The sequence below is a fragment of the Bubalus kerabau genome, chromosome 17, assembly GCF_029407905.1.
Source record: "Bubalus kerabau isolate K-KA32 ecotype Philippines breed swamp buffalo chromosome 17, PCC_UOA_SB_1v2, whole genome shotgun sequence".
NCBI classification, from domain to species: Eukaryota; Metazoa; Chordata; class Mammalia; order Artiodactyla; family Bovidae; genus Bubalus; species Bubalus kerabau.
In genome coordinates this window covers 34,122,093-34,266,271 of record NC_073640.1, presented here as the reverse complement: position 1 = coordinate 34,266,271, position 144,179 = coordinate 34,122,093, and the positions used below count along the sequence as shown (strand labels likewise).

The window sequence follows — 144,179 nt, the reverse complement described above, 5'->3', positions numbered from 1 at the left end:
CTACTCATGTAAATTTTATTCTTTAACTTCTCACATGTATGCTCTCTGCTCCAAAAGGTCCAGGTCAGAAATATGAAAAGGTGAGGGTGGAACAAGGGGAAGGAGAGAGAGAGAAAGAATATATTAGAGAACAGAATCTCCTGGACATCAATAGTCAATGACATCAAAGATCAGGATATTTCCAAGAAAATGGCTGAATCTATGAGACTGAAGTGTGACAGCATGGATCACTTAGCCCTCGATGCTTTCCACATCTAACTTTGAAGATCTGGCATTATTATTTATTAAGGATGCAGAGACGTCCTACCTCTCTGGCACTAATATAAAGACAGATACAAATCTGTGCCCATCCCCTTCTCCCAGCATCAGGAAGGTACCATGTGGTAGTGGAAGAGGAATAGCCCTTGGAGTGAGATAGCCTTGGGTTGGCCTCTGCACTTCATCGTTTGCTAGTTCTCTGTCCCTGTACAAGTTACATGTACAGCATCTTCATCTATAAAATAGGTATCGTAATGTTTGGTCGATGTGATTGTGGTAAGTATTAAGTGAGATAATATATACTAATTATTCAATAAGAAGTAGCTATCATTCCTACCATCATGACTGTGATTATTTTCTCTGAGTCTGCTTCCTCATTAGTTAAATTTGAATAATGATATGTAAGCTTGGAGTAAACAAAAAATGATGTGCATTTTATGCATTCTAGATGATAATAGTATTCAATCTAGCTTCAAAGAGAGAGACATGGAGGCACACTGCTTTCCTAGATACATACTTTATAAAATAGTATATATTCAAAGAGCAATGGGCATTTAATTAAGTTCTTACAGCAGGAAAAATTCCCACGTGAAGCTCCTGAGCTCAATTCCATGTTCAAAATAAAAGAGGATCAATATCCTTCAGGGTGAAGTGAAGCTTCATACATAGGAAAACAAATAGCAATTCAAATTTTCAAACACAAGATTAGATGTTCAATAACTTAATGCTCATCTTAGGGCTGGTTACAAAAAAAAAAAAAAAAAAAAACATGAAAATTAAGCCATGCCCTGCCACAAAATGCTTACATTATAGATCTGAAAAGATGCTATACTTCTCACAAATAATGTTCTTTTAATATGACTGTGTTTAGAGTTCCTCATTCTACACTGGGAGAGAATCTATGCCCCCTTCAATGCCTGCCAGTCCCACATCCTGGAGTGTCTTACTCTCTCATTTCCATCTACTCAACTTTTTCACATTCTTCACAATTCAACTTCTTCCAGAAACTTCCCCATACCCCTGTTATCCAACAATTAGTCTATGTTATTCTAATTTGCTTTTCATAGCATTCTATACTTTCAAGTAACACTGTATTTTATTTAGTTAGGTTTTACTAATAAATCTACTTCCCTCATCACACTGTGAGATCCTTGACAGAGAAAAACTCATTTTACTGAGATTTTATTTCTTCTTTGTATGTATTACTATCTATATATTTTTATTTGCTTCTAATCTTAAGAAAAGGGTGTTTATATGATGGAAGGGTGTTTGTGATCTATACCATAACCTCAGAATCTAGAATTTTTTGTCACAGAGTAGGCACTCAGTACATATTTGTGGAATAAATGAAAGAATGAGGGGATCATATTTACAGAAATTAGCATAGTACCTGGGCTTCCCTGGTGGCTCAGAGGTTAAAGCATATGCCTGCAATGCAGGAGACCCGGGTTCGATCCCTGGATCAGGAAGATCCCCTGGAGAAGGAAATGGCAACCCGCTCCAGTATTCTTGCGAGCCTGGTAGGCTACAGTCCACGGGGTCGTAAAGAGCTGGACACGACTGAGCAACTTCATTTCATTTATTTCTGGTTATGCTATTCATAAAATTGTGCTGAATTTAACTGTGATCCAATAATATTAGTTATTGCTTAAAACTATACAGTTTGCAATGATACTCAATATTACTTATTCAGAAGTATTGGGCAAAGCTTAGAAATAATGAACATGGTAAAGGAAGTTCACAAGAAAGAATGATCTCTCCTAAAGGCACAATGGCATGGAAGAGCCTGGCATGGGTAGGAACCTACAGCAAACGATGTAAGATGAAGATAGACTTACTAGGAAACCCTGGAGAATTGAGAGGCGGTGAGAAAGGGCTTCTGTGCCATGTTAACAAGTCTGCATTTAGGACTACAGAACACTATGGAGCCACAGACAATTTTAATCTGTCAATTAAGGGGATTATTTATGCTCTGAGCAGGGAGCTAGCTATCTGTGATCTGGGCTCCCTCTCTCTGATAAGAAAAGCCAGCCTCTCTGAACTCTGTGCCTGGAACATAGCCCAATATGTCTAGGGCAGAGCTGCAAGGGCACCTAGAGCATCGTGTGCACATATGTGTGTGTGTGTGTGTGTGCACACACACACGCATGTGTGCAGTAGTGTCCAGCTCTTTGCGGCCCCATGGACTGTAGGCCACCGGGCTCCTCTGTCTATGGGATTTCTCCATGGGATTTCTCAGGCAATAAAACTGGAGTGGGTTGCCATTTCCTATTCCCAGGGATCTTCCCAAACCAGGGATCAAACCCATGTCTCTTGGGTCTCCTGCAGTGGCAGGCGGATTCCTTACCACTGCGCAACCTGGGAAGCCCGCACTTAGGGGATACTGGATGGAGAATTAAAGGAAGCAGGTCTTCAAGTGACCTTGAGAGGAGTCACATGTGTTGCTAATTTCTGGGTACTTGGGACCACCTAAATGCCATCTGATGGTGCTCTTTATTTCAGCAAGAAGAACTTTTTTATATATTCATGCAGGTCCTGTGCCTCAGAAACAAAAAGCAACAGAGTTCCCCTCAGCAACTCTAATAAAGACAGATGAAAGATCTTTAAAACTTTTAGTCGCATGAAGGTCTTAACAAGTAGGGTAGAATGAATATGATTTTCTAGGCAAATGAGTCTGAAATACTTTGCTATCACTCAGCCATAACTGACTAAAAGAGATTACTAGAAGAGTTCCCAATTCATTTCCAGGAACTTATCGGACAAGCTCTAATTTGTGCATTATTGTGAAGGTGCAGGAAGAGGAGTGAGGGATTAGTTATCTAATGATGTACATAGCTAAATATATATGTGAGTATGTGTATTTACATAAGTGCATTTATATTATACAGTGATATAGCTATGTCAATACATATGTATTTATGTTGACATATTAAACAACATATACACTTCATTATATAAACTATAGATTAGAATATTCTGGTGACATGACTAAGGGTATAAATATATTAAAATAGCAATATTCAAAATTTATAGTTCTGTCGGAACAGCATTCAGCTCCCCATCAAAACAATTCTGATTCCCATGACAAATACTATATAAAGTATACAAATAATATACCTAAGGATTATGAGGAAAACACAAAAGCAGGCTGTGTGCTGTGAGGGGAGGGAAGCTGAAATAGTGACTGGCATGAGTTCAACCACCCTTGGACACACTGCAACAAAATAGTTGAAAATCAAAAGTGAAAAAATCTTGGAAAGCATCCACATAAAAATAACATGTTATATATAAGGGAACCATTATTTGAATGTGGTAGATTTCTCATCAAAAACCATGAAGGCCAAAAGAGCAAAAAACAGCAGAACTATATTTTTCTATTAAACTTTTTTCAAATTTCGATTTTATTTTTCATTTTAGAGCTGCAGACTTATAAGATCATGCCTTTTACATGAGTTTTATTTTTTTAAGTGTTGATTTCATTTTGAGATAATTTCATCACCTGTAGTTGCAAAATAGAATGCTCAGGATCCCCTGAATGCTTCTCTCAGCATTCCCTCATGGTAACATTGCAAAGGGATAGCAGCATATCATCTCTAGCATATTAACTTTGATGTAGTCTGGAGGCAGAATGTTTTCATCTCCGTAAGAATTCTTCATGTCCTTTTTCAGCCACACCCACTTCCCTCCCTGCCTCACATCCTGATTTAACGCTGACAACCATTAATTGTTCATAGTTCCGTCATTTCAAGAATGCTTACAAATGGAATCAGAGAGGTGGCCTTTGACATTGGCTTTTTTTACTCTGTATAATTCTGAGATCATCCGGACTGTTTCATATATCAGCAGTATACTCCTTTTTATTGCTGACTGGTAGTGTATGGTAGGAGAAGGCAATGGCACCCCACTCCGGTGCTCTTGCCTGGAAAATCCCATGGACGGAGGAGCCTGGTAGGCTGCAGTCCATGGGGTCGCTAAGAGTCAGACAGACTGAGCGACTTCACTTTCACTTTTCACTTTCATGCATTGGAGAAGGCAAAGGCAAACCACTCCAGTGTTCTTGCCTGGAGAATCCCAGGGACGGGGGAGCCTGGTGGGCTGCCGTCTATGGGGTTGCACAGAGTTGGACACGACTGAAGGGACTTAGCAGCAGCAGCAGCAGTGTATGGTATAGATGTACCAGGTTTTATATAATCATTCACACAGTGAAGAACATAAAATTATTTCCAGTTTAGGGTGGTTACAAATAAAGCTGCTATAAAGATTCATATATAGGCTTTCTTGTGACCGTTAAGTTTTCATTTCTCTGGGATAAATGCCTACTAGTACAGTTGCTAGATCATATGGTATTTGCATGTTTTCTTTTCAAAAGAAACTGGCAAACAAGTGTCCAGAGTTGCTATGCCATTTTACATCCCCACTAGCAAGACATGTGGGATCCAATTTCTCTGTCCCTTCACCAGTATTCATTGTGGGTTGTCTTTTTCTTTTTTGCTGTTCTGATGAGGATAGAGTAATGACTAATTGTGATTTTGATTTGTATGTTCCTAATGGATGATCCTGCTGAATATCTTTTGATTATTCACTATTTGTTTATCTTCTTCAGTGAAATGTATTTTCATATTTTTTGCCTATTTTCTAATTGGACTATTTTGCTATTAAGTTTGGATGTTTCTTTACGTAGTCTACATATTAGTTTTGGCTATGTGATTTGTGGGCTACCCGTGTGGCTCAGCTGGTAAACAATCTGCCTGCAATGTGGGAGACATGGGTTAGGAAGATCCCCTGGAGAAGGCAATAGCTACCCACTCCAGTATTCTGGACTGGAGAATTGCATGGACTGTATAGTCCATGGGGTCGCAGAGAGTCAGACATGACTGAGCGACTTTCACTTCATTTCACTTCACTTCATGTGATTTCTAAATACATTTTCCAACCCTGTAGCTTGTTTTGAAAAGAAAAATGAATAGGTTTCTCCTGCTCCCTTTTTTTAATATTAAAAAAAGCCCTGAGACTTAGGGAAGTGAGATATCTTTTCAGTGATGTCCTCTTGTACAAAAAAAACAAGTGGCTGAGATGTGATTTTAATTTCATTCATTGTTTATTGCACCTCACAGCCTTTTCTTACACAGAAGTCTTTTGTCAAGTGATAGATGGGGAAAGTCTACTTTCCATCACAATTCTAACAACACCTATAAAAATCACGCCCCACTCACAATCTGAGTAAAGTCATACCAAGAATACTGGAAGCCCAAACCTGTGTACTTGGTTGAAGTATGTTCTTCATTTCCATTGGTTTTTGAATATCTAAATTGAGATATGATAAATACATCCTACAAACCATTAATTGTTAATAAGATATAAATTGTTCTGACAGAAAAAGCTGTTTTCCTAAATATTTTATATCAAAATCAAGATGCAGAATAGTGTACACTATATGACTAATATAAGTAAATACATGTGTACATACTGTGCCATGACTCACTTTTTTGCAAAAGAAATTTTCAGGAAACTTTTAAAAATGTTTGCTTTGGGTGAAAGGGAGAATTTCATTTCTGTTCCTTTCTATGGTTTTTTTTTTTTCAAACTTCATTCATGAATGAAAATTATTTTTAAAATATTAAGAACATAAATTAAGATAAAATATTGCATATGTAATGAGCAATAAAGAGAATTTTCATTTCTTAGCTTCAGAATTTTTTAGTATAATTTTCCATAAAATATGTGTTTCTGTTGGTGAACTTTTCCATGACTGTTCGGACAGAGGGTAGTGATGAGATCCATAGGAACTGGTATGTGTGAGGAAAACTAAACATTCAATTTATAAATGAAGAAACAGATTCTGAGTCATCAGTAAATTGTCCTAATTCATACATCTATTAATTTCAGAGCTAGAAACTGTACCTTGATCTGAATGATTCCGAAGCCCCAGGTCTTTCATATGCACCCACTTTCCATGAACCTTTAACCTGATGAGGTGATCTGGTTCTCTTCAGGTAACTTCACCAGTGGCTCAATTCCCCAGGTGTCTACAACTATCCAGCTGATATAATGTACAAAATTCTTACCAGTTCTTTTAAAAATGTGCCCAGATTCAGTCTTTCATTTTAGCACCTCCCTTTTCTTAACTAAAATTGTTATCTTGTAAATGTATAATTTCACAAATTTATTCCTCTCCAAAGTTATCTTGTTCTGATGTAGTTTCAATGTATTTCTTCTTTCTGGAGTAATGAGACAGGAGATCAGTATATTCTCTGGACATTAGATGGAAAATGCAAACTTCTGCATTGAGTTTTACCTGCAAGAGCTACCCTATTGCTAATAGGCAATGGCTCTAACCTCTCTTCATTTTCAAACATTTCTAGTAGAGGATAAAACCCCGATCCTCTCTGCCTCACTGTGGTTTCCATACTTATCAGTTTTATCTTAGATTATGTGGGAGAGCCTTTAACACTGCTTTTGTTCAAAATTTATAATTGTGAAATTGATATCTATCATTTTTTTCATTATATAAAAGAGTCAGTTCAGAAGGATTCTGTGGCTTTTCTGAAACAGGTAGTAGGACTTGAAATCTCTCTCAATTCTAATGATTGCACATTGAATTTCTCTCCAAATATATCATTCAAACTTAATTAATTTAAAATTAAAAGTTGAAAACAAAGTAATGCAATTGCTGGACTACATATAACATATGTGGAATTATTTCTGTAGACTTCATGGTATGTAATTTATCTTTGCTTCAACTAGCAGATTGTTTTATCATAAAACTTTTTTTATGTAGGAAGTCAGAGGTTCAGATTCAGCAGAACTCTGCAACCTACCTCTGTTTATAAGTTTAACCTATAATAACCTTTGAAGCTAAATTCATTCTTTAAAGCAAAGTAAATCTTAAATTATATAGCTTTTCCTTTACATTCAAGTTCTTTGATGTATCTGCATCCCAAGTAATCAGAAATAGATTCAGTTTATTATCTTCAGCTTCAGTTTATTTTCTCTCTACCTTTACCAGATGGAAATGTCACCAGATAAAGATGTTAATCACATGTGATGCTAGTGTGAGAATGACAGGTAATTACTGCTTTAACTCAAGTGCTCACACACTAATGGATTATTGAAAATCACTGATATCATTATCATAGACCACCAGGGGAAAAAAATGATTCAGAAATCCTGTATTAGACTGGCTGGGATGAGATACGCAATTATCTCCAAGGATGAAATATATATCATTGTCACTCCAGCCCCTTAGAGTGTGAACACTAAGGGAACAACACAAACCAAGGGAAAGTAAGAAATAACACTGGCATTTGAAATGTACGTACAGTTTCTATGTGCTAAGGGAACTGAACTGGAAGATTTCCTGATAAAATATTATCACCTGTGCTTTCATTTATATGTGAAACATGGCCCTCCATATGCTTGTTGAAACAATTATTTTGTATACAGCTCACCCTGTGAACTTTAGTTCACAAAACTGAATTCACAGATACCTGGAATTAGAAGGAAACTTTAAAATATGTTCTTTCAATTATGTCATATGATGAATGACCCTACTCTGTAGCCCTATCCTTAAAGCAATCTGAATGTAGAGAAGTGTGTGGCAGTTTCAAGAACTCAATCCTAAATTCATTGTTTTTTACATGTTTGGCAGAGGTCCTTCATCAACACCCCCGTTTCTATTTAGCATTGCTGTAGACTTTTCAGTGTTAGATTTCCTTAAGATCTCCCTTCCCTTATTAGCTCTTCCTTAAGGAATGGGATTACAAATGGGAAAGCATCTAATTAGATTGTACAGTACTTGTTAGGACACACTGGCTAATGGGTCAGTATACAATGCTGTTTCCTTACATCTGCCTCTTCTGGCAATGAACTATTCTACGATCCACTTATTTAGATATTGTCCTGGTCTGTGCTTAGCCACTCAATCATGTCCGACTCTTTGCCACCCTACGGACTGGAGCTGGCCTGGCTCCTCTTTCCATGGGGACTCTCCAGACAAGAATACTAGAATGGGTTGCCATGCCCTCCTCCAGGGCATCTTCCCAACCTAGGGATCAAACCCAGTTCTCCCTCATTGCTGGCATTTTCTTTACCATCTGAACTACTGGGGCAGCCCATTTAGATATTATCAGAGGAAATTTGGTACCTGTTTTATTTTCTAGGCTTTGTGTTAAAGATTTGTTAATTATGTTAACTTAATGACACGTTTAGTCTAAGAGAAATTACCTAAAATGATACTGAATTGGAATTTGTTTTAAACTCCCAGTATAAAAATGAAGGGCTTCCCTGGTGACTCAGATGGTAAAGAATCCGCTTGGAATGCAGGAGACCAAGGTTAAATTCCTGGGTCAGAGGATCACCTCGAGAAGGGAATGGCTAAATAAAAATGAAAACAGGATGATGTTTCACAAATAAATGACCCCCCAGACTTAGACCCCTAAACTTAGCAGTATTAAACAACAATTTATTTATGCTCACAAATTCTGTGAGTCAGGAATTTGGCAAGAGCACAATGAAGGTCAACTTTTCTCTGCTTCCAATTGTCCACCAATGACTAGGAGTGACTCAACTGCTAGAGGGCTGGAACAATGGGGATGTTCTGTCCATTTCTGTGTAGCTTCTTTACTCATATGTCTGGTGCCTGAACTGTGAAGGCTGGATAATGGACTCAGGAGGCTTAGCACCTATCTGTTGCTCCTGGCAGGGTGGACTCAAAGTAGTTGTCTACTTTGTCTACAAGCTGCCTACTTGGCAGCTTGTCGCATTTCAAAGAGCAAATGTCATAGTAGACAACATGAAAACTGTATGACTTCTTTATGGTCTAGGTTTGGAATTCATATAGCTATATGTTATGAGCTGAGGCAGTGATCAGTTCAGTTCAGTCGCTCAGTTGTGTCCGACTCATTGCGACCCCATGATCCGCAGCATGCCAGGCCTCCCTGTCCATCACCAACTGCCGGAGTACACCCAAACCCATGTCCATTGAGTCAGTGATGCCATCCAACCATCTCATCCTCTGTCGTCCCCTTCTCCTGCCCTCAATCCCTCCAAGCATCAGGGTTTTGTTTTTTTTTTAATTTTATTTTATTTTTAAACTTTACATAATTGTATTAGTTTTGCCAAATATCAAAATGAATCCACCGCAGGTATACATGTGTTCCCCATCCTGAACCCTCCTCCCTCCCCATACCATCCCTCTGGGTAGTCCCAGTGCACTAGCCCCAAGCATCCAGTATCGTGCATCGAACCTGGACTGGCAACTCGTTTCATACATGATATTTTACATGTTTCAATGCCATTCTCCCAAATCTTCCCACCCTCTCCCTCTCCCACAGAGTCCATAAGACTGTTCTATACATCAATGTCTCTTTTGCTGTCTCGAACACAGGGTTATTGTTACCATCTTTCTAAATTCCATATATATGCGTTAGTATACTGTATTGGTGCTTTTCTTTCTGGCTTACTTCACTCTGTATAATAGGCTCCAGTTTCATCCACCTCATTAGAACTGATTCAAATGTATTCTTTTTAATGGCTGAGTAATACTCCATTGTGTATATGTACCACTGCTTTCTTATCCATTCATCTGCTGATGGACATCTAGGTTGCTTCCATGTCCTGGCTATTATAAACAGTGCTGCGATGAACATTGGGGTACATGTGTCTCTTTCCCTTCTGGTTTCCTCAGTGTGTATGCCCAGCAGTGGGATTGCTGGATCATAAGGCAGTTCTATTTCCAGTTTTTTTAAGGCATCTCCACACTGTTCTCCATAGTGGCTGCACTAGTTTGCATTCCCACCAACAGTGTAAGAGGGTTCCCTTTTCTCCACACCCTCTCCAGCATTTATTATTTGTAGACTTTTGGATCACAGCCATTCTGACTGGTGTGAAATGGTACCTCATAGTGGTTTTGATTTGCATTTCTCTGATAATGAGTGATGTTGAGCATCTTTTCATGTGTTTGTTAGCCATCTGTATGTCTTCTTTAGAGAAATGTCTATTTAGTTCTTTGGCCCATTTTTTGATTGGGTCATTTATTTTTCTGGAGTTGAGCTGTAGGAGTTGCTTGTATATTCTCGAGATTAGTTGTTTGTCAGTTGCTTCATTTGCTATTATCTTCTCCCATTCTGAAGGCTGTCTTTTCACCTTGCTAATAGTTTCCTTTGATGTGCAGAAGCTTTTAAGGTTAATTAGGTCCCATTTGTTTATTTTTGCTTTTATTTCCAATATTCTGGGAGGTGGGTCATAGAGGATCCTGCTGTGATGTATGTCAGAGAGTGCTTTGCCTATGTTCTCCTCTAGGAGTTTTATAGTTTCTGGTCTTATGTTTAGATCTTTAATCCATTTTGAGTTTATTTTTGTGTATGGTGTTAGAAAGTGTTCTAGTTTCATTCTTTTACAAGTGGTTGACCAGATTTCCCAGCACCACTCGTTAAAGAGATTGTCTTTAATCCATTGTATATTCTTGCCTCCTTTGTCAAAGATAAGGTGTCCATATGTGCGTGGATTTATCTCTGGGCTTTCTATTTTGTTCCATTGATCTATATTTCTGTCTTTGTGCCAGTACCATACTGTCTTGATAACTGTGTCTTTGTAGTAGAGCCTGAAGTCAGATAGGTTGATTCCTCCAGTTCCATTCTTCTTTCTCAAGATCGCTTTGGCTATTCGAGGTTTTTTGTATTTCCATACAAATTGTGAAATTATTTGTTCTAGCTCTGTGAAGAATATCGTTGGTAGCTTGATAGGGATTGCATTGAATCTATAAATTGCTTTGGGTAGTATACTCATTTTCACTATATTGATTCTTCCAATCCATGAACACGGTATATTTCTCCATCTGTTAGTGTCCTCTTTGATTTCTTTCACCAGTGTTTTATAGTTTTCTATATATAGGTCTTTAGTTTCTTTAGGTAGATATATTCCTAAGTATTTTATTCTTTCCGTTGCAATGGTGAATGGAATTGTTTCCTTAATTTCTCTTTCTGTTTTCTCATTATTAGTGTATAGGAATGCAAGGGATTTCTGTGTGTTGATTTTATATCCTGCAACTTTACTATAGTCATTGATTAGTTCTAGTAATTTTCTGGTGGAGTCTTTAGGGTTTTCTATGTAGAGGATCATGTCATCTGCAAACAGTGAGAGCTTTACTTCTTCTTTTCCAATTTGGATTCCTTTTATTTCTTTTTCTGCTCTGATTGCTGTGGCCAAAACTTCCAAAACTATGTTGAATAGTAATGGTGAAAGTGGGCACCCTTGTCTTGTTAAATGAGTCAGCTCTTTGCATCAGGTGGCCAAAGTTTTGGAGTTTCAGCTTCAACATCAATCCTTCCAATGAACACCCAGGACCAATCTCCTTTAGGATGACTGGTTGGATCTCCTTGCAGCCCAAGGGACTCTCAAGAGTCTTCTCCAACACCACAGTTCAAAAGCATCAATTCTTCTGTGCTCAGCTTTCTTTATAGTCCAACTCTCACATCCATACATGACCACTGGAAAAACCATAACCTTGACTAGACAGACCTTTGTTGGCAAAGTAATGTCTCTGCTTTCTAATATGCTGTCTAGGTTGGTCATAACTTTCCTTCCAAGGAGTAAGCATCTTTTAATTTCATGGCTACAGTCACCATCTGCAGTGATTTGGAGCCCAGAAAAATAAAGTCAGCCACTGTTTCCGCTGTTCCCCCAGGCTCTCCCAGATTCAAGGGAATGGGGCACACACTCCACCCTTCCATTGAAGAATGTCTTAAGAATTTGTTTAGGTGTTTTGAAAACAGATGTATAGATCTTATTCACAAAAGAAAAAATTCTAAAGGGAGTATGCATATGTATCTGTGCATGTGTGCGTATATATACCCATCTATTTAGACATTCAAATACTAGCAACACAAAAAAGTGACAAATTATACTTGTTGCTGTATGATTATATTGTCAACTATAGGAGGATAAATATCAGACAGTTAAAATATGGTTACTTAACTGGTATCAGGGATGGAAAAAACTAAAATCACTATAATCAAAAATGAATAGTATATCTTATTTATTAGTTGTTTCAAAGTGGGATAATGAATGTTTAAATATGGCCATTCACATGAACTGAGCGCTTGTGAAAGTGCTCATTAGTGAGACTTGTCTATAAAGCAAGTTTTCCAGATAACAAGCATCGTGAAACAGTTCTACATTTTATCTTGATAATTCCATTCTAATGTTTAAAATACAGAAATTATTTTCAGTACATAAAATACATTCTTAGTACATTATTTCTATTTTTTAAAAAGAGTAACATTTCAGATTCCGAAGAATGTTTAATAATACCGGTTATTAGTAGATAACATGTCATTAAACCTGATAATTAAGATTTTTTAATTTGAGCAAATTTCCATGCTAAATGTTAATTAGATAAGATATAAATGCTTGTGTGTATATCACACACACATTACCATATGCATATGTGGATCCTGAAAAGATATGTAAAAATAGATAGATGTATCTCTCTGTGTGTGCTCTGTCATGTCCGATTCTTTGAGGCCTTGTGGACTGTAGCTCACCAGGTTCCTCTGTCCGTAGAATTTTCTTGGCAAGAATACTGGAGTGGATTGCCATTTTCTACTCCAGGGGATTCGATCCCTATCCTGACCCAGGGACTGAACCCGCACCTGAGTCTCCTGCATTGGCAGGCAGATTCTTTAAAACTGCGCCACCTGGGAAGCCCCAGATAGACAGCTTTAGTTATATATGTTTACGGAGGATGCTGCTGATGGCTACTATTGATAAGAATAATTATATATCACCTTCAGAGTGGCAGTGCCAAAACACACCATGTTCCTGATCAAATCAGATCAGATCAGTCGCTCAGTTGTGTCCGACTTTTTGTGACCCCATGAATCGCAGCACGCCAGGCCTCCCTGTTCATCACCAATTCCCGGAGTTCACTGAGACTCACGCCCATCGAGTCAGTGATGCCATCCAGCCATCTCATCCTCTGTCGTCCCCTTCTCCTCCTGCCCACAATCTCTCCCAGCATCAGAGTCTTTTCCAATGAGTTAACTCTTCGCATGAGGTGGCCAAAGTACTGGAGTTTCAGCTTTAGCATCATTCCCTCCAAAGAAATCCTAGGGTTGATCTCCTTCAGAATGGACTGGTTGGATCTCCTTGCAGTCCAAGGGACTCTAAAGAGTCTTCTCCAACACCACAGTTCAAAAGCATCAATTCTTTGGCGCTATAGTAAGGTTGAAATAAGATTTACCTAAGAGGATTTTTTTAATCAAAAATTCCATGAATTCTAGTTTGTGTGGTGAGGCCAGTAGGATATTATATCCATGATAATAATTCTGGTTGTAATATGGGGTGGTATATTCCAAAGATGACCTAACTATTTTAACAACAACAAATCTTTAAGTTCATTAAATTTCAGAAGAGCATCTCATGAGTATATGTCTTCTACATTCAGCAGATTTTGTGGAGAGTTATTATTATTAGACTATGAGTTACTGGAGCAAAAAAAAAAACCCTATATTGATAAACAATCAATTTTTGCACCAATGGGCAATCTATAGGCCATTATGGATCTTTCCTTGGAGTGCCCACCATCACACACTAATCTGGTGTGCCATCTAATCATGAAGACAAATATACTGTAAAACTTTCCTTAAATCCAGAGCAGGCTTTAAGCTTCTATCAATACTAGAATGCTGTTTCCACTACAATATTTGTCTTTTTCAATATCACTCAATGATTGGTTTATTTACTTTTCTTTTTATAGGTCTCTATTTATAAATATGTGATTAGTAAGAAAATAATGGGAAAAAAAGATGACAGTGTCCTCTTGGTAACGATTGAGATAATATAAGAAAATTGTCAGAATCCATTTATATCTCAAGAATCTCCTATATCTCAATCTATTATCCATGGGGTTTCCCCCAGTCATTTAAATTGTTATTTGCCTCCTGGAAACAAGAATATTTTAAAACACTGGTGGAACAGACACACGTTTTGAAAAATCCTTAATATTTGTCCTGGAAAATAAAAATAGAAAGGAGATACTTGGCAAAATGTATGGGTTTGCAAACAGTAAGGAAGTAGTCACCACTTGGTATCCATGGTAACTTGGATCCAGGACCCCCAAATACCAAATGGATGCTCAACTCTGCTATATAAAATGGCATGGTATTTTAATGTAACCTATGCACATTTTCATCTATACTTTAAGACATCTCTTAAATCTGTCCATGGGATTTTCCAGGCAAGAGTACTGGAGTGGGTTGCCATTTCCTTCTCCAGGGGATCATCTCAACCCAGGGATTGAACCTGGGTCTCCATGTAGGCAGCTACTTTTACAGTCTGAGCTGCCAGGGAAGTCAAGTCATCTCTAGTTTACTTGTAATACCCAATATAATGTAAAGTTGTACATACAGTCTAAATGCTATATAAATAACTGCTGGTGCAAGCAAACTTTAGTATTTAGAACTCTCTGAATGTCCCCCTAACCACCAAAATGATTTTCATTCCCCAACTGGTTATCTATGAATGAGGAACCTGTGGATTCAGAGGGATGACTGTATAGTATAGCTCCAATCGCGAAGAGTCGGACACAACTGAGTGACTTCCCTTTCACTTTTCACTTTCATGCATTGGAGAAGGAAATGGCAACCCACTCCAGTGTTCTTGCCTGGAGAATCCCAGGGACAGGGGAGCCTGGTGGGCTGCTGTCTATGGGGTCATACAGAGTCAAACATGACTGAAGTGACTTAGCAGCAGCAAGACAGAATAAACAGAGAAAAGACTCTAAGTCCTGAAATCTAGGTGGTTAAGTAAGCCTAATAAGCAGATACTTCAGGTCAGTTCAGTTCAGTTGCTCAGTCCAATGCTTTGCAACTCCATGGACTGTAGCACACCAGGCCTCCCTCTCCATCACCAGCTCCTGGGGTTTATTCAAACTCATGTCCATCAAGTTGGTGATGCCATCCAACCATCTCAGCTTCTGTTGTCCCCTCTCCACCTGCCTTCAATATTTCCCAACATTAAGGTCTTTTCCAATGAGTCAGTTCTTCACATCAGGTGGTCAAATTGTTGGAGTTTCAGCTTCAGCATCAGTCCTACCAATCAATATTCAGGACTGATTTCCTTTAGGATGGACTGGTTGGATCTCCTTGCAGTCCAAGGGACTCTCAAGAGTCTTCTCCAACAGCACAGTTCAAAAGCATCAATTATTCAGTGCTCAGCTTTCTTTATAGTCCAATTCTTGTATCCTATACATGACCACTGGAAAAAACATAGCCTTGACTAGATGGACCGTTGTTGGCAAAGTAATGCCTCTGCTTTTTAATATGCTGTCTAGGTTGGTCATAACTTTTCTTCCAAGGAGTGTCTTTTAATTTCATGGCTGCAGTCACCATCTGCAGTGATTCTGGAGCCCCCCAAAATAAAGTCTGACACTGTTTTCACTGTTTCCTCATCTATTTGCCATGAAGTGATGGGAAAGCATGCCATGATCTTAGTTTTCTGAATGTTGAGCTTTATGCCAACTTTTTCACTCTCCTCTTTCACTTTCATCAATAGACTTTTTAGTTCTTCTTTACTTTCTGCCATAAGGGTGGTGTCATCTACATATCTGAGGTTATTGATATTTCTCCTGGCAATCTTGATTCCAGCTTGTACTTCATCCAGCCTAACGTTTCTCATGATGTACTCTGCATATAAGTTAAATAAGCAGGGTGACAATATACAGCCTTGACGTACTCCTTTCCCAATTTGGAACCAGTTCATTGTTCCAAGTATGGTTCTAACTATTGCTTCCTGACCTGCATACAGATTTCTCAAGAGGCAGGTCAGATGGTTTGGTATTCCCAGCTCTTGAAGAATTTTTCAGAGTTTGTTGTGGTCCACACAGTCAAAGGCTTTGGCATAGTCAATAAAGCAGAAATAGATGTTTTTCTGGAACTCTCTTGCTTTTTTGATGATCCAATGAATGTCGGCAATTTGATCTCTGGTTCCTCTGCCTTTTCTAAATCCAGTTTGAACATCTGGAAGTTTACGGCTCATGTACTGTTGAAGCCTGGCTTGGAGAATTTTAAGCACTACTTTACTAGTGTGTGAGATGAGTGCAATTGTGCGGTACTTTGAGCATTCTTTGGCATTGCCTTTCTTTGGGATTGGAATGAAAACTGACCTTTTCCAGTCCTGTGGACACTGCTGAGTTTTCCAAATTTGCTGGCATATTGCATGCAGCACTTTCACAGCATCATCTTCCAGTATTTGAAATAGCTCAACTAGAATTCCATCACCTCCACTAGCTTTGTTCGTAGTGGTGCTTCCTAAGGCTCACTTGACTTCACATTCCAGGATGTCTGGCTCTAGGCTGGTGATCACACCATCATTATTATCTGGGTCATGAAGATGCTTACAGCCAGCTGAATGCTACGTCTGTTGAATATCTGATGGAAAAGGTGACTATGGATAAAGCAAAGAGTAACCAGGGAGGAATATATGTGTTGGTACATCTCAGCCTATCTTGCTAATTTTTTCTTTTTTTTTAGGAGCAGCGCAGAGCCAGTCAGACATTTTATTGAGATATTTTAACATAATTTGCCTGTGTTATTCTCACATCTGAGCAATGTTTTATCTGGTTTGCAGATCACCATGGGAGAGCAAGCCCAAGGGTTCGACAGGAGCTAAATGTACTTTTAATTCCATCAGTTCATGTTATCCTACTTTAGAATCTCAATGCCTTCTCAACACTTAAATTAAAAAACCAAACTCTATGACCAGGCTCAAGAGTCTAGCCCTCCCTTGCTCTTCAATCTGGCCTTTCAGCACATATTTCATCACCTCATCACCCCAATCTTTCTTCCTCAAATGTACCATGACACTTTCCAATCATTCTATGACATAGGTTTTTCTCTGTTTGGGAAACTTATCTGCATATTTCCTAAGCATTCTTTACATTTCAGTTACACTTTCCATTCCTGGAGAAAGCCTTTCTTGTACATTACAGGTCAAACTCCTCCTCTGATATGTTCTGAAAGGAACACCCACACATACTTTATGAGTTATCACAATTGCAATTATATTTTGTCATACGTACGGTCTGAGGCAGGTATGAATTTTTGCTTACATAGTTTTTTGGGGACAATGGAAGTGAGGCAGGCAAGACATAAAAGGCAGAAAATAAAAAGCAAAAATGTAGACTCAGCTAGAGACAAGCTTTAATTTCTTCTGAAGGTTCTGAGTACAAAGTTCACCACAGAGTTAGTCCTACTTTGTACTAAGGAAGCAGCTTTTTGCAACATTCTTTATTATTGGTGGTTGACCAGTCATGCCTGAGAGAGGCTGTACTAGACTCTGGAGCTAACTGGCTCCAGTATGGCCACAATCAATTCTGAGAGGAGGGCACCTTGTTCTGAAAAGCCTCAGGAGAGAGGATGGATGATTGCACCAGCTGGTAAAGGTGAGCACCAACATTACACACCATATTTGCATCCAGCTATTCCTTTTGGTCATGAATACCTTTCTAAATCTAAAGTTATGACCAACCTAGACAGCAAATTGAAAAGCAGAGTTATTACTTTGTCAACAAAGGTCCATCTAGTCAAGGCTATGGTTTTTCCAGTGGTCATATATGGATGTGAGAGTTAGACTATAAAGAAAGCTGAGCACCGAAGAACTGATGCTCTTGAACTGTGGTGCTGGAGAAGACTCTTGAGAGTCCCTTGGACTGCAAGGAGATTGAACCAGTCCATCCTAAAGGAAATCAGTCCTGAATATTCATTGGAAGGACTGATGTTGAAGCTGAAACTCCAATACTTTGGCCACCTGATGCAAAGAGCTGACTCATTTGAAAAGACCCTGATGCTGGGAAAGATTGAAGGCAGGTGGATAAGGGGACAACAGAAGATGAGATGGTTGGATGGCATCACCAGCTCAATGGACATGGGTTTGGGTAAACTCTGGGAGTTGGTGATGGACAGGGAGGCCTGGTGTGCTATGGTTCATGGGGTCACAAAGAGTCAGACACAACTGAGCGACTGAACTGAATTGAACTGATGCCTTTTGGTCATGAATACCTTTCTAAATCTAGAGTATACAAACTCCATGAAAGTCAAGATGGTATCTGTTTTATCTGCCACTGTACTCTGGGCATATAAAAATATAATAGGTACTCAAGAATAAGGTATTTAAAGAAGGGGTATATCAGTTTTTCCCTTGATGTGGGAAGCCTACAAAACTATGAAATTGTAGGAAATAAAGTATGAAATTGTATAAAACCCTTAGCATATTGAAAATGGCTGCTCCAGAGAAAATCATTTCCTAGAAACCCAGCAACACATAAATAGTGACCTCCTCACCTGGATAAGTATGTTTAACCATAGAACTTCATAGTTGAAAGGTACATTTGCAGTATTGAGTCCAGTTCCTATTGGAACTTTTATATTTTTCTACTATGTCTGTTGTAAACAAAAATGTTCCTGTCTTAACCCATGTGGATGAAGTAGTCATTGGAAGTAATGGGATAGCCATTACTTTACTGAGGTCTGTTGAACAAATACAATATTTAGTTCTAAGTCCAAAAACAAGTAAAATCCAAGCTCTAAAAATTTTGAAACTTTTTATTATAGCACATTTGTAATTCAGATAGCAAATATTGAATTTATCTTGAATTTTTAGCTTAGGGCAAAATTCTATGAATTTTATCTAATATAATTAACTTATTTAAGCAGTGCCATATCACCCTGTACATATCAGAAATAGAAAATGGAAAACTTTAAGACAATTTAGCCCAACAGTTAGAAATATTTGGGTAAATGTATTTGTTCCCAGAAAGAGATGTAGAATCATGTCATTTGGGATGGACATATAGAGCATATGTCCGACTCTTCTCCTGCACAGTGGGAGACATTACTTACTAACATTTCATGGCATTTCCTGATCTGCTCGCATGTAACAGGATCTCCCTTGGAAAAGCATGCCACTCAACTACTACCACTGGACCCACGTACTGACTGTCTTTGCTGAAGGGGAAAGGCATTGAAGTTGACCTTGCCCTGTTGGTACCTGAGAGGAATGTTACCCTTTCTTCCTGGGCTGCAGGTTCTTCAAAACCAGGTGACAAAGCTAGTTTTCTCAGGCACTTTTTAGAAAAGCAAAAGAAAGCATCACTACCAGCACCACTATCACCAATATAATAATAGAATAATACAAATGAAATAGATTTTTAAAAGAAGCAAACAAAACCAAGAACATCAAAGTTCCACATTCTACTAATTCTTGTCAAGTAATTCAGAAAAAGGTCACAGGTACTTCACTGCTGTGGTCTACGCAGGCTCATTTATTTGTTTCTTTCAAAAAGTCTGTTCTGAAGTTTTTTTTTTTTTTTTTTTCTCTCTCACTGACAACCTTTGATTTTCAATTCATTAAATGAGTGCTTATCTGTAAATCACAAAATAAAGTAATTCCTTGCAGGCTGTGAAGAAACAAACACACTGAAGACAAATAAACATAATGATTGGATGCCCAAGGCCAGACTTTTTATTGGGAATACTGCCCAGAAAATAAAACTACATAAGTTGATAATGGTTCATCTTCTTCCTGTATTTCTAAATCAATAAGTAAATTATATGAAATTATTTAGAGCAACAAAGGCCAAATTAATGTTCACTCATAGTTTTCAATGTGATAGAAGAGAATCCCCATAATGTTTTATTGGACTGCCTCAAGGCATCTCCATAACTTTATTCAAGTGGAATCTGTGTCCAGTTTGAATCCTTAGGAATGTGGTCCCCCATCATACTAAAAGTTTTCAAATTTTCAGACCTGAGCCCTACAGTGTGTTTCAGTTTTGTCAGTATTATCAAAATGTTTCCCTAATCACATAGCAGAATAGCTAAGTTTTCAAGGGATCTTTGGTAAAATAACTGGGGAGTGAACAGTATTATCTTTATATGTTATGAACATCTGGAGTGTCTCAGTAGCCACTGCCTCCAACAAGCTTCAGTTCAGTTCAGTGGCTCAGTCATGTCCGACTTTTTGTGACCCCATGGACTGCAGCACACCAGGACACGCTGTCCTTCACCAGCTCACAGAACTTGCTCAAACTTATGTCCATTGAGTCTGTGATGACATCCAAACATCCCATCCTCTGTCATCTCCTTCTCCTCCTGCCTTCAATCTTTCCCAGCATCAGGGTCTTTTCTAATGAGTCAGTTCTTTGCATCAGGTGGCCAAAGTATTGGAGTTTCAGCTTCAGCATCAGTCCTTCCAATGAATATTCAGAACTAATTTCCTTTAAAATTGACTGGTTTGAAAAAAATAAAAAAATAAAAAATAAATAAATAAATAAAATTGACTGGTTTGATCTCCTGCAGCCCAAAGAACTCTCAAGAGTCTTCTCCAACACCACAGTTCAAAAACATCAGTTCTTCGGTGCCCAGCTTTCTTTATAGTCCAACTCTCACATCCATACATGACTACTGGAAAAACCACAGCTTTGACTAGATAGACCATTGTCGGTAAAGTAATCTCTGCTTAATATGCTGCCTAGGTTGGTCATAGCTTTTATTCCAAGGAGCAAGCGTCTTTTAATTTCATGGCTGCAGTCACCATGTGCAGTGATTTTGGAGCCCAAGAAAATAAAGTCTCTCACTCTTTCCATTGTTTTCCCATCTGTTTGCCATGAAGTGATGGGACAGCATGCCATGATCTTCATTTTTGTAATGCTGAGTTTTAAGCTGGCTTTTTCTCTCTCCTCTTTTACTTTTATCAAGAGGCTCTTTAGTTCTTCCTCACTTCCTGCCATAGGGTGGTGTCATCTGTGTATCTGAGGTTATTGATATGTCTCCCATCAACCTTGATTCCAGCTTGTGCTTCATCCAGCCCGGCATTTCACATGATGTACTCTGCATATAAGTTAAATAAGCAGGGTGACAATATACAGACTTGAAGTACTCCTTTCCCAATTTGGAACCAGTCCATTGTTCCATGTCCAGTTCTAACTGTTGCTTCTTAACTTGCATATAGACTTCTGAAGGAAGCAGGTCAAGTGGTCTGGTATTCCCATCTCTTTCAGAATTTTCCACAGTTTGTTGTGATCCACACAGTCAGAGCATTTGGTGTAGTCAATAAAGCAGAAATATATGTCTTTCTGGAACTCTCTTGCTTTTCCTATCCAACAGATGTTGGAAATTTGATCTGTGGTTCCTCTGCCTTTTCAGAATCCATCTTGAACATCTGGAAGTTCTCAATTCACATACTGTTGAAGCCTGGCTTGGAGAATTTTGAGCATTACTTTGCTAGTGTGTGAGATGAGTGCAATTGTACAGCAGTTTGAATATTCTTTGGCATTGCCTTTCTTTGGGATTGGAATGAAAACTGACCAAAAAAACTTAAACTCTCGTTTCTAGTGGGTATTTTAAAAGTTGACTGTCTTTTCCATTATTTAGATACAAAATTTTCCATTTATCTTTAGGCAGGGAATATTCTTCCCTCTACCTTTTATCAATGAAGAAAACAGTGAAGAAAGTTCTGAGAGTCCTGATGCTATTAAACATTAGCACTAGAATATAAAATCTCGTCCTCCAAAACAAGCACGATGAAGTTCTTCTGCCTAAGATATAAGCATTTTCTTGAAAACATTTTAAAATATGAATAATTACTGTAGGGTTCTTGAATAAATGAAAATGGCATTTGTGTGTGCTGCTGAACCTTCAATAAAAAGTAGAATTGATTCTTGTTAACAAAATGGCTAAAAGAGGTCAACAGAATGTGGCAAGGTCATCATCCACTACTGTGTTCTCTCCCCTTTTATTTACATTTTAAATGGTGAAAGGGAACTATTATTTTTTATTAGAAGGCGTCTGTGAGATTTCTACTACCACTGCCATTTAAAATTCCAATTGTCTCTTTACTGATCATAAGGTTAACTATCTTGTCTTATACTCCAAGTGAGTTGGAAAGATAGAAAAATAGATTTGAGGATAGACAAGACCCCTTGTTTCCCTCTTTGCTTTTCATTCAGATGCAGACATTTCAATTTATTTCATTCTGGTGACTCGTTTTACCTACAACTCTTATTATATCCTCTGTAAAAGGGAAATGATAATACCTTCTGTGAAAATTTGGCATTCAAATTAATTGAAAAGTACACATAGAGAGCCTAGAATGTTACATGAAACATAGTTTAAATCCAACAAATGTCATCTCCCATCTCTCCCTTAGAAAATATATTAATCTCAGAAGAACACCAAATGCTAGTTGATTTTTTAAAATTTTTAATTAGTTAATTAATTTTTGGCTGTGCTGGGTTTTCGTTGCTGCACAGGCTTCTCTCTGGTTGTGGCAAGTGGGGGATACTCTAGTTGTGCACGGGCTGCTCGTAGTGGTGGCCTCTCTTGTTGTAGAACACAGGCTCCAGGGTGCTCAGGCTTCAGTAGTTACAGCTCCTGGACTCTAGAGCGCAGGCTCAACAGTTGTGGTACATGGGCTTAGTTACTCTGTGGCATGTGGGCTCCTCCCAGATCAGTGATCAGACCTGTGTCTCCTGCATTGGTAGGCAGATTCTTTACCACTGAGCCACCAGGGAAGCCCCTGCTAATTGATTTTTTAAAATGATTTCTAAAAAAATATGAAATTCCCTATATTTCAAGTCTCACCATGTATCAACTTCATGATACTTTTAAAAATTATCAATCCATTCATTCATTTCTTTGCATACATTCACTTATTTGCTTAATAAAATCTTATAAAGTACTGCTTACTATTTGTGACCCAGGGATAAAATTGAGTTAGTTAGCGTATTAATTTTCTAGAGTTAGAACCACAAACTAAGTGTCTAAAACAACAGAAATTTGTTGTCTTACAGTTCTGGTGGTGAGAAATGTGAAATCAAATTGTTGGCAGAGTTAGTTTCTTTTGAAAGCTGTGAGGAAAGATTCTGTTCCAGACATCTCTCTTTGGCTTGCAGATCTCTGTCTTTATGTTCATATGACATTCTCCTTGTCTATAAGTCTCCCTCCTGTTTTTCCCCCATCACGAAGGGAAACCAGTCATATTGGATTAAGGCTCACCCTAATGATCTTATTTTAACTTAATTGCCTCCGTAAAGACTGTGTCTGTAAGGAAGGTCATATTACGAGTTACTGGGCATTAGGATGTCAATAAAAGTTTCTTGGAGGGCAGAATTCACCCATAACAGAATTAAGAACTTATACTCTATTGAGAGATCCAAAAATATAGGTTAATAAACACTTGAACATTATCCAGCATGGACTCTGTTCAAAGGAGTTACATATGGGCAGAAAGAAGAGGTTGGATATATAACAATTTATTTTCTATCATTAAAAAAAAAAGACTGGATTTATTTTTACAAGATAGATAAAGTAAAATTTGCTCTATTCTGCTCAAATCCTCCAGGCACTGGCTGGCTGATCACACTCATGGGTCCTGAGCTGTTTATTCCTGTTATTTTGTAATGAAAGAACAAAACCAACTCTGGAAACTTTTTACCTCAAAAATGCATGTGGCATTTTATTTAAAGCGCCAGAATTGCCAGTATTTTATAAGAATTATTTGTCCATTTGGACTAACCTTATTTTAAAAGGATAAAATGCCTATTTTTATAAGCACTAAAATCAAGCAAAATGAACAGCAATCTGCAGGAGACTGTAAATCATATATTTGGTTGAACATATCAATCTGTATGATAATTTAATAAAACCAATTATGTAGACTAGTGTTTATTAACTTTTAGAGAAATACACTGCTGCTAAGTCACTTCAGTTGTGTCCAACTCTGTGTGACCCTATAGATGGCAGCCCACCAGGCTCCGCTGTCCCTGGGATTCTCCAGGCAAGAGCACTGGAGTGGGTTGCCATTTCCTTCTCCAAGGCATGAAAGTGAAAAGTGAAAGTGAAGTCACTCAGTCCTGTCCGACTCTTCGCGATCGCATGGACTGCAGCCTACCAGGCTCCTACATCCATGGGATTTTCCAGGCAAGAGTACTGGAGTGGGGTGCCATTGCCTTCTCCAAGAGAAATACACTAGATACTTGATATTTTAATCACATGAACAATGTTCATTATTTCCTCTATTCTGATGGAGGTTCACAGTAATGCAAATGTATAATAATGCCGTTTAACTTACAATACAAATTTGAACTTTTCAACTCTAGAAATATATTTTTAAAACTCAGCAACATAAGCCAGAACATGACCCTGCAGAATTTGGAAGGAATTTTGTTTTTTGTTTCCTTTGTTTGTTAGTTTAATCACACTCGTAAATATGTGGTGCTCCTTTCATGAGGCATAAAACAGGGTTTTACTCCCACCACTCTTCTATTTCAAGATGTTCATCATGAATTAAGTATAATTGAAAGATGTTCTTCTCATCACTCCACCAATGTCACAATGCCTGAAGGTATGCTGAAATCCTAAAAGTCACTATGCATTCAATATCCTCTTTTGTAGATTCCTTCCTTCGGTTTCTTTTCCTGACATTTTTCAAGAAATAGATCATATTTTGGACACACACTAAAATTTAGCTCCAGGCATATAAGTGCCTCTTCCTAACCTCCTTTTCCCCTAGCTGGTATTCATTTTTATCTCTAAAGTAAAGGACATTTCTTCATTCCCACCAACATCCTGAATAAATAGTCTTTGAGATCTGTTATAAAAGTCTTAAAAAGAAAAAGCGCATATATAATTGATTTCAACCAGTCACATTCATACCCAATTTATAAGTTTTATTACTGTTTCCTTGAATTAGGGGAACGCTGTCATTTAAAAGCATGCTATCAGTACTTAACATAGAAATAGCCAAGAGCTGAAAATATACAACCTCAAAAGCCTAGCAATTCCACTAATAATCACTCAATGAAAATTCATGAACATGATTACCAAAACACATATACCAGGTACATGGATATATTCAGTTAGTAAGCAAGCACATTTAAGCTGCATATTTAGGGTTATTGAATCTTTCCATGTGTAACTATTAAGGTGAGGTTGAGAAAACTTTATAGGGAAACAGGAAAGTCTACCTTTTAATGAGCATCTATGTATTTAATCTGTTGATTCATCATCTATCCATAAGACTAATGTTTGCAAGGGATTCTGCACTTTCTGCATCTTCCATTCTTAGTAGCAGCCAAACCAGGATTTTCTGCCCTGCAGAGTGTTTTAGCCTAAAGTAGGTCAATATCACCACTGAGAAAAACTAGGTAGGATTAGAAGTTCTGGTTCAAATTGAAAAGATGATCTCCAAAACTCTGAAACACTTTTATCACTAAAGCCCGCATAGGAATACATAGTGTTTGTAGAAGAGAGACTTTGGGATGTTAGAGGGATGTAAATAATATTTTATATTCATTTTCATGGATTCAGGAAATAATATGAATGCCTAATTTTACACACACACTGTATAGTCTATAAATTCGGTGGAGAAACAAAGATGCGTATGGTTTGTAGTTTCTGCTCTTGCACAGCTCTTTCTCTTAACAGGAGAGACAGATAGGTAAAGAGATAATTACCATATCACAGAGAATCTTAATCTGAAGTTCTCTGACCCTTAAGTGGTAAAGGAGACTGTAGCTGACATCTGTGTTTCTATCAAAATAGCGTATTAGCTTTCTAAGGGGTCATGCTATACTGCAAGTACATCATCTATTTAGGGAATAAATACTTTGCCTTCTCTTCTTACCCTCTTAGCTGTCACACACACACACACACACACACACACACACACACACACACACACACACTGTATACACACAACAGTGAAATGGATTTGGAAAAAAGTTGGTTCAAATAGGAAAGCATTGCTGTATATAAATCACAGTAGTCCCAAAGAGTAACTCAGATAATTAGAATGTTTTATCTGTAACTGCCCTACTTCTAAAATGCTTGTCCAGGCTACTACAATTCAAACATCTCAGCTATCTAAATACTGATGATATTTCATTAATTTGGTGAACTTAAAGTCTATTTATTGGCAATCTTCTTATCAGTGCCCTCGGTAAATATTGCTAATGATCAAGAAACTGTTAGTCTGCCTTAATATATGTATGAAATCTTTAACTCCATACTGTAGCCAGACTCAACCAATTGATCTGTGTTGGTTCATAATATGCTACCTATTGGTCACTGCTTTTCAATTCTAAGTTTAGAAAAAGAAAATCACACATTTAGGAATTGAGTATGGACTTCAGAATAAATGATAAATGGATTGTCATGTAAGCATATTCTTTCAATAGTAAACATAAAAATAAAAGAGAGTCCATGAATGTGGGGACATTTTTATCTTAGAGGAATGCATTCTGTGAGCACTACCTGTTCTTTATCATTTCCCAAACCTCCACTATGTGTCAGGCACTGTGTCACTTCCTGGAGAAATAAGGATGAATACGGTTATGCCCATGGCCTTGAAGACCTTGCAATCTCATAACTGAGACAAACAAAGCCATTAGTTGCGAGACAGTGATAATGGGTACTTGGGTGTTTGTAGGTACAAGGCACTATGGGGTCCTTACCTCTGTCAACAGGTGAAGATTTTATTGGAATCATTAAGGGATACTTTATAGAAGTGACCTTAAACTCTCTTGAAAGACATTTCAGAGTTAGATAAGAGCCAAAAAAAAAAAAAAAAAAAAAAAGGAAAGGAGTCCAGGTTAGCCCTGGAGGCAAAAGGGGAATAAGGCCAGTCATACATTCAGGTCTTTCTGAATGCAGAATACTTGTTTGAGCCCACAGATTTATATTCAGCAAAAAACTTGAGATAAGTCACTTAAAGCTCTGAGTCCATGTCAAAAATCGTATTCCAACTTCCTTCTCCTGGACAAGTTGTCTTGTCTCCAGTTGCTGAAAAATTACATTCTGCAGCTTTCTTTCTCCTGTATTGACAAATGGTTAAATGGAAAGGGAGGTCAAAAAAGGAAATCAATGTGATTTTACACAGTCCTCATTACTAGGTCAACCATGTCTTCTGTGTGCATACTCAAGCTGGTTTCCTTGCTCTCAGTCAGGCTTTTAAAAGGTTGCTTGCTGGCTGAACTGTCAGCTCAGGGAGAGAAAAAAATTAGTTTCCAAAATCTGTCTCCAATAAAGAAAAGTAACGGAAAACCTCACACACTGCATCTATGATTCTATTTTTAATTATCATCATTAAAGCAAAACCAAGGAGGAACCACTAATTGTCTGGTCCTTTCCATTTAAAATAAGGAACCATGAAGAGTTGCAGCTGGAAGGGTCTTTAGGGATCATTCATGTCAAATATCCTTTCCCCCTTTATTTTATAAAAATGGAAATTGGTGCACAGAAAAGTCAAGTGGCTTGCCCAAGGTGACAAATTAAGCTAATGGCTGAACCTGAGCTGGGTCCCAGTAGAATGTGTTCAGCAGCCTAGGAATTCGAATCTGCAGAGCCAGGGAGAACAGTTATTTTGAGTTACAATTTATTTCTTTAAAAACAAATCTTAATATTTAACATAAAAATCTTATGTGATATCACCTTGTAGCTATTTATCTGTGGCTTTCTCTGAGTCTGTGTGTGTTGGGTAAGGAGGACATTATTCTTTATTCTTTAGCATCTCCAACCCAGTGGTTCTCAAAACTGGCTGCACATTAAGATTACTTAAAAATAAATCAGTATCCAGTCTCCCCTCCATAGCAATTCTAATTTAATTGGCCTGGGATGGTATCCTAACATCTGTATAGTTAAAGTTCCCTACATGACTCTAATGCAAAGTCAGTATAGAAAACAATTGCCTGGACCCAGCATCATAATAAGGATTCAGTTGTTCACAAACCTGCCCATATTCACATACCACGTTACTGCTAATTATTTACTATTTTCTTCTTATTGACTAATATTTAACTTATGTACATTTATTTTAATTTTATGTCACTCTGACAAAAGATAAATACCTACTTTAAAATAAAATAAACATGATATAACCAAATTATGAATATTAAATTTAGATAGATAACATTGCTTATCTGAAACTTGGAGCCTAAAACCTTTCTTTGCTGAACATAGACATGCCATATATAAGGAAAATGGTTAAGATGGTCACATGACACCAAGACATTCTTCCTGATATGAGTGGGTAGATTGACATAAAAGTGTAAAGGGCATATTTTTCAAAACATGTCTCTTCTCTTACAGTGTCATCTCACAATACGAGTGGTAAATGTCCCGTACTTTGATAATCTGTGATTTAACATACAGGAGGATGCATGGAATTTTGTCTTTATTTCACGTACCTGCAAACATATCAAGGCACTCACCTTTTGTCTCGGTTTTTCCTGTTTCTCTTAGTGAGCTATGAACCACACTGCACTGCCTAAAGTTGATGATTCTAACTACATTTAACTCCCTGGGTATCTTGATGCTTCTTTCATGAGGAACCTAGAACAAAATGGGGTATGGCAGGTCCACCCCTCTTATTTCCCTCTTCCTTCCAAAATTGCAGAGACAGCCCACTAGATTAGTCAGGTACAGGCAAACTGTTTATCACTGGGTTTGAGAAATTTCAGGGAATAATCAGACACAGGAAATGAGAAGTCAAGTGTAAGTCGACTATATTCTGCTGTCTCAGATGAAGACATCTGAATAAATAGGCCCCCCAGGAAGGAAGAGACCTAGAGATATGTCCCTACCAGAAAAGGGACACCGATGAATCGGCCGTCACAGCCTGAAGAGGACAGTAGAGGAGGTAGAGGTGATAAGGGAAGGGCAGTGGCAGACACCACACAGAGCGTGGGTCACATACATACTCATCACAGTTATATTCCCCAGTTTTTTTTTTTTTAGAAATTTTTATACTTGGAGACCCCTAGCCAGCCTTCTAACCCACTCCAGTGTTATTGCCTGGAGAATCCCAGGGATGGGGGAGCCTGGTGGGCTGCCGTCTATGGAGTCGCACAGTCAGACACGACTGCAGTCTTAGCAGCAGCTGCAGCAGCCAGCCTTCTCAAGGCAAATGATCAGACTCGCCTCCTTGTGTCTGCAGTCAGTTTACAAGGTTAACCATTTCCATACTGTCTCTGGGTTGTTCTTTACTTTTTTGTCTGTTTATCTTTATTTTTCCCCTCTCTCACCTTCCCTTTCTCTGGTTTTGCTTTTTGTTACTTGTCCAGACTCCAAGACCATCTCCCTCATATACAAATAATTAACATTTGAAGTAATCCTTTGAAAAGATATATGTATACCCTTATCCCCAAAGCCCCCACTTTCCCCACACCCACCCTCCACGAAGTGATCAGTCTCCCTGAATCCTTCCCCCTTTACTCCCTTAGGAGCTGATCTGCATTATGAGCGGTGCTCAGATTGCTGCAGGATGGATGTGCAGGTCTGAGGTCTCAGATCCCGGGAAGTGAGGTGGACAAGTCAGGGCTGCCTTTCACTCACAACGGCAGGTGTGCCACCCCACGGCTGTATCTCCCTTACAACCTCACCACCAGGCTGAACTGCAGGCGTGCCAGTTCCTCTCACTATTCGGTTTAAGTACATGCCTCACTAGGATACACACTGAACTCATCTCAAGGAAGGAGTCATTCTTAGAGTTAGCAAAGTGCTTGCATCTTCCTTGGATCAGTGGTTCTCAACCTTAGTTACAAGTTCTAATCATCTTAGAACAACAGTACTAATAACTTAGCCCTACTAGAGATATATGTGCATACTCATGATAGAGATTAGCTTAATATTTTTAAGCCATGTGATTTAAATGCCTAACAAGTTTTATCCCATTATGCTTTGGAATTAGGTGCCTCTATTATTACTTATTAAGAATCATTTAATATACGGTATTTATTCGGTTTCCTTAATTTTTTATTTTGGTTGTGGGCAATGCATGGAGCTATATTGGCTTTTAATGTTCTTCAATACTTTGGCACCTGATACGAAGGGCCAACTCATTGGAAAAGACCATGATGCCAGGAAAGATTGAAGGCAAAAGGAGAAGTGGTGGCAAAGGAGGAGATGGTTAGATGGCATCACTGACTCAATGGACATGAATCTACGCAAACTCTGGGAGACAGTGAAGGGTAAGGGAAGCCTGGTGTTTTGTAGTCCATGGGGTCACAGAGTCAGAGATGACTTAGCAACTGAATGACAGCAACAATGTTCTCCAGGTTCTCAAGGAAGAGCTCAAGGAATTATATAACATGCATGTATACATACATATAGACATAAACACGCATACACTTACATTCTAAAATCCAACAGGGTCCCCTGTTGCTTTTAAAGGCCAGTGATCTTATGTGATCTGCTTCTTCAAACTCAACTTACAATCTTTCTTCCTTCCTTCTTAGGCTCCAGACACCCCTAATACCATTTCATTTTGTGGAAAAAGAAAAGCTCCAAAGAGTTTTAAAGACTTTGCTCATGTTGCCCCAAAGGCCTGAACAGTCACACCATTTTAGCCTCCTCAAACATACAGACACACATACACACCCTTTTAATGGTCAGAGTCATTCTTCAAATCTCATTTTAACTATTACTTTCTCAAAAAGTCCACCAATATCATGTTTCTCTACCACAAAACTGCAATGTAATGTTGTTATGAATAACAACCTCTTGCAGTAGTGCATCTCAGTGTCACAGGCTTCCAGCACACAAGTTTTATCCATGTGTTTTAGAAGAAAGATAAAGGAGGAGGAAGGGTGGGTGAGAGAAAGGATGGACAGATGGAAGGAAGGAAAGGAGGAAGGAGGGGCAGTGGGAGAATGAAGGCAGGCAAGCAAGTGTATTCTTGGAATAAGGCACCTCTCCTCTAGACAGGAAATCCAACATGTCTTCTTAAAACACAAAAATAACCAAAATAACAGTTTATTCTTACAAAGTCATCTATCTTGAGAACAGAATGTCTTTGATAGGCAATAGGTATATTCTGTATAAACCTCTACACTCTCAGACATTTCAATAATGCAGAGTTTCATTTATATCCATTATGAACTTAAAATAATTTTGAATTATTTTTAATTGACTTGATGCTTAATTTATGGTGGTTACTTGACAATGGCCATCACTTCTCTTTCCATTCATAAATCCATTCTATAAAAAACAACTTACACTTTCTCATGTGCTCCTTATATAGAACCGATATTTTGATAACTGTAGCTAACAGCAGTACAATCTGTTAGCACATTTGAAGAGATAAGGACAGAGAGCAGAAGTATTTGGCTTCCTTTTAGGCGAAATGGAGGTGGTTGTATGTTTGCAACACAGGCAAAGACAAGCTATTTATTGAAAATCTGGTATCTTATGGCTCAAATGAAGATGAGAATTTTAATATTGGCCAAATAGTCATCACTATAATGAATGTTACTGTAAATGAATGGAAAGTATTTATTGGTTTGCAGCAGAGCAATGTCTACATTGTATAAAAATTTTAACTAAAATCAGAGTATTCTCACTAGTAAAATGGAAACACAAAACACAAATAAGGATATCACTTTCAAATATTTTTATCTAAGCAGGGGAAGTGAGGGGGCTTGCCCTGTAAGGACATGACTCTAAGGGGTACACAGCTATTAAACACAGCCCTGCAATGATGAGAAAATATTTTCACTTCAAGAGATAGATGAGTAAGTGTGCGACATACAGAAAAGCAGCTCTATCTTTTGTTTCTTATAAAGAAATTGTACCACTAATGCTCTTTCCACTTGCTGTCTGCCTCTGAAATCCCCTTATCCTCTTCTGATAGACAGACACAAATTGAATTACCAAACAAGCTTTTAAAAAAAAAAAAAAACCACCTAGGGGCAACCAGTAACCTCTATTATCAAACACTGTCTCGCCACTGCCATCTTGTGGGCAGGATGCTACCATGCACTTCTTTTGGCCAAATCAGGGAAACCAAGTTGATATCTTCCCAGGATTAAGAGTTAGAAACTGCAAACCAATAGACACTCAAAAGGAACAGAGGGGAAACCTCTTCTACTGAGTTTCTGCTGAATGATACCAGCTGAACTATTATCATATAAAGTTTAGATGTGTATGTATGTATGTATGTATGTGTGTGTGTGTGTGTATATATATATATATATATATATATATATTTTCCCCCCCAAACAACTGCTGTTACAGTTAAAGGTCAGCAAAAAAGGCTTCCATTGTTTCTTTTAGTTTGTATATGTTTATATGTAAGTGTACATGTGTGTGTATATAAAGTATATTCGTATATATATGCATGAATATATATATATTTGTTTATACATAAAGGACTTCCCTGGTGGCTCAGATAGTAAAGTGTCTGCCTGCAATATGGGAGACCCAGGTTCGATCCCTGGGTTGGGAAGATCACCTGGAGAAGGAAATGGCAACCCACTCCAGTATTCCTGCCTGGAGAATCCCAGGAACGGAGGAGCCTGGTAGGCTACAGTCCATGGGGTCGCAAGAGTCGGACATGACTGAGCGACTTCACTTCACTTCATATATTTGTTTATTTGGCTGTGCCAGTCTTAGTTGCTGCTGCTGCTAAGTCGCTTCAGTCGTGTCCGACTCTGTGCGACCCCATAGACGGCAGCCCATCAGGCTCCCCCGTCCCTGGGATTCTCCAGGCAAGAACACTGGAGTGGGTTGCCATTTCCTTCTCCAATGCATGAAAGTGAAAAGTGAAAGTGTAGTTGCTCAGTCGTGTCCGACTTTTAGTGACCTCACGGACTGCAGCCTACCAGGCTCCTCTGTCCATGGGATTCTCCAGGCAAGAGTACTGGAGTGGGGTGCCATTGCCTTCTCCGAGTCTCAGTTGAGACATGCGAGATCTTTAGTTGCAGCATGAGAACTCTTTGTTGCAGCCTGTGGGATGTAGTTCTCTGACGAGGGACTGAATCCAGGGTCTGCATTGGGAGTACAGCGTCTTAACCACCGGATCACCAGGCAAGGCCTTATATTTATATAACATATGTAAGTTCTATATACGCTCATAAGTGTGTATGTATGTATGTGTGTGTGTATATATATATATATATATGCCTTTTAGTAAATGAGTATTTACTGCAGATTATAAAATAAAACATGAAGCAGTGTCCCCAGGTATATTAAATTTACTATAAACACTTTAATAAGATAATAGGAAGCAATATCATATTATTTTTAAAATTCTGGGAGGCTATACACCCAAACATTCCTTGTAGTTTGATAAGATTATGGGTGACTAATATTTGTCTTATAACTGCCTATCCTCCTCTCATCTCATCACCTGTCACTGAATAGGAAAAGCAGTTCCATTGAGACTGGTCATTTACAATGCAAGACCAGGTTTGAACTGCGACTGCAGTGTGCAAAAGTGATAATGAAGTCAGAGACGGCCTGGAAAAAGAGAAGAGACAGGATATGAAATTACTGAAGGCATTTGACTTTGTCCACAATGTGAAAATGAAAAAAATTCCAGATCAAAATATAGTGGAAAAGAGCTGGGTTGGGTGTCCAAATAACTTGTTTATAATTAAAAGTCTGCTTAAGTATGGGTTAATATTGGGAAAACAGTTTACTTTTCTGGGAGAGTTGCACCATCTGTAAACTGAAGAGGTTAGAACAGTTAACTCAAACTTTTCTGAGCTTTTACATTGTTTGATGGTAAAACTGATGTTGGGATGGGAGTTTCACCATCTGTAAAAGAAGAGGTTAGAACCGTTATCTCAAACTTTTCTGAGCTTTTACACTGTTTGATGGTAAAACTGATGTTGGGATGGGATGATGGGAGCATAATTGGCCCAAGTGATTTTGTCCTTTGTCTTGGTTGGGTTTTCAGTTACGTGATTATTCTGCACTTGCAGGAGGTTAACTATTGGGATTAAATGGAGGGCTACTGTGGGCAGACATCTGAGGAAAGGGCTGTGGATGGAGGGAGTCATGAGGGCTGTGGTACGTACAGGTGCTGGGGTAACTAGGACCTGAAAGGCAGATGTGAAGCAAGTTTAAGCAGCAGCTCTTTTTGTCTTCCAAGGCCCCATCTCTCCATTTCGATGTACAAACTCTATTCCTTATCAAAACTTGATCTCAAAAAGGTATGTTGAGCTAATAACAGTAAAGAACAAGTCACCAATGCTACCTTAAAGGGAGGCTTCTTAAGTCAAATTAAAGCTAAAAGTTTCAAGTCGGGAGAAAAAAATAACATCCTGTCGATTCTCCAACAAATCAGGAAAAATATTTTTTGAGGTAGGAAAATTCTACTCCAGCTGCTCAGACTGGTAGTTAATGACAGGAAATGTCTGCATATCCTCTGTTTATTTTAGATGGAACCCTTGTCTGTATTTCCACCCAGGGATTTAGAAAATAGGACACAATACATTGAAGGTGTCACACGCAATTAGTACCCTGGTGAATTGCTAATGAGGCGACTCCAGCTCCAAAGAGGCATTTTAAATAAGCCCAAGAATATCTCATATCTTCACAAATTGCTCTTATAAATTAATAAGTACATACACATAGCATACAAAAATGAAAATTAATTCTGGAAACAAGGACCATGGGCACACTGAGTTAGGTGCTAAGAATGAGGCAAGCAGGAAGTCCTATGGCCATAGGGGTCACAGAGCTGATCAGTGCAGGATCAGATATAGGACATCTCACTGTGATAGGAAGGAAAGGAGAAAATAAGGTCTGTTTCAGAGAGTCAGGCTCAGAGTCAGGACAGGAAGGATCAGAAGCAGGTGTGATCAGATCTCACAGATGTGTCAGGCTGGTTTTTGAAGGAGCACAGGATTTTCTTTCATAAAAGAAATAGTTGGAGCAAAGGCGGGCAGGTAGGAAAGAAAACTGAGGAAAAAGAGAACCACTTCTTGAGGACATAAAATGCTAGAACATACTTCCTAAAAGGTGGAGCTAGAGAGAAAGTTTTGGCCTGAAAGTAATCTTGAAGGAAAATTTACAACTTAATGAGAGGCCCATAGGCTTTTGTAATCAGTTATAAATTGAGGTTCCAACTTGAACCAGTTCCAACATAAGGAAAGGGAAATCACACAAAACAAGCTACCTCTTAAAGTTTTAATGCTGAGAATCCCTTTGGATCAGACCTCATTTCAGACCTGTACCAAATTAAACTGAAACTTTAGAACTTGTGCAGTCCAATGGATATATGTGAGGCAAATAACGTGAGCCATATATGTAATTTTCATTTCTATAGTAGCCACATTAAAAAGCAAAAAATGATGAAATTAAAACCAAATTTAAGCTATGAAATGTATCTAAAATAAACTTTTCTAAATAATTATTGGAGAAGGCAATGGCACCCCTCTCCAGTACTCTTGCCTGGAAAATCCCATGGACGGAGGAGCCTGGTAGGCTGCAGTCCATGGGGTCGCTAAGAGTCGGACACGACTGAGTGACTTCACTTTGACTCTTCACTTTCATTCATTGGAGAAGGAAATGGCAACCCACTCCAGTGTTCTTGCCTGGAGAATCCCATGGACAGAGGAGCCTGGTGGGCTGCCGTCTATGGGGTTGCACAGAGTCGGACACGACTGAAGCGACTTAGCAGCATACAATTATTAGTAGAATATTTTACATTATTTTCTTAAACTAAGTTATTGGGATCCATTGTATATTTTACCCTAACTACACGTCTTAACTTGAGCTCGTGATATTGCAAATACTCAGTAGTTACAAGTGGCTAATATTGGACAATACTTGCTCCTACTAGTAAAGAAAAAGTGATCAAAAATCAGTTAATTATGATGTTGGCTACGTACAAAGTTCCCTTTTAGAAGTTTTTATAAAGTTTCTCTCTTCTTGAGTCTGAAAATTTTACCATAAATGAGTGTGCTTTCATCTACATTTGTGGAGTGGAGAGTTCTTCACTCTTTGCTCTCTCAAATGTTAGATAAAATTCAGCAGTGAGTTATCAAAAATAGGAGTAATAAAATGTTTGGTTAAGATTAGTATGCTTTATATATAAATATTTGACTTGGATTGCATATTACTCTAATCTGGGACCAGTGTTTGCTTTGTGAGGTTTATCATTAGAAATTTAAGGTTGTTAGTCCTCCTATTACTCTTTTCATCTTGCATTAGTCTTGTTAAATCGTGTTTTTATGAACGTGTCCCTTTTTGGTTTCTGGCAGCAACAGCTGTGCCTGTTCATTGCTACAGGCACCAGATGCTCCCCCTTTACTTCTCATCATCGCTTCCCTTCTTGGGAGATCACCTATCCATCAATATCTTCAGATTCAACCACCTCGGACTGAGCCCATCAAAGGCTCCATTGGCAATGTCATTGGGACTATTTGCAGCCTAATTAATCTATCTTTGTGGTACCTCAAAACAGCACACACACTGCCTTAATCGCTACAACCTCACACCCACTGGGTACCACAAACAGAGAATAAGCAGACTGGATGCACCCTGCAAGTCCTGTATTTGCATCATTTACTGCAAGATTAATGAAAGCAGCTGAAAAGCCAGAAGTGTAGAAGAAAAACCATAGGTTTGGGTTTTAGAAAGCCTCCCATGCCACTTAAATAGAGTAATAACTTTACCCATAATAGCACAGTCCCTTGGGTAACATTAAGGCTTTTATTTTTGCATTACATTGTTTAGACACATTGGTTACTGTCAATGAAAGCTTGAAACCTGAAAATAATATTGATTAAAAGGAAACGTCAAAATGGAAACAAACATTTCTTTAAATGTTTAAAATGCAATTTTATATGGAGTAATCAAGTTTAAAGTGCATATATGAGTGTGTGTATATATATATATGTATATATGTGTGTATATATATGTGTGTGTCAGATACAGTAATTCTGAAAGAATGAATATTTTGATCTTAAACATCTCTGAAAATAACCATAGTAATAAATGACATGGCAAAAAAGAAAATTATTAACTACCCAATAAAATCAACCAGAAAATACAAATCACAATAAGAAAGTAAAATGAAAGTGAAAGTCGCTCAGTTATGTCCGACTCTTTGTGACCCCATGGACTATACAGTCCATGAAATTCTCCAGGCCATAATACTGGAGTGGGTAGCCTATCCCTTCTCCAGTAGATCATCCCAACCCTGGAATCAAACCTGGGTCTCCTGCACTGCAGGCAGATTCTTTACCAACTGAGCTATCAGGGAAGCCCTACAACAAGAAAACCCTCACTGAAAAGCAACAAAATCCTTTGTACTTGACATTAACTCCAGGCTCCTTGAATATGAAGCCCTGTCATATCAGTATTTCAGTCTTGTGAAGTAAGCTGCAATGTGTTTCAGTTATTCCAATTATCAAAAAATGGATATTTGCATTACTTAAAGATGTACTAATTTCTTCCTTGAAATAAAATAATCCCTTACTGTAGCATTATTCAATTTTACTTGTGAAAATTCCATTTACAGTTTAAAATGGTATACATGTGGAGTAAAGTTGAATCCACATGCAGATTGTGGTTTTCTGATGGAATCTGATGAACACAAAATCTGATGTTTGAAATCATGACATGAATCTAACTTAGGCTTCAACTCCTGATGTTAGGAAGTAAGTTAGAGGAGAGGAATCTTGGCCTGTCTCAACACCAATATCATCATAAGGATCACATGGAGAATGGATGCCAGTGTTAATTGAAACCATCAGGTCTTTTAAAGATGGCCATTTATTTTATTTAAAATTTTTAATAGAGTATAGTTGCCTTACAATGTTTCTATTGTTTAGCAAGGTGAATCACATATCCCCTCTTTTCTGGATTTCCCTCCCATTTAGGGCACCACTGAGCATCAAGTAGGGTACCCTGTGCTATATAATGGGCTTTAATTAGTTATCTATTTTATACATAATAGTGTATATATGTCAATTCCAATCTCCCAATTCATCCCAAGCCCCTATTCCTCCTTGGTATTATTATTTGTTCCTTACATCTGCATCTAAACTTTGGCTTTGCAAATAAGATCACATCTGTATCTTTTCTCTAAATTCCACATATATATGTTAATATAGTTTTCTTATTCTGACTTACTTGACTTAGTATGACAATCTCCAGGTCCATCCATGTCTTTACAAATGATTCCATTTCATTCCTTTTTATGGATGAGTAATGTTCCATTGTATATATCTGTAGCATACTTTCTTTATCTGTTTTCCTGTTGGGAGACATTTGTTTCCATGTCCTGGCTACTGTAAACAGTGCTGCAATGAACACTGAGGTGCAAGTATCTTTTTGAATTATGGTTTTCTCTGAGTATATGACCAGTAATGGATTTGCTGGCTTCTATGGTAGTTTTATTTTTAGTTTTTTAAGGAACCTCTATATTGTTCTCTACAGTGGCTGTACCAATTTACATTTCTACCAACAGTACATAAGGGTGAAAATGTAAATTTTCCACTTTTCCTCACACCCTCTCCAGCATTTATTCTATATTGAATTTTAGTGATGGCCATTCTGATAGGTGTGAAATGATACCTCATTGTAGTTTTGATTTGCATTTCTCTAATAATTAGTGATGTTGACCATATTTTCATGTTTGTTGGCCATCTGAATGTCTTCATGAAGAAGTGTCTACTTAGGTTTTCTGCACACTTTTTTGATTTTTATTGAGCTGTTTGTATATTTTGGAGATTAGTCCTTTGTCAGTTGCTTCATTTGCAAATATTTTCTCCCATTCTGATGGTTATCTTTTCGTCTTTTTTGTAGTTTCCTTTGCTGTGAAAAGGTTTTAAGTTTAATTAGGTCCCATTTGTTTGTTTTTGTTTTTATTCTCATTTCTTTAGGAGTTGGGTCAAAAAAGATCTTGCTGTGGTTTATGTCAAAGAGTGTTCTGCCTATATATATATATATTTTTTTTTTAGTTTAATTTTATTTTATTTTTAAACTTTACAATATTGTATTAGTTTTGCCAAACATCGCAATGAATCCGCCACAGGTATACATGTGCTCCCCATCCTGAACCCTCCTCCCTCCTCCCTCCCCATACCATCCCTCTGGGTTGTCCCAGTGCACCAGCCCCGAGCATTTTTTTTATAGTGTTTGCCCTTTCATTCATGTCTTCAATCCATTTTGAGTTTTTTTGTCTTTGTTGTTAGGGAGTATTCTAATTTCATTCTTTTACATGTAGCTGTCTAATTTTCCCTGCACCACTTATTGAAGAGGCTGTCTTTTCTCCATTGTGTATTCTTGTCTTAGTCATAGATTAGGTGTCCATAGGTTGTGGGTTTATTACTGGGCTTTCTATCCTGTTTCATTGATCTATATTTCTGTTTTCATGCCAGAAGATGGCCATTTATTTTTAAAACTACTTGATGCTTCCAGTGTTCACAGAAATAGATCAGCTACCAGATATATCAAAAGCATAAGATTACATAGGTGAAATGATCCTAATCAGAAAATAAGCTAAGACGGTTCCAGGGTAACTTCCAAGATATTTATTATTTTTTTTCATTGTATTATCATGATTATATGATATATAAAGTACTTAAGTAAATTTTCAGTTTTCCAATTTTGTGACCAAGAGAGCAAATAATTGGATGCAAAAGACCATACCATGGAAACCTTAGTTTGTGGAAGTTCCAAGATTTGTGGAGAATAAAGCAGATTAGAAGTATCAAGGAAATAACCAGCTAGTATAAAAGCATTTATACTATTTGAAATGTGTTTACACACATTCACATAAAACAACAGATAAAACCAACTATGTCTTTATGAAGTTTATGTGCTCTGGAGAGAGAACACAAAAACAAACAAATGATTATGATTTTAGGTGCTTTAAGCCGAAAAGGGTAAAGTCCGCTAAATTTTAGTGATCTAAAAAAGAGAGGTGCCATGCAAAAGGTAGAGCATGCTTCAGTGGATGGGGTTATGCTAATAACGTACTTTGAAAAATTCATGATGTATTTTAGGGTAGGCAAGGAATTTGATGGGATAGGGATGAAGGGCCTGAAGGAAGGTTTAAGACAAGGCAAGTAATGATGTAATAGGTCTTATGTGGTATTCTGTAAGGTTAGTATTCCTACTGTGGTCACAAGTAACCACTAAGTAACCTCAAGCAGTGGAGTGTCATACCAGCTTCATGTGTGGTAACATAGTTTTGCCTACACTGTAGGGGGCTTCCCTGATAGCTCAGTTGGTAAAGAATCTGCCTGCAATGCAGGAGACCCCAGTTCAATTCCTGGGTTGGGAAGATCCCCTGGAGAAGGGAAAGGTTACCCACTCCAGTATTTTTGAGCTACCCTGGTGGCTCAGCTGGGAAAGAATCCGCCTGTAATGAGACCTGGGCTCAATTCCTGGGTGGGGAAGATCCCCTGGAGAAGGGAAAGGCTATCCTATCCTGTATTCAGTATAGTCCATGGGGTGGCAAAGAGTCGGACATGACTGAGCACTTTCACTTTCATTTTACCGTGTGGGAAGGGATTTGAGGGTAATTAGATGGGAGATACAAGACCATTCAGTGCCTATTTCATGCATTTTGGACAAGATATGATGTTCCTAAAACTGATCTCATACAGTAGAATAGAGGGTTGTAAGTATAGATGAATTAAAATGACTCCAATAACCTAAACAATTGGATATAGGGTGAGAGCGAGATTTTTAAAGATAACACTTCTACCCTTTTGCTAAAAGAGATTTATTGGATGTTCCATGTGACTACAGGTGCATATTAGATTTGGTGATACACTATCATAATATCATCTGCTAAACAAACACATTCTCTTTGAATTATTCCAAAAATTCTACAATAGTCTTGTGCAAAACTGTATTCTCATATTGGCTAGAAAGGTAATTTCCTCTCTTGGAACTATAGAATTCAAGGCATTTTTCATTGAAATTACTGACCTTTGCCATAAAATGTTTCAGGAAATAATCAGCACTCTTAAAGACAGAGGTTTTTCTTTATTTTTTAAGGTAGCATCTTCTAAGCACTGGCACAAAAATTATATGTCCCATATAATGTGGGTGTTCTGACAGTGCAGTCAAGTTAGATTAATTGTAATAAGCAAAAATTGTCACTAAAGCTCTCAGCTTATGCCATCTAATATTGTGTGAATACATTTTATTTCCTAACATTATGAAACAGCCAAGAGTATAATAAATTACTTACCTAAGTCCTTTGAGGATTTTTGCATAATTTACCAAAACAAATTGATTTTAGCGGAAAAGCTGCTAATTTACATGGGTAGGAAGTGTTTTCCTTGGTGTGATGAATTTAATTTCAATTTCCCTGTTTGCATGAATTCACTCCAGTAATTCATCACTGTTAGATTAAACTACAACTATGTTTCACTTGAGTAAGTCTCTAACATTCAATATATATGAATGAAAATAAATTGCCTTTATAGCATGGCTATATATTTGTGTGTGTGTGTATGTGTGTGTATATATATATGTATATGTATATATATGTGTTATATATATAATACATTACTGATAGCTTTTAAATAGAGTAAGTAATTTTTAAATGGATATACAATGATTTTTAAATATGAACAAAGTAGTACCCTTATTAAGTTATATTTCAAGGTTTGTTCTTATAGGAGATATACATTTATAGGGTACTGGATATGTACCAATTTACGCCCTGGATGTTTTATATTTGTCATGTTATTATACTTACTAACATCTTCATGAAGTAGGATTTATTGGCCTCTTCTGGAAATAAAGGACTCTGAAATCAGGAAAGGAAAAGCTCCTCACCTGTCTTTGTATTATAACTGGAGCCTCATTGAGTCAAGGCATCTGCCTCCAGTTACGTGTCCTTTCTTTTCTCATATAAAGTATCTGTCACTTAAGGTCCATAGATTGCCACTACACATATGCCTGCATATTGATGAACACACACACACACACACACACACACACACACACATATATATATATGTATGTATATACATACATACATACCTTTTAAAAAAAACCAATTACTCAGATTTCATAGAACATTCTTGGGGAATTAGCAAACTTGAACACATTCTTGTGACATACCACATAAGACTGATGCCTTCAAATTTTACTGTAATAAAACTAGATAACTCTTCTTATCTACTGCTAAAAACAAACCAAAAAACCTAAAAGTTAATAGCTTGTGTGTGCATGCTCAGTTCTGTCCAACTCTTTGCAACCTCATGGACTGTAGCCCACCAGGCTCTTTTGCCCTTGGAATTTTCCAGGCAGGAATACTAGAGTGGGTTGCCATGACCTCCACCAGGGGATCTTCCTGACTCAGGGATAAACCTGTATTTTTATGTCTCCTACACTGGCAGGCAGATTCTTTACCACTAGCGCCAGCTGGGAATCCAAAAAGTTAGTAGCTTAAAGCAACATATTTATTATCTCAGACAGTGTTTTAGGGTCAGAACCTTAGAGTGGCTTAACTGAGTGGTTCTGGTCTAGAGTCTCTCACAAGGTTACAGTAAGCTGCTGGCTTGGCCCAACTGTAGTCACCTCAGGGTTTAACTGAGGCTGAAGACTTAACTGCCAAGCTCATCCATGCGGTTGCCATGCCTCATTTCCTCCCTGGCTTCTGGCCGTCGACTCTGTTCCCTGCCAAGGGAGACTCTCCGTAGGAAGCCTAAGTGTCCTCAGGACATGGCAACTCGCTTTGCCCACAGTGAGGGCTCTGAGGGAGCTGGCTAGGAAGAGAACATCCTCGATAGACACTGCAGTCTTTTATAACCTAATCTGAAGTGACATACAATCACTGCTGTTGATCACACAGACCAACACTGGTAAAATGTGGGAGGAATCCTCACAAGGTCTGAGCACCTGGAGGCAGGCATTAGTGGGAGGAGTCGGGGAGGCTGGCTACCATAAGTATCAGTGTGTACACTTCCACTGCAAAATAAAAATGTCACAGCTAATATCAAATAGTCCATTCAAAGACAGTCTGTCTCTAAAATTGCCAAGGACTTCTTCAGTGGCTTAGAAATAATGTTGCTCTCTCCGCATGTAAGATCTGGACAATTAACTTAATGCCACAGTGAAAATGTGTGATGAGACATAATGTTAACTGAGGGACAAGCTCTTTTGACCTGAAAATATCTAAGTGTTCCAGAAGCTATGTGTGAAACACTTCATAAAATGTGCTCCATCTTTTGATCCTTTTGAGAAGCAGAGAACATTTTACACAACTCTGGCAGTAAGAAAAGTTAGCTATCACATCAGATCCAACAGCATCTCAGTGAAAAAAAGGCTTTGAATTTCAGCTAATGTAAAACTTGATTACAGTGGTTTAAACACCCAAAAGGAGGGAGGTCGCTGTTGGCCTGAGTTCAGATTTTGCTTATCTCTAATTCTCTTGAGCTTTTCCCCAATGCTTACATTTTCATAATGTCCACTCATCTGTTCCAGCTGCAAGTATCATTTCCAGTTTCATGACTGGCATTAGGGAGGCGGTATAGTGCCAGCTACAACTTTTGATTTTATTAGGAAAGTAAAAGCTTTCCCCAAACAGCAGATTTCCAATTTACCTTCTTTGTCAAGATTAACAAGAACATGGTGAGTAATAATAATAGGCTATACACATACAGCACTTACTATATGCTACAGGCCATTCTAAGTATATTTTACATAATAACTCATTCAAGTATCTACCTCACTGTAACCAGATGAGTAGATGCTCTGGTTATCTCTTATTCCACAGAAGAAAGAGGAAAGTCATGTTTTGCTCAGTGTCACACAGCTTAGTGAGTGGGTGAGATGGGATTTAAACTCAAAGATTTGCTTCCAGAATGCATCCTGTTAATTATAATCCTAGAGAAATATGTCACCCTTCTCTGACTGTAGAGAGGGAGGGGTTGTGCATAATAAGCTTTTTCCAGCCATTTAAGTGGAGGTAGCATTAGAGGGAGAAATGCATTAGAGAATGGGAGTTAGGTCTGCCAAACAATCTTGTCTGCTGTGATATGTTACCATCACGTGTCTGTTAACCCTGTTTAAGGCTAGATTTTTTTTCATATATATGATGGTGGAAAAATGGATGCTTTACTCATTTTAGGTCCCACAAAATTAGTCATTTTTAGGTCAACTAGGAGCTGCAAACTCTTTTTTGCTAATTGTAATAACAGATATAATTTTTCTAAGGTGCTATTCTGAAGAGCTAGTATAAATGAGAGATGATTATATTTCCTTAATTATTTGGCAGATTAAAATACAAGTACTTACAGTTGCATCAGCTTTTACATTTTAAGTTCAGTAAGAACTGATTTTTAGGTCCTTTCACTTTCTCATGGTACAGAAGGCCTCTTCTTTCTAATGTGCAGCATTTGGTGTCCACTGGGAAGTAACTGGACTAGGGAACCTTAAGGACATTTTTCCCTCCAGAGGGCTCTAGTCACGTGTCCCAGTAGTGGGCCACCCACTTTCTTGCTGAGCTCTCATCATAAACATTAGAATGGACATCCCCCTGCTTTCCAAACAAGCATAGTGTCACTCCTGCCCATGAAGGACAAATTTTGAGGCATCTTCAGTATCTTCCAAATATTAATTGAATGACATTTGCTCTTATTATTAATTACTGGAGCAAGAGACAAATTATGGGAAGAGGTATTAACAATAGAAACCAAGTTACTGGAACCTGCAGATATATGCTTGCTCACTGACCCATATTGTCCACATTAATAGTCGTGCCTTAACACTGAACGGAAGGCCTTGCTTTCTCAGAGCTGACATCATTAGGACTGAATTGTGACTAAATACTCAGTGGGAGGTGCCCAGAACTCAAAAACAGTGACAGGCAACAGCCTCACCAGTTATTCTACTCATTCATATGTATTACAGCATGCAGACAAATTCAGAGTGGCCTTTAACTAAATAAAGAATATTTAGTGAGCTCCAATTTTATGCAGAATACTACATTGCAAGAAGATTTAAAACATATTTCCAATTCTACCTGGACCCCTCAGAATTGCAGAGTTGACCAAATCTTTACTGGTCAATGGACTGAGAGCGAGATTAAACAAATGCAAGTTGCTCTGGGCACCAGTTTAGTCCCAAATTGACTGACTGCCTTCTTTCTCAGGGCTTAGGTGCTCAGGAGGCAATATAAGATGCAGCCTCCATTCCAGGACAGAGTACAGAATCTGACAGGGCAAACAAACACAATTAATACTGTTCGAAACGTGTTATGTGAGAGCAACCCTAAACCGGACTGAACATCCGGAAAGACATCATGGGAGCTGTCATCTACCAGTGAACCCTCAGTTCCAAACATAAAGGGGGTTATCAGTAAATATTTGTGGAATGGAAGCATTAATAACTGAATGAAATCAGGGAGGAAAGAGCATATTACTGGGGCATAGATTAAGAGCATTTATTCTGATATTTGGGGCAGGCAGGGAAGATATATAAGAGTGATAGCTGCCATGCCTTGACAGACAGGATGGAGTCACCCAGGTGCAGAAGTGTAGGAAGAGCAATCAGGCTGAGAGAAGGCACACAGCAGAGAAGGCAGGTGAGACAGCCCCTTCTGGGTTCAAGAAACTGGTTCCATTCCAGAAAAGAGTATTTCTATCTCAGCCTGAAAATAATGGAATGGGTATTCTCATTGTCTAGAAACAAGAAAAATAATTTCACAAATAATGACTTGCATTCACTATTAACAGAGGGGTTTGCTTTTATATGAGGTTATAGATAGACATATTTTTTAAATCAGAGAGTAAATAATTTCTACTTTTCTTTCAGTTAACCTTTATCAGATTCACACAGAATGCAGCATTTCAGGATGAGGGAAAGGTTAGGTAATTATGGATAGTACGGTTAGGAATGTTTTAAATTGCAAGCAACTATTTAAAATAGTGAAGGTCAGAGCATATTTCTTTAGTCCTCTGCATACTTAGAAAATCATTTTAATCCCATTTAAGAGATTGCTCAATAAATATATGAATATTTCCCCCAAAGAATATCTATAACAATCTTTATCAAAAATATGTCTTAGACATTTACCAATAAATGTGTCACACAAAGAAACTTTAAATTGCCAACAATGTCTATTAGGTTTCCATGGGACTGGGGACAATGAACCATGGAAAGACAAATAACAATAGGTTCAGAATGGCAAGGAAATCACAATTTTGCAGTGGGTGTAAAGAGGTTGAAGATGGCATCACAAAACCAATTAATGGCAACAGATAAGTGTAAAGGGCTAAAAATGGCACAAATAGGATGGACAAGTGATCACCGATGGGAAGCTTTCAGAGAAGACAGGGTATTTTTTTTTTTTTAATTTTTAAACTTTACAATATTGTATTGGTTTTGCCAAATATCGAAATGAATCCACCACAGGTATACATGTGTTCCTCATCCTGAACCCTCCTCCCTCCCCATACCATCCCTCTGGGTCGTCCCAGTGCACCAGCCCCTAGCATCCAGTATCGTGCATCGAACCTGGACTGGCGACTCATATTTAAATTACATGGAAAAGTACAATGTCCAGAGGAAGAGAAAGGAAAAGACATTATTAATTAAAGACTATTGCACATACTTAGGATAAAAGCAGAGAAAAACAATACACAAGAAAAGTTAGTGATATGGCTTAAGTGGACTGTAGGGTGTTTGAGAGCGAGCAGAAGACAGGCATTAGAGTCTGCAACATGAATCTGCCATGATGGTTTAGGCATGGCTTTAACAAGGTTTTTTGGTTTGTTTTTTTTTTTTTTTTTAGTCTTCAAAATCTGTCAGTATCTCACAGGTCGTCTTAAAGTCTAGAAGGATATGATGCATTCATTTCTGCAAGTTTCAATCAAGCATGCTTAGACTGATGCTCAAGGAGAGATAGAAAGGCAGCTTGATCTATTCCTCAAAGTTCCCTTCTGGCTTCTATAATCACAAACATGGAATATGCTGATCATTGGAATCCATCATATTCATTTTCTCTAAGAAGAGTACTGCATGATAATACTTAAGAACAATTGCAAAATTGCTAGTATTTTTATGCAGATGCCTAAGCATGAAAATGTTAGGAATTACTTTCTAGGTTAAAAAGAAACACCTATAATAACTTAATCTGCACAGGACTTCTGCATAGACATATAATGAGATGGGTATTGGCAGAGTGCTGTGCTTATTTAGCTGTGGCCTTATAAAAAAAACCAATCATTTGCATATTTCTCTCAGTTAAGTATTATACTGACATACTTAATTAAAACCATAAAGGGCACTGACAATATTTCATTCTTTTAATGAAAGAGGAAACATATTATACAGTTCAGACTGTCTCTGTAGTTAATTTTTCCTGACTTTTTACTGCTCAAACTGTGCTCCTTCTATGAATGTTGTCAATTAGGATGAAAAGAAGGAAAATTAAAGTCGCTCTTGAAAATGCACTTGTGTTTGTTTGTGGAATCTGTGTACATTCAGAAAGTTGTGATTTGCATATTTCATGTATAATTAAGCCCAGGAAGAGTGAACACTGGAGAGACTAGGGCAGTTTCACACTCTACAAGCATCTTCCTTGTCATTATTGGGAATTCAGGTTTGAAGACATGGTTCCTTCTTCAAAACATTACCTATCTTTTTTCTGAGAAAAATACCGTAAGGAATATCAAAAATTTCCATTGTGTATATCTAAAATACATTTATGGATATATATTATATGACAGTGCTGGGGTAATTTGTGTTGAGATAAACTAAGTGTAACCAAATGTACACTGGACATGGAAACTTGAGTGTGAATCACAACACTTCCATTATATTTATGAAAGGCTTCTACAAGTCACAGCTATGTCATCAATAAAATGTAAGTAATGGCACATAGTCCATTGACTGAAATAACAAATGGAGAATGTCAGTCACCTAAGGTACATGTAAGCACTTGGTAAACTGGTCCACACCAAACAATATAATATAAATGGTATACTCCACCAATGTAATAGTATTTTTCTCATATTGCAATCTTTTTAAATCAAGGAAGGGACAAAATAAATACTGCTGCCCAAAAGAGGCTTACAAGTCTAGTGAGAAAGAATAGACAGTATAATTCAAGTAGAATGAAATATGTAATATATTTGTGTATATTAGAGGAATAAAGCAAGTATATAACTATGGTTAACCTGCCTATAGCTCATTTTGCTTCAGTGAATGGGCCTGTTTGGAATAAGACCACTGGGGGTAGATCAAGACCAGAGGAAGTAAAATTTCATTCCCAAGGAAGAACTCAGGACATTTTCATTTGAACCCAAGATCGAAGAAATGGGATTTTAATATTTTCAGAAAAGTAGATTTGTAGCTCAATCATCCAGCTATATTAGCATCAAGTTTCTACATGGCTGCTTCTGGTTTTGTGTTGGCTCCTTTTTGAACTGCTGTGAATAGTTTACTGTGGAACACCTGTAGTGAGCTCCACTAGGAAAGAAAAAGATATATATATATATCTTCCTCCCACCCTCAACCTTTGTCTCTTTATAATCTCACTGACATGCACACGTATACTTACACCATTTTTTTTTAAGGTATTGTGTGTGTTTGTGCACTCAGTCGCTAAGTCGTGTCCAATTCTTTGTGACTCCATGGACTATAGCCCACCAGGTTCCCCTTTACATAGGATTTCCCAGGTAAGAATACTGGAGCAGGTTGCCATTTCCTCCCCCAGGGGGTCTTCCCAACCCAGGGATCAAACCTGTGTCTCCTGTGTCTCCTGCATTGGCAGGTGGATTCTTTACCACTGCACTATCTAGGAAGTATACATTCTCTATTTTATTGACTTTTTGAAATTCAATATTGACTTTCTGAGATTTAAATCTGAAAGACAATTATTGACTTACTGGTATGTTTAAAGCAATTTCTTAAGGCAACAGATTCTAAGTACCATATCTTTCAGCTAATCAATACCTGCAGGGGATTTACTTTAATAACTTAGCATGCATTCTCTTTTCTCCTTACTGGGCATTTCTGGGTGCAGTTGACAGGCTTTCTTAAGCTGAATTGAACTTTGGGCTGCTGACCAATGTGGTTCCTTCCAAATAAGATTATATGATGGTGTCCATCATGTCTGGCTCATCATTGTGTGTAATGACAGCATGGCACGTTGTCATATCCTTCAAATGATCAGTCCTGATTGGGTCTAGAGATGGCCTCTGACTAAGACGGTAAACAAGAAAAGCCTGCCCTACTCTGTAATCTGAGAGCTGAAGCTGACATATGATATCCCAGGCAAAAAGGCAAGCAACAGCACACACAAACAAATCCATTAGGTGATCATCTAATACATGTGATCAGGAACATGATCAACTGCTGAAATTCATAAGACCTGAAGTCAACACTTGAGACAAAGTTAATAGACAAGTATGATGAATACACTCAATTATCTATAATTTTAAACTGCATGTAGAATTGCAATTTGAGGTTAGCTGGACCATGTCTGGGTTTTGCAGCACTGCCATGCCATAACTAAAACAGCTGGGATTTTCAAGCAACATTTAAATGGTTTTCAGCAACACTGAGGCCAAGTTGCTCCAGATGTGGGTAAGGCGACAACCTCCCCAAAGTCTCTAGCATTTGTTCTTCTTACCTAGACTAATTTTGCCTCTATTCCAGGTGAAGGTACTGTCAGTTCCAGGGAAAGAGTCTAACAGATGGTATTAGCAGTTGGAGTGTGAAATGGATTGGGCTCCTAGGATCCTCAGGATATTGTCTTCAACAGCAGCAGCACTATAGTCATTGAACAATTACTAAGACACAGATATTGTAGAAAGTACTTTAAAGAAGTAGCTCACATAATACTCCAAAAAAACTCATGAAGGAGTGAGTGTCTACTGCTAGTCTCATTTCATATGTGAGAAACTTAGGATTTCAGATGTCTTCCTACAGTCAAACAGTTAAGATTTTATTGAAAGAGAATACAGAACAGATTCTATATTCTACAATGCTATATAGTTAATATTTGGTTATTTGATAATTTTGAGGGCTTTGATCTGAAAATGTAAAAAGAATTTTGATACAACACGACTGACTTTGTGAGCTACTTCAGATTCTATATAACCTATCCAGAGTTCATAAGATGCCACCTGCTTCCTTTGCTATTGCTGACACCTGAGGTTTGCTTACCCCTCACAAAGGTGTTCTGGAGTGCTATGAGGCTACACAGGGTGTTCTAAAGGATATTTTACAATTTTAACCAATAGTTGGCATCTGTTAGACATTTACTCCAAACTATAAATCCTAGGTTTATAGATTTCATGATTTAAACATTATTTTTTTTTCCTCTGTACTGTCCTGTAGAATGAGGAAAGCCCCCAGGGAGAGTGGGAATGCCAAGGGAGTGGCCCCTGGAGGAGAGAATGGAAAGATTTCCCAGTGGAGGGGAGGTATATATCTTTTGGGGACATCTTATTGCTGCAAAAGCACCATGAGAATCAATGTGAATAATAAATGAGAATGATGATATGCAGTTCAATTCCAAGGCTTGAAAACTGTACAGCACACATCATATTAGTAATTGTAATTAGTTAAGGATGAAATTCTACTGTTATATCTTCTTTCGATTTCCATGTATTTTTAAAAAATGATCACTAATCTATCAGGACATACTTACTAGACTATTTGATCTAACCGTGTAATAATATGAATTGTTAGATATTTCTTCTGCACACAGGCACCATGGAAAGATTTCTGAGACAAGCCCACTGAAACTGAGAAATGTTGGCAACCTGTGAATGGTCCTTGTTTTGGGTTTCCCAAATCTGAAACTTTGAGCCCCCTATGTTAAGTCTTATCCATGTAGAACTGCCTTTATTACTTTCAGTGAAAACTGTTAGTTGCTCAGTCATGTCCAACTCTTAGCAACCCCATGGTTTGTACCCTAGCAGTCTCTTCTGTGCATGGAATTCTCCAGGCAAAAATACTGGAGTGGCCAGCCATTCCCTTCTTCAAGGGATCTTCTGACACAGGGATTGAACCTGGATCTCCTGCATTGCAGGCAGATTCTTTATCATCTGAGCTACCAGGCAGTCAGTCATAAGTGGCCACCAAAGCTCATATGCCACAATTTAGTGTAGTGGAGTCCATTCCCTGTTGGGTAAACCTTGGCCAGTGTTAAGTGGCAGTTTGGGATAGGGCTACACACAAATTTCTGCTCCTTTCTCTCTTCATGGACGCTACAAGATATGTTTTTTCATGTAGCCCTTCAAAAGTTATGCAAGCCACATTGAACTGTTGTGTATCCTTCAAACTCACTGTGAGGAGGTGGCCAGAACACAAGGTATGACACTACAGAGATTCTCATCTCGTATTGACTCAGTTTTCTCTCTCATCACCCTTCCTGTCCTGGTTTTGAACCTTTCCAATACAGTGTTCAGATCAAATCAGATCAGATCAGTCACTCAGTCGTGTCCGACCCTTTGCGACCCCCTGAATCGCAGCACGCCAGGCCTCCCTGTCCATCACCAACTCCCAGAATTCACTCAGACTCACGTCCATTGAGTCAGTGATGCCATCCAGCCATCTCATCCTCTGTCGGCCCTTTCTCCTCCTGCCCCCAATCCCTCCCAGCATCAGAGTCTTTTCCAATGAGTCAACTCTTCGCATGAGGTGGCCAAAGTACTGGAAATTCAGCTTTAGCATCATTCCTTCCAAAGAAATCCCAGGGCTGATCTCCTTCAGAATGGACTGGTTGGATCTCCTTGCAGTCCAAGGGACTCTCAAGAGTCTTCTCCAACACCACAGTTCAAAAGCATCAATTCTTCAGCCCTCAGCCTTCTTAGCACTCTAATATTTTCCCCAGTCTTGTGTCTCAATGACCCAACCTAACATAGTATCATTGTTTACTGCAACCAACAAAAGAACCATGTGAATTCATTGATAGTCATGAGACTATGTAGCCTCTCAAAATATTAAGACCAGAAAACAAGTTTGGCTGTTTCCCCAAAATTTTGTTTGGGAAAATTCCCCAATGCAATCTTTTATCAGTCCTTGGAATCTTTCCTAAAACATCCACACTCACATAGATACATCAACACATTTAAATAGCATCCAGCTGACCACATTCTAAGATATCTCCATTTTAGTGTTTTGAGAACTTTAACAATACAGTCACTCTATGGTTGTCTTAAAATTAGTGCATTAAAAACAGTCAAATTGATCAAGTTTCAACTTACTTTATTCTTCTGACTTTAAAGAACATTTTACTTTTGCTAGTAATGTCAGATTGAATCCAAAAAGAAAGCATATAGCATCTATTCAGCTATCTTTTCACACTGGTAACTAATGTAGGCACTACTGCTGCTGCTAAGTCGCTTCATTCGTGTCCGACTCTGTGCGACCCCACAGACGGCAGCCCACCAGGCTCCCCCATCCCTGGGATTCTCCAGGCAAGAACACTGGAGTGGGTTGCCATTTCCTTCTCCAATGCATGAAAGTGAAAAGTGAAAGTGAAGTTGCTCAGTCGTGTCCGACTCTCAGCGACCCCATGGACTGCAGCCTACCAGGCTCCTCCGTCCATGGGATGTTCTAGGCAAGAGTACTGGAGTGGGGTGCCATTGCCTTCTCCGAATGTAGGCACTAGAAGTATGTTATCATATTGATACTCAGGACTGTCTTATAAAAAGTGTGTTAGTCGCTCAGTTGTGTCCAACTCATTGTGACCCTATGGACTGTAGCCCACCAGGATTATCTGGGCAAGAACTGGAGTGGGTAGCTATTCCCTTCTCCAGGGGATCTTCCTGACCCAGGGATCGAACTTGAGTCTCCTGCACTGCAGATAGATTCTTTACTGTCTGAGCCAATTTTATAAAGTAGGTAATATTTTATGCAGGGCAGCACTGGGGTCAGAGCTTATATGTGCATGAGGCTTCAAAGTAGGAAATGAACAATTTGGTTTCATACCTTGGTTTTATCTGACTGTTTCAAGACAGGGTTCTATAATGAGCACTTTTGGAGTTATTGAAAGGTTGGAAACTTTGAATTATTAATAATATGCTTACACAACGCTTTCTGATAATGAGCCCCGCATGATAAATTAGCTCATTCATTATGTGAGAATTCAGTCTGCCACCCAGGACAGCAAAGATACAGATGCACTCTCCTTATTCACTGCCCCTACTGAGTTCCTACACACAGAGCATTCCCACAGACTTCTGAGGCAGTGAACACAGAGAGCATGAAAAGGCCACAATCTGATCTTGCTTTAACCCCCTGTTGTGCTAATCTGAACTCCCTTGAAGCTCCTGTGAATTCATTATGAGCTCAAAGTTGAGTTTAGCTTCTCCAAGGGAAAGACTGTGCTTAGAAAGTGGAGCCCAGTCAATGGTTCTTTCTGTATGTCTCCCCAGTGGAGTTCATCTACTTAAAAGTTTGAAGTCGATATTTTTGAGCTTGAATTCTTCAATCATCAATCAAGGTTTGTTTGTTTTGTTTTTTTTTCCCCAGTATAAACACCCTTCTAAATTGATGTGCTACTATAGCAGCATTTATACTCAGTTCTTTCAGAAACCAGTTTGGTTAATGATCTTGATTTAAAAATCATCCCTGCTAACAACCACTGATGTTTTACTCTTCACATTTCAGATTTCATCAGAGTTTAAACATTTGATCATGCTGTTGGTAATAAAAGTTCTCATTACAGAGAGAGACTGGATTCTCAGATTTCTGTATGCTGATCTACTCTGGTTTGTCACCAAAGTCATTAAGACTGTGCTTAAAGTTAATTCTCCTGATTGTCAAATTTGATAAAAATGGAATTTTTGTTTTGTTTCAATTACAAACATTCTTGTTTGTAATTGAAAAATAGTTGGTTTACAATATTGTGTTAGTTTTCAGGTGTACAGAGAAGTGATTGTTATCTATCCTATTTTTAGTTTTTTTCCATTATAGGGTAACACAAGATACTGAATATAGTTCCCCCTGCTAGAAAATAGGTTTCTGTTGTTCATCTATTTTATATATAGTAGTATGTATCTGTTGATTCTAAACTCATAATTTATCTCTCCCCCACCTCTGCTATCCCCTTTGGTAAAGACAAGTTTGTTTTCTATGTCTGTGAGTCTATTTCTATTTTATAAATAAGTTCATTTGTCTCATTTTTTTTAGATTTCACATATAAGTGATAATATATATTTGTCTTTGTCTGACTGACTTCACTTAGAAGGATAGTCTCTAGGTCCAACAATGTGCTACAAATGGTATTATTTCATTCTTTATTATGGCTGAGTAATAGTCCATTTTATATATATATATATATACACACACACACACACACACACATATATATATATAATATTCATGCACACACGCTACATCCTCTTTGTCCATTCATCTCTGACACATTTTCTTTTTCACCACCTGGTAAAATTCCATTGACCATCTTCAATAATGGGTATATGATGTCACTATTCCTCTCTCATGCCCTCTAATTATGAATATTGCTTTTTTCTGCTTTTGGATCCAGGATAGGATGACATTAAGACAAAATAGATTAATTTATTCTATGATCAGCACATTAATATATGGTAGCTAAAAGTGTCTTGCATGAAGTAGCTTCTACATACGCACAGGTGTCATAATTATCATGCCTAGTATTGTTCCTTTTATTTGCTTATTTTTTTTCTCCAAAGGCAAACATTTTGCAGGGCCCAACCAGCAAGAGGATAAGATAGCTTCAGCAAAACTGGCTAAGAGGAAAAAGTCTACATTTAAAATAAAATGAAACAAAATAACAATCTCCTCACCCTATCACTACCCTGAAGAATTACAGACAAAAATGACCCACAGGAGTTAAAAGAAAAGTGATGTTACTGAAATTACCACCATATGAGTTGCACTCTTTTGAATGTACATTAGCTCAGATATGGTCAGCTTGATTGTTCAGCCATTATGGAAACAAGGTGTGTTGGACTGAATGTCTGTGTCCCCCTGAAATCCATATGTTGAAGCCCTAAGCCCCAGTGTGATGCTATCTGGGAATGGGTGCAATTATATAGAGATGAGGTCATGAAGCCAAGGGGGGTGGGCGGGGGGGTGGCTGGGACTAGTGTCCACATGGGAAGACAAAGATACCAGAGTTCGCTCTCTGCCAAGTGAGGACACAGTAAGAAGACAGCTGTCTGCAAGCCAGGAAGAGGTCCTTCATCAGAATCTGACCAGTTGGGACTTCCCTGGTGGTCCAGTGGTTAAGAATCCACCTGCCAGTGCAGGGGACACAGGTTCGATCCCTGGTCCTGGAAGATCCCACATGTCCATGGGGCAAGTAAGCCTCTGCACACAACTTACTGAGCCTGTATTCTAGGGCCTAGGAGCCACAACTACTGAAGCCCACATGCCTACAACCCATGTTGTGCAACAAGAGAAGCTACCACAAAGAGAACCCTGTGCTCCACAAGGAAGAGTAGGCCCTGCTGGCAGCAAGTAGAGAAAACCCATGTGTAGCAACGGACATTCAGAGGTTCCAGACCTAAGAGAGATAGATTTCTGTTGTTTAAGCCACCTAGTCAATGGCATTTTCTTAGGGCAGCCAGAGCTGACGAGAAAATAAGGGACTGAGGGTAGGAAAACACAGTGTGGGCTCATGGAAACCAAACATGCTAACCATTGTGCTGCTTTTCCAATGAGTCCTGGCTCCAGCGACCTCAGGAGCAGACGCGTATTTCTCCTAAACCAGACATTAAGAATATGGGATCCAGACTGGACTCCCAGAGTTGAATCCTGCCTCTTCCACTGTCCAGATCTGCAAATGAAGTAAGTTACTTAATGTTTCTGATCTTCAATTTCCTCAATGTTAACTTTATTGTTTTTGTGAAACAGATTTTATTTATATCTGCTTTTCTCTATATTTTTGTCTTCCTTTCTCTTGTTCTATCTTCCTTTGAGTCTAGCATACAGACTAGTTCAGGAAAAAAATACTTCTGGTTAATTTTGTTAGGTTTTATATAGAATATTTCCACTGGGCAGATTTTGAGTACAGATCACCCCATAGGCTATCAACCTATATGCCCAATCTATAAATCATTTTGTTATATTATAAAACATGGTCCACCAAGTTGAATTCATGATGCTAGGGCCACATGGCAAAAAGCATTATGTTCTACACATGAGATATTGCCTCTGTACATTTTTTTAAGGAATTACACCGGAAGTTAGAACTTCACAGCTGCCTCCCTGGTACAATCATCAGTCTCGCTGGATGATTACAATCATTGCAGATTTTCAACATTCTGATTACAGTAGTGAGGAGAAGTTACACAGTCTCCTCCTAGTATTGGGCTTCCCTGCTTCCTCAGCAGTAAATAATCCCCCTGCCAGTTCAGGAGACACAGGTTTGATCCCTAGATCAGGGAGATCCCCTGCAGGAGGGCATGGTAACCCACTCCAGTATTCTTGTCTGGAGAATCCTATGGACAGAGGAGCCTGACAGGCTACAGTCCATAGGGTTGCAAAAGAGTCAGTCATGATTTAGCTACTAAAGATCAAAACAAACTCCCAGTATTATTTGCCAAACTTAATTTACAGAAATCTGTGTTAAGAATTAAGAACTTCAGGACAGAATCTAGATGCATTTTGAAAAGGAAGGCATGGAGAAAAATGATGGTTTAGGAGAAGGTAGCAAAGATAAAGGTTACTTACTCTTGACAAAACTTAAAATATGATAGGGCTGAGCACAAAGCAAGGAGACAAATATCCAAACAGCCATGTCAATCCATCAATCAGTGACTCTCCTGGGACCAGATCAGTAACTGCAAAATATTGATTTGTGAGAGAGACAAAGACTCTGTGTGTGTGTGCGTGTGTGTGTGTGTGTGTGTGCACACGAGCACACACACATGTGAAACATAAAGGAGTAAAAAAGTCAGTGTTCCTCTGGTGCTATCTATAGTCAGTGTTCCTCTGGTGCTACCTATAGAAACTCAAAAGAGTTCAATCACTTTAGGTCTTATATTTGCTTCCTAGCTTGGAAATCATTTTTAAGAAGATAGGAAGAGATAGCATCTAAGAGCTATGTTAAAAATGAGCATCTTTATAACTTAAAAGACATGGGGATTTAAGTTACAACCTGGTGACCACAGTTCTTAACACTATATTGTATATTTGAAAGGTGCTAACAGAGTAAATCTTAAAAGTTCTCCTCACAAGAATAGAATTGTTACTATGTGTAATGATAGAAGTTAACTAGACTTATTGTGGCAATCATTTTACAATATATATATAAATAGCCAAACATTATACTATACACCTGAAAATAACATAAGATTCAGTTCAGTTCAGTTCAATCACTCAGTCGTGTCCGACTCTTTGCAACTCCATGAATCTCAGCACGCCAGGCCTCCCTATCCATCACCAGCTCCCAGAGTTCACTCAAACTCATGTCCATTGAGTTGGTGATGCCATCCAGCCATCTCATCCTCTGTCGTCCCCTTCTCCTCCTGCCCCCAATCCCTCCCAGCATCAGAGTCCTTTCCAATGAGTCAACTCTTCGCATGAGATGGCCAAAGTATTGGAGTTTCAGCTTCAACATCAGTCCTTCCAATGAATACTCAGGACTGATCTCCTTTAGGATGGACTGGTTGGATCTCCTTGCAGTCCAAGGGACTCTCAAGAGTCTTCTCTAATACCACAGTTCAAAAGCATCAATTCTTCAGTGTTCAGCTTTCTTCACAGTCCAACTCTCACATCCATACATGACCACTGGAAAAACCATAGCCTTGACTAGGTGGACATTTGTTGGCAAAGTAATATCTCTGCTTTTGAATATGCTACCTAGGTTGGTCACATTTTCCTTCCAAGGAGTAAGCATCTTTTAATTTCATGGCTGCAGTCACGATCTGCAGCGATTTTGGAGCCCAGGAAAATAAAGTCTGCTACTGTTTCCACTGTTTCCCCATCTATTTCCCATGAAGTGATGGGACCAGATGCCATGATCTTAGTTTTCTGAATGTTGAGCTTTAAGCCAACTTTTTCACTCTCCTTTTTCATCAAGAAGCTTTTTAATTACTCTTCACTTTCTGCCATAAGGGTAGTGTCATCTGCATATCTGAGGTTATTGATATTTCTCCTGGCAATCTTGATTCCAGCTGGTGCTTCTTGCAGCCCAGCATTTCTCATTATGTACTCTGCATATAAGTTAAATAAGCAGGGTGACAATATACAGCCTTGACGTACTCCTTTTCCTATTTGGAACCAGTCTGTTGTTCCATGTCCAGTTCTAACTGTTGCTTTCTGACCTGCATACAGATTTCTCAAGAGGCAGGTCAGGTGGTTTGGTATTCCCATCTCTTTCAGAATTTTCCACAGTTTATAGTGATCCACACAGTCAAAGGCTTTGGCATAGTCAATAAAGCAGAAATAGATGTTTTTCTGGAACTCTCTTGCTTTTTCTATGATCCAGTGGATGTCGGCAATTTGATCTCTGGTTCCTCTGCCTTTTCTAAAACCAGCTTGAACATCAGGAAGTTCACGGTTCACACACTGCTAAAGCCTGGCTTGGAGAATTTTGAGCATTACTTTACTAGTGTGTGAGATGAGTGCAATTGTGTGGTAGTTTGAGCCTTCTATGGCATTGCCTTTCTTTGGGATTGAAATGAAAACTGACCTTTTCCAGTCCTGTGGCCACTGCTGAGTTTTCCAAATTTGCTGGCGTATTGAGTGCAGCACTTTCACAGCATCATCTTTCAAGATTTGAAATAGCTCAACTGGAATTCCATCACCTCCACTAGCTTTGTTCATAGTGATGCTAACATAAGATTAGATGTCACTTATAACTCAGATAAACAAACACAGGCATGGACTAAAATCTAATGCCTACATTATAAAAGTAATTCTGCTTAAATGCTAAAAAGCAAAAATGAATATCAACATATTCCATGCTAACTCCAACCATTTGTCTTACTTGAGCCAGACATTTATTTTCTATCTCCATTCATCAAATATTTTGTAGTTACAAACATTGGATAAATACAGAGATAAAGATGAGTAAGGCATTATTTCATAACTCATGTTGCCCAAAGTGATCTTAAAAGGAATGCAGACTTGGGATGATTTAGAGTAATTTGAGGAATATACAGGATGCTATGGGATCATGGCACAAAAGATACCCTACATGTTGATGGCATGATTGCACAGATTGTTTCCTAAGACAATTTATTTTCCCTGTAGTTGCCTGGTTCTGGTTGGATCACATTAGTTTGGATGATCAAAATGAACAGGTTAGTAATCATTTCAGGCATAAATAAATAACTAAAATAGACTTTAGTACTTTAGCAGTTTTAATACATAGATATTGAAGACAGGAAGTATATATTTCCTCCACTTCAACATATCTATATTAAATAGATAATTAGTTGGGGTTAACAATGGCCATCTTAGTGAAGTGCACAGGTTTTCTTTTAGGGTGTGAAAATTAGAGCAACGCACCCCAGTCCAGTACTCTTGCCTGGAAAATCCCATGGACGGAGGAGTCTGGTAGGCTGTAGTCCATGGGGTCGTGAAGAGTCAGACACGACTGAGCAACTTCACTTTCAATTTTCACTTTCATGCATTGGAGAAGGAAATGGCAACCCGCTCCAGTGTTCTTGCCTGGAGAATCCCAGGGACGGGGGAGCCTGGTGGGCTGCTGTCTATGGGGTCGCACAGAGTTGGACATGACTGAAGGGACTTAGCAGCAGCAGCAGCAGAGGAATCCAGAGAGGAGAGAGAGAGAGAAGCAGGGTAGAGAAAAAGATGTTTGTACCATACCAAGTCTAATTTGAGAAGAATTCATGATTGCTTCATTTTCCTTGCACACTAAGTTGAGCCTCAGATACTTCCAATCACAAGAGTCCTAGCTGATACAACATCAGCACGTTATCATAAACTACTTCCCAGACTTCATATGTATTCACTGGTTATCCACTAGTATCATTTCCCATTCCAGGATCCAATCCAGAATACCATACTGTATTTATTTATTGAACTTTTAAAAAACACTAAAAAAAGTCAAAACATTCAGAAATAAGATATCATAGTCAAATTATTATTATTATTCTTGACCCTACCCTTATTCAAGCTCTCAGATTCCTTTTAATCACAGCAAATGATATTTCAGTGCCAAATTATTTGATGTTCTTTGTCAAAGTTATAAACAAATACATACAATTTCAAATAAAATTAGCTACTTCAAATAGCTAATTATTTATTAACAATAAAAATTTGTTCCTTGTTAGGAATACCTCTTTGGAAAAAAAAATACTTCTTTGGGCTTTGCTGGTGACTCAAGTGATAAAGAATCTGCCTGCGCATGTAAGGAGATGCAGGTTCCATCCCTGGTTGGGGAAGATACCACATGCTTCGGAGCAGCTAAGCCCATGCACCCAACCATTGAGTCTCTGCTCTAGAGCTCAGGAGCCAGAACTACTGAATCCAGAGCACCCTAGAGCCTGTGCTCAGTGACAAGAGAAGCCACCACAAGAAGCCCGCACACAGCAGTTAGAGAGTAACACCTGCTCTCTGCAACTAGAAAAAAGCCCATGCAGCAACAAAGATCCAGCATAGCCAAAAATAATTAATTTTTAAAAATACTTCCTTGAAGAGTTAACATCACTATACCAGGAGAGAAATAATGTGAGAAACCACTCTCCAAACTTTATTCTACTTCTGATAGAACTCTGTGACTCAGTTCTTAACATAGGATTGGATTTAAATTTGCAGCCATTAAGGCATGTCTCCATTTTATATTAGGATTTTAATTTAATATTTGTCACTAAGGAAACTGATTTGCATTTTAATGAGAAAACTCACTATGCAAACTTTTGAAACATTTCACCTAGAGGTTGACAGCAAAGTCAAAAGAAGTAACTTCATAACTAAAAAAAAGTTATATTAAAAAAATGGGAATTATTTTATTCTTCAAATTAGATATTCTATTGGGAATTGAACCTATGTTTTCAATTTTCTAAATGTGGTAGAGGAGTTACTTTTCTATTGAGATAAAGATGTATATACTTCATTCATATTTAAAACATATATAGATCTCTATCAGAACTGTAAACTACTAATCTTTGTTCTACATAATTATTTATGTCTTGGTTTTCTCAACCATGTCTTTTTATTAAGGGTCCAAGAGAATTCCTGATGTGTAAGTACACATTTATATAGAACAGTATTTTTCTCTGTACAGTGACATAAATTTCAGCAAAAACAACATTGTAAAAGTAGTTACAAGTGAGCTGAATATAAAGCTGTGGACCAATTTTCTAAAAGAGATCTATACCACTTAAAATACTGGGTTTAAAATTTTTGACCATTAGCAGAAACATAGCTATCAGTTTAAACCTAGAAACTAAAAATTATGTATCTAAAGCAACATGTCTTTCAAAGAACCTTGGGTACTGGATAACTTATTTCTCTTTCCTGAGCATAAATTGCCCTTAATGTCTATATCTCAACTCAATCATTAAGATTATCCAGAATAATAGGTATAAAGCACACTAAGCATGGTTCCCGAAAAGCAATTAAAAGGAGTCACGTTCCCATTTTTTTGCCGTAGCATTACCCATTATGTCAACTTCACCTAATGTATCCAGTTCAGATGGTGTATAAGACTTTTAAGCTCAATATAGGTATGATAATTTATGTTGTTTCTACTTGTTTATTAGATATGCACTTCTCCAATAATATTTTATTGTAGCATTGTGTCTTTAATATAGGTTCTAATTTAGGGCCATGCTTCACCAGGAGTTGCTCCTGTCTTTAGCCTTTATTTATATTGAAATTGATTCAGCATTAACTTCATTTTTCATGTAACTGACATTTTGAAAAATACACACCCCTTATTTCATAGATTATTCCTCAGTTTGTGGTTTAGCGCTTCCAGGGATTACAGTCAAGTTGTGTATCCCTTGCTAGATAATGGCACAGTTAAACAGAATCATTTTTTTTCTTGTGTATCAAACACATCCAGTCACATCTGACTATCCTTCATGGTGATGTTTATGATCTTCTAGTTAAGGTATTAACCCAGTTTCTCAACTCTGTACTGTTTCTCTTTCCACATAAGACTCAGTATGCAGAGACTTTTTGAGATGATACGAAAAGAATCTGAGAATCAATAGGTATATGTTTAACAATTACTTTGCTTTACACCTGAAACTACCACAACACTGTTAATCACCTCTACTCCAAAATAAAAATACAGTTTAAAAAAAGGATCATATACTATGATCAACTGGGATTCAATCTAGGTTTCAGGGATTTTTCAATATCCACAAATCAAACCATGTGAAGCACTACATTAACAAATTAAAGAATGAATACCATATGATCATCTCAACAGATGCAGAAAAAGCTTTTTACAAAATCCAACACCCATTTATGATACAAATTTTCCAGAAAGTGAATATAGAGGGAATATAACATAGCAAGCCCGTGTATGACAAGCCCACAGCTAACATCATACTCAGTGGTGAAAAGCTGAAAGCGTTTCCTTGACCAGGATCAAGACAATGGTGTTTAGTCTCATCACTTCAAGTCAGCATAGGTTTGGAAGTCCTATCCATGGTGATCAGAGAAGAATAAGAAATAAAAGGAATCTAAATTGGAAAAGAAGTAAAACTCTCACTATTTGCAGATGATATGGTTCTATACATATAGAAAATCCTAATGATGCTATCAGAAAATTACTAGAGCTCAATGAATTCAGTAAAGTTGCAGGATACAAAATTAATAAACATAAATCTGGTGCATTTCTATATACTAACAATGAAAAATCAGAACAAGAAATTAAGGCAATAATTCCATTTACCATCACATTAAGAATACAATACCAGTCCCTAGACATGGCTGCCTAAATAGAGGTTCTTGAACACCAGAAGAGAATATAGAAACTCTCTCAAAAGCTTTCTAGCAGAACAGAGCTAGGATCTAAATATATGCAGTGTGCAACTCCTCTTTTATCTTACTGTGTGAGTGAAAGAAGGGGGTTTTTTTTGTTTGTTTGTTTGTTTTTTTCCCCCAGTGAGTCCCTACTGCAAAACAGGGGACAGAAAATAGTTTTATCTGTATCACTCGATTTAGTAACATCCAGATGTCAACACTGACCTCATAGCCTTCAACGGTGTTATTTAGGTAAAAGTCCTCTTTCCAGTGTGTATTGTTTTTCTGGTCTTTGGTTTTAAAGGTTAAACATTCTATATTTAAGTGTGAGTTTAGGAAATTGTAGTCCAGACACCCTCAGATTGTTATTGTTAAAAGCATTGCCTTGTGTAACAGTGTTCCCACTCGATACAATGGTAATGATTGAAAGCAATCTTCAGAACATAAAATAGAAAGACAGCAGCCAATACACTGTCAAACTGCAAGTGGCGGGCATGGAAAGGAGGTACCCAGTTTTTCTTTAACTCAGAGACATCTGTCCCAGTGGAGGCCAAGTGGGTTTTAGAGGATCCCATGGGAAGCAAGATGCTGGTTAGAGCCAACTGAAACAGAGGCTTTCCCTTTTGTGAGCTTCATGATTTTTTGTTTACAGTTGTAACAAGACAACCATTATGTTTTAAAATATAAATGAAGACTGAAATTTTAAATACTTCATAAATATTATCATTTGTACTTGAATAGTAGGGGTTTAAAAGGCACTGACATCCCACCAAACAAACAGTATAATAAATTGACCATTTTCTAAAGAAAAAAAAAACACCAATAAAATACCTTGAAATAAACCTACCTAAGAAGACAAATGGAGAAGGAAATGGCAACCTACTCCAGTGTTCTTGCCTGGAGAATCCCAGGGATGGGGGAGCCTGGTGGGCTGCCGTCTATGGGGTCGCCCAGAGTCAGACACGACTGAAGCGACTTAGCAGCAGCAGCAGCAAGAAGACAAAAGACCTATACTCCTATAGTTGATTTCTTTCATCACTGTCTTATAAAGATCACACAAACAGATGGAATGATATATCATGTTCTTGAATTGGAACAATCAGTATTTTCAATGACTATCAGATCAGATCAGATCAGTTGCTCAGTCGTGTCCGACTCTTTGCTACCCCATGAATCGCAGCACGCCAGGCCTCCCTGTCCATCACCAACTCCTGGAGTTCACTCAGACTCACATCCATCGAGTCAGTGATGCCATCCAGCCATCTCATCCTCTGTCGTCCCCTTCTCCTCCTGCCCTCAATCCCTCCCAGTATCAGAGTCTTTTCCAATGAGTCAACTCTTCACATGAGGTGGCCAAAGTACTGGAGTTTCAGCTTTAGCATCATTCCTTCCAAAGAAATCCCAGGGCTGATCTCCTTCAGAATGGACTGGTTGGATCTCTCAAGAGTCTTCTCCAACACCACAGTTCAAAAGCATCAATTCTTTGGCGCTCAGCCTTCTTCACAGTCCAAATCTCACATCCATACACGACCACAGGAAAAACCATAGCCTTGACTAGACGAACCTTTGTTGGCAAAGCAATGTCTCTGCTTTTCAATATGCTACCTAGGTTGGTCATAACTTTCCTTCCAAGGAGTAAGCGTCTTTTAATTTCATGGTTGCAGTCACCATCAGCAGTGATTTTGGAGCCCAGAAAAATAAAGTCTGACACTGTTTCCCCATCTATTTCCCATGAAGTGATGGGAGCAGATGCCATGATCTTAGTTTTCTGAATGTTGAGCTTTAAGCCAACATTTTAACTCTCCACTTTCACTTTCATCAAGAGGCTTTTGAGTTCCTCTTCACTTTCTGCCATAAGGGTGGTGTCATCTGCATATCTGAGGTTATTGATATTTCTCCCAGCAATCTTGATTCCAACTTGTGCTTCTTCCAGTCCAGCGTTTCTCATGACTATACTAACCAAGATAATCTATAGATTCAGTGTTATCCCTATCAAATTACCAATGGCATTTTTTACTGATCTGGAATAAGAAATCTTAAAATTTTCATGGAAACACAAAAGACCCCAAATAGTCAAAGCAATCTTGAGAAAGCACCATGGAGCTGGAGAAAGCAGGTTCCCTGACTTCAGAATAAACTATACAGTTACAGTAATCAAAACAGTATGGTACTGGCACAAAGACAGACTTATAGACCAATGGAATAGGACAGAAAGCCCAGAAATAAACACATACACCCATGGTCAATTAATCTACAACAAAGAGGCAAATCTTTACAATGGAGAAAGACAGTCCTTTCAATAAGTGGTGACTGGAAAACAGGATAGCTATATGTAAAATAATTAAGTTAGAACATTCTCTAACACCATACACAAAATAAACTCGAATTAAAGACCTAAATGTATGATCAGATACTATAAAACTCTTAGAGGAAAACATAAATCATAAATAAATAAACATAAATAAAATTGATTTATTTACTGATATAAATCAAAGCAGTAAATGGGAATAAATCCAAAAATAAACAAACAGGAGATATTAAACTTAAATGCATTTGCATAGCAAAAGAAACTGTAAACAAAATGAAAAGACAACCACGGAATTGGAGAAAATATCTTCAAAGTGACCCACAAGGGATTAGTCTCCAAAATATACAAACTGTTCATGCTACTCAATATCAAAAAACAACCCAATCAAACGAATGGGCAGAATATGTAAAATAAGCATTTCTCCTAAGAAGACATACAGATGGCCAAAAAGCACATAAAAAGATGCTCAGCATCATTAATTATTAGAGAAATACAAATTAAAACTACAATGAGTTATCACCTCATACCAATTAGGCCATCATTAAAAAGTCTACAACCAATAAATGCTGGAGATGGTGTAGAGAAATAGGAAGCCACCTCACTGTTGGTGGGAGTGTAAACTGGAACAGCCACTATGGAGAACAGTATGGTGATCCCTTTGAAAACTAAAAAGAGAGGTACAGTATGATTTGGCAATCTGACTCCTGAGCATGTATCTGAAGAACAACATGATTCTAAAAACTGCATGCACCCCAGTGTTCATTGCAGCACTACTTCCAATACCAAGACATGGAAGCAACCTAAATGTCCACTGAGAGGAATGGATAAAGAAGACGCGTCACATGTATGCAGTGGGATATTACTCAGACATAAAAACTGACTGAAATAATGTCATTTGTAGCAACATGGGTGGATGTAGAAATTATCATACTAAGTGAAGTAAATCAGACAGACAAATATCATATGATATCATTTATATGTGGAACAAAAAAATAATAAAAATGAACTTACTTTTTCATAAACAGAAACCAGACTCATAGACTTAGAAAACAAACTTATGGTTACCAAAGGGGAAAGTTTGGGGAGCGGGATAAATTAGGAGGTTGGGATTAATATATACAGACTATTATATATAAAATAATCAACAAGGACCTACTGTGTAGTACAGAGAACTCTACTCTGTATTCTGTAATAGCCTCATGGGAAAATATGAAAAAAGCAGATATATGTATAACTAAATCACTTTGATGTACACCTGAACTTAACACAACATTCTAAATCAAATATACTCCAATATAAAAATAAAAATAAAAAATTTATAAATATATATTTTGTTCAAAGTTTTAAAATAAATAAAATTTATTCTTGTATACAGTATGAGTAGATCACATTCCTAAATGTTACCCAGTTTCTCCCTTATCATCTATTTTTAAAAGGCCAACTTTGCATTAGTGCTCTGAGATATTTAACTTATACTCAATTTCATATGTATTTATGTTACCAAACTCAGGTTCACTGTATCTGCTCAGAAGTGAATACTTGAGAGACAAATGTTTGTGGGAAAGGAAACTTTCCTTTCTTTAGGAGGCCAGTAACCTGGGGAGAAAGAGGACTCATGTCTAAGAACCAGCTCTGAAGATTCTGCTGGACCATGAGAGTTTTTAAAGAGAGGGGAAAAGGGAAAGGGGAAAGACTCCTCCTGCAGCAGGAGACCCCAGTTAGATTCCTGGGTCAAGTTCCCCTAGAGAAGGGATAGACTACCCACTCCAGGATTATTGGGTCTCTCTGGTGGCTCAGACTGTAAAGAATCTGCCTGCAATGCAGGACACCTGGGTTCTATGCCTCTGTTGGGAATATCCCCTGGAGGAGAGCATGGCAACCTACTCTTGCCTGGAGAATCCCTATGGATAGAGGAGCCTGGCAGGTTACGGTCATTGGGGTTGCAAAGAGTCAGACATAACTGGGCAAAAAAGCACAAGCACAGCACAATTATTCGGGGAGGAGGGCAGAATCTTTATCATCTTTCACTGTGTGCAGACTTTCTTCTGCCTGGTTGGTGGTGAGGGAACAGGATGGTGCTTCAGGGCTCTTGTGCTCAGCCTAAAGTTACTGTCCTCCAGCTGGGTGGGAGCCTGAGTGCCTACAGAGGAACTCAAAGATACTGCTACGTATATTCTTTGAGGAGGAGGAACCAGGACTCTGCCTCATAGTTTACTCTTTGTCGTTCCTCCTTTCTTCCAGCATTCCCTCTCTTCCCTGATTAGCAACAGTTTGAATCTGACCTTTAGAACTTAGGGAAGGTCAAGGAGGCTGAATGAAGCCTATTTCCTATAAACAAGAAATGGGGGACACAGAAAGGATTTGTCTCCAAGAGCACCGCACAGGGTCCTGCTCAGTTTCAATATCCCTGCCTCCCTTTTTTGATACTTCTCACTATTGAAGAGAACAGGTATTAGACAAGAAAGAGAATAATATTTTGGACAGACAGGTTAATCATAAACTTGGCAGCAAAACCTGGTTTTAAGGGTAGTTCATTTCAATCCCCACTACTGTTCAACCTTCCTCAAATTTTTCCAGGTTACAGGGCAACAACTGCTCTAGCTAATTCCTGCTGAAATTGGGTGTAGCCCTGCCTCTGGGGAATGGACGCTGAGTTGGAAATATTCCTGAGTTTCAAGTCCTAGATCCACGTCTTGTATGATTAACATCTCAGTCCTGTATCCATCGCTTTGATGCCACAGGCCCAGTCAGAAGTAAAACTAGTGACAACCCAAACATTAGCAGACAAAATAGGTCTTATTTCCTGAGGAATTCAGGAGAATAAGCCTGAAACCAAGTCTGGACCTTGAACTTCAGTGGATACCTGTAGTCAGTTGTCTTAATTTTACCTAAGTAAGTTTTAATTTCTGACGTGGTACTAATGGGAGCTATTGGCCTCCACATGTCTCCTTTTTCTAACATCTTATCTAAAATAATTCTATTGTCTAGAAAATTTAATAGCTACTAAAGGAGACCTTGAGACCATTAAGATTGCAGCTGCCAGGAGATAACTACCTTGAGAATGGCTGGTGATGTCCCCAGGTAGGACATAGTTTAGAAAATTCAAGCTTTTAGCTATACAGGAATGTGTCTGAAATTATGTTCACGTTGACCATCTAGTTTTACACTGAATGGCTGAACCATAGCTACTCCATTTTGACTTTCAAATGCATTCCCCTCCTCAATGGCCAAAGCAGATATACTATGCATGTTTACAAAAAAGGCCACTCCTGACAGTAAAGTTTAGGTTAAACCATGTATAAGCCAGAATGACTTCCCCATATCTGAATATGTATGGATTTTTCCATCATTTCCCCTTTTGATTGCAAATCCTACAATATAACAAAACATCTATCCCCAATGCTAGAGTGGTTATCACCTGCCCTGGGTCCACCATATCCTTCAGTGCTAGGCTTCCTTTTCCTTATACCAAATTGTTACACAAGGATTATACATGTACTTTTAGCATTACACAAGTCAATCCTAAAGGAAATCAACACTGAATATTCATTGGAAGGACTGAAGTTGAAGCTCCAATACTTTGGCCACCTTATGCAAAAAGCTAACTCATTGGAAAAGACCCTGATGCTGGGAAAGATTAAGGGCAAGAGGAGAAGGGGACAGCAGAGGATGAGACAGTTGGATGGCATCGCTGACTCGATGGACATGAGTTTGAGCAAACTCCGGGAGATAGTGAAGGACAGGGAAGCCTGGTGTGCTCCAAGTTCATGGAGTTGCAAAGAGTCAGACATAACTTAGTGAATGAACAACAACAAAGCAAGCAGTGACATGTCATGAGTAGTTAACACTCTGATAACCTCACTAGATAATTTTATTTTCCTCTTGAACTTCAGGACAAAAGTATGGCTAACACGATAACTTGTATAAATGCATACTTACTCTAAGATAGAACAGAGGTATGATCACCCATATCTTCTTTTTCATGGTCAAACAGCAAACCAGTGCAAGGTAAATTGGTCTCTTAGGGTTGCAGTTCCCTAGCCCTAGAAAGGAAAATCCCAACCAGTGTTCTTCTACCAGCAGTCAAAGCCAAAACAATAGGGACATACATCCTGGTGTCATCAGAGCTCAGACACCAGAGACATCTCAACCAGCCAAAGCAAATGCTAATACGTGCACACATGCATACAACAAACAAGGCACCTCCCATTAACAAAAGATCAGATGAGGTGTTCCCCTAAAATCCCAATTCTACTCCCAGATAGAAACCTCCAAAGAGATCGCCCAGCTCTTGGAAGAGAACAGGCCCATTCTGGCCCACAAACCAGCCCAAAGTGGTTCACTCCCTGAAAGGGAAGTGAGCCCAAACTAGTTAGGATTCCCAGCCTGCACAAGCCACAGTAATTGAGTGTTCATTTGCTCAGTCATGTCTGACTCTTTGCAATCCAATGGGCTATAGCCCACCAGGCTCCTCTGTCCATGGGATTCTCCAGGCAAGAATACTGGAGTGGGCTGCCATTTCTTACTCCACAAGATCTTTCTACCCAGGGATGGAAACTACAGCTCACATCTAATGGCTCACCCTAAAACAATACATGCAAAACCACAATTAACAAATAAGGTATGGTCATAGAGACAAAATCAGAGGTCGTGTAGCCCCAAAATTCCAGTACAACTCCCTGAGGGAGGCCACCAGAGTGTCCCAGCTCCCGAAAGAGAATGGACCAGAGTGGCTCTCAATGAACTCAGTGTGAGTCAATGCACAAAAGAGAAGTGAGCCCAGATGGAGCAGGTAGAATTCTCCCATGTAGTTTAACATACCCAATACTCCTAGTTAATTTGATCTCTCTCTGAGATGCAGCAACCTCTAGTTGGAGGTCTAAAGAACTTTATTTAGAATTTTATATTTGGGAAGTTTGTCAAAATATCAAGGAGGTTTCAAAATATTTGATTAAACAGCATCACAGGTCACTGTGAAGCAGTACTTATTCACTTAACCAGAGTGAGAGAAGATTTCAAAAACAAATGCAGATCACTTAAAAGCACTGGAAGTTACACAATCTGTCATCAGAGGCAGAATTTCAAGAAAATTTTGTTCTCCTAACAGAGATTCAAACTCCAGTTTTACACCAGCATACTCTTAATAACAAAATCTGTTTACTTAATTAGACTTAATCCAACCTTAGCCAATTCTGAGCATGAAAAAAACTTTTCTTAGTGTTCCTTTTCCACAAACCTTCTACAACTTTCAGTATCCATATTAACTTTGTCGCTTATTGTCTTCTCCATTTGGAAACAACTCTAGGACAAAATTAACCTTCTTTTCCTTTAAAAAATGTAATTCCAATGCTCACACCTTGTTTTATTGAAATCACACATTTTACTCATCTGCATTACTGAAATGTTTCCCTTATTGTTGTAGCTTTAATTACACATAATAAAAATTTTAACCCTTAAAAACTTAATCTCTAGCAAAAACTGAGAAACAAGTAATTGTGAACTGTCTGTCATACCAGCATTTCCTGACTGGAAAACTTCCGCTTTAGTCTTCCTCCCCTAAGAAGGCAAAAAAAGGTAAGTTTAAATCTGTCTAACAACTAATGTTCCAATATTTTATCCTATTTGAAATAACTCAGATAGTCAATGAATTCTCATCATTTAACTTAGAGTAATCAAAATCTGGAAAGACTATCCTGGAAGCAGATATTTTCAAAACACAGTAATTCCTAACAAATTCACCTAAAAGACCACCCCTTATCTAATTTACAGTTATGCAGGTCAGGAAGCAACAGTTAGAACTGGACATGGAACAACAGACTAGTTCCAAATAGGAAAAGGAGTACACTGGCTGTATATTGTCACCATGCTTTATTTAACATATTCAGAGTACATTATGAGAAACACTGGGCTGGATGAAGCACAAGCTGAAATCAAGTTTGCCGGGGAAATATTAATAACCTCAGATATGCAGATGACACCACACTTATGGCAGAAAGTGAAAAAGAACTAAAGAGCTTCTTGAAGAAAGTGAAAGAGGAGAGTGAAAAGTTGGCCTAAAGCTCAGCATTCAGAAAACTAAGATCATGGCATTTGGTCCCATCACTTCATGGCAAATAGATGGAGAAAGATTAGAAACAGCGTCAGACTTTATTTCAGGGGGCTCCAAAATCATTGCAGATGGTGACTGCAGCCATGAAGTTAAAAGATGCTTACTTCTTGGAAGAAAAGTTATGATCAACCTAGAGCATATTGAAAAGCAGAAACAATACTTTGCCAACAAAGGTCTGTCTAGTCAAGGCTATGGTTTTTCCAGTAGTCATATATGGATGTGGGAGTTGGACTATAAAGAAAGCTGAGCACCGAAGAACTGATGCTTTTGAACTGTGGTGTTGAAGACTCTTGAGAGTCCCTTGGACTGCAAGGAGATCCAACCAGTCCATCCTAAAGGAAATCAGTCCTGACTATTCATTGCAAGAACTGATGTTGAAGCTGAAACTCCAATACTTTGGCCACCTGATGCAAAGAGCTGACTGGAAAAGACCCTGATGCTGGGAAAGATTGAATGCGGGAGGAGAAGGAGACGACAGAGGATGAAATGGTTGGATGGCATCACTGACTCAATGGGCATGAGTTTGAGTAAACTCTGGGAATTGGTGATGGACAGGGAGGCCTGGCATGCTGCAGTCTATGGGGTTGCAAAGAGTCGGACAGGACTGAGTGACTTAATTGAAAGTTTGGTAACAGGAGGGAAAGGGGCAGGGCACAATTTTTGAAAGAATGTCATAGCCCAAGGACACAACATAAAGGGAATAGAATCAAATGGGTCCAACATGGCAGATAAGTCAACTTTGATTAGACCTTGATCCTCAATCAGCAAGCTAAATGACACACCCAGAGGTGCCATGACAGTTCCAAGGCACTGTCAAAAGACCAAGGAGTGGGTGGTGGCCCAGTTCCTGGAAATCTCCACCAATCCCAAAAACAGTTGAAATAATCCTCCCACTCACTAGCAAATGAAATTACCCAGCCTATAAAAATTAACCAAGACACATTTTGCTGTTGTTCTCTCCCTCTGTGATGGCCACAATCTGTCTGTGGAGTGTGCTTCTCTCTGAATCTGAATAAATCCATTTCTTACCTATCACTTTGTCTCTCACTCAATTCTTTCTGTGCTGAGACACAAGGAACATGATCCTCAGTAAGTCAAGATATTAGGTGAGTGATTCCAATTAAAGGATTGTGGGTTCAAGTCCCAAACTGGGTTTTGACTGAGTTCCAGTCCCAGCTGTGTGGGTTAGAGTCCCAGACTGAGTTTTACCTGGGTTCCAGTCTGGGTTTTGACCTGGTTCGAGTCCTGGCTATGTATGTGGGTTTAGTCCCAACCTGAGGTAAACAGTTTCATTTTCATATACTAAGTTACTTTCCTTGAAGAAAAATTTGCAAAAGATATAATAAGGTCTTATTTCACTCCTAGTAAAAGTATTATACTTAATACTGATGATTCTAAAGACATGTCTATATTAATCAAACCAACAATCTTAAAATAGCTTTAATACCCAATATTCAGTACTGAGTATTACCCAGATCATGTGAACCTGAAATTAGTCCTAGGTCATTTCTTTTATATTTACAAGTATTTAATTTCTAAGTGCTTACTTTCAAGTCAATTAAATAGAGCTCATTCACAAGTTAATTTTTGCATAAAGACAGAACCAGAAATCTCAGTTTTTCTGCTTGAGCTTAAAAAGGCCTCTGCCCCCCATCCCTTTTCAGTTTCAAAGGCTACAAAATAACAGATAAGTTCCTGAGCACCAAGGCAGAATATTTACATTTTAAGGACTTGGGCAGGTGGGAGGAATGCAACTTTCTCCTAAAAGGACTTGTTTGCTCACAGTCAGAATTATCAAGACTGGTTTTTATCAAGCCAGCTTCTTCTAACTGCATATGCAAAAGGAACCAGTTTTGGAATTTCAACATTCTTTCATCTCAACCAATTTTTTCTTTTTTTCCCCTGAAGCCTAAAGAATAAGTTTTTTTTTTTTTTTTTTTGGCCATATAATCATAGCTAAAATCCTTCCAAACACCCAGAATACACCCCAAAGAGCTGTGAGCTGGAACTGAATCAGAGCTTCCCATTTTACAAAAAGGCAGCAAGAATATCCATCATACAACATGGAATGCACACTCACAAACCAAAAGACAGATTCATCACGAATCTGCCAAGGGGATGACCAAAACAGGGTCCTAAACAAAGGCTTCCTCAACAAAACAGCCTTTAATGGCAGACACACATCAGAACCAATTGGCAAAATGCCAAAATAGTACAAAGGGAGGATAGCCCACATGCACACCGGTGGACTTACCAGTGGTCCTGGAGCTCATCAGTTCATTTCAGATGCACAGTTCCATTTCCACCAACCAAAAGCAAAAATTCACAGCCAGTGCCAAGCAGGGGAGAAACAGAGAATCCCTGAAACTAACAGTTTCAGCAGGTGCTGAGACATCCCTGAAAATACCCCTCTCAGGGCCAGCTAGCGACGAGCAGCTGGATTGTCTCCGAAACTGTCCTGGAACACTGTGTGGCCGATCGACTACTCTGGCGAACCCAGAGGAGCAAGACACTACAAGAGGGCAATCCTATGCTGGGGGCCAGAATCTGTTACCAATCTCAGGTTTGGCTGATGGCTGCTCCAAAGCCCATACTTGAGAAACAAGTGTTTGTGGGAAATGAGTTTCCTTTATTCAGGAGGCCAGCAACCTGGGGAGAAGGCAGACTCACAGCCAGGAGCCATATCTGAAGATCCTGCTGGACCATAAAAGTGTTTAAAGAGAGAAGCAGGAAGTTATTTAGGGAGAAGGGTCAGAGTATTTGTTATATTTCACTGTATGCAGACTTTGTAGACAGGCTGGTGCTGAGGTAACTGAGTAGTGTTCCAGGGCTCTTGTTCTCAGCCTTTAGTAACTGTCCTCCACATGGGTGGGGGCCTGAGTTCCTGCAGAGGAACTCAAAGATACTGCTATGGATATTCTTTGAGGAGGAACCAGGACCCTGCTCCATAGCCTCACGATTGTCTCTTGACTGCTTCTCCTTTGTTTCTGCATCTCCTGCCTTTCACATTGCAATAGTTTGAATCTGCCCTTTGGAATTCAGGGCAGGTCAAGAAGTCTGAATGGAGCCTATTTCCTACAAACAAGAAATGGGAGACAGAAAGAATCTGTATTGAGGAGGGACCCACTGGGTCTTGCTCAGTTTCACTTAGGAATTCTTATGGAATCTATTCTGTTTCACTGTTTCCTCTACTTATGTGACAGTGTTACATTGCTTTCTGGAGGTTTTTTTTTTTTTTTTTTTTTTAAAGAAGAAGCTGTGAGTTATGTTTGGGCTTCCCAGATAGCTCAGTGGTAAAGAATTTGCCTGCAGTGCTGGAGACACAGGTTCAATCCCTGGGTCGCAAAGATCCCCTGGAGAAGGAAATGGCAACCCACTCCAGTATTTTTGCCTGGGAAATCTCATGGTAGAGGAGCCTGGCAGGCTACAGTCCATGGGGTCCCGAAGAGTCCAGCCTGACTGAACACACATGAGAATGTTTGATATATGATTAGATGCTTCCCCCTTTACTATTCTTTCTACACATAGTTTTCCTAGCAACTTTTACATGTTTATTCTTCTTCTATAAGTTATATTTATCATTCCTTAGAAAATAAATGTTTGTACTTATAGTAGAATCATAATAAATTAATAAATGAAATTAGTGAGACTTGAAATTGTGATGTGTTGATGATATATTCTAACAAAGAGCTAGTGGTATATTCTTCCATTAGATCAAGATTGAAAATGTTTTACACACACACACACACACACACACGAGATGGGGTATGTGAACAAAGCTCTTCCTCCCTCTCTCTCATCCACTTCATATAGATATTTCCATTACAGGCACCTGCTGTTGTAATGGGCAGCACGTTGGACTAAGTCTCACAAGGGTCTTAAAAGCATGTGGTATTGATAAAGTATCTACAACAAGCCCCAGATGTTTCTACCTTCTAGTCACAAGTCTCACTTTCTGCAAACTGGACAAACGATTTCTAAAATTAGGATGTCATACCATATAATATGAGAGAGAATTTCCAGCCCCAGTGGCTGTTTCTAAGGTTCTGTGTGAGAAATATTCAATGCCACAATTCTGGGTTATATTTCATTTCATTCTTTATTTACTTAATTTTCTAAGACTGTGGACTAAGAGGCATTCAGTATTAGAAAGAACTGTTCCAAATGTTAAGCTAGTGCCTATTTTGCTACTGAAATTAGTGGTTTTTAAATATGTGTTTTCCTTTAATTTACTAAGAAAATGGATGGCATCTTTCTCAAATTCATAAAGACAGCCTGCAGGGAAATAGCTAATTATCCTAAATATATTTTAAAACTCCCAAAAGGAGATACAGGAAGAACTATTTCAAATGGGTCTGTTAGAACAGCTTGAAGCCCTTTGATAAACTCTTGGATCATGACAATGATGGGATTTATCAGGACCCTTTCTGTATGTGCAGCACAAAGAAAGAGGAGTATTATCCTATGCAGAAACCTGTAGCTGCAAGGGGGAAATAGACCATTTAAATGCAAATCTTCTAATCCAAGAGATTCACTCTCTAAATAGAAGTGGGTCTTCAGGGTGACTCATGAAGTTAGCAACATACAGCCATTCATGTGGGATTACTTATTTTAGGAAACCTAATAACCTGCTTTATTATGTGAGGATACAACGTTCTGCCACATACCCCCTAGACTTTCCCTAGTAACTGTTGCTCATAATGTGTGGGCTCCCTGGTTGTTTAAAGTTTCAGCAGTTCCTTAAGTTATGAATCAGGTGCCAAAAAAGCTGCAGCTTTCGCTAAAGTATTAAATCGTCTATAGTAATTACACAGTATATATTCTCCAGTCACAATTATTGGAAAAGTGTTGAATAAAAATATGTTAAAAAGACAGAATGGTATATATATTTGAGGGGCAACAATATTTCATAAGAACAGTTCCACTGCAAGATACATATCTCTGAGCTGTCTCTCCACAAATCACACTGAATATTCATTTAAATTTCTTTCTCCTATGTTCTATAGCATAGTAAACTATTTGTTAGCTATATTTATGATGCTGAAAAACACAACGACAGACTTACACCCATCAGATCTGGCATCTCAGTTTCAACCTTATTTCCAGAATTTTGGTTTATAAAAAGTAACCATCCTCCATATCCAATATTCTCTTGTAAGTAAACAGTGATTCAAGCAGATTCCTGGTGATTGTGGAGAAATGGGTAGAATTGCAAGCTTTAAATAAAATCCACTGATTAATAAAAGCTTTTTTTCCTGGTCACATAATCAGGATTAGAAGGGCTAAGACGAATTCATTTCCTTTGCTAAAACAAAGAGCAGGCTTCAAATCCCTAAAATGCAGGGATGCAGGCAAGAGTTCACAAAGGAATTTGCATTCAAACTTGACTTTGAAGGAAAACAGGCCTGCTTCTGAAAAGATGGTGGGAAGTTTCAGGGATGTAGGGGAGAAAAGCATCTGAGTTTAGAAGTGTGGCACATAAAGATCAGGAGAGGTTTAAAAATCAGATACAATTAAAGGACTTACAGGGTAGAGGAAACGCAGTCAGAGAGAGATCAGAAATATGTGCTAGACATAGAACTCTGCTCAAGGCTATGTGGCAGTCTGGTTGGCTGGATGGGAGGGGAGTTTGGGGAGAATGGATACTTGTGTATGTATGGCTGAGTCCTTTTGCTGTTCACCTGAAACTATCACAATGTTGTAATCTGCTATGCTGCTGCTGCTGCTAAGTCGCTTCAGTTGTGTTCGACTCTGTGCGACCTCCTAGACGGCAGCCCACCAGGCTCCCGCGTCCCTGGGATTCTCCAGGCAAGAACACTGGAGTGGGTTGCCATTTCCTTGTCCAATGCATGAAAGTGAAAAGTGAAATCACTCAGTCGTGTCCAACTCTTCATGACCCCATGGATTGCAGCCACCCCAATGCGAAAACAACAGCAACTAAGGGCTAGATTCAAACTATGTAAGAAACTGTATTTGTTACCTTAAGGAGTCTAAAAATTTTAAAACAGTCTTCTTGAAAGAACTCTGTTTTGTTTTGTCTTTACTCAGTGTATTTATAAAGCAGAGGATAACATGATGTATGTTATAGGGAGATAACTAACTTTGCTCTGGGAGTACCGAGTAAATTGGAGAGAGGAGAAGGAAAATATTTAGGATGCCAATACAGTCACCAGATCATATGCTATGACATCTCATTATAGCTGTTGAGATGGAGAAAAATGACCTTAAAAATAAATACAGACAGTGAGATCGACAGACTTCCTGAGTAATTTAATGTACAAAGGGAGAACACAGAACATTCTATTTTTGAAGACTAGGTAGATAGAGTATTGTTTACTAAATTAAATGCTGTATCAATATGACTTGATATTGAGGACTGTGTGAGCAGTCTGCAAGGATGTGGGGTGAGGCTTGGGGTGTAAAGGTCAGAGTTCACCTGAATAGGGACAGCCAACAGGTAAGAGGCTATCAGAGTCTCTAGGTCAGCACAAATGTCAGGCCCCTGTCCAAACCGGATTATCATGAGTTTGCAAAGTAGAAGACCTCAGATCTATCCATTATATATTCTAGAATTACCTAGAAGTTTAAAAAATATACCAATCCCCTTGATCCCATTTCCAGTGATCCTAACTTTGCCCTTGTATGGTTCACAGCCTTTGACATTGTCCTTACAAGTTCTTCATAGATTCTACCATGCAAGGAGGATGAGACTCACTGCTATAAATGGTAACTAAGGAGAATGGAAATGCTTTATTTATTCTCTTATGTGACCTTCACCTGGATCATAGTTTGTCACATACCTGTCTCCTTCACGCCACATGGTAATAAGAGCCAGAGCTGTTTCATTCACAGTTTGATTTCTCAGGATTCATTCCTGGGACTTTGCACAGTCATGTACACTGTTCACTTTCTCACTCACCAATATCTATCCACTGAACAAGGCTATTTGAGGGGTGCTAGGAATAGAATGGAGAAGGAAATGGCAACCCACTCCAGTGTTCTTGCCTGGAGAATCCCATGGACAGAGAAGCATGGTAGGCTGCAGTCCATGGGGTCACACAGAGTCGGACACGACTGAAGTGACTTAGCAGCAGCAGGAGTAGAATGGAAAGAAAAATAGTACCCCATCCCTCACTTCATGGCGTTCACAGTCGGTATAGAAAGAAGCAAGAAATGAAAGGAGAAATAAGAGAACGAACTTGAAGTGCATATCTTTTCTGCCAAGGTTATAGTCACTTTTATGTCATCCCTAATTAATGATAAATGGAATTTCAAGCATCTAAATAAATAAAGAAGCATTTGGGTGACAAAACACATGTGTCCGTTATTACAAAATCTGTCCATGAGCACTCCATCTTTTTTTTTCTTTTTTATAAGGCTGACCGAACAAATCCTAATATTCTAAATAAGAGGATAATGCTAAGATGCATATGTTTATTTTTAACAGGCAAAAATAACTTCTACTAAGGACACTGATGATTCATGTTGCTCATTGTCCCCTAGAAGAAGCAGATTATTATGAAATAGAGCAGAACTCCTTCCTTTCAGAAGAACTAAATAATAATACTTAAATTATCATAATCTTCTTAAGGTATAGACCTCCACAGCTCATCTTAGAAAGGGTAAATGTGTCAAAATCTTAAGAATTATATGACTTAGAGTACAGAGAAAGATTCAGTAGGGTCTAAAATTTATCTCTAATTTTTATGGTCAGTGGAAGCTTATTTGGTTGGAATAAACTGTATGGCATATAGTAAAATGAGGACGATGAGCATTTTTAGACCTCAGTAGAAAGACAATAAAAAAACACCACACAAATATTTGGCACATTTTTCAGAGCAAGAGATATAAACATCTTTGTTGAGCGCAGATTCTTAAATAGAGATAGCTCAATTTCATTTACGCATTAAAGAAAAAAATACAGAAAAGTGAAATTCAAGAAAATCATACTTGAATCATAGAATCAGAGAACTTCAGAGCTAGAAAGGCCTTCAAGAATTTATCGCCATGTAGTCAAATTTTCTATTTTTTGATAGTTTTATTGAGTTTCAATTTATATCATAAGATCCACCCATTTTAATTGTTCAATAATTTTACTAAATTTAAAGATTTGTGCAATCATCATAACAATTCCGCTTTAGAAGCTTTCATTCATCCTGGATATTCCTTATACATATCTGCAGACAATCTTTGTTCCTATTCCCAACCCTAGGTAACAACTCTACTTTCTGTCTCTACAAATATTATGGACCCTTCAGACAAGCAGAATCATACAACATGTTACCTCTTGTGCCTGGCTTCTTTTACTTGGCATAGTAACTTGGAGGTTCATCCACGCTGTAGCATATGTGAGTAGTTTGTTTCCTTTTCACTGCTGAATAATATTCAATTGCACCAACACTTTGCATTTAAAGATGAAGAAATTGAGATAAAGTGAGGCAGCATCACTATTTCAGGATCCTACAACACGTGTGGCCTTTCTGAATGTGAAATCAGACTCTAACATGATAATAAATGTCCTGACCTCATCCTAGCTGGTTCTGTTCACTAGGGAGACAATTATCAGTGTATAATCTGTGAGTGATTGTGTGTGTGTGTGTGTGACTTTTCATATTAAGTTCAGAGCAACTGCCAGTTAGCTAAACGATACAGTTTGACCCTAGCTATTTCCCAGACATTTATGAAAGCAAGTCCCCCTAAAACCAAGTTCCTCAGAGTGTTTATAATTAACCTCTCTATTTATATATCTTTCCTCTCCAACCAGCTGTAAGCACAGTCAAGGAGGAAGACATTTTCTCCTACTCTTCCAGGTTCTTCTGGCTGGTCTAAGAATTAAACTGAGAGGATACAGGTCAACAGCAGAAAATCAGACAAAGGTTTAATAACATGTATACATGGGAGAGACTCTGGACAACCAGGTAACTTGCCAAAATGGCCTCACCTTCAACAAAAAGACAAAAGAGAAACCTGGGGCAGTGGTTTGGATCTTCAAAGAGGAGGAAGGCAATAGTCATGGAGATGGAGATGAAAAAGCAAATGTTTGGTAAACAAATGTTTGTTGGGCCCTGCAGAGACAGTGGGACACAGAGATGGATTTTAACAAACAGACTCTGCTGGGTTCATCCCTGTTGGCACACCTAACTATATTATAGCTGTCTATGGTGATGGCTCCCTGCCTGAAACAGATCCTTTAGTTACATTCTTTAGGCTGTTAGAGGGAAGGTCAAAGTTTCATCCTGAGTCTTGTGGGCCTGACAGTTTCTAGCTCGAAATGATCCACGTGAAAAGGAAACATTTTGGGGTGGCAGACTTTGCTCCCCTGCTGCACTCTGACATGAGGGAGCCTTCCAAGGCCTAGGGCCATAACTGCCACACAGAACTCTGGCTACAAACCTATTTCACATTCCAATGTGGTGCTTTGCAAATAGAGAATCCCATCCAATGTAACTATTCTGAGATCCCATAGGTAGGTAATAAGTACCAGAGAAAAGTAAATAATTCAGATTTTGTTTACTTCTATACTTGGAACATTCCATGACAAAAGATAAGCTCCAAGTTTTATATTTTCTTGGATATTCAGGAAAATTAGTCATAGTATTCTGCAATCTCCAAGGAATCTAAGGAAGGCTATCACTCTTTCTAATTAATCCCATTTGATTTTGATTTTATTAAGAACAACATGGTGATGCATGCTTGACCTCTCACCTGATTTTAATTAGGTCTCATGAAACACAATTTGGAGAATTTGGCCATTTACCTCATTATAAAAGAAACAAGTTATTCTAAACCAAGTTTCTAATGAAAATCCTGTTTTCCAACCAATAGGCATGGTCTGCTCCTAGATATTAAATATTTGCAAAATAGACATAAGCCATCAATTCCCAAGGTCATGTTAATATAAATAGCCTTAATCTCAGATTTTTGACAATAATTTTCATTTATACACTGATTTATATGTTGATCAAATAATGCATTCAGGCCATTAAAACAGGTAAACTCAAGAGGAGGTAATGTTGTGGGTAGTAAAACACAAGATCTGTCAAACTTATGGGTTTCAAATTAGCTCACTTTCTCTTACCATATTTGTAGCCATGGGCATATTCCATTGCAACTGAACTCTCACTTGCAAGAGTAATCATTGTTGGGGATTCCCTCATAGCTCAGTTGGTAAAGAATCTGCCTGCAATGCAGGAAACCCTGGTTCAATTCCTGGGTCAGAAACATCTGCTGGAGATGGGATAGGCTACCCACTCCAGTCTTCTTGGGCTTCCCCTGTGGCTCAGCTGGTGAAGAATCCTCCTGCAATGTGGGAGACCTGGGTTCGATTCCTGGGGTGGGAAGATCCCTTGGTTCTCCAAGTCCATCGGGTTGCAGAGTCCGACACAACTGAGTCACTTTCACTTTCACTATACTTTCACTTTAGTTGCTCAGTGGTGTCTGACTCTGTGATCTCATTGGACTATACTCACCAGGCTCCTCTGTCCATGGAATTTTCCAGGGAAGAATAGTAGAGTGGGTTGCCACTTCCTTCTTGGGGTATCTTCCAGACCCAGAGATTGAACCCTGTCTCCTGCATTGGCCGGCAGGTTCTTTACCACAGAGCCACTTGGGAAACCCACAGATTAAAAACCATATTACAAATTAAACATGTATAATAGTTACTGACAGAGTAAATTATCATGTATCACTATAGCTGTTATTGAATTGAGGTTGTTCTTTGGATTTATTTTCTATTACTACTTTTAGAAATTTTCACAAGGCCTGGAATTCCTGAGATATTATATTCTAAATATTCTATCCTTGGTCCATCAACATAAAGTATTCCAAAATTTCAATCACAGATTGTTACTGCTTTATGAAGAAGCATACAATCCTCTTTCATCCATGTGACCAGACCTTCAGATTAGACAATATGATAAGTAAGGTATTCAATCTTACAATGAAATTTGAGCCTTCAAAACTATATTGTGCCCCATGGTATTTCTAATTGATATAAAAGAAAATTGGATAGTTTCATACTATTCCCTAAATGCAATTATATTTTAATTAATATCATCATGTGTCTTACCATAAATTTTAATTCATGAAAAAGTGAAAAATTCAAATGGGAATGCAATACAGATTAGAAAGTTCTGGGGAGAACAGGAGAGAGAATGTATATACTTACAGGTATAGGTAGAAGTGGTAGAAGAAATATTTTTATTCAATCTAATGCAACAACATCAAAATTGCAATTTCATTGAGGAATACATAAAAGCTCAAGATAAAAGTTATGATCGTGCTTCAAAATGTACAAAGTTCTAAAAAAAAAAAAAAGAACTAGGGCAACCTTGGGATCCCCGTGGTCCAGTGGCTAAAACTCTAAGTTTCCAATGCAGGGTCCCTGGGTTCAATCCCTGATCTGGGAACTAGATCCCCCTGAGCCACAACTAAAGGTCGCACATGCCACGATGAAAATCGAAGATTCCGGATGCCGCAACTAAGAGCCAGCACAACCAAGGAAATAAATAAATATTCAAAACAAAGGCAACCTATGGAATGGAATGGAATATTTGCAAACTGTATATTTGATAAGGGATTAATACCCAGAATATATTAAAAAAAAAAAAAAACCCTACAAGTCAACAACAACCAAAATAACCTAATTCAAAAATGAACAAAGGACATTAGCAGACATTTCTCCAAAGAAGATACACAAATGGACAACAAGCATATGAAAAGATGTTCAACACCACTAAACAATGGGGAAATGCAAATCAAAACCACAATGATATATCATCTCACACCCATAGGTTGATCACTATTAAAAACAAATGAACATTCAGAGAATAATGTTTGCAGGATGCAAGAGAAAAGGAAATCCCTGTATACTGTTGGTGAAAATATTAAAAGGTGCATCTGCTACGGAAAACAGTATGTGGTTCCTTAAAAATTAAGAGAATTATCATACATGCTAGTAATTCCACTTTGGGGCATATATCCAAAATAATTCAAAACAGGATCTTAAAGATATAAATATATGCACATCCATACTCAATGTAGTAGTATTCAAAATAGCTGAAAGATGAAAGCAATCTAAATATCCATCAACGAATTAATAAAATTCATCATATTTACATACTATGGAATATTATTCAGCCTTTAAAAGAAAATCCTGTTATAGAATACAATATTCATTAACTGTGAGGATATTATTCTAAGTGAAATAAGTCAGTCACAAAATGACAAATACTGCATGATTCTACTTATATAAGATATCTAAAACAGCCAAACTTTTTGAAACAGAAAGTAGAATGGTGATTGTCAAGGGCTGAGAGAGGGAGAAATGGGGAATTGATGTACAGTGGATGTGGAGTTTCAGTTTGGCACAATGAAAAAAGTTTTAGAGACTTATTGCCAACATTGTGCATATACTTAACAATACCATACACTTTAAAATGGTTAAGACAATGAATTAGAAGTTTTTCTTTTTTAACTGCAAAAACAACACATACATTTTGGCCAAGAGGTATCCAACTGTATGGAAAAAGTATACTATTACATGTTTCACAGATTGGAAATGTGATTTATTAAGTGGCCAAATCATTCTGGAATACAGATCCTGCCACACAAATATTCCTGAAGGATCTGTAGTATTTAAGAGCTAGCCCATATCTTATCTCTTATCCAACAATATAGATAATAGATAGCAAAGGATTACATATGCATACTCTCTGGTTTACTTATCAGGAAATTTTTTTAAAATTATCCATTTCTGTTACTCACTTTATGTGGAATTTCAGAAGACTCAAATGATTTGTATTTTTCCCTAAACACCAAGTTAAGGATTTGAGAAAAAATATCATCTGTGAAGCAGCCCTTGTTACACCTTCAAAGAGTTCTGGGACTCTAGTTTGTTTCTGTGTGTAAACAAATGCAATGTAAATGTGCTCTCTCCTCTGTGGATTAGTTAGAGGTCCTGAGGGAAACCTGAGAGGTGTCACATTCCAAAACATTATCAGGAAGCTATGGAATTTGCTGTTTCAACCCAAGTCTGATTATACCTTGACTACTCTCTAGTAGTTGTCTTTTTCTGAATTCCCCATGTCCCCTCTTCGGTATGCTCATTAATCTACCTGGAACACAGCTTTCAGGTTCAGTCACACAGTGATTTACTCGGGATTATAGTGCAGGGTCCACAATGGAGATTTACATTTCAACTCAATGCAGAAAGAATTTCATAATAAGTGCTTTTCAGCCATGAATGAAAAGTTACTGCAAAGGATACTGTAAAAATCTTCTTTCAGCAGTCCAAGTAAGATGCAAAGAAATCTCTTAGGAAAGGTGAAATGTTTGGAGAAATGTTTCTCTCATCTTGCAAACCATATTTTACAACTGGGTAGTTTTCCTCTGGTGAGAACAAGTTTCTCTCACAGGAGGTTGATGACCTCTTAAAAAAAAAAAATCAGAGAGGAAAAAGTCAGAGATAAAACAATACAGAAAAAGCTGCACAGAAAACAGTACAATTTTGGTTTTTTCTCCTACACACACACACACACACACACATATGTGAGAACACACACATAAATTATCCTTGATATTTCAAACACTATATACCTAAGTGCATTTTAAATGTCAAACTCTTAATCATTCATCTTTTTATTCACTCTTTTACTTTCTCATGCTTTAATCTATCACAAAGATCAATATTTTGTGAATTATTGTGCAGTTGCCCCAAATTTCAACTTGTTAAAAAAGATGTTTCTTGTACTTGTTTACTACATATTAAATTATACTTTATTTAGATACCTAGTAACCAGTTAATGACTTTAGAATACATCTTCAATATTAAATGCTGGCAATTTTATGCACAATAAGAAACTCACAGCCACAGCTGTGAAAAATGTAGTCATACACATCCAGTTATTATAAACTGGCGTCCTGTCATTCAACACGGCTACCCAGAGGTTGTTTCATATTTAGTAAAGTGATATATTGATTTATTAATCCTTTGGGAATAAATAATACAAGTTCTGTAAATCTCCAACAACACAAAATCCTCTAATTTCCTACAGTGGATTTGCATACAGTGACACCATCTTTTAGCTAAAAAAGATGTATATACACACCTTACCAGCGTAGGGATCGCAGTAAGTGTTACTTTTATTTTCCCACATACAAACAGGTTGGACTCTTCAGCAGGCTCTTTTCTTCATCTTGTCAAGCTTTCTCTGAGCATCTGTCATTATTTCAACATCTGGAGGGGCAGATAAGCTGCTCCAATTGGAACACCGCAGTCAGCAACTTTCTCCAGGAAAAGAAATTTGTCACTTCGGCAAAGCATTCGTCTTCTGCCAGCTTTTGACTTCCTATCCTCGGGCCAAACTCAAAAATCAGGCCTCCCAGTTTGTAGGGCTGCTATGCTATGGATTAATTCAGCTATGGAGAAAAGGATGACAAAGGGTGGAAAGATCATGATTAACTCAAATTAATTTCTAAAACAGCAGGAAACCCATCTCAATATGATATAAAGATTTAATCTTAACCTGATATCTCTCTAGACATTATACATGACTTCCTTCTTAAAGAAATATTGAATGTTCCTCTGCATTTTCCCCTGACAATAGCTTGTACTGTCATTGAGCTGCTTTGCTCAGAGGGAAAAGTCATCTTTTTAGATTAACCAGAAAGTTAACAGTTGCTAATTTAAGGTGTGATATGAAAAAATTTCCCAAATCACCAATTCCTTATTGTAGGCATTCAATTAAGGTGATGGTAGAGCTACACACACAAATTGTATTTTAAAGGCAAATCTGTTCAGATTCTTTCTCTGATTAAAACCATTCACTGACTCTTTTTCCCCAGAGAGTATCTGGTTGCTTTTATGAGCATGTCAGCTGTTCTGTCTTCTGGCCCTTGTTTGATTCTCCACGCTTGGGTCCTATCCTTGCTGTAGTGAATTTCTCTGTCATGTCCTCTTGCCAAAGTGCATCTTTTTTTCTAATTCTAGGAGGGCATTCAGACAAAAGAATGCTTCTCAAAATCAATGTGCATTCAAATCATTGAAGAGTCTTGATAAAATGAAGGCTTTGATTTGATATATCAGGAGCAGGGTCTTAGACTGTGTATTTATAACAAGTTTCCAGGTGATGTTAATATTGTTGAGACCTGTAGGACACTCTGAGTACCATGGTCTTAGAGCACTTATTTTCAACTCAGGAATGATTTTGCTCCCCAGGGCCATTTGGAACCCTTTGGAGATTTTTTCTTTGTCATGCCTTGGGTAGAGGGAGGGGAGTACTGGCATCTAGTAGTTAAAGACCAAGAATATTACTAAACATTGTATAATCCCCAGGACTGTCTATCATGACAAAGGTTTACTCAGGCCAAAAGGTCAGTATGAAGCTGAAAAAATCTTGATCTAGAGGGCATCTAGTCTTCAGGAACCAGCTCAGTTATCACCTGTTCTCTGAATAAGTGCCTTTTTGTTGTTCAGTTGCTAAGTCATGTCCCACTCTTTGCAGCCCCATGGACTGTAGTAAGCCCGGCTTCCCTGTCCTTCACTATCTCCCAAAGTTTGCTCAGACTCAAGTCCATTGAGTTGGTGATGCCATCCAACCATTTCATCCCATGTCACCCCTTATCATCCTGCCCTCAATCTTTCCCAGCATCAGGGTCTTGTCTAATGAGTCAGCTCTTATCATCAGGTGGCCAAGTGCCTAATCATACCTAACTGATTTTGGCTTCCCCATCCATCCAACCCCATCACTTCCTCGCAGACCTAATAAAGTATACATATGGTTTAGCTGCTATATTATCAATTACTTCTTTACATGCCTAATTTCACTTCAATTTGAGCATCTTGAATGCAATTACCATATCTCTGTCACAGTTCAGTTCAGTTGCTTAGTTGTGTCAGACTCTGTGACCCCATGGACTGCAGCATGCCAGGCTTTCCTGTCCATCACCAACTCCCAGAGCTTACTTAAACTCATGTCCATTGAGTTGGTGATGCCATCCATCTCATCCTGTCATCCCCTTCTCCCGCCTTCAATCTTTCCCAGCATCAGTGTCTTTTCCAATGAGTCAGTTCTTCACATCAGGTGGCCAAAGTATTGCAGTTTCGGCTTCAGAATCAGCCTTCCAGTGAATATTCAGGACTGATTTCCTTTAGGATGGACTGGATGGATCTCCTTGCAGTCCAAGGGACTCTCAAGAGTCTTCTCCAACGCCATAGTTCAAACACATCAATTCTTTGGTGCTCAGCTTTCTTTATAGTCCAACTCTCACATCCATACATGACCACTGGAAAAACCATAGCTTTGACTACATTACTTTGTTAGCAAAGTAATGTCTCTGCTTTTTAATATGCTGTTTAGGTTGGTCATAACTTTCCTTCCAAGGAGAAAGCGTCTTTTAATTTCATGGCTGCAGCCACCATCTGCAGGGGATTTTGGTGCCTAAAAAAATAAAGTCTGTCACTATTTCCATTGTTTCCCCATCTATTTGCCATGAAGGGATGGGACCAGATGACATGATGTTAGTTGTCTGAATGTTGAGTTTTAAGCCAAGTTTTTCACAGTACACAGTACCTATTTTTTTGTTGCTGATTTTAACGCACTCTTCCATGTGACTAATATGAGATGTTGAAAGAAAATGAGATCATTAAAGTTTGCAAAATTCAATTTAACCATCATAAACAAAAGGTAAAACAAGAAGGTGCCATTTAGTTGAATCTATCAAAAATTTACTGTTCTGATAAGAATTGAGGAAAACTTATTCCACTTTTCATAAAAATGTGATAGGTTCATGTTACTCAGAGATAAATAACTGATAGTCTTTAAAATACACCTGTTCTTTGATCATCTGTAAGAGATGACTTTTCACCAGTTGATCTGGGGTTGAATGAGTCCACCAACAGAGAAGGAACTTATCTGTGGGTATATGATAGAATTTAGGAGGTCCGTGAATTCTGAGGGGGAAAAAACACACCTAATTTAGTATTTCTTATGTTTAATGAAGGAAACAAACCACAGCGTCTTTAATACACTGTCATTCATTGCCACCACAAATGTCTTTTCTTATTAGTGAGTTTCAAACACCTTGAAATATTGTTTATAATAATGCTACTTAAAAATCATAGTATTTACAAAATTACTTAATATGTTAATGAGGAAGCTCTTACATTTCTACACCATGACTAAAACACTTTGATAGTTTTATTTCAACATGGTTAACTTTCTTTGTAATCCTGTTTATTTATCCAAAAATATTATTTTCCATCCTCTGCATGGAACACCAAGAAAAGACTGAAAGTCCTAATCCCATCCTCAAGACTCCTCTTCAAACCCTGTCCATTTGACTAATTCATATGTAGGAGAATATTTCATGACTATAGTTTCACTGTAGAACCTTATTAAAGTTCTCTTTCAATGGTATTCAGAAAACTGTATAAGGGACACTGTGCAAAAGACAAATGACTATATAAGATAATGTATTAGCTGTCTATTGCTGCATAAGAGATTCCCCAAAATATACAAGCTTGCTGCTGCTAAGTTGCTTCAGTCGTGTCCGACTCTGTGCGACCCAATAGATGGCAGTCCACCAGGGTCCCCTGTCCCTGGGATTCTCGAGGCAAGAACACTGGAGTGGGTTGTCATTTCCTGCTCCAATGCACGAAAGTGAAAAGTGAAAGTGAAGTCGTTCAGTCGTGTCCGACTCTCAGCGACCCCATGGACTGCAGCCTACCTACCAGGATCCTCCGTCCATGTGATTTTCCAGGTGAGAGTACTGGAGTGGGGTGCCGTTGCCTTCTCTGTATGCAAGCTTAAGACAACACAAATATATTATCTTACAGTTCTGCAAGACTGAAATCTGAAACAAATTTCATCAGGCTAAAATTGAGGTGTCAGCAAATTATATTCCCATCCCAAAGCCTCCGGGGAGAATCTATTTCTTCTTTGATGGGTTGTTAGCATAATTCAGCTCCTTGGAGTTGTAGGAATGAGGTCCCTGTTTTACTTGCTCTTTATAAGATGAGGGCTATTCATTCCTTTCCTTGGCTAATGGCCCCACCCTATATCTTCAAAACCACCAAGAGCCAGTCTAGTATTTCTTATGTCACATCTCTCTTCTTCCATTATTTTTCAGTTTTGAGAACTCACATGATTCAGATAAAGCTCCCTATTTCAAGACCTGTAACCTTACCCTCATCTGAAAAGCTTCTTTTGCCATATAAATAATATATTTACAGATACTGGGGATTAGGATGTGGCCTCTCTATTCTAGGTGCCTTCAAGTATCTCTAGAGACACTCTGTCTTTCAGTTTCATTAATTATTCATAATTATTATTCATAATTATTCATAAATAATTAATAATAATTTCATCATTATTAAATGAGGGTGCCTGAATCTTGGTAAAAAGAAGATAAAGATCATTGCTAATATGCTTCTTTCAAGTTTTTTTCTAAATCCTCTTTTCCTAAATTCTATTAATCCACAGATATGTATGGTTTTATAGCTCACAATATTGTTTGAATATTGTGCTTGTTGTCTTTTAAAAATATTTGCTGTCTATGTACAGTGTTAGCACATGACATTTTCAGAAGTAAAATTTTGGAAATTACCTGATGAAAGGTAGTTTTATTTTTCAACTTTGGACTGTGTTTATAGGGAGAATCCTATAAAAGTAAAGAGATTAAAGAACATGTAGTTCAGTGATGAATTATCCTTCTCAAAAATTATCTATGTTTATGGGATGACAATTACCCCAAAAATGTAAAGACACATACCTATTGAATACATAGGACATATAAACTCATGATATTAGTAAAACCCTAATTTTTACATTTTTGAATACTACCCTAACCTGACAAAGTAGCTATTCAGAAAATTAACAAAGTCATCAGTATATTTGAGTCAGAGTGTACACTGGCCACAACTTAAGAGGGCACAACAACAACAAAAAACATGCCACAGGAGAGAGATTCAACTTGTAGAAGAGCTCCTTCTTGGGGGACCACAGGTAAAAGTAGAAAATGAAATAAAATACTAGTTACAAAACAGGAATGCCAAAAGCAGTTCATGACATCCTGTAGAAAATAACCCTTTAGCCACTGTGCAAATCAATCTCTTTCTCTTTACTGCTTTTTAAACCAGCCAAGAGGACAGGTAAAGGATCTTTGGAACTGAGAGCAAGTTTCACTAATGAGTCTCCTGATGCTGTCCCAGTGATGGGCACGGCAGAATTCCATCAATAAAACATTAAGATAAAGCACCCATAGCCCTTTAGGTAGCAGCCAGATCTCATTCCAGGGACTTGCATTTTGTGTCAATTAAGGAGCAAATTTCAATGAAACTGACTTTGCTGAGGCCCGTAGGACACCTCTGGCAAATATTAGACAACAGTCACCATCGTATTTCTTGTGCCTCTCAGGTCCACGTGCAATGACTCTCTCTCTTATTTTTCGTTGGCATACTGTTATTCTAATGGACTGACAAAGACTTCCATTTAAGTCCCAATTGAGCTTGTTGGACACTGAAATGGAATGGCAGGCACAAGTCTTTTCCAAACCTGTATGTTTTCCATTTATTAGTAAACCTCTCAACTCTTTTTTTCTTTGCTTCCATCAGGAGAGTTTCAAGACAACCCCATAAGGTGAGGTAAGAATGTTCTTATTTATTACACTAATGCCTCTATAAATAAATTTGAATTTCAGATGCCTTCTGGGGCATCTCTTTCTCCTGTTTGGTTCTTGAATTCCAGAAAAAGCAATAGTGAAAGAATTGCTATCAACACTAACTCAGTCTGTTTCTTTATATGTTACAGCACAATATAAATATTAGGATTGAATGTACACTGAAAATCAGTATATTTTTATGTTTCTTATTACACCTAAAGTAACTAAAGGGTTTTTGTTGAACAGATCTCTTCTTCTGATTAAATTGTAGTTAGAATCATAAAATTATATGGTTTTGTATTTGGGGAGCTTGTTCACTTAATTTGCATAAACCACCATTTTGATATCTCTAAAGAATAAAAAAAAATTACATTTTTTTTTTCATTTAACATGCCTCATCAAAAAAAGCTTTGGATATTCAGGTAAGCATAATTTGTCTTTGATTTACCTGCCTTTTCTAAGATATCTGAGTATGCCCTGATTAAATAAATGTGAAAGTGACAGACCAAGCAAACACTTTAATCTCACAAAGAGAACAGGTGTGCAGAAGTTAGACAGAACTCCCACTCCCATTCACCCTGCAATGTACTGAATTCAAATGCTGCCCATGAAAAGATTCAAGCTCAGCCTCTTTCCCGGAGACACAACACTGCCACCAGCAACCTCTCACTGCAGCAGGTCTTTTTCCTCTGACACTTCCTATGGCTCTGGCACCATCAGCGAAAACTCTCCACACATGCTCCTTTTCCCTCTCGCATGATTGCGCCAGTTACAAAACAATCTGAAACTTGGGAAATTCAGACCAAGAAACAGCGTCTTTGATACCACATCCCATTCTACCTACAGCAGAAACACGTTTTACTTAAGGACTGAAGATGCCCAGTTGTTTAGCGATCTGAAGAGTGACCTGGGGACAGAATTAAATTCAGGGATTCTGTTTAGAATGTCTTCTAATACACTGTTATGCATTTTTAGGATTCAAAAGAACATGATATTAGAAGATTGTGTTGTTCGTGAATTATAGACAGGAATAGGTCGAAAATGGACAATACTGAAAGAAGGTGATCCATTTCAGACCAAAAATTGTTCTGCACAAATCAGAAGACTTTGCCTCTGTAAGACGTAATAAGGGGAATCATCCTATTCAATATTTTCTTCAGAGAGAGGGCACAAAACTGGGTTCATAGGAGTGCCTTTCCCAAGTCAAGCTCTCAAAGAATGTTTTTATTGATTACCTCTCAGGGCCTTGCATGTAACATATCACTCAGTACTTCAGGAACCAGAGATACGACTGCCTACTCTGAGCGTTGTTGGGCATTCAGCTCTGAGCAAAGCAGAAATATTTCTTGTGTTCACAGTCTTTTCAGTCAAATGAAAGGACAAAAAAAATTAAAGATATGAGTACATAGCTAATTATACATTTTAACTGTACTAAGCCGTTTTTTGAAATGAATTACAAGTTGAAATGAGATAAGAAGAGAGTTGCTGGAATAGGTCAAAGAAAGTCCATTTTGAGGAATGAGAATTTAGAATCTAAAAGTTAAACAGAATTAGACCAAATCCCCTTCCCCCAAAAAGGGGAAGGATCGGAAAATGATCTAAGCAGATAGAGCAGCCAATGTAAAGTCCTGCAAATGGTAAGGAGGACAGGATATCTGAAGATTTATATGGAGGCCAAGAGGTCTTCAGAGTTTCAAGAGATGCGGGAAATATTACAATAGACTGGTGACTTATGAAAAACCTGTCTATGGAAGACCATACTTCAAAAGTCGGTCCTCTAATCCCAATTCCATTGCTATGGTTTGTTAACTTCTAAAATCATTTCCCATTTGTATGTATTATCATACAGAAAACACTTGGAACGCAGAGGCACTTTACATTTCCACAGTCTCTACACATAAATTTGGTGCTTTTCTTGAAAACTTCCATTTTGACTGTATAATCAAAACCACTGGCAGATATTGCCAGTTAAGTAGAATTAGGCAAATTAAGCTACATTACATCAAAACAGGATGCTCTCAGCCAGCATACAATCCCCTATCATCAAACAGTTTGCAGTGAGCATGTATTTTGCAAGTTTCACTAGCTCAATCTGTATTTGCCCTCAAACCTTCCTTAGGGCTCTGTCTACATTGTCAAATGAGGAGTTGAGCCATCACCTTGGGAAGCATATTGACAGAGACAGTTCAGGTCAAATGAGTCCCCTTTTCCCAGATTCGGCTCTATAACAGCCCTGTGTCTCCTCTTCAATTTGCTTGCATAAACAGAGCCTGAGGGCAACTGTGAGACTAGTAGATACTCCAAATGTGTCTCAAATAGTATTACAGATATAAGGTCTTGTCTACAAAGCATATTTGACCCATAACATTTTAGTATTGAAATGAGAAGGTGGAGAGATTCTGCTGTAACTTTTTTTGTTGTTATATTTAACGAAACTGAGGCTCAAAAATGTTCACTCATTAGTGCTATTGTATGATGCCACAAGGGCACTCCCTGGTAGGAACAGAAGTGACATACATGTATCTTGACTCCAGTTCAGACTTTTCCCTGGGCATCCATATATTATGACTGGAATTCAGTCATCCAACAACTATTAGCAAACTCTCAGTATTTATCAACCCATATAGGACTCTTGGAAGACAAATAACCAGAGCTAACCACAGCTTACTCTGTGGCAGGAGTTGTGCTCAGAGCTTTACATGTATTACTAATTCTTCTCACTGCCATACTATGCTTAGGAGGGAGACGTGATTATTAACCCCAGTGTATATAAGAGGAGACTGAAAATTTTAAGTCTGAGTAGCTTCTCCCCCAAATCACACAGCTGTTAGGTGGTTAACAGATTTTCACCCCCAGCTTGAAGTCTTAAGCATTATGCAATTATGCCCATGCCTCATGCAAGTATGATTTGGCTATTCTTCTCTGAGGGGGGAGGGTAGAAAAAACTTTGACATATTTGATAAACATTCGTGAATTTCTACCATGTGTCTGGAATTGTGTTTCTTGCTGAAGATACAAAGGGAACACAATACATATATTTCTTACAAAGCTTACAGCTCAGAAGGTGAATGGGATATTAAACAAAAAATGACACCAAAGTAGTTAAGTACTAAGAGTACATTTTATAGTACCTTAAATGTACTAAAGATTAATAGGAAGTACTGTAAAACAAGGTAAGAGTGGCTGTCCATTGATGTCACAGGAAGGAGGCTGTCAAGATGAGGCTTAAAGGAACAAAGAGAATTTACACCAAGAAAAGAGAAGACAAGAAAAGAAGGAGAAGGAATAGTGGGTATACAGGTGCTAGGTTGGAAAAGAGCTTGCATATGAAGCACAGAGATGCCAGTGTGACCATGATGTACCAAACACTGGGATAAATGTACAAAATAGAGCTAAAGAGAAAAGTGAAGTGTGCCAAGAGCATGCAGATCCTTTTAGGGCTGGTGAAAGATTCTGGTCTTCTCCTATAATGTGTTACATGGCTATCGGGAGTTTTAGTAAGAGGGTATCCTCATGAGATTTATTCTTTAAGAATAACTTGATTGCCATGAAGTAAAGGGATTACAGAAGGGCAAGAATGTAACTTTTCAAGCACTGACATTTCATTTTTCACTAGCATGTTAGCAAGCTAGAATACAAACAGAGAAGGACAAGAACATATGGCAAAGGCTCTAGAAATCATGCCATTTAAATACTATGAAAAGAATTGGCCATGCTTACTTCCTTTGAGAAAGAGAATTAGGAGAAAGTGGATCTTTTATGGGAGGAAGGAGACGGAAACATTGAGCTGCATACCTAAGGAGACATATTTCAGCTCAGTAGAGTCATTTTAATACTCAGAGTCAATAAAATGATGGGCAGCTCTGTGACATTGTCAGTTCTCTGGCCCTAAAGACATTCAAGGAGACATGATGTATTTCTGCTTCTCGGGATGTTGTAGAACTGGTCCATAACTGGCATGAACTTTTGGACAAGGCGTCCTCCAAAATTGGTTCAGATGCTAAGATTTTTAATTTACAAATCTGAATGTTCAACAGCATCCTACTGCTAGAGACAAAATAACATAATTTCTCTGTATGTGGAATTCAGATGGAATTTGCTGAAAGACACTCTGATAGATTTTCCTACACAAAAGTCTTGACTTCCTGGATTCAGCTTGGTCCCTGCCTAGAACTGGCAACAAGCCACAGAATTAGCATAAAGATAGAGCTTCAATTTGAGATATATTTTATTCCTTTTCTGGTTATATCCTACCAGTGAAAATGCAAATACTGTAATTAATAATGCTTTCTATTACTACCTTTATAAAACATTAGATATTTGAATCCAAAGTAAAATTTTCTTTGGTTCAGTTCATTACCTGTAACTTATTTCATTCTTTCTCTACTTTTCCTTCTTTCTTCCATACTCACTATACTTCCTCCACGACAATTCTGGAGTCATCTTTCTTATGTATACCTTTCTTTGCGCCACTCCTATGTTCAAGACACACATACATAGAAATTTTCTTCCCAGTACTTACAATGTAAAATCTATATAAATTTATATAGAGTTTATCCTGATATAAAATTGTATATTTTATATATACAATTTTATCTAATTTTGTAATTTTTTCTAATGTGTCTGATAATTCTCACATACATCCCTTCTGTTTTTATTCAGTACAATGTATTCACGCTATTGTGAACTACTTTTCATTTATTTTTCAAGCAAAAAAAGCAGTAGAAATTATTATAGTAAGTATTAGTATTTTAGTATTAAAAGAACCCAGGGACGGGGGAGCCTGGTGGGCTGCCGTCTATGGGGTCGCACAGAGTTGGACGTGACTGAAGCGACTTAGCAGCAGCAGCAGCAGCAGTTGTAGTAAAAGCCATGGCTGCTATTTAAGGACCTCATATGAACCAGATATTTTAATATGACTTTTCATTTATTTTTTTCATTTATTCAACATATACTTATTAAAGACCACTCTCTGGCAGCTGATCCAGGAAGTTGAGATAATGCAGTGAACAAAACAGGTGATGTCCCTGTTATATGGAGTTTATATTCCAATGAGTCATGATATCACATTTTACAGAGATAGGTATTATTCAGTATTGTCTCTTCCCTTTTCAATTTCTTTCCTAGCCTAAGCCTCTATACATATACAATATCCCTTGGAAAAAGTATAAATAAACTTTTTCCATATGCCCCCTACATCAAAATACTAATTGCTTAAATAAGGGACACACATTAATATGCCTGTTAAGAACAATTAATGCTGCCAGAATAGAAATATGGGCTTTTAAACGTGTTTTGATTGAATAACCTACATTGTCAAGGAAGTCTGCAGACTGGACTGTAGCTTTGAAGCCTCACCTCCACCACCTGTGTTCATTTGAATGTCATGCCATCATGTGTGTCTCCTTCAAGTGGAGATCATTTCATTCTTAATATAGTCAGGTAGCACAGAGTGCTTGTCACCCTGGGAAATGCAAAAAGTACAGAACCGGGAACTTTCTGGGTTGAGGAACAAAGTCCAAGGGAAAACCCCAGTGAGATTGTCAAAGGCAGCAGGTGAGGAGGTGTGAGAAGATGTCACATGTTATCCAAAAGGAGGAAGAGTGATTGGCAAGGTCAGGCTATTTGCAGAGATAGCATTTGAGCCCAGTTCGATTGAGACTTAAAAGCTTAGATAAGTCAAAGGGCTGTGAAAGGTGGGTAAAAATGAGTCAAGCTTTCCCTTATGGGAAACTTGGTAAGAAAAAGAACTACCTGTACTAGAGGAATTATATAAATAGATAGGATATTGTAAAAGGAATCCAGTGTATAGCATTTAGAAAGTATTTTTAAAAGACACATAATTGTACAAGATTTACAAAAGGATTAATTATGGGTATGTACAGGGAGAGGCACAGCTTTGAAATATCCAAAGGGAGTATAACCAGCTAATATTAACAACTTCTATTTTAAAAGCCTCATAAGGCAGTACTTTTTAAACATGATCATTAAATCAGAATCACCTGGTAAATTTATTTTTGTTTGTTTTTTTAAAGAAAATTTTCCTGCCCATTTCTCTTGTATAAAGATCTGTGAGGGTGGGTATAGTTGTTGTTGAGCAAATTTTTTTAGTAGTAGGAGTTATGCCTTTTCTCACTGGTACAGAGTATCTTTGGTTCTTTGTGGTCTGTCCTATGCCTACATTATTCCTCAGCTGCCTGCCCTATCTCAGGGTATTTTTCCACTGTGGACTCCATACTAAAGTCACAGACACACATGCTGGTAGCAAACTCCAGATTATCCATTCTTGATGAAGTTCCATTTTTGCCTTTCTGCCTGCAATATATTTTTTTATCTATTTTTTTTATTGAAGGATAATTGCTCTATAGAATTTTGCTGTTTTCTGTCAAACCTCAAAATGAATCAGCCATACATACATACATATATATATAATATATATATATAATATATTATATATATATATCCCCTCCCTTTTGAAACTCCCTCCCATCTCCCTCCCCATCCCACCCCTCTAGGTTGATACAGAGCCCCTGTTTGAGTTTCCTGAGCCATACAGCAATTTCCTGTTGGCTATCTGTTTTACGTATGGTAATGTAAGTTTCCATGTTACTCTTTCCATACATCGCACCCTCTCCTCCCCTCTCCCCATGTCCATATGTCTATTCTCTATGTTTGTTTCTCCATTCTTGGCCTGTAAATAAATTCTTCAGTACCATTTTTCTAGATTTCATATATATGCATTAGAATACGGTATTTATCTTTCACTTTCTGACTTAGTTCACTATATCATAGGTTCTAGGTTTATCCACCTCATTAGAACTGACTGAAGTGTGTTCCTTTTTATGGCTGAGTAATATTCCATTGTGTATATATACCACAATTTCTTTATCCATTCATCTGTCGATGGCCATCTAGGTTGCTTCCATGTTCTAGCTATTGTAAATAGTGCAGCAGTGAACAATGGGATATATGTGTCTCTTTCAATTTTGGTTTCCTCAGGGTATATGCCTAGGAATGAGATTGCTGGGTCATATGGTGGAGAAGGAAATGGCAACCCACTCCAGTGTTCTTGCCTGGAAAATTCTATGGATGGAGGAGCCTGGTAGGCTGCAGTCCATGGGGTAGCAAAGAGTCGGACATGGCTGAGTGACTTCACTTTCAATTTTCACTTTCATGCATTGGAGAAGGAAATGGCAACCCACTCCAGTGTTCTTGACTGGAAAATCCCATGGATGGAGGGGCCTGGTAGGCTGCAGTCTATGGGGTTGCAAAGAGTTGGACACGACTAAGCAACTAACACACACACACACACACAATGGTATTTTCCTAGTTTTTTAAAGGAATCTCCATACTGTCTTCATTGTGGCTGTATCAATTTACATTCTTAACAACAGTGCAAGAGTGTTTTCTTTTCTCCACATCCTCTCCAGCATTTATAGTTTGTAGACTTCTTGATGAGGGCCATTCTGAACAGTGTGAGGTGATATCTCTTTGTAGTTTTGATTTGCATTTCTCTAAAAATGAGCGATGTTGAGCATCTTTTCATGTGTTTGTTAGCCATCTGTATGTCTTCTTTGGAGAAATGTCTGTTCAGGCTTTTATCCCACTTTTTGATTGGGTTGTTTGTTTTTCTGGTATTGAGTTGCATGAGCTGCTTGTATACTTTGGAAATTAATCCTTTGTCAGTTGTTTCATTTGCTATTATTTTCTCCCATTCTGAGGGTTGTCTTTTCAACTTGCTTTTAGTTTCCTTTGCTGTGCAAAAGCTTTTCAGTTTAATTAGGTCCCACTTGTTTACTTTTATTTTTATTTCCATTACTCATGGAGGATCTTGCTTTGATTTATGTCATCGAGTGTTCTGCCTATGTTTTCCTCTACGAGTTTGATAGTTTCTGGTCTTACATATAGGTCTTTAATGCATTTTGAGTTTATCTTTGTGTATGGTGTTAGGAAGTGTTCTAATTTCATTCTTTTACATGTAGCTGTCCAGTTTTCCCAGTACTATTTACTGAAGAGGCTGTCTTTGCCCCATTGTCTTGCCTTTGTCAAAAATAAGGTACCCATAGGTGCATGGGGTTATTTCTGGGCTTTCTATCCTATTCTGTTGGTCTATATTTCTGTTTTTGTGCCACTACCATACTGTATTGATGACTGTAGCTTTATAGTATAATCTGAAGTCAGGAAGGTTGATTCCTCCAGCTCCATTCTTCTTTCTCAAGACTGCTTTGGCTATTTGGGGTCTTTTGTGTTTCCATATGAATGGTGAAATTTTTTGTTCTAGATCTGTGAAAAAATGCCATTGGTAATTTGATAGGGATCACACTGAATCTGTAGACTGAATTTGGTAGTACTGCCATTTTCACAATATGGATTCTTCCTACCCAGGAACATAGAATATCTCTCCATCTGTTTATGTTATCTTTGATTTCTTTCATAGTATCTTATAATTTTCTGTGTAGAGTTCTTTTGTCTCCTTAGGTAAGTTTATTCCTAGATATTTAATTCTTTTTGTTGCAATGGAGAAAATTCATAAATTTCTCTTTCTGATTTTTCATTGTTAGTATACAGAAATGCAAATGACTTTTGTGTATTGATTTTGTGTCCTTCAAAATCACTTATTAGCTCTTGTAATTTTCTGATACTATCTTTAGGGTTTTCTATGTACAGTATCATGTCATCTCTAAACAATGAGAGCTTTACTTCTTTTCTGATCTGGATTCATTTATTTCTTTTTCTTTTCTGATTGCTGTAGCTAGGACTTCCAGAACTATGTTGAATAATAGTGGTGAAAGTGGACACCCTTGTCTTGTTCCTGATCTTAGGGGGAATACTTTCAGTTTTTCACCATTGAGAATAATGTTTGCTGTAGGCTGTTATATATGGCCTTTACTATGTTGAGGTAGGTTCCTTCTATGCTCATTTTTTTGAAGAGTTTTAATCATAAATGGGTGCTGAATTTTGTCAAAGGCTTTTTCTGCATCTATTGCAATTATCATATGGTTTTTATCTCTCAATTTGCTAATATGGTGTATCACATTGATTGATTTGCATATATTAAAGAATCCTTGCATCTCTGGAATAAACCCAACTTGATCATGGTGTATGAGCTTTTTGATGTGTTGCTGAATTCTGTTTGCTAAAACAGATTTAACTTTCTAAGAATCTGTCCATTTCTTCAAAGTTATCCATTTTATTGCCATATAGTTGTTCATAATAGTCTTTTATAATCCTTTGTATTTCTGCATTGTCTGTTGTAATCTCTCCTTTTTCATTTCTAATTTTGTTGATTTTTCTCTTTTTTCTTGATGAGTCTGGTTAAAAGCTTGTCAATTATGTTTACCTTCTCAACCCAGATTTTTGTTTTATTAATCTTTACTATTGCTTCTTTCCCTTCTTTTAAATTTATTTCTGCTTGGATCTTGATGATTTCTTTCCTGGTACTAATTTTTTTTTTTTTTTTGTTGTTGTTCTTTTTCCAGTTGTTTTAGGTGAAAAGTTAAGTTGCCTATTTGATGTTTTTCTTGTTTCTTGAGGTAGGATTGTATTGCTATAAACTTTCCTCTTAGAACTGCTTTTGATGCATCCCATAGGTTTTGAGTTGCCATGCTTTCATTGTCATTTGTTTCTAGAAATTTTTTGATTTCCCATTTGATTTCTTCATTAACCTGTTGTGTATTTAGAAATGTGTTGTTTAATCTCCATATGTTTGTGTTTCTTACAGTTTTTTTCTTGTAATTGATATCTAGTCTCATAGTGTTGTGGTCAGAGAAAATGCTTGATGCGATTACAATTTTCCTAAATTTACTGAGGTTTGATTTGTGACCCAAGATGTGCTCTATCCTGGAGAATATTCCATGTGCACCTGAGAAGAAGGTGTATTCTTCTGCATTTCGATGGAATGTCCTGAAGATGTCAATGAGATCCACCTCAGCTAATATATTACTTAAGACTTGCATGTCCTTAATAATTTTCTGTTTTGATGATCTGTCCATTGGTGTGAGTGGGGTATTAAAGTTTCCTACTATTATTATGTTACTGCTGATTTCTCCTTTTATGTCTGTTAGTGTTTGTCTTATGTATAGAGGTGCTTCTATGTTGGGTGCATAGAATTTTACCTTTGTTATGCCTTGATTGATTGATCCCTATATCCCTTGATCATTATGTAGTGTCCTTCCTTATCTCTTGTAATCTTTTTTATTTTAAGGTCTATTTTGTCTGATATGAGGATTGCTACTCCAGGTTTCCTTCACATCCCATATGCATGGAATATATTTCTCCATCCTCTCACTTTCAGTCTATATATGTCTTGAGGTCTGAAGTGGGTTTCTTGTAGACAGCATATATATGGGTCTTGTTTTTGTATCCCTTCAGCCAGTCTGTGTCTTTTGGTTGGAGCACTGGAACCTATTATACAGAGGGAAGTAAGCCAGAAAGAAAAACACCAATACAGTATACTAACACATATATATGGAATTTAGAAAGATGGTAACAATAACCCTGTGTACGAAACAGCAAAAGAGACACTGATGTATAGAACAGTCTTATGGACTCTGTGGGAGAGGGAGAGGGTGGGAAGATTTGGGAGAATGGCATTGAAACATGTAAAATATCATGTATGAAACGAGTTTCCAGTCCAGGTTCGATGCACTATACTGGATGCTTGGGGCTAGTGCACTGGGACGACCCAGAGGGATGGTATGGGGAGGGAGGAGGGAGGAGGGTTCAGGGTGGGGAACACATGTATACCTGTGGTGGATTCATTTTGATATTTGGCAAAACTAATACAATTATGTAAAGTTTAAAAATAAAAAAAAATAATAAAAACAAAACAAAACAAAAATAATTATTGATATATATGTTTCTATTGCCATTTTCTTAATTATTTGGGTTTGATTTTGTATATCTATTTCCTTCTCTTGTATTTCTTGACTATATAAGTCCATTTAACATTTGTTGTAAAGCTGGTCCGGTGGTACTGAATTCTCTTTAAGTTTTGCTTGTCTGAAAAGCTTTTAATTTCTCCACCAGTTTTGAATGAGATCCTTGCCAGGTACAGTAATCTTGGTTGTAGATTTTCCCTTTCAGTACTTTAAATATATCCTGCCATTCCCTTCTGGCCTGCAGAGTATCTGCTGAAAGATCGTTGTTAAGTGTATGGGGTTTCCCTTGTATGTTACTTGTTGCTTCTCCCTTGTTGATTTTAATATTCTTTGTGTTTAGTCTTTGTTAGTTTGATTAGTATGTGTTTTGGCATGTTTCTCCTTGGGTTTATCCTGTGTGGCACTCTTTGTGCCTCTTGGACTTGATTGACTGTTTCCTTTTCCATGTTGGAGAAATTTTAAATTAATCTCTTCAAAAATTTTCTCATACCCTTTATTTTTCTCTTCTTCTTCTGGGACCCCTATAATCTGAATGTTGGTGTGTTTAATATGGTCCCAGGTGTCTCTGAGACTGTCCTCAGTTCTTTTCATTCTTTTTACTTTATTCTGCTCTTCAGAAGTTATTTCCACCCTTTTATATCCCACCTCACTGATTCGTTCTTCTGCTTCAGATATTCTGCTATTGATTCCTTCTAGAGTATTTTTAATTTCAGTAATTGTGTAGTTTGTCTCTATGCTTATTCTTTAATTTTTCTAGGTCTTTGTTAACTGATTTTTCCATTTTCCCCATTTTTTCCCCAAGGTTTTTAATCATCTTTACTATCATTATCCTGACTTCTTTTCAGGTAGTTTGCCTGTTTTGTCTTCATTTATTTGGACTTCTATGTTTCTAGTTTGTTCCTTCATTTGTGTAGTTTTTCTTTGCCTTTTCATTATTATTATTTTTAACTTATTGTGTCTGAGGTCTCCTTTTCCCAGATTTCAAGGAAAGTTGAATTATTTCCTTGAAGAAGTTTGAATTTTTTCTTCCTTTTGGTTTCTGCCTTCCTCAGGTTGTTCCAGTGGTTTGTGTAAGCTTTTTATAGGGTGAGATTTGTGCTGAGTTTTTGTTTGTTTTTCCTCTGATGGGCAAGGCTGAGTGAGGTGGTAATCCTGTTTGCTGATATTTTGGTTTGTATTTTTGTTTTGCTTCAAGTTTAGATGAGAGGTCCTGTACAGGGTGCTACTGGTGGTTGGGTGATCCTGGGTCTTGTATTCAAGTGGTTTCCTTTGTGTGAGTTCTAACTATTTGATACTCCATAGGGTTAGTTCTCATGGCACCCCACTCCAGTACTCTTGCCTGGGAAATCCCATGGACAGAACAGCCTGGTAGGCTGCAATCTATGGGGTCGCTCAGAGTCGGACACGACTGAGCGACTTCACTTTCACTTTCATGCACTGGAGAAGGAAATGCCAACCCACTCCAGTGTTCTTGCCTGGAGAATCCCAGGGACAGGGGAGCCTGGTGGGCTGCCATCTCAGGGGTCACATGGAGTCGGACATGACTGAAGAGACTTAGCAGCAGCAGTAGCAGCAGCAGGGTTAGTTCTCTGGTATTTTAGCGTCTTGGAGTCAGTGCTCCCACTCCAAAGGCTCAGGGCTTAATGTCTGGTCAGGAATGAAGATTCCACAAGTGTTTTTTTATGACATTAAGTGAGATTAAAACAAATAACCAAAAATGAGAAACCAAAGATGAACCCCAGACAAATGGCAGTTACAAAGTCAGGCAAATAATAATTAAAACAATGGAATATACACATATACATACACACCTATGAGCAAAGTGAAAACAGTCCAACAAAAATAAAGAACAGTAGATTGACTTGGTGAACAAAGTAAATCAAAAATTATATTTAACAGTTAAGAACAAAACTAACTAAAGCACAAACTGGAAACAAAACCAAAGCAAGGTGCCAAGTGGGGAATAAAGCAATGAAAACAAAACTAACAAATATGTTGAGAGGAAAGGAAAGAAAGAAAAGAAAGAAAATAGATATGCAAAGTTAAATGAAGAATATTTATATACATCAAAGATTAACTACAAGGGGAAAAGAACAGTAGGAAAGGCAAACCAAAGGAATTCATGTAGAAAAAAATATAATAGGTTTAAAAAGTTTAAAATTAAAATTATAAAAAAGAGAAAATGAAAAAATGGAAGAAGAAAGAAAAAAGGAAAACACCACAGAACTGCAAAAGCCCAATGTAGAGGCAGAGGTTTATAACAAAAATTAAAGTATGACTGAATATACACATACACACGCATTAGCAAAATCAAAACAGTCCAACAAAAATAAAGTACAATAAATTGACCCGGTGAATTAAGGAAATCAAAAATTGTATCTACCAGAACAAAACTAACTAAAGCACAAACTGCAAAACAACACTAAAGCAAGGTGCCAGTTGGAGAATAAAGCAATGAAAATAAAACTAACACATATGTTGAGAGGAAAGGAGAGAAAGAAAAGAAAGAAAGAATAGACATGCAAAGTTAAATAGCAGTAGATAAAGAAGATTTATATATGTTAAAGATTAACTGTAAGGGGAAAAGAAAAATAGAAAAAGAAAACAAAGGAACACTGTAGAAAAATAATAGGTTTAAAAAATTAAAATTAAAAAGAAAAAAGAAAAAAAGGGAAAACTCACAGAACTGTAAAAGCACAGTGTAAAGACATGTTTATAACAACAATAAAAAATGTGACTGAGGGAAAAAAAAAAGCTCAAAAGCTTAATTGGGTTTCTTAGTGCCAATAAAATAGACAACTACAACAGAGGGGGAAAAGACAAAATGAAAAATAATCCAAAAGAATCTACAGAACAGGTCAAAAAATAAGAATAATAAATGTTTTTCATTAGTCACTGCTGTCAGAGTCCTTTCCCTCGCTGGAAGTCACAGTCTATCTTATCTCCCTAGGATGCCCTCCAACACTGTGCTGATCTCTGGACCTGCTGTGGGGGCAGCTCAGATTCTAATCTGGTCCTATTTCTGTGGGTTCTTGCCTCCAATGTGTATAGCTGTCAGAACTAGTGCGTTTTCTTTGGTCAAATCACTCAATGGCTTTTTATATATTCCATAGACACAGAGTTTGCTTAGTTCATCATATGGATTTGATCTGAAGCTCATACAGTTGGTGGGAACGTTTTGGGTCTTCTTCCTTAGCCACACTGCCCCTGGGTTTCAATTGTGGTTTTATTTCCACTTCTGCATGTGGATCGTCCACTGGGGTGTCCTCTGAGGCTGCCCTGGGGGACTTGGGTTTGCCCTGTGAGGGCCAGGGGTGGAGGTGGTGCAGCTGCTTGGGTCGCAGGGGTTCTGGCAGCACCAGGCACTCAGGGGGATGGCAGCTAGGGAAGCAGGAAATATAGTGCTCTAGAAGGGTATGGCAACCAGTATTGACCAAAATGCTCCAGTATTCTTGCCTGGAGAACCCTTTCTCTGACAGAGAAGCTTGGCAGGCTACAGTCTACAGGGTCGCAAAGAGTCAGCCACAATCAAAGTGGCCCTGCGTGCATAGACATGAGACTTTTTTTGCCTGTGGCAGCTCTGCCCCAACGAGTGTTGCGGTGAAGGTGGCACAGCTGCTTGGCTTGCAGGGACCCTGGTGGCACCAACTGTGCAGGGACATGGCCTGCCTCTGCAGCAGGAGTTATGGTCTTAACAGAGTCTTTATTCGAGCCTCTTGAAGCTGGTGACCATAAGGCCTCTTTGGCCAGTCTTTCTCCATATCTCTACCTGTTCAGGCACTTAGAGGGCTCCCTTGTCTGGGGTCCTTCTCTGTTGTTTGGCATGACGGCCACATAAAGGGGACTCCCCTGACTGGAGTCCTACTCTGTAGATTGGCACATCAGGCACTTAAAGGGGCGCCCTGGGTGGGGTCCTACTCTGTAGTTCAGTGCATCAGGCGTTTGATGGGCCTCTCTACTGTTCAGCTGCTGATGCTGGTGTGTAGGGAGAGAGAGGCTATGGTGATGGATCCACCCCTTACACATGACTCAGCAGTACTGCCTTGTTTCCATGGCTCCCTGGCTTTCCTGCACTGGCATTTCCCACAACACTCTCCTCCCTCAAACCCCCTCAATCCATCTCTCTGAAGTCAACAGCAGCCCTCACCCTGGGATCACTCCACAATCCCTAAACTCCAGCTCCCAGCTTCTGACCTTCCAGGGGACCAGCATTCCTGTCTGGGGTGTGTATGGCTGCTGCAAGGACTGTCTGATTCTCATTCCCATTAGGCTGCCACAGATCAGCTGTGTAACTCTTAGCCTTAAATGTTTCTCCTCTGACTCAGACAGTTTCCCTGATGTGGGGATCAGACCCCCGCTTCAGTTCCCCCACCTGCCGAGGGCAGGTCCAGTCCTACTAACACTCCTGTTTTCCCCCCTGTTCCTTCATGCTACTGACTTTTGCGTGGTTCTATATATTCTTTTCCACTGGTCAGGTACTCCTGTCCGCTCTCAGCTGGTGTTCTGCATGCATTTCTGTGTCTGAAGGCGTATTCCTGATGTATCTGTGGAGAGAGATGTACTCCACGTCCACCTACTCCTCTGCCATCTTCATATGTCCTGCCTGCAATATCTTCCAAACCTCTCTTCTCTTTTCAACACTCGACTGAGGAACTTCGTCCAATGGCTAAGACTCCACACTTGTTTGGAGTGTGGAATGCCCAGGTTTGATCCTTGATCAGGGAACTAGATCCCACATGCCACAATAATGCCCTGGCACAGCCAAATAAATACTTTAAAAAATTTAACTAAGAGTCACCTTCTCTGGGAAGTCTCTCATGGGTACCAGGTGCCATGTTGGGCAGGCTTTCCACCTGCCACCATGGCTCCTAATGCAAGACAGTCCATAGAAAGGTGTCAGTAGTGCTTCTCAGTCTAAGCTGTACTAGTCCACTGGCAAGTGTGTCTTTCATCTATTTGGTAAATTATTAAAAATATCGGCTTGCTTCCAGGCAATACGCAGGCCACTACTACTACATGTAGTGTCTAGTGAGGGAGGGGAAAAGAAAACAGTTGCAATAAAGTGGAATAATTGCTATGATAGGTGTGACACAGAATGCCACAGGACAATGCCCCAGCACTCCAAACCTGTTAGACTTCTCCCCTACACACTCAAGACTTAAGTGACTGCTCCCCTCCAGAAGCCGTTACTTGGTTGTTTATCTATGTGCCTCTACATATGGAATTAACTGAACTTTGACAATAAATTCTACAGCCATTTCTATAGCAGTCTCTTTTCCAACTGTAGACATTTTCACATCCATTTATTTTATACTTACCATGTCTATATGCTTTGTTAAGAATGGAAAATAAGGGGATTTTCTGGTGGCTCAGTGGTAAAGAGTCTGCCTGCCAATGCAGGAGACCTGGGTTCAATCTCTGATCCAGGAAGATCCCACATGATACAGAGCAACTAAGCCCATGTGCCACAACCATAGAGCCTGTGCTCCAGAACCTGTGAACCACACTACTGAAACCTGCGTGTCCTACAGCCTGTGCCTTGCAACAAAAGAAGCCACCATAACAAGAAGCCTGCGCTCTGAAACTAGAGAGTAGCCCCTACTTTCCACAACTAGAGAAAAGACTGGGCAGCAGCAAAGACCCAGCACAGCCAGGATTAAATGAAATTTTAAAAGAGTCACCTGTTTAAAGAAGAAGAAGAAGAAAGTGTGGCAAATAAATAATCACATTGCCTCTAGCCTCAGGTTAATTGCATGTGTTAAGCTCATCATGACAATATTTGCTGAAACACACCCATCATTTATGTCAGCTCTTACTGTGGATTATATCACCCAGTCTTCACATCATCCTTATACAATCATCACTATTTTACAGATAAGGAAACTAAAGTTGCAAAAAATAGTCCCATTGGTCCAAAGTCACACATAAGTAGCCCCTTGATTACAAACCTTTGCAGCCTGACTCCAGAGTGCACACTTGTATCCATTAAGCTATCTTTCCTGCAGTTTTATTTCACTGTGACATTCGACTGTGTCTTAGATTGAAGTTTTATTCTAAGCCCATCATTTCTGGAGAGGCAACATATCAGAGGTTCTAGGATCAAAATGCCTGGCTTTGAATCCTGCTATGAATATCATCTAGGTAGCTTTGCATATTTCACTCAAACTTTTTGAGCTTTTGCTTAGTCACTGGCACCATGGGAATAATAACCACATGTAACATAAGTTGCCGGAGAAGGCGATGGCACCCACTCCAGTACTCTTGCCTGGAAAATCCCATGGACGGAGGAGCCTGGTAGGCTGCAGTCCATGGGGTCGTGAAGAGTTGGGCACGACTGAGCGACTTCACTTTCACTTTTCACTTTCATGCCTTGGAGAAGGAAATGGCAACTCATTCCAGTGTTCTTGTCTGGAGAATCCCAGGGACGGGGATGCCTGGTGGGCTGCCATCTATAGAGTCGCACAGAGACAGACACAACTGAAGCAACTTAGCAGCAGCAACATAAGTTGCTAACAGGACTTAGCAAATAGTAAGCATCTCCTCTGGTTATCATCACTACTACTGCTATGATTATTACTATACAATTATTACTTCTACTAAGAGCACTGCAGCCATTATGACTGATTTGTGAGCCTTCAGTAAACCAATTAGGAATAGTTTTCAAATTGTTAAAATGTGCATTTAAATCCTCCGTGTTTTATTTATAAGGTTTCTGCTGCTGCTAAGTCACTTCAGTCGTGTCCGACTCTGTGTGACCCCATAGACAGGAGCCCACCAGGCTTCCCTGTCCCTGGGATTCTCCAGGCAAGAACACTGGAGTGGGTTGCCATTTCCTTCTCCAATGCATGAAAGTGAAAAGTGAAAGTGAAGTCGCTCAGTCGTGTCCGACTCTGTGCAACCCCATGGACTGCTGCCTACCAGGCTCCTCCGTCCATGGGATTCTCCAGGCAAGAGTACTGGAGTGGGGTGCCGTTGCCTTCTCCATTATAAAGTTTCTATGAGGATGAAAATAAAAGATGAATATAATATTGCTTCAAGTTCTCAGAATCTACACTACCAAAGTACCTGTATCATTCCATTTTTCATTTTTATTGATGTACATCTCTTTTCTTATTTTGTGAGATTCTGAAAAATACCTCCCGAGACAGTATTATCATGCCAAAATTGGAAGGAAAAATCCTCAACTAATTCCATTCATGTATCCATGACATCAGGTTACCATAGGAAGGGCACATAAAATAAAATAAAGGAAGAAAAACAGTCTCTCTCAAGAATTAGGATCTGGAATATACTTAAATTGCTATTATTATTTAATGCCTGCTCCCTGCCTGGTTATGCATAAATGCCCTGGATCCTAAATATGCACTGGGCCTAATTAGCAAGGGGATACAATTTTCACTGATTGATGAAATGATTTCTTCTATACCAGGAACTTCTACCTGTGTTCACTTCCTTTTTTTAACCCTATCTTTTTAATAACCCCTTTTATAACTCCTGATGTATTGCTGCCCTTTCCATCAGATAAACTTCCAGCTCTGTGAGATGAAGCAAGCATTGTAAATACATCTTATCAAATGGCAAACCTATTTGAGTTTGGGTGCCTGATTCCAGAGTCCAGGTACTTTGCACTAATATATGGTACACATCTTGTATGCCCTCCAGGAATTACTAAAAAGCGAGTTTATTAATCAATCCAAAAAATGTGTTAAAAAATGGCCTAGGCAATAGCTAACGAATGGTTCAAAACAGGTATGTGGAGGATACTTGAAAATAGATATTAATACATATAAGTAGGTAGGTAGACAGATCAGTTGATCAATAGATCTTAAAATCCTTCTAGGTTCCAGGACACAAAATCCAAATATGATGTTAACTTGAATGTTATGATCCCACAGCAGCAAAATGTCTAAAGCCTTATCACTCTGTACGTTAGTTTCTTAGTCGTGTTTATTTTGTTTCTTCTCAATCATTAGAAGGATAACATATGTTCATTACAGAAAATGTGGGTAGGTAAGCATTGTCATATTCTCCAACACTATTTTACAAATTGCTTGTATCTATTCTACTCCATTATATTTGTGTGCTATATTCTATTCTTGTTAAATTAAGATACTCCTACACCTTGTCTCCTTTTCTCCAGTTTACTTTGGCAATTTTATGACAAACTTTTTATAGACAAGATTTTAATAACTTTATAGCTTTCTACTCTGAGAATTGATAATTATTTAATTTACCATTACTCTTTCATTGTTTCCAACTTATAAAATGTTTTATAACTTAAGCTGTCACTAAAATCTCTGTTATTCAAAGATTTTCCTGTATCCATATTATTTGGGGCTTTCTTTGTGGCTCAGATGGTAAAGAATCTGCCTGCAATGCAGGAAACCCTGGGTTTGATCCCTGGGTTCGGAAGATCGCATGGAGAAGGGAATGGCAACCCACTCCAGCATTCTTTCCTGGGAAATGCCATGGACAGGGGAGCATGGCAGGCTATAGTCTATGGGGTCGCAGAGAGTCGGACGATACTGAAAGATGAACACTTTTACTTCATATTATTATAAAAGAATAGATTCCTGAGAATTGAAAATGAGAAGTATTTGAACATTTTTAATGTCTTCATATATATTATCAAATTGTTTTTTTATAAACACAATAATCATTGGATACAAGATACATTTCAGAGAGAGGGATAAGGTGGAGAAGGTGAGTACAAAATAAAAGAGGATAAATTCTGAGAAATCTGAGTGTATTTAGGACCAAAGTATAGGAAGTCAGGGAGAAATATTAGAAAATGTCTATTGACGTTAGTTTCAAATTCACAGCCAAATGGAATCTAAAGAATATAAAATATACTATGTTGTCAAATTTGAGTCATATATTGTGAAAGAAAGTGAGTGAAGGCATTATCACCATTGTGTTCTTTCCAAATCCATCAGAGGAGAGACACTGGGAAGTTCGAGTTTTACATCATATGTTCATATTGGTTTTGATTGATAGGATTCATCTTTCAGTAAAAAGATGGCTTGCCTGATTTACTGACCTGCATTTGAGCCAGGGCTTATTTAACTGATGAAATGGCAGCTCTCTCACAAAACATAAGAAAATAACAATATCAATATTATGACTAGTTTTGTTAACCCAGGATGATCAAATAGTCTAACAAGTGAAACTTGACACCAGCAAGATACTGATTTATTTGCAGTTCCAAATTATACCAATAAAGATAAAAATTATATTTGTTTCAAAATTTAAGAAATGACTAATAAACAACAGTGCTAATTCTACAAGAGTTTTCTAATATTTCTCTGAAACTAAAATATCTTCCATCCACTGCAATTCCAGAACTTCCCTGAGACATCCCCCTCCCCCAGGCTTGTATTACTATTTCTGGAACTTGATGTTTTAAGAATAACTATAGTTAAGAGTCACTGATGACATTATTTGATTAACAAATGTGACCCTATAGAAAATCATCTCAATCGTTTCAGGATGGAAACTGAGGTACATAGTAAACAGAAGTAAATAGGAGCATTCATGTATGTGTTAAACATATAATGACTGAGATCAAAATTACAGAATATAAAATTACAGGTATTCTCTGCTTTGGATGAACTCACATTTTAATGATAATTACAGGTAAGACTTATAAACCCTGTGGCTTTTAAGACTATTAGAATTAAGCACCTCATCTTGTTCTTGTTTCTTATATACTATGCATCTCTCATGGTAGAATCTAAAAAATGGTAGGTTTCTAAATAGCCCAAGAGAAGGGACATCTAACACAGCCTGAGCAGTTGAGAAAGCTTTTCCAGAGGGCAGGTAATGGCTGAGCTGAATTATCCTGGCTACAATCACAAACCACAATCCAGGAAGTACAATGTGCAAAGTCATAGAGGTAGGTGTCGAGGGTTTATAGGAGGTAAGGAATTCAGCACTTTTGAAAAGTTTGAGGTGAGAGGCATAAGGTCAAATGACGAATGAGTGCTGCCAATTTGGAGTCTCTTTTGAAGTCAATGCTGTGCTATGGAAAGATTTTATATAAGTGACAATCATAATTATAATAATATGGCTACAGGCATACATGTGCATGCTTATTCATGTCCAACTGTTTGTGACCCCACGGAGTGCAGCCCACCAGGCTCCTCTGTCCATGGAACTCTCCAGGCAAGAATACTGGGATGGGTTGCCATTTCCTCATTTCCTCCTCCTGGGGTGGGTCTTTCCACTCCAGGGATTGGACCCCATCTCCTGCATCTCCTGCATTGGCAAGTGGATTCTTTTACTACTTGAGCCATGTATTGACATGTAAAAAGATCTCCACAGTGGAGCTGTGGACATTAAATTTGGAAAGTTTGGCAATTTGAGAATGTCGTCAGGGTAATTCACTGCTGCTGCTGCTAAGTTGCTTCAGTTGTGTCCAACTCTGTGCGACCCCATGGACTGAAGCCTACCAGGCTTCTCCGTCCATGGAATTCTCCAGGCAAGAACACTGGAGTGGGGTGCCATTTCCTTCTCCAATGCATGAAAGTGGAAAGTGACAGTGAAGTCACTCAGTCGTGTCCGACTCTTCGCAACCCCATGGACTGCAGCCTACCAGGCTCCTCCATCCATGGGATTTTCTAGGCAACAGTACTGGAGTGTGGTGCCATTGCCTTATCCACTGCTAGGCTAGTTTAATGGTTCAAATGAGATATAATGGGATGTTTTCCCATGTGAACAAAAGTGCAAAGAGGAGATACATGAAAGATATTTATTATCACAGACATTTTACAAGTTTCTTTCAAAAAGCTTAATTCTTTAAATCCCACAGATTTATATTTGGGCATCTTTCAAAGCAGGGGCTGCCAAAATGAGAAAGAGTGAAAGCTAAATTGCCTTCAACTTAGAAGGATTTTTCCCCCAGCTCTAATTTGCCTATGTTTGGTGTGGAATTAGGTATTGAAATCCACTCAAGTTTCTAATTTTCAGCTTCCTTGCACCCACACAGCCTCACAGCTGTGAGTTTGCTAATATAATGGATTTCCAGTTAAATCTAACAAGGGGCTCACTACACAAATATTCTCAGATGTTATGTTTCTATATAAATAAAACCTAGATCAAAATGTGGATACAAGTAAGCTTAAAAGCCTATATTTTAATAGAATGATTCTTAAAATTATTCTAATATGTTGTTCAGTCTCCCAGTTGTGTCTGACTCTTTGCAACCTCATGGACTCCAGCACTTCAGGCTTCCCTGTCCCTCACCATCTCCCTGAGCTTGTTCAAACTCACGTCCATTGAGTCGGTGATGCCATCCAACCATCTCATCCTCCGTTGTCCCCTTCTCCTCTTGCCTTCTATCTTTTCCAGCATCAGGGTCTTTTCTAATGAGTCAGCTCTTCACATCAGGTGGCCAAAGTATTGGAGCTTCAGGATCAGTCCTTCCAATGAATATTCAGGATTGATTTCCGTTAGGATTGACTGGCTTGATCTCCTTGCAGTCCAAGGGACTCTCAAGTGTCTTCTGCAACACCACAGTTCGAAAGCATCATTTCTTCAGTGACCAGCCTTCTTTATGGTCCAACTCTCATATCCATACATGACTACTAGAAAAACCATAGCCTTGACTATACAGACCTTTGTCAGCAAAGTAATGTCTCTGATTTTTAATATGCTGTCTAGGTTTGTCATAGCTTTTCTTCCAAGCAGCAAGCAAACTTAAAGGTCTATATTTTAATAGAATGATTCTTAAAATTATTCTAATATGTAGCCATGGCCAAGTTGTTACAAAGTTAATTCATTTGACATATAGAGAATGGATTGGGTCTTCCCTGGTGGTCCAGTGGTTGAGAACCCACCTCGCAATGCCAGGGACATGGGTTTGATCCTTAGTGGGGGAACTAGGACCCCACGTGCCGCGAGGCAACTCTGCATGCATCACAACTACTGAGCCCCTGTGCTGCAACAAAAGACCCAAAGCAGCAAATAAAAAACAGAGAAACAGAGAAGGGAATGGTAAATTAATCACTCGGCACTACCAGACTATAGTAGTAGTGTGGTCCTTAGGTGTTATCAAGTCTAAACAATAAACAGAGGCAGTTAAACAAATGTGGAAACAATTTTTAAAAGACACTTCTGACTTATGATCCTAGAATCAGCTCCCCTGTGAGTCAAAGTTAGAGCATTTCTCTCTGAAAGCCTGATTTAAAAACCAGATAAACATTCAAATCTAATTCATCATTCTGGGCCATACCACATATTGATAGTATGAGAATATCTGGGGCTCAATGTCTGCAACCCTGGATTATAATGGAAAGTGTACTAGGTAATTCTCCAGTACACCAGAGTTTGACAGCCTGCAATGCAAAAGACGCAGGTTCAATCCTTGGGATGGGAAAATACCCTGGAGAAAGGAATGGTAAATTGCCTGGTCAATGCCACGGAAAGAGAAGCCTGGCAGGCTATCGTCCATGGAGTCACAAAGAGTCGGACACAACTGAGGGATTTTCACTTTCACTTTAAGACCATAGGGAACCCTCGTCTCTCTAAATTTATTTGAATTTATGATTTCATTGTAAAAGTTCTTGGTGGTTTTATACAGAACACATTTTTTAAATTGAATGAATGCTTTGAAAGTTTCCCACTCCTACTACTCAAAAACTGCTTAAAAGGATAAGACAGAAGATTTATCCATGTGGTTAGGTGTGGATATGTGGCTAGGAGTATAGAGGGGCAGCCAGTAATGTATTCGTGTTTGTGTTTCCCTAGTGCCTAGCACAAAGCCTGAGGCATGGCAGGTATCCAGTAAATGTGTGAAATGAATTAACTGATCTGACAGTCAGTGACTTTCCTCTCAATAGGGAAGTTGTGGAGGGGAGTTTCAGCTTCTGAAGTGAAGCCTTGAGTGTTCCCAATAATGAACACTGCAGTAATCTCTTGATGGGAATGGGAAGAAATTTGTTTACAGGCATTCCGTAAGGTATTATATATACATATCTTGGGGGTGGGGGGTGGGAATGAAGCAATGGTTGGCCATTGCTCTATTTAAATAGCTGGCCTCCATTATTTTATGTGCAGGATTGCTGTGTACCTCTAGATGGTGCTGCTGGTTCATAACTAAGTTGTCACAATATCCAAACCCAAGGCAGAAAGTGTTCTGACCTCCGAGGAGCCATCTCTACATCTGTGACTTTGCCTCTTGCTGATTTGCAGGAAGTTGTATTTGAAAATGCTTCCACCCGGCCAATGCTGATCACCTCTCCTTCCTACTCTCCCCTCATTATCTTTGTTTTCAAATTAAGGAATCTGTTTTAAGATATTCTTAATAGATTTTCTAATTATGTTCATGCTCTTTTTGTTGATGGCATGCAGAATGAAAGAGTAGAAATAACTGATCCATGTTAGGAAAAAGCTGTTTCTACCTGCAAATATTCCATGTTGAACTTGATACTATGGAACTCCATACTTACACACTCTATACATAACTTTATATAAGCTATATGATCCTTCTGAGTTCAACTTTAATCATTTTTTAAAAGAAATATTGTAACACTGGAAATACAGCATTACTGAAATAGAAACACTCAGGACTGAAAAGGATGTAGCATATGCAGGCTGCTCTATTCTCTCATTCTCTGGATAGGCACCAGTGTTTTTTCATGGTACTTTTCCTGGGTTAGCTACATCTGGGATCAGAACTCATTGCCAACACAGAAATGAAGATGGATAACTGTCTGAATATACCGTAAACTTCACTAACCCTAACCTTGTATAATACAATTTTTTTATGGTAGTTGTTTGAAATCCGAAGAACGTAAGAATCTTGCCTGTATTTTCATGAAACAAGGAGCAGAACTTAAAAAATAGAACCTAGATATACTGACTCCCTTTTTAAGAGCTTATAAGTCATGCTGTCTATAGTCTTATCTTTAAAATTCCAAGCCAGAGTCTCAAACTGTTAATGCATGATCTAGGAAACAGGTAGCAATTCATTCATTGATCAATAAGAACTTATTCAGCAGTGGCTGTGAGCTCAAAACTACATCAAATAAACTGTGCTAAAGAGATAAAGGGAATGACTCTTGCTTCCGTAAGTTATTACTATTGCAGAAAAGAATAACAATAAAAAGTTTTCCCATGGACAGTAACTGTTTCTCACCTGTTGCTATAAGAGAAATGTGCACCAGGTACAGTATGAGACCGTGGGATATGAGAGGAATATGTACCAGAAGCTTAACGATGCTGCCTTGATGGGGAGCAATTCAGTTCAATGAAACAAACAGATTGTATGGATTGTTTTTGTTTTTCAAGAATGAGGATGAAGTTACTAGACACACAGGAGGTAGATGAGTGCATAGATTTAGGTCTTAAAAACGTAAAAATAATAACTGCAGCACGCATGCACCTGGTGTACCCCTGTGATGTGTATTTCATTTAATTCTAACAAAAGTCCTGCTGTGACTACCAGTATGACAACTACTTCCCATTTTAGAGATCTGCACATCAAGACTCAGCAATGCAAAGAGGTTTACTCAAGATCACATAACCAGCTGCAGAGGTAGTTTTTTCAAAGCTCATACCTTCAGCCTCTGCATTAGACTGTCTGATTGCCTTTCAATTAGAATCAAGGAGGCAAGTGATGAAACACCTGTGCTAGTCCATGACAAATTTCATGTTTCATGACTTGGGATGTGTCCTTGAATCAGAGGGCAGGGAATACTTGAGCTTGAAAGAAGTGAAGGATGCCACAGAGCTCAGAGGGACATTGAACTTTCCAGTACAGCAAGGCTAACATCACTTATAGCTTCAGTAAATTTGGTAGCTGAAGAAAAGTAGGAGATACCTCATCACTGATGCAAACTCATGGAATTAGAAATTCGAACTCAGGTTTCAGGAGAAAAAGCATCAACAGGAAGGGCAGGAGCCTGAGCATATGAGGAGCTGGGTACAAAACTTCAAAGATTCCAGAACCAACATGAAAAAGTAGCTAATTCTAGAAAATTTACTCCACGTTTTAGAGGCAGAGTTGGTTCAATCTGCAGGTGCCAATAGGCAGAGATCGATGCCTTCATTTTAGATCTTTCTATAGTTCTAAAATATTCAAAAGCTGTGTAATCTTAGCACAAGGTCATGAAGGAAAGGGGAAAAGAACATGGGTAAAGAGATCTACCTACAAGGATTGTATGTAGAGGTAGTGTGGATTCTCCTATGGTATACTGAAGCCAAGCTGCTGCTGCTAAGTTGCTTTGGTCGTGTCCAACTCTGTGCGACCCCATAGATGGCAGCCCATCAGGCTCCCCCATCCCTGGGATTCTCCAGGCAAGAACACTGGAGTGGGTTGCCATTTCCTTCTCCAAGGCATGAAAGTGAAAAGTGAAAGTGAAGTCGCTCAGTCGTGTCTGACTTTTCGTGACCCCATGAACTGCAGCCTACCAGGCTCCTCCATCCATGGGATTTTCCAGGCAAGAGTACTGGAGTGGGGTGCCATTGCCTTCTGAAGCCAAGCTAACGTCTCTGTTAACTCTCTTTAAGCTTCTCATCTCTTTCCACATCTGAAGCAATTACAACTAAGCCTGGAACAAAGAAAGTGCCCACCAGGTAAGTGTTGAATGTGTCACATAGTCAGTTTGCAATCCTTCATCTATTCAATAAATATGTAGTCAGCATCTTCTATAGCGAATACACTGTTGGATTCAATGGGGCTTAAAGAATACTGCTCAGGAGGCTTAAATATACATGGACATTTTCACAGAAATAAAAAAGGTACTGTCAGTAAACAGAAAGCAAAAAATCAAAGAAAGGATTTTGAGTATGGGGGAAGCGGAAAATGTGACTTCCTGAATCTAGAAAAAGTCTGAAGTTCAACAAGAGATTAGAGTCTCAAGGAAAAGACTGAGTGTATACCAGTCAAGCCACATGAAAGAATGAGTTGGAGGAGAAATCATTCATGGTGGGTGGTGGGAGGACACATGGTTTTCTCTTACTCAGATTATTTATGTGGGATAACTAGGGGCAGACTCATTCCTGAGCAATACTATTGCCAGAGCCTCTTACTCTAAAAGACCATCATAATCCAATGATGCAATCCAGAGTCTCAAATTTTTTTGAAGAAGTTGTCTTGATTCTCTTGCTCCATTTTCTGTTCTCTGGATTAAAGAATAAAAGCTAGAGTGTATTTACATATGAATTAACACTGTAAGTGCCTTTACATACTAAAGCATATAAACAGGCAATAAACAGCCCAGCCAGAGCCTCCTGAAACCACAGGGACATCACAGTCATTGGTCCCTTGAGATCCAGCCACACCATCAAGGTCATGCCCTGTGGGTCTCAGGAACATCACTAATTATTCATCCACAGACCTGCTTGTCCCATCACCACTCTATGCTGGGCACAGTTGCTCATTGTTCTCCACTGATTAGAATGGGTGATTTATAAATGGATGAGTAGGAGAAAAACAGCGCAAGGCCATTACTCGCCAGTGGATTTTTCTAGTTGCTTGACTCTTGGGTAATCAATCCTCTGTGGAGTCTCTCTTGTCCACTTACCATTGTGATTTCTTTAAAGTGACTTTCTACACTGATAATTGGAACAAACTCTCTGTATGTCCAATTCTAAAAGACAGCTGAAATACATTTTCCTTGATAGTATATGTCTCTAAACTTACTCTTAAACTGTTCTTCATGTGAAAACTATAATGTTTGATTCTAAGACTCTAAATTGACAGATTGAAAGTGCTGTTTGTAAAGTGTGGGTATTATCAGATCAAGTATGTCACCTCTAAAACACTCAAACTAGCTCATGTCCGTTATTGCTGATGGGCAAAAATTCAGACGGTGCAAATGTTGTTAAATTCTATGGTACAGGGACTTCCCTAGCAACCCAGTGGCTCACTCAGTGCTCTCAATGCAGGGGTCCAGGGTTCGATTCCTGGTCAGGGAACTAGATCCCGCATGCCACAACTAAGACAGGACAGGCAAATAAATAAATACAAATTAAAAAAAAAAATTCTATGGTATATCTGTTGATTAGTTTTCTGAGTTAAAACTGTCTTTAAACAGTGCCTTATATAAGCACCTCCTTTTAATAAGCCAAGAAGACAGATCAGGAAAGGAGAAGGTATATGGTATAAGAGAGGAAGAAAAAAAAAAGTGTGTTAATTTCCATTGTCAGTTTGACCCAAACAATTCTCAGATGTTCCCAGGGACTGGGCCCTTTTTTTGTGGCCCCTTGGTTTCTCACATAGCACATGACATAGGACCATGAACAAGGCAAGTGTTCTTATGTAGTAACTATAACAATCACAGCATGCATATTACCCCAAATTAAAGCCTAAAGAGAAGTGGGAATTTTAGAGGAAGGAAAAATTGCATTGATGAATATAGGTTCTTAACGTCTATTTATTTCATTTGGTACAAGCCTATTAGTCTAACCTCTTATAACCCTGGAGATTTAGCAGATGAGCTCTTCCAAGATATCTATGGACAAATATATCCATTTCAATTTAATAATGGAAAAGAGAAACCATAGTTTATTATTTTACAAATAATTTAAAAGTCCCATTACAGAAACCACTGTAAGTTCAGCAAAACCTGAGGCTATTTTGTAAGATTCATTATTTTTTTTTTTTAAATCTTCCTTCTTACAAAAAAAGTAGTATTCATTTTCTGTATTTTTAAAACTTGGAATTTTTCTTTTGTAGTAGCAGCATGTATCTGCAGATAGATATGTAACATACACCTATATATTAACTTCTGCATGTAGTTGATAATTTTAACATCTTTTGAAAACTGTTTACATATAAATATGCTTTGCCCTTTCTTCCTCAGTATTGTCTAGAAAAATTACATTGGAGTAAGATATGTACCTTCCCATAGATACTCATTCTTCAGAATCATGACAGTTCCGTAGGCTTGCGGAAACCACAAGTTAATGAGTGAGATGTCAGACCCAATGAACTTGTTCAGAAACCTGATCACCTCTGCTGCCTGAAATAGGGACAATCGTGGAAAAAACTAATTATCTGTAAAAAGAATATAAAAGTTGATCTAAAGGACAAAATGGATAAAGGGACTAGACAGATTTCTATAGGGTTTCTTTTTTTTTTCCTTTAAAAGAAAATCTTTTGGCCATACCACATAGCATGTGGAATCCTGGTTCCCGAGCAGGGATTGAATCCACATACCTTTTATCGGCAGTGGACCACCAGGGAAGTCCCTCCTCTAGGTTCTTGTTATAAATGAAACTCTTAAGTTCAGTTAAAAAGCAACAGAAGTTTGAATTTCCAGAAACTGACCTGTTACAAACTTTGTTTGTTATAAGAAAGTTTTTTTTTTTTTTTTTTTAGGAGAAAAGGGTAAAATGGCAAGAGGAGTGGTTCTGGGGGAAAGTAATTAACCATTCTTTTAAAATTTAAAAAAACTCCACTCATTAACCCATTTTTCATCTTGCTTTCCTATATGCTAATCACTAATGTTCATAATGATTACAGGCCTACCAGAAGAGCCGAGGATCACAAGAAGATTAAATTTTACTCATTAGATTGTAGCTAACAAGGCAGGAGAATGTCCTGATACATGTAACAATGATTTCCAATAACCTGCTCTGTGACCTTGGAAAATTCACTTAACTGCTCTGAACCTCACTTTTAATATTTGTCAAATTAAATGATTGAAGGGGATAATCTGAAGTTCTTCAGATAACTAAAAGTCAATGATTTTTAAGAGGTAGCCAAAAAAAAAAAACCACACACTTCAGTTCAAAAATGTCCTTCCAGCCAGAAAATTAAATTACTAAAGCACTTCTCAGAGCCATCAGTGGCTCCCAAAAGCCTATACAGACGACTCTGAAGCATAGCCAGATTTGGGTATCACTGGTAATACCCATAATCTCATTAGGAAAGCATTGCCCAGGAGTCGGACAAGGCAGAGGAAGGTCAAACTTCTCAAAGATTTTCTTCAGCTCATGCCGTTTGCTAGCCAGAGCACTCCAACTGCAGGGCTCTGGGTTTATAGAAAGTTTTTACTTTGAAGATATGGAAGATATACTAAAAACTACGTACTTAATCAGGGGAAGCAGGGAGGGGGATAAGGGGGGAGATAATTGCATCAGGAACAAGAACCTGTGTTTTAGATTCAAATAGTATAGAATATGGACTAAAATCTAAGTACCTTGAAATCTTTTCGACCCCTAGCCCTGGCCCATTTGACTAATCATGTTATAAGTAACTATAAGTAACTACTTATGCTATAACTAACTATGCTATAGGTTACTAGGCTAGTAGTAACTAATGTTGTGAAACATTAAAGACAAAACAAACAAAACTTCTAGGGGTTTCCCTTGGAGTCCTGTGGTTAAAACTCCACCTTCCAGTGCAGGGAGCATGGGTTCAGTCCCTGGTGGGGGAATTAAGATCCCGCATGTCATGCAGAATGGCCAAAATAAAAACTAAGCCTATTATACAAAGTGAAGTAAGCCAGAAAGAAAAACACCAATACAGTATACTAATGCATATATATGGAATTTAGAAAGATGGTAACAATAACCCTGTGTACAAGACAGCAAAAGAGACACTGATGTATAGAACAGTCTTATGGACTCTGTGGGAGAGGGAGAGGGTGGGAAGATTTGGGAGAATGGCATTGAAACATGTAAAATATCATGTATGAAACAAGTTTCCAGTCCAGGTTCGATGCACGATACTGGATGCTTGGGGCAAGTGCTCTGGGACGACCCAGAGGGATGGTATGGGGAGGGAGGAGGGAGGAGGATGCAAGATGGGGAACACATGTATACCTGTGGCAGATTCATTTTGATATTTGGCAAAACTAATACAATATTGTAAAGTTTAAAAAATAAAATAAAATTAAAAAAAAAATAAAAATAAAAACAAAAACTTCTATTCATGAATGTGTATAGAAACAGTAAGACATAACACACACACAAAATCCCAGTACATGAACAAGATCACATGCTCAGCTCATCAGATGACCTGCTTTTCTTTGAGATGTACAATACAGTGTGTACAGATCTACCTCTTTACTTGAAATGCTAGCAGCAAAATTCCATGATATGAATGTACTTGAATGAACTGTTCCTCTAAAAATTCCTTGAATTAAATAGTTTTAATGTTTGACTATTTTACAACCCATGTCCCTATTTAATATTCATAGTTTACAAATAGTTTCTCACACTTTTTGGAACTAGATAGGGCATGGCTTTTGAATAAAGAGTAACATGCCCTCCCTGGAAATATTATATATTATAGAAGGAAAGCCCATTCTTTGTAGTAGGCTTTAAGAAGGTGGCAAAACCAATACAATATTGTAAAGTAAAAAAATAAATTCATTCACTAAAAAAAAAGTTGGCCTATGCTTCAGTCTTGTTTTTTTCATTACTGGCTGTGAAACATTAGAGAATTAATTCCTGCTGATGTCCATTCCCTCATCTGCAAAATGGTTAGATAGTTTTGCAGGCATTAAGAAAACAAAACCAATGTGTAAATCTGCTCTTCCAAAATAGCAAAAATATAACGAAGTTAAATACTGAAAAAAATTAAATATTTTCTTAAAAATATAAATAAAAGCCACCAAATTCTGCTCTTTGGAATCTTTTCAGTGAGTGTCACGGCAGCTACCAAACCATCACGTTCGCTGGTTAGTCAGTCATAGAACCTGTGATGCTCCTCACTGTCTGGTTGTTGTTGTTCAATCTCTCAGTCACGTCTGACTCTTTGTGACCCCATGGACTGCAGCTTCCCTGTCTTTCACCATCTCCCTGAGTTTGCTCAAACTCATGTCCACTGAGTCAATGATGCCATCCAACCATTTCATCCTCTGTCACCCGCTTCTCTTCTTGCGCTCAATCTGTCCCAACATCAGGGTCTTTTCTAATGAGTCAGCTCTTTGGCCACTCTCCAGGTGGCCAAAATAGTGGAGCTTCAGCATCAATCCTTCCAGTGAATATTCAGGGTTTCTATCTGGTGGTCAAAAGCAAAAGAAACATTCCTATCTTGCTCTAGAGTCAGGGCATCTCAGAAGTTTTCCAGGATCCATCAACAGCATTAAATTGGTATAACTGCTATATCCTGCCAGTCATAGAATCCCAAAGAAATATGCTGAAATTCCTTCAGAAATATGCTGAAAAGTGTTTACTTCTCCAATTTTAAAATGGTGGTAGAATTTCCAGAAGGGATTTGGTAGAAGCATTTCAAAGACTCAAAAAGAAATTGTATCTAACACATAGAACATGTACTTCCTTTGTGGCTCAGCTGGTAAAGAATCCACCAGCAATGTGGGAGACCTGGGTTCAATCCGTGAGTTGGGAAGATCTCCTGGAGAAGGGAAAGGCTACCCACTCCAGTATTCTGGCCTGGAGAATTCCATGGACTGTATAGTCCATGGGGTCACAAAGAGTCGGACATGACTGAGCGACTTTCACAGAACTTGCAATCAATTTTCATCAGAAGAATCAGTGTGGTGTTATGATTTAAAAACAAAATACCTGATATAATTCATTAATGCCCCAGAAAGCAACAAAACAAAATAAAAATAAGTAAACAAAGCCATGCTTATGGAAAATGCTTTCATTACATTGACTGTGTTTGTTTTTTTATCTTAACTGTACTTATTTTGATGGGAGGTAGTTTTGGTAGAGAAACACAGCTTGAAGTATATGCTAGCAACCTAAATTATTTCTCCATAAAGGTGTTAAAATGTTACTGATATGAATAAATTTTAAATTTAGACCTTCAGAGATAATTCTGACTGCTAACTTGGACCTTTTCACTAATCTTATATGCATGGTATAGAAATTCTATTATTTTCTGCTTCTCATAGCAACTTGGAAATCGTACAACCTACTTTAGCATTCTTTAGTCTTTAACAAGTAAGACTGGGAATTGTGAAATAATCAGTAATGGTTATCTGCCTTTTCCTATTTAAGAACAATAATGGTGCTCACTCATCCCGAACAAGGCCGTTAATTAATCATTGTAGCTATGCAGGTTGAAGTCCCAATGTTATCGCCATTGAAGCATAGCAGTAATATAAACTCCTGCTTAAGTGCTTTTGTTCTGTGAAATAAATCTTTGCATTACAACCGTTCCTAATCATTTATTAAAAGTATAACACTTTGCCATTATCATACTTGATTGTGATGTTTTTAAGCCATTTGTTTATCTTCTAGCTTGCACAAATTTAATTTTCTAGAATTTTAAAGCAAGAATGGATTTGGTTGGCAGGGGCGGGGTGTGGGGATGAGGGCAAGAAAGCTCTCTAGAAGAATATGCTCCTAAACAAAAATAAAAGTAGAAGTAAAAACAAAAAGAAATAGGATAGAAAACTAACCTAAATGCTCAAACTGATTGGTTATGCAATGGATATTTGGCATAAAATACAAATGTTGTGACTATTGGATACAGTTATCAAATACAACCAAAAGAAATAATAATACTGAGGCAACATTAGCTCAAATAGAACATTCTATTGACTTGAAAGGAATGTTTGTCTCTAATTTGGAAGTTGAGATAATAGCCTAATTTGCTTAAATGTTAGTGTCTGTGAATAATTTAAGTGAAATTACTGCTTTATAGCCTGATGGGACCCACCTCCCCTAGGAAAGACAACTTTTTAAGAGAGTCTTTATCTAAAAAGATACAAAGTTTCTTTTTTATTAATGCAACAAAAATTGAAAAGTCTTATATGAACTATTAAGAAGCACCACATAAATACTAAGACCTAGGAGGAAGCTGGGTGACCCTCCCACCCCCAAAGTAGCACTGGAACAGCACACAATTTCCCCACACTCTGCTTTAAGCACATGCTGATTACATGCTTGAATGGGGTCTAATACAGGTTATGAGAAAATGTAATGTCACTAATTGTTCACAAATAGACCAGAACTTATACAGCCAAATGCACGTTGAGTTTTGGAAACAGGTACCCAGGGAGGCTGCAGACTTATTCCAATATAGAACCTGATCTCAAACTCCGGAGTGTCCATTTAATGTCACCTCAGTAGCCCAACCAATCAGATCTTTCTATTCTCACCCATGAGATTAGAAAATTTTTCCAAAGCTGAGATAGTCTGGGGTGGATTCACCACCACATTCTGAAACTGAATTGCAGTTTTAATGAAATGTGAGCTCAATCATCAGTGCTATTATTTACTGCCTGAATACTGTGAGCTATTACCATGAGTGACCGAATGAGTATTTGAATAATTTGTGTGTTCAGTCACTATGTCATGTCCGACCCACTGTGACCCCATGGACTGCAGCCCACCTGTCTCCTCTGTCCATGGGATTTCCCAGGCAAGAATATTGGAGTAGGTTGCCATTTCCTTCTCCACTGAATAATTTAATATGTGATAATTTTACTCCTTAATCAGACAATCTGTCCCAAGCAATGATGATCCCATATTTTGATGCAGTGCTGATGAATATACATGAGAAACTGGCTAATACATGACAATACGTTTGTCACCCAGAAAACTTGTTCCTCCCTTGCCACATTTAAATATGCATTGAGTGACTGCCATGTGTCATGCACTGCACTGGGTCAAGAGGATACAAAAATAGACATTTCAAGTCCTCTCAAACCTCACAGACCAACAGAGAAGACAAACAATAACCAAATAAGAGGATACTATTTGATTAGAGTTACAACAGAGGGAAGTAAAGAATGTATGAGACCAACAGGAGAAGGCAGTTCAAGGAGGGCTTCTCGGAGAAGACTTTGTAGATCTGGAAAGACACACGGAAGTAATTATACCACCTCCAATAGACTGAATGTTTGCATCCCCACACAATTAAAGTGTCAACATCCTACTCCCCCAATCCCTTCAATATAGGGCCTTTGGGAGGTAAGGGGGTCAAGAGTGTGGAGCCCTCATGGATGGGATTAGTGACCTTTATAAAAGGAACCCCAGATATCTCTTTAGCATTCTTTCTGCCGTATGAAGATACAATGAGAAGTCAACAGTCCACAAGCCAGAAGAGGGATCTCACCAGAACCCAATCATGCTAGCACTCAGATCTTAGGCCCCAGCATCAAGGACTGTGGGATATACGTCTCTATTGTTTATAAGCCACCCAGGCTATTGTACTTTGTTACAGCAGCTCAAACCAGCACCACTGCCCTCTTTGTCGCAAGAGGTCTAAATAGAAAAATTAATCCAAGTTTGGATGGCCTCTGACAGATTTTAACTGAGTTTTTTCCTAAACACAGATTATGGGTCCAGCACTCTGTCACGAGTCTACGTGAAGACAATCTAGAAAGATCCAGCTTATGCTTTTTGTCCTGAAGTAACTTTGACAATCCCCTACTTTCACTCTGGATAGGGTACAGCCCTTATAGTTTGGTCTCTTAAAGAATTGGATGTGTGGTCTCTGTGACACATGTCGAAGATTCATTCACAGAAGTATAGAATTACAAATACTGGCTCCAAAGGTGGAGTTGGGACGGACAAATGTCTCTCAGATTTACCAGTTGTTGACAAGTTATTTAACCTCTAAACCTGTTACCTCATCTGTGTAAAGGGCAGGCAGGCTGCAGTCTGATATTTACCTGCCAGGTATGTTTTAAGGATCGAATGTGTGAGTGTTGGTACAGTCTTTAGTACAGTGCCTGGTGTGCATACCGACTAGACATATGTTAGCTACTATTATATTGTTAACTATTTTTCACCTATTTATCCCTACAATTATATTTACCAAAGGAAGCAAAGCATGATTTAAAGACACTCTCTAGAATCAGACTATGTAAGTCTGAATCCAATTTCTGCCAAGTTCTCATTCAAAAGTCATGAAGCCTTGGGCAAACTGAAAATCCTTTTTGTACTTTAGTTTTCTCATCAGTGAAATGGATATATCGATCATAGGATCTGCCTCCTAGGGCGGTTGACAGTATCACCTGTTATACAGAGAATATTTGAACAGTTCCTGCTGTACAGGAAACGCTGTCACAATTATTGTTCTCATTGTCTTTCTCTTTAGGTCTCTGGTGTGCTACTCTTTGAGTCTATTACAAAAGTCTCTGCCCCTAAAAAGCCTACATTTTCTTACCCCAAATTGCTAACGACGTTTTTTGCAAAGTTTCCCACTTGGTATGAACATCCAATAAATTTTATCTAATTTTAAAATTAAAATTTTGTATTTCATAACACTGGATCTTTGCTAAGTATTTCTGACACTCAGCTTTGTGGTGAAAACTTGATTTTTTTTTTAACATCCATCCCTTTCATAGTTCACTCCAGTGCTCTTAGGAATTATTCACAATTAAGATGACTGTTGAATAATAAAGTGCCAAGAAGCACCCACTCGATTCATTAATGGTATTTGACTTCGAGCAAATGCTCAGAAGTACTGAGAGAAACAGAAGCTGTCTGTTTTTGAGTCTCTCAGTTTTCATTTCGTTAAAGCCCACGTAATGATTCAAGTACTCTAAAACGCACACACCACAGCACAAACATTCTACTACCATGAAAGTTTAACCAAGGAATCCATGAATGAAAACACAACAACAGTAATTTTTAAAGTAAAATTCCAAAGACACACTGTCCTGAACCTCAAAAATATAGAAGGATACCAACATAGCCTCCCTGTTTGCAAAGTAATTGTATTACATCATGCTGAGTACAGAAACACAATAAAATTTCATAGTTTTTATTTCCCAGTGCAGATCTCTTCTAAATAATTTTCGTGCCATCTTCTCTAGTAAATTCCTTCACAACCTAGGCATAGGGCACACTAGTTTGCCTATTAGGCTTCCGTGGTAGCTCAGACTGTAAAGAATTTGCCTGCAATGCAGGAGACCCGGGCTGAATCCCTGCATCAAGAAGATCCCCTGGAGAAGGTAATGGCAACCCACTCCAGTATTCTTGCCTGGAGAATTCCATGGACAGACTACGGGGTCACAGAGAGTCAGACACGATTGAGCAACTAACACTGACTTTGAAAACACAACAGTATTTGTCCTAAAAATGGAAGTGTTTTCAATTCTGTTTCTTTCTCTCTTGTACACACACGTGCACACACATTCACTCACTCACTCACACACACACTGAGGTGGGCAATAACATTACTGCAGTATTGCTTTTGAAAGAAAGACACCCCCATTAAGTTGCTTTTGAAAGAAAGGCACACGGTGAGTTAGGTATGCTGAACAGGTCTGTATCAAAGGAAGGCTTCCCCCTGCTGCCATTAACTACATGAAAGCTTTGGGGACTTATTCCTCTGCTCATTTTAGTGGTCTGTATAATGAGATTAGAAGACAGAAACCCTGGCAACTCTTGGATCTATTTGTAGCTGCTAGACACAGAGAGACACTCTGCAGTGGAATGATGGTTCTGTTTGAAAACACCAAACATCCAGGTGCCTGAAGTGGCCAATAATCATCCTGTCTTGTCTGGGTATCATCCATCGCCTTGCCTTATGCAGTGGATTTTTCACTTTTTTTTTTCTTTTCAGACTTATGACCATGAAAAGGCTTTCTCAGTGTGCTCTTTTGGCTCAGTAGGAAATATAGTCTTGAGAGCAGAAAAAGAGAAACACGCTTATACCTGGTAAGAAATAATGCCAGAAACTAATTACACACACAGACACAGACACACACACACAGACAAATGTGTGTACATACGATGTAAACAACTTCCACCAGCCAGGGAATCTGGCCAGCTCATTCAGGAGTGTCTCCTGAATGCTGACTTGATTTTGTACTTTCACGCTTGCATATGCCGACTTCCTTTGCCTTTCCTTTGGCTTCCCAAGCAAACACGATCTGACTTCAAACCTGAACCAGGATTGGCTTTGCTCCTGGTGCTTTCCATAAACAGTTTCCTGTTACCCCCAGCTGCATCTATTTCCCACTGGAATGGATAACTAATACAGTATTAGAACTGATGTCCATACATGGATAATCCTCTTTCTGAATGAGACTGGATCATGAAGAAGGATGAAAGAAAACAGTTTGTAAGTAGCCTGTTCATACTTCAGTGTTTTGGGGTTGGGAGGAACATGTAATCAAGAAAGAAATGGTTTCAAAAAAGACAGCAAAGGGTTCTAATTCAGGGGAGGCATTTACTTTCTCAGATGGAGTGCCAATAAGGAGATTGAATTCCCTGAAGTACTAGGTAGGGTTTTGGAAGTGCTGATCTATTATGGGTTGTTCTTGGGTTTTGGACACCTTGATCTTTAAACATACTTTTAAAATGCATATTTTTCATATGTGTCTAAATGGGCATCACTGATTGAATTCCCCTACATTACTTGCTGCTTCTCATTCAACATCTTTCCTGAATAAGAATGGAATAGTTACATAAATTCCTGACTCTGGGTCAAATCAGAGTCTTAAGTTTGCCAGCTCAACTGGCTTCCATAAAACTCAGCCCAAGAAAATAAACTTCTAGAGATCTTGCATACAAATGACTTGCTGAGATAGTCAAGAGCTGTGTATCATTATTCCTCTTGACTTACTGATACATTGTCACTTTTAGGGTGTCTACATCTCCCCACAATTAATCAAGTCTAGATTTATGCCTGCTTTGTATTCATACATATCAAGGTCTCTGTTTACACCTAAAAGTGTCCCCAATTTGACAGTACATTATATGGTCACTTTAATCACCTTCACATATTCAGTTCAGTTCAGTTGCTCAGTCGTGTCCGACTCTTTGTGACCCCATGAATTGCAGCACACCAGGCCTCCCTGTCTATCACCAACTCCCGGAGTTCACTCAGACTCACATCCATTGAGTTAGTGATGCCATCCAGCCATTTCATCCTCTGTCGTCCCCTTCTCCTCCTGCCCCCAATCCCTCCCAGCATCAGAGTCCTTTCCAATGAGTCAACTCTTCATATGAGGTGGCCAAAGTACTGGAGTTTCAGCTTTAGCATCATTCCTTCCAAAGTAATCCCAAGGCTGATCTCCTTCAGAATGGACTGGTTGGATCTCCTTGCAGTCCAAGGGACTCTCAAGAGTCTTCTCCAACACCACACTTCAAAAGCATCAATTCTTCGGTGCTCAGCCTTCTTCATAGTCCAACTCTCACATCCATACATGACTACTGGAAAAACCATAGCCTTGACTAGATGGACCTTTGTTGGCAAAGTAATGTCTCTGCTTTTGAATATGCTATCTAGGTTGGTCATAACTTTCCTTCCAAGGAGTAAGCGTCTTTTAATTTCATAGCTGCAGTCACCATCTGCAGTGATTTTGGAGGCCAAAAAAAAAATAAAGTCTGTCACTGTTTCCACTGTTTCCCCATCTATTTCCCACGAAGTGATGGGACCGGATGCTTAGATCCCCTAAAACTATACCTTTCACAGAGTAGACCACAGATTACATAGCCTGAGGCAGTGGATTAGAAAGCAATTCACTAAGTTTCAGTCTCAGAGATGCTGATTGGATTAGGTCTATCTGGTGCCCATGAATTTGTACACACTCAACCACTATTTATTGTGGGTGTGTGCTCACTCATTCAGTTTTGCTCGACTCTTTATAACCCCATGGACTGTAGCCAGCCAGGTTCCTTTGTCTATAGAATTTTCCAAGCAAGAATACCAGAATGCATTGCCATTTCCTATTCCAAGGGATCTTTCCAACCCAAGAATCAAACACAGGTCTCCTGCACAGGCAGATAGATTATTTACCACTGCACCACCTGGGAAGCCTAATATTTATTGTACATATCACCAGATGCTCTTTTCAGTGACAAAAATCAGTAGTAAACAAGACAAATTCTTCTGTACTTTCAATGATCTGATCTAAAAATGGATTCTTAAGAAATTCACATAGGAAGCATCATGACGAACAAATCTAATGGAGGTGATAGAATTCCAGCTGAGCTATTTCAAATCCTAAAAGGTGATGCTGGGAAAGTGCTGCACTCAATAAACTAGCAAATTTGGAAAACTCAGCAGTGACCACAGGACTGGAAAAAGTGTTTTCATTCTAATCCCAAAGAAAGGCAATGCAAAAGAATGTTTAAACTACCGCACATTGCGTTCATCTCAGAGGGAAGCAAAATCATGCTGAAAATTCTCCAATCCAGGCTTCAACAACCGTGAACTTCCAGATGTTCAAGCTGGATTTAGAAAATACAGAGGAACCAGAGGTCAAATTCCTAACATCCGTTGGATCATTGAAAAAGCAAGAGAGTTCCAGAAAAACCTCTACTTCTGCTTCATTGATTACACTAAAGCCTTTGACTGTGTAGATCACAAAAAACTGTGGGAAATTCTTATAGGAATATTGACCACTTTACCTGCCTCCTAAGAAATCTGTATGCAGGTCAAGAAGCAGCAGTTAGAACTGGACATGGAACAAAGGACTGGTTTCAAATAGGGAAAGGAGTACAGCAAGGCTGCATATTGTCACCCTGTTTATTTAACTTATATGCAGAGTAACTCATGTGAAATGCTGGGCTGGATGAAGCACAAACTGGAATCAAGATTTCTGGGAGAATATCAATAACCTCAGATACGCAGATGACACCACCCATATGGCAGAAAGTGAAGAGGCACTAAAGAGCCTCTTGATGAAAGTGAAAGAGGAGAGTGAAAAAAGCTGGCTTAGAACTCAACATTCAAAAAACTAAGATTATGGCATCTGGTCCTATCACTTTATGGCAAATAGATGGTTGAAACTTTGGAAACAGTGACAAACTTTATTTCCTTGGCTCCAAAATCAATACAGATGGTGACTGTAGCCATGAAATTAAAAGACACTTGCTCCTTGGTAGAAAAGCTATGACCAACCTAGACAGTATATTAAAAAGCAGAGATATTACTTTGCAACAATGGTCCATCTAGTCAAAGCTATGGTTTCTCCAGTAGTCATTATGGATGATAGAGTTGGACCACAAAGAAAGCTGAGTGCTGAAGAACTGATGCTTTTAAACTGTGGTGTTGGAGAAGACTCTTGAGAGTCCCTTGGACTGCAAGGAGATCCAACCAGTCAATCCTAAAGGAAATCAGTCCTGAATATTCATTGGAAAAACTGATGCTGCAGCTGAAGCTCCAATACTCTGACCACCTGATGGAAAGAACTAACTCATTAGAAAAGACCCTGATACTGAGAAAAATTGAAGGTAGAGGAGAAAGGGACAAAAGAGGATGAGATAGTTGGACAGCATCACCAACTCGATGGACATGAGTTTGAGCAAGCTCCAGGAATTGGTGATGGACAGGGAAGCCTGGCCTGTTGCAGTCCATGGGGTCATAAAGAGTTGGACACGACTCAGTGACTAATCTGAACTGAAAGAAAAAACAAAAAAATCATAGTATGTGACAGTTGAAAATGCTATTAGAGGTCAATATCCCAGTTCTCTCATGCTTTATGAAAGAAAATAGAGTTCAAATATGATAATAACAATAACATGAACTCTTACTTATAGAGTGAGTCCATTGTTCCAAGCACTTTCCTGAGTTTTTTATATTTAGTATTGCCTATGTTTTCACACACACACAAAATGGAGAAGATATTACCACTATCCTCATTTTGTAGACAGGGAAACTGAACTCAGATATATTAAGAAATCTGTTCAAGGTCATAGAATAATGAAAGATTGAAGCTACATTTTTACCTAAGTATCCTGATTTCAAAGCTGGTGATTTTCGCCAGTATCTGCAAGTCCGCTTTTCTCCTCTGGCCTCATCACTCAGTCAACTATGTTAGGATAAGAACCCAGGGCTCTTGATTTCAAGACTATATTCTTTCTGGTCTATCATGTTTCCTCAAGTGAAACGTCCAAGTTATTGCCATGTCTTATTCCACAGAACTTCTCACTTTTCAAGGCAAAGAATAAATTCTAACACCTCTGGCAACAACAGTTAACCAATTTATTTAAATCCATCTCTTAAATTCATTGATATCCCAAGGTAACTGCTTTGAGAAATATACAGTGAGTGTTATGGTGGATTCGAAAAGCATTAACCTGTTTTATGGGTACAATTCTATACATAAATTTAAAAAGCAAAAGGAAGATATATAGCCAGCAAATGTTGGTGAGGCTTTTAAATGCTATGTGTCTCCCTCAGGACAAGGGAAATCTGTCCAAAATCCATACAGAAGGAGCAGCTGAACAACTTCTGTTGGAGTAGAGGTGATTTCTAGTTTTGGCTTGATTGTATCTTTAGATTTGTTACCTTCATGCTGGCAGCATTTCTGCATTAAGAGACAATTCATCTTGCCAAACATAGATGCAGGATTTAAATGAGATGACTGTGAAGTAACTGAAAGTTAGATGCATGAGATGATGGAAAGGCCAATGATTTTTAGAGAGCACTTGCTGTGTATGTCAGACACTACATTTGTGGTTGTCTGGTTTTCTTTACTTTTAAATATAGCAAATAACCACCCATTAATTCTAAATATGAATCAGCAATTTTTGCTAGTTTTCAAATATGAGAAAACTGAAGGTCACTGTTGTAAAACACAAAATCATAAATGATGTTTCAGGATTTGAACTCAGGGTTTCAATAATTCTGTTCCATGCCCTCAATTCTCTATTAACTCTTCATCTTCTAGCTGAAGACTGAGGTGGCTCAGTGGTAAAGAATCCACCTGCCAATGCAGCAGACGCAGGTTTTGTCTCTGAGTCCGGAAGATCCACTAGAGAAGGAAATGGCAACTCACTCCATTATTCTTGACTGGAGAATCCCATGGACAGAGGAGCCTGGTGGGCCACAGTCTATGGGATGGCAAAAGAGTCGGAACAACTTAGTGACTCAACTACTGAGGACAGATGTATGATTTATAGCTTAATGTTTTTTAATTGTCACATAGAGAGTAGAAAACAGTAACATAACGTCACCAGCTTACAAACTGAGAAAACAGTATCTCTGAAAATACAGCTGTGAAATCTAAGGATATGGGATCGCTTTAGAATTCTGATATAATGTTTTAACATTAGTGCCTATATCCTTCAGAATTTCCTTTTGTTATATTTTTTATTGTCTAAATGATACTGACCTAGGTATGTTAAAACATATTGGTTGCTTTTCCTGTGTTCAAGAAAAGCCTATTTTTTCCTCAATTTGAATCTAAATTTTATACCTTAAAATCCGTGTAACTGCATGTAAGGTATTTAATTCCAAGCTTAGTTTTCTCATTTGTAAACTGGAAAATAATCATACTTAATACAGAGTTATGGAAATGAAGTGAAATATTTTATATAACATGCTCAGCAGTACCAGGCAAATAATGTGTCCAAAAAAGTGAACTCAAATTTTTCAAAATATCTAATATATCTGTGCTTATTAAAAATCACATATGTATACATAAAGAAATAATTCTATTTCTAGATATTGCTAGGTATAGTACATTTAAATTATTCATTCAGTGTGGCTAAGATTCCACACTCCCTGAATCCAGGGGGCAAGGGTTCGATCCCTGATCAGGGAACTAGATCCTGAACGCCACAATTAAAGATCCTGTGTGCTGCAACCAAGACCCAGTGCAGTCAATAAATACTTTTTTAAAGTCTTTAAAATAAATTATTAAGAACAATAGTAAACTAACTAGTCTGTTGACTTCAGGATGATTTGTATTGTACATCTGAAAAAGTCTTACTCCTCCTCCTCCTACTACTAAGTCGCTTCAGTCGTGTCCGACTCTGTGCGACCCCACAGACAGCAGCCCACCAGGCTCCGCTGTCCCTGGGATTCTCCAGGCAAGAACACTGGAGTGGGTTGCCATTTCCTTCTCCAGTGCATGAAAGTGAAAAGTGAAAGTGAAGTCGCTCAGTCGTGTCCGACTCTTTGCGACCCGATGAACTGCAGCCTACCAGGCTCCTCCGTCCATGGGATTTTCCAGGCAAGAGTACTGGGATGGGTTGCCATTTAGATACACTTATTTCTTATTTTTTTCTAGTAGTGCCAATAAGTGGAAGTCTTTCAGTGGCATTATTGGCTGGAAGGTCCTAAGGAATGTATCCAACTATTAAAGGATATCGTCTTTTTAATTAAGAGACATGGGAGGTATGAAGGCACATGGCCTATAAAACAAGAAATTTTTAATGAGTAGCACTGGAGCACCCAGTGGGATCACAAACCAACCATCTGTCAGAGAGAGAAAAATAGATGAAAGAAAGGAGCTGACCACCAGTTCAATATTTTCTCCAACAATCTGTCACGAATTAAGTGTGCAAAACCTAACCAAAATTTGTATGTATCTTTATTTACAAAAGCAAGTGTTCCAAGGTACCACTTCAATGTAACTGAACATTACTGAAATAAAGAAAATGTATGATAATTTTATATTGTATAATTTGTCTCAACCTGTGTCAGATTCTGGGCTTCTTTTCTACCATCTCCATCATGCAGATGTTAAATCTTGATATTATGGAGGAAATAAGTGAGGAAGCTTAACCTGAGCATTACTTCATGTATTAACTCACTGATTAATTGAATAATTTATTCTGTTTTCATACCAAAGACTTGGGACAAACAGATAAATAAGTCCTAGTTCACTAGAAACTGGCAGTCTATGATGTCTAACATACTTGAAATAATAAAGTACATCAGGCTACACCTGTCTTGCACATGTATCATCTCATCCCAATTTTTCTTATGCACAAAGAAAAAGGTTATAAAAGAAGAAACCTGAGCACATTTTAACCAAGGGACCATGTTTTCAATGTCTCCAATTCTGTACTGATATTATATTACGTGGCACAGAGAATGGTTTTTAAATTCATACAAACTTGGGGTCTAGTTGTTCTCCATCATTCTGTTCTCTCTACATCACAGTTTCTCAACATCACCACTACTGAAATTCTGGACCAAATGATTATTTATCCTGGAGGTAGTTCTGTGCCTCACAAGTTATTTAACAGTTTCTATGACCTCAGCCTACGAGAAGCTATTAGCACAACTGTCCACACCTGCAAGTCATGACAGCCAAAAATATCTAATATTCTTAGGGGAACAAAATCACTTCTAGTTGAGCATCACTGGTCTATAATTACTGAGAAACTATAATTTGCATCCACAATTAAGAAGATGTTGATAGAAGCAGTTGTACTCCCATTAGGACTATTTATTAAGACTGTACATAATTATTCTTTTCAATACTAGTATCATTCAGAAGTAGTTGAGGCCACAGACTGCCTTATTTACATTTGTGTCGTAAGTCCCAAGACACTCTAACTTCTGTAAATGAAGAATACACCAATAATCTTGAGGGATTAGAATGGAGTAAGGAAACATCAGTTCAAGTTGTGACTCTCCTGCTCTGATTAAATTTTTGACCACCGTATAGGCCAGCTCAGGCTGCCATAACAAAAATACCACCCACTATGTGGCTTAAAAACAGGTATTTATTTTATCTGGATGCTAAAGGCTTAAAATCAGGTATTAGTAGGTTTAGTTTTTCTGAGCCTCCCTCCTTGGCTTTAAGATGGCCACCTTCTCACTCTGTCCTTACATGGCTTTTCAGCTGTGTGTCCACACCATGGTGTTCACTCTTCTTAGAAGAGCCCAGCAAAACTGGACTAGGGGCCCCCCAATCCTCACTTAAACCGCCTCATTTAACCATCATCGCCTCTTTAAAGGTCCTATTAATATTTCCAAATGCAGTCATCATATTCTTAGGAACTGAGGGCTAGGGCTTCACCAGATAAATTTGGAGAGAACACAGTTCAGTCCATAACAACTTTGTTTACTCAAAAATTCAGTTCTCAGGAACTTCCTTGGTGGTCCAATGGATAAGTGTTTCCAATGAGGAGGCCAGGGTTCTAACCCTCCTCAGAGAACTAAGATGCCACAGACCTCAACTAAGTCTGCCTGTCTTAACCACTGACTCCTTGTGCTCTAAGGCCCACACACCACAACTAGAGGAGCCTGAGCACTGCAGCTAAGACCCAGCGCAGCCGAGAAACAAAAACAACACCGAAAAACACCAAGATTCTGTCCTCTAACTGTAAAGTCAGTGTTGTGGTTTGGACACTTTTCACATATTATCTTTACTATTTGTTGATATTCTTCAATCAAATTGCTGTTTCAATTATAAATTTATTTAAAAGGAAACTTTTTTATCATAATCAATTAAAAAACAGAAAATCACCATATTCACTTACCTTAAATATAAGATTACAAAATTTTGCAAATAACAAATATACACCTTTATCCTGCTCTACTTCCAGGCTTTGAGATTACGGTCCAGTCTTGGCTATAATGGCAAGTGTTGAAGGTGTGTTAAAGACCCATTAGCAACATTCTGATTCATTCTGCTTGATGTATCCAGAGGGAATGAAAGAAGGCTGAGATGGGAATAACTTTCTCACTGTAAGATTCAAGGTTAATTATTGCCTTGCCAGCATGCTATCTAAAACCATCTTGTGTTCCACTAAAATTCACCCTGATTTATACCCTTGTTTCACATCCTCCACTCTGGCAAACCCTGTACTGCTTGATTTCTAATTCTATTTCAAAGATCCTACCAATCTTTTAGGATATGTAAGTGTCAAATATTATAAGAAGTGGAAAGTAAAGTTAATAGTGAAAGTTGTGGGGTTAACTGTAAGTCAGATGGATTGAGCACAGCCACTGAATTATGTCTTTATAATTGACATGAGAGTGCTTCACAGTTCAGCTCTAATGCAATTGTCTTAAAAAGTTCAAAGACAAGAGACTACTCTTCCCTTTTTGGTACACATATCAAAGAGTTTTGTAATAATTCACGTGATGGACTGAGATTGTTCTATGATTGATAAACTCAAGGGATATAATGTATCATTTTTGAAGTAGCTGTTATGGTGATTGGTTTAATAATGATACAAGGTGTCAAAGACTAAAAATATCAGGGGAAATGTCTATATAATATGCAAATGACTGTTAAGTGCAAGCATTTTTAACTTTGATAAAGAGAGAAAGCACATGCGCCATAAAGACTTGAACATCATCCTGTCTGGAACCCTTCTATCTCACAGATACTTGCAACACCTTCAAGTTCATTGCTGGAGTGAGTGTATCAATCTCACAGAGCATCCTACTCTCGCAGAGTTCAGATATGTGTATACCACATCACAAAGCTGAAAATCATGTGAAAAAGTAGTGAGTGGAAAGAATGTTTTTATTTAGCGAGAGCTATTCTTAATTAAAGAAAAAAAAGAGATTGCCTAAATTGTTTAATTCTGTATCATCCCTTTCTCTGTAAAACAAAGTTAAAGTGGCTAATTATAATGTCTAGTATCAAAGAGCTTATAATTGGATATATCTAAAGAAATATACTGCCACGTGCATGAGATAGCCACATGTACGGAAGAGTATTCTTTATTCATGAAACTCTGTAAGCCCACAGGCCTAACAGATGACACATAAAACCTACCTCACCTCCTAATGTCTCATCTACAGCTCTGGCTTCTTCTGATACACCTGTTTTATTGAAATACAGTTGATTGACAGTGTTGGGTTACAGCAAAGTGATTCAGATATATACATATGTATCTATCTCTATATGTGTGTGTGTATATATATATATATATCTTCAGGTTCTTAAGGACTGTATTATAAAAGCATTATTTCATGAAATATGTACATTAACACTGACAATCTAGGGGTTGGGGGAAGAATATATCAGGAGCTTGGAAAGAACACACACATCCTACTATGCATAAGGTAGATAACCAACAAAAATCTACTGTACAGCACAGGGAACTCAATATTCTGTGATAACCGGAGTAAGAAAGGAATCTAATGAAGAAGGAATATGTATGTATAACTGAATCACTTTGCTGTGCACCTGAAACACAACATGGTGAATCAACCACACTCTAATAAATAGTAAAAAAAAAAAAATGACAATCTGACTCTTCCTATTTTTTAAAGAGTGAATAACTTGAGTTTAAGAACATGATTCTCACAAAACAATCTATACCAAGCACTGAAGTATGTCACACTTGCTTGCTCAGGATTCATGACACCTAAGCATTCACTTGCTTTGCAGAGATACCATCTGCAAAAGGCACCCCTCCTCATAACTAACATCCCATCTTAAGAACAGCCATGCCTTCTGTCTTTCCAAACCTTCTAAATAGTGTCTTCAATCATCATAGTCCCTCCATTACAGAAAAGGCTAGAATGCTCGAAGTAAACCACACTACCCTCTGGGAAAAGGGAATCTGCAAACTCCTTGTTTCCTTTTCCAGTGGGAGATGTACATTTCAAGCCACTGTTCCTGAGTCTGCCTTCAATTAAGCACACGAAGACAGAATCAGCTCTCGGCCCTCCATTAGTTCACTGAATTTCTGGTCCATAGAGAGTATGTAGGAACTCTACTCCTCACTCAGAAAATCTACTAATTACATAGATGCCCCTGTAACCAAGATTCCACAGCACTTTAAGTTGTTTGCCATTCTTGTATTCTACCTTGTACAAGAACCCTACCCATTCTTGTACCTGTAAAAATCACCCTCAAATGCCTATTTCATGTCTTGCTGCTGCTACTGCTGCTAAGTCACTTCAGTTGTGTCCGACTCTGTGTGACCCCATAGACGGCAGCCCACCAGGCTCGCCCGTCCCTGGGATTCTCCAGGCCAGAACACTGGAATGGGTTGCCATTTCCTTCTCCAATGCGTGAAAGTAAAGTTGCTCAGTCATGCCCGGCCCTCAGCAACCCCATGGACTGCAGTCTTCCAGGCTCCTCCATCCATGGGATTTTCCAGGCAAGAGTACTGGAGTGGGGTGCCATTGCCTTCTCTGATTTCATGTCCTAGGGCTCTGGAATCAAAGGTTGGTATTTTCCCAGGTCCTTAAGGAGGAGCGTTAGGAGGACAATGCAGCCAGGAGTGAAACTTCAGCATGGATCTTTCAGATTCTGAGCCTCAAACTAGGCACAAACTCAGCTAGAATCATAACAGAGAAGACCATGGGACTAGTCCAGAGATGGCCCAATGCCATAATATACATTCCTTATGAAAACAGTGTGCCTGAATTATGTTGCATAACAATGAACCTAACTGAAGTCAATGGATACCAAATAACTGCAATATAAAACAATCTGTCTCTTTGCACAGGATCCAGCCACATGGATTTTGTAGGAAACACATGTTAACTTGTTTCATCTCTCAGGGAGAAAGGAAATTTCAGATGCTTAGGTTTTGAATTCTAGTCATTTGAAAACAGACTATGACAATTTCTAAGATCTCTTTAATTATTACCTGCTTTGTGACATTAAATGTATAAAATTCATTTTTTACAAGTTAGGAAAATCCAAGAATAGCAAAGAGAGAATAGAAAGCCTTCCTAAGTAATCAATGCAAAGAAATAGAGGGAAACAATAGAATGGGAAAGACTAGAGATTTCTTCAAGAAAATTAGGCATATCAAGGGAACATTTCATGCAAGGGTGGGCTTAATAAAGGACAGAAACAGCAGGGACCTAAAAAAAGCAGAAGATATTAATAAGAGGTGGCAAGAAAACATAGAAGAACTATACAAAAGAGATTTTAATGGCCCTGATAATCACGATGGTGTGATCACTCACCTAGAGCCACACATCCTGGAGTGCAAAGTCAAGTGGGCTGTAGGAAGCATTGCTACAAACAAAGCTAGTGAGGTGATGGAATTACAGTTGAGCTATTTCATATCCTAAAAGATGATGCTGTGAAAGTGCTATACTCAAAATGCTAGCAAATTTGGAAAACTTAGCAGGGGCCACAGGACTAGAAAAGGTCAGTTTTCATTCCAATCCCAAAGAAAGGCAATGCCAAAGAATGTTCAAACTACCACACAATCGCACTTATCTCACGCACTCGCAAAGTAATGCTCAAAATTCTCCAAGCTAGGCTTCAACAATATGTAAAAGCAAGAACTTCTAGAAGTTCAAGTTGAATTTAGAAAATGTAAAGGAACCAGAGACGAAATTGCCAACATCCATTGAATCATAGAAAAAGTAAGAGAATTCCAGAAAAAATCATCTACTTCTGCTTCATTGACTAGCTGAAGCCTTTGAAAGTGTGGATCACAACAAACAATGAAAAATTCTTAAAGAGATGGGCATACCAGACCACCTTACTTGCCTCCTGAGAAATCTGTATGCAGGTCAAGTAGCGACAGTTAGAACTGGACATGGAACAGTGGATGGGTTTAAAATTGGGAAAGGAGTACAGTAAGGCTGTATATTGTCACCTTGCTTATTTAACTTATATGCAAAGTTCCTCATGCAAAATGCCGGGCTGGATAAAGCACAAGTTGGAATCAAGACTGCTGGAAAAAAATATCAATAACCTCAGTTTTGCAGATGACACCACCCTTATGGCAGAGAGCAAAGAGGCACTAAAGAGCTCCTTGATGAAAGTGAAAGAGGAGAGTGAAAAAGCTGGCTTGAAACTCAGCATTCAAAAAATGAAGATCATGATGATCTGGTCCCATCACTTCATGGCAAATAGATGGGGAAACAATGGAAACAGTGACAGACTTTATTTTCTTGCACTCCAAAATCACTGCAGATGGTAACTGCAGCCATGAAATTTAAAAAAAAGCTTGCTCCTCAGAAGAAAAGCTATGACACACCAGGACAGCATATTAAAAAGTGGAGACATTACTTTACCAACAAAGGTTCATCTAGTCAAAGCTATGGTTTTTCCAGTAGTTATGTATGGATGTGAGAGTTGGACCATAAAGAAAGCTGAGTGCCAAAGAATTGATGCTTTTGAACTGTGGTGTTGGAGAAAACTTGTGAGAGTCCCTTGGACTGCAAGGAGATCTAACCAGTCAATCCTAAAGAAAATTAGTTCTGAATATTCATTGGAAGGACTGATGATGAAGCTGAAACTCCAATGTTTTGGCCACCTGATGCCAAGAACTGACTCATTGGAAAAGACCCTGATGCAGGGAAAGATTGAAGGCAAGAGAAGTAGGGGAAAATGGAGGATGAGATGGCTGGATGGCATCACCAACTCAATGGATGTGAGTTAGAGCAAGCTCCAGGAGTTGGTGAATGACATGGAAACCTGGCGTGCTGCAGTCCATGGGGTCACAAAGAATCAGACATGACTGAGTGACTGAACTGAACCCGTGAAACTGTGGAACACCCAAGAATATCTCCTCCCAGACCAGAAAGTGATACAAGCTCCCCTGCTGCTGTTTCAGCAATCTTTAGTAGAACTAATCATCCTAAACTTTGGTTTACTGAAATAGTAACTTAATCAGAATGGGAAAGTGAGAGGAAACCCTTATCTATTTATTTAATTCAGAATAAGATACACCAGATAGGACTGCCTCAACTAAAGAAAAATGGGCTACAGTAGACTTACACCTCTAGCCAACTGGGTAGATTTAGACTATTTGCTACACTTTGTGATCCTTTATTTTATCCCTATAAAATAAGAATTAGGAATAGATTATTTCTCAGCCATACTGAGTGATGAAATTCTATTTCACCTAATGGAGGAGAAAAGAGACATTACAATAATCATACTTGAATCAGGATAAGATGAAAGATGGCTAATATATAATTTAACTTACATTATCCTAACACTGTAAATTATGTGAAAAGGATGTAAAATACAGAGATGAAAAGTGAAAGTGTGAGTCACTCAGTCTTGTCCAACTCTTTCTGACCCCAGGGACTGTATAGCCCACGATTCCTCTGTCCATGGTATTCTTCAGGCAAGAATACTGGAGTGGGTAGCCATTCCCTTCTCAAGGGATTAAGCACAGGAAGAGGTCAAACATCAATATTTGTAGTTATATGATAATCTTTTCACAAGATGCAAATTAAACAACATGAAACTGATTAAGAAAATGAAATTCCGACAGTTTAGGGAATATCCATAAAGATATTCAGTAGGTAAAGAATCTGCCTGCATAGGAGACTCAGGTTTGATTCCTGGGTTGGGAAGATCCCCTGGAGAAGGAAATGGCAACCCACTCCAGTCCATGGGGGTCACAAAGAGTTGGACACCACTTAGCGACTAAGCCACCATAACCGTATAGATAAAACATGTTTCCTATATATTCACAAGAGCTGATTAGAAACCATAGCAAACATTTCATCTAAAAAGTAAACTGTGGATTAAAAATAACAAGAAATATGTAGAGCACACATAAAGTACATATTACATTTGTTTAGAGGCCTTAACATTTTTAATAATTGAGATATATACCATATTCCTTGCTAGATTCAGGGGTAATTAACACCAATAAAATTTTGATTCTTCACAAATTGATAAATGGATTTAATATAATTCCAATTATAATCACAGTGGGGTTAATGGGATTTAGAAACAACTTTAATAAATAGTCTATGTTGCACGTACAAAAAGAAACAAAATAGAATTATACTTGTTTTTTCTAAAACTGTGACATTGCTAAAGTAAAGCTTTGCCATGCCAGATATTAAAACACATAACACTATTAATAATATTTTATATTATTCATCATTTTCTGTAAGGCTGGTCCTCTTCAAAGAGCTCTGTATATACTAATTTTTTTCTTTATACAAGTCCTGAAAGGTATTTTCAGTTTGTAAATGAAGAAACTAAGGCAAAAAGAGAAATAACTAACGTGCCGTAATATATATACAACAGGTGGCTTACGGATGACTAGAACCCAGATCATCTGACATCAGAATTTCTGCCACTGATGACTATGGTATACACTGAGAGCTAGAAACAGACTGAGGTTGTGAGGTAGACCAATAAATAGATATGATGAAAAAAGGATAGGAGTTAGAGAGACCACAATACACAAAAGTCACATATACATCAATGAGTGACATCACTAAAATGGAACTTCAGATCTGCAGATTTCCAGAGAACCAGAAACACTCATGGTAATTATCTACATCCTGGCATTTATTTTCAGTGTCATGCCACATGAAGTATCACTGATTTCATCTAAGAATTAGCCAAATCACTTTCATTTTTTGTTTTGTTTTCCTCAAGGAGGTTATATCTAGGACTTTAAATTTTGTAAAAGATGACCAAGACTGTAGCTTTCTGATTTCTGCATATTGTGATTTTTAAGAACAGGTTATTAGCTAATTTGATAATGTTTTTATCATATCTAAGTGTGCATGCACACATGTATACTGCAAAGAGATAAATTTGTTTGAAATGACTGGTAAAATTAAAATGAAAATTCATACCTATTTGGTATGCAAATAAGTGTTCAAATGGGAATATTTCATATCCATAAAAATTATAGCTTCTATTTAATGAAATTTTGCTGTATCAGGTGATTTGCTAAGAAGGTTACATGTATCATCTCATGCAAACATCTCACTAAACTCCCATGATATAAGCAGTGTCATTAGCCCTATATTATGTACAAGCAGACAGGTTACCTGACCCATTTACAGTCACTTTGCTACAGGATTGAAAACAAGG

The 144,179-nt window shown here is 38.3% G+C and overlaps 2 long non-coding RNA genes across 2 annotated transcripts; both read left to right on the top strand.

Moving 5' to 3' along the window:
* Positions 1-30,147: 30,147 nt before the first annotated feature.
* On the top strand, positions 30,148-60,422 carry LOC129631896 (uncharacterized). The gene is made up of 4 exons (XR_008704224.1): positions 30,148-30,280; positions 54,692-54,961; positions 55,686-55,811; positions 60,269-60,422. It is a non-coding gene; the product is annotated as an uncharacterized LOC129631896 (long non-coding RNA).
* Positions 60,423-77,984: 17,562 nt separating this feature from the next.
* Positions 77,985-120,529, top strand: LOC129631895 (uncharacterized). The gene is made up of 5 exons (XR_008704223.1): positions 77,985-78,058; positions 79,545-79,680; positions 80,097-80,250; positions 117,382-117,447; positions 120,341-120,529. It is a non-coding gene; the product is annotated as an uncharacterized LOC129631895 (long non-coding RNA).
* The last annotated feature ends 23,650 nt before the right edge of the window (positions 120,530-144,179 follow it).